At 42.8% G+C, this 144,179-nt stretch overlaps 1 protein-coding gene and 1 pseudogene across 4 annotated transcripts; one reads left to right on the top strand and one right to left on the bottom strand.

The window, feature by feature from the left end:
* Positions 1-33,787: 33,787 nt before the first annotated feature.
* On the bottom strand, positions 33,788-34,600 carry LOC100976282 (small ribosomal subunit protein uS7-like; annotated as a pseudogene).
* Positions 34,601-45,342: 10,742 nt separating this feature from the next.
* On the top strand, positions 45,343-113,831 carry RCL1 (RNA terminal phosphate cyclase like 1). 4 transcript variants are annotated; one of them, XM_034967091.2, is made up of 10 exons: positions 45,596-45,731; positions 51,655-51,769; positions 76,283-76,354; positions 79,628-79,803; positions 85,922-85,996; positions 86,908-87,032; positions 93,983-94,108; positions 97,273-97,429; positions 102,211-102,314; positions 112,888-113,831. In XM_034967091.2, exons 2-10 carry the CDS (start codon positions 51,670-51,672, stop codon positions 113,036-113,038), a joined length of 1,086 nt encoding a protein of 361 aa, XP_034822982.1. In that variant the 5' UTR covers positions 45,596-45,731; positions 51,655-51,669; the 3' UTR covers positions 113,039-113,831. The 4 variants fall into 4 exon arrangements, with proteins under 4 accessions (XP_003823414.1, XP_054948159.1, XP_034822982.1 ...); XM_003823366.3 differs by lacking the exon at positions 51,655-51,769 and having other exon boundaries at positions 45,343-45,731; XM_055092184.1 differs by lacking the exons at positions 51,655-51,769; positions 112,888-113,831 and adding an exon at positions 106,578-106,751 and having other exon boundaries at positions 45,343-45,731.
* Positions 113,832-144,179: the final 30,348 nt, after the last annotated feature.

Genomic DNA, 144,179 nt, shown 5'->3' with positions numbered 1-144,179 from the left:
GGAGTTTAAGACCAGCTGGGCAACAATTCAAAAAAAATTAGCTGGGCATGGTGGCCCAGCCTATATTCTTAGCCTCTCAGGGAGTGGGTTGAGTGGGGTGCTGAGGTGGGAAGATCACTTGAGCCCAGGAGGTGGAGGCTGCAGGGAGCTATGATCGTACCACTGCACTAGAGCCTGGGCAACGGAGTGAGACCCTGTCTTTAAAAAAAAAAAAAAAATTCTTTGAGAGGGTAGTTGAAGTTCAGACTTTGTAAATACCTTATCTTTCATCAAACTTTTAATTTACTCACTATCTTACATTTATTTATATGGTTTCTTATTTTATTAAATTGGTTGTAAGCCATTGTCATTATTATTTATTTTGATGTTCAAATCATTTAAGATTTGGCTAATGGAATCTCCTTCGTGTTAGCTAGCATCTGTGTCCTTTTGGCATGTCCCCATTACTCTTTGTGCACTTCTTTACTTTCTGGCATAAGAAGGTCCAGGTTCATCTTGGACTTCCTAGACCCAGCAACACATTGAAATGGCTGAGATCAACCATTTCTCCAAGAATCCCTGGTTTCCTTTAGTGGAATATGGAATTTAGAAACTGAGGCCCGTGCATTCAGTGTGCTCATTACTATTAATGTGTTGATGCTTTAAGGCCCTCTCAGAGGACAGGGCTAAGGAATATGTAAATATGTTTGTATTCATTTACACACACGTTTACATCTACATTTATTTCTATGTTTATCTATGTATTACTGAAGCCATGAGTTTACATTGATACCTTCATTTCTGATCTAATATTCTAGGATTTATTTTCATTTTTTCCCTTCCATCCTTCACTACAATCCTAGTCTTGTCTTCTCCTCATATATTGAAGCCACCAATTTTAATTTAATTTAATTTTATTTTTTAGAGACAGAGTCTTACTCTGTCACCCAGGCTGGAGAGCAGTGGCATGATCATACCTCACTGCAGCCTCAACCTCCTGGGCTCAATTGATCCTACTGCTTCAGCCTCCCAAGTAGCTGGAACTACAGGCACATGCCATCACTCCCCACTAATTTTTATTTATTTATTTATTTTTAATTTTTTTTAGTAGAGACAAGATCTTGCTATGTTGGCCAGGTTGGTCTCAAATACCTGGGCTCCAGGGATCCTCCCACCTCAGCCTCTAAAATATTGGGATTACAGGTGTGAACCACTACATTCAGTCTTCTTTTATTCTTATCTACCTAACACACAGTAACACATTGCTTCTGGATTTTGAGTTAGTGTCTCTAACAGACTCTCATGTCCTACATTTATGATCAGTCACTCTGTGTATACCCAACCTTCTATCACCACTGCCTACCCTTTCTTCATGCAGATGTCCTCCTCACCCCACTTGGGTTACAGAATTCCATGCCGACAATTCATCAGCCCGATATATGGACGCTGTTATCTGGCTGGGGCTCTGACACTCTATGCTGGACCAGACCACCGCCTCCAAAGACATCCTTCTCACCACTTCTGGGCTCTGACATCACAGGCCAGGCTGCTTATGACTATGAGCATTCTACTCACTCTGTGCAGACTCCAAAACCCTGAGCCACACTGTACTGCCCTCTACATGGAGACATCTTCCTCACTCCACTCAGACTCTGGCACTTGTGCTGGGCAGCTCTCCTCTGCAGATGCCCTCTTCTTGCATATATTTTAAATGTAGACCCAACATGAGTCCCTGGTAGATTTGATGGATTAAAGTGAGGGAAAAAAAGAGATTTCTCCTGAGCTACTGGGAGAATAGAATTGTCATTAGCTGAGATTGGGAAGACTATAAGAGAAACAGGTTGGGTGAAAATATTAGAGTTGTTTTGGAATAAGTTAACTTCGAGATACCTGTTGGACATCCAGGCAGAGAAAATAAAGAAGGAGGCAGATGTATAAATTTTGACCACAGGGTAGAGGTCCAGGCTGGAGATATAAATTTGAGGGTTGTCAATATGTTTAAATTTTTGAGATGGTACAAGCTCACTAGGGAGCAACTTTAGATAGAGAGGAGAAGTCTGAAATCTGAGTTCTGAGGTTCTCTAACATTTTGAGGTTGGAAGATATGGAAGAAACAATGAAAAAACCTGAAAGAGAGGGAGAGGCCAATTAAGAAGAAAATTGGGTGAGTATGGTGTCATGGAAGTCAATTGAAGAATGTGTTTCAAGAAGAATATGATGAAGTGAGTCAAATTCTGCTGATAGGTAGGACTGAGAAGTGATTGAAAATTATTTCTAGGCTGGGCACAGTGGCTCACTCCTGTAACCCCAGTACTTTGGGAGGCCGAAGTGGGCAGATCAGAAGGTCAGGAGTTTGAGACCAGCCTGGCCAGCATGGTGAAACCCTGTCTCCACTAAAAATACAAAAAATTAGCCAGGCATGGTGGTGCCTGCCTGTAGTCCCAGCTACTCAGGAGGCTGGGGCAGGAGAATTGCTTGAACCTGGCAGGTGGAGGTTGCAGTGAGCTGAGATCGTGCCACTCTACTCCAATCTGGGTGACAGAATGAGACTCTGTCTCAAAAAAAAAAAAAAAAAAAAGGAAAAAAAGAGAAAAAAGAAAATTACTTCTAGTTGTCAAAAAAACCCCTTATGAAATAAATTACATTTCATTTACAATTTATAGATTTTAAAAATGAGGATAATTTTGCCCCAAATTCCATAATTATTCAGCAGCTAAATTAGTGATTTCAAATTGTACTGGATGCATATAGGAAATGCTTTCTCTGAGGAGAAACTTCTGGGAGTAGAATTCAAATTATCCAGACAAGGATATTAGAGAAAAAAGAAAGGTAAGGTCTAGACAAAAGTCAAGGAACAGAACAGAGAAGGTGGAACTCAGATACTACAATGTCATATTGTTTAACACTTTGCAAAAGAAACAGAAGAGGGAGCCTTAGAGCTAAGACAATTTTATTAGGACGTTCACTTGGAAGGATAAATAAGAATATCTGAGAAAGACGGACAATGAGGAAGCCTGTACCATAAGAAAATAATATTGACACATATTTTAGTTTATTCTATGTCCTCCTCACCCCACTTGGGTTACAGAATTCCATACCGACCACTCATCAGCCTGATATATGGACACTCTTATCTGGCTGGGGCTCTGACACTCTATGCTGGACCAGACCACCCCCTCCACAGACATCCTTCTCACCACTTCTGGGCTCTGACATCACAGGCCAGGCTGCTTATCGCTATGAGAATTCTACTCACTCTGTGCAGACTCCAAAACCCTGAGCCACACTGTACTGCTGTCTACATGGAGACATCTTCCTCACTCCACTCAGACTGGCACTTGTGCCGGGCAGCTGTCCTCTGCAGATGCCCTCTTCTTGCATATATTTTAAATGTAGACCCAACATGAGTCCCTGGTGGATTCTGTGCTGCTATAACAAAATATTGAGACTGGATAATTTATAATGAAAAAGAAACATATTGGCTCACAGTTCTGGAGGCTGAGAAGTCCAAGATCAGGTGCTAGCATCTGGTGGGAGAGAGAGAGAGAGGGAGAGAGAGACAAAGAGACCATGCCTGAAAGCCCCTTTATTAAGGCACTAAACCCACTCAGGAGGGTGGAGCCCCGTGGCCCAAATACTTCCCAAAGATCCCACCTCCCAACACTGTCTCAATGGCATAAATTTCAACGTAAGTTTTGGTGGGGACAAATGTTCAAACCCATGGCAGCACATGAATAAAACAGAATAGAAAATCCAAAAATTTTAAAAAATAAGAAAACCCAAAAATAAACTTAATGACATCTGGAAATCTAATAAGTGGTAAATATGCCATCTCAGATCAACAGAGAAAAAGAAGACCTTCTTAATAAATAGTCCTGTGATAAATGGGTAGCCAGTGGAAGAAGATACAATCTGTCTTAGTCTGTTTTCCGTTGCTATAACAGAATACCTCAGACTGAGTAATTTATAAAGAAAATAAGCTTATTTAGCTCGTGATTCTGGGGGCTGGGAAGTCCAAGAGCAGGGTGCCAGCATCGGGTAAGGGCCTTCCTACTACATCATAATATGACAGAGTGCATCACATGGCAAGAGAGCAAGAGCATGTCAACCTCTCAGGTCTCTGGTCTTCTTATAAAGCCACCAGTCCCATTATGGAGGCCCTACCCTGATGACTTTATCTAATCCTAATTATCTCCCAAAGGCCCCACATCCAAATGCCACCAATCTATAAATTTGGGAGTTACATTTCCAACACATGAAATTAGGAGGACATGTTCAAACAAGAGCACCATCATATCTGTTTTTCCACGTAAGATAAATTCCAATGGATCAAATATCTAATTTTTTGAAAGAAGTAAAGCTATATAAATACTAGAAGAAAATATGATGAAAATTTTCTGTAATCAAGAAATTGGAAACACTTTTCTAACTCTAACTCAAAATCCAGATGCAATACAGGAAAAGACCAAAATTTGAAGTATACAAAACAACAATAACATTTTTGCATAGCAAAAGACGTCATAAGCAAAATTAAAAGATAAATGACAAACCGGGAATATGATTTCCAATTTATGTCATAGACAATGGGTTAATGTCCAGTAATGTGTTCTTCTCGGGAGTGGGGGTCAGGAGGATGTTATCGCATTTGCCAATTTCCATAGAGTAAATACTCCACCATAGCCAGTGTTAACTTGCCAATATAATATCAGCTGCACTAATGCTACATCAGCGGGACTGCAAAATTCCTAACAATTTAACAGTCAGCACTTGCAAGCTGGCACTAGCCAGCTTTAGCACACTGCTGCAAATATTCCTAATATATGATGGGCTTCTAAAGATGGAGAAGGGAAGGAAACCCATCCTATGGAAGATAGGCAAGAGATACAAACACTTTGCAGTTCACACACACACACAAAATGAAAATAAAGGACCTTTAAATATATGAAAATGTTGAATCGTACTACCCGTAAAATAAATGCAAATTTAAACTAAAATGAGATACCATTTTTCAACTATCAGATTGGGAAAAAATCTCAAAGTTCGACATATAATGTGTTTACCAGGCGGTGAGGAAAGAGGCACTCATATTTTGCTGGTGGGAATGCAAAAAATGGTACCATCCATGAGGAGGGTGTCAGCCTTAAGAATGAAACTGAGGTAAAATTAGTATAAATCAAAAGTGTATTTGGGCCAAATTCGACTACTTTAATTTCGGAAATATATGTTCAAGTTGCCCTGAAATATATGCTCCAATTAGCAGCAGTTACAAGTGGGTTTCCAAAGGAAAAAATGGGGTGGTTCCTAAATTGAACATGAGCTATTGGTTGGCTATACATTATTCTTTGTATCACTAATCCCAAGAACATGAATATAATGGGTGAAGGCCACATAGTGCAATTTATGATAGCATTTTAGGTAATTTATCAGCTAGTCTGGAAACTACAAGGAAGGAAAGAAAAAACTAAATGCCTTTAAGCAGGCTGGGTGCAGTGGCTCATGCCTGTAATCCCAGCACTTTGGGAGTGTGAGGCGGGTGGATCACTTGAAGCCAGGACTTTGAGAACCAGCCTGGCCAACAAGGTGAAACCCCATCTCTACGAAAGAATACAAAAATTAGCCAGGTGTGGTGGTATGCACCTGTAATTACAGCTCCTCGGGAGTCTGAGGCACAAGAATTGCTTAAACCCAGAAGGCAGAGATTACAGTGAGCAGTGACGACTGCACTCCAATCTGGGTGACTGAGCAATACTCTGTATCAAAAAAAAAAAAGAGAGAGAGAGAGAGGGAAGGAAAGAAAGAGAAAGGAAGAAAAAAAAGAAAGAAATAAAGAAAAGAAAAAAGAAATTGCCTTTAAGCAGCTGCCCTGGTGAGGGAGAGGATGACACCCGGGAAAGGGGGCAGGCTGTGATTGAAGACTCATTCTTTTTTTTTTTTTTTTTTTTCTTTTCAAGACAGAGTCTCCCTGTGTCACCCAGGCTGGAGTGCACAGGTGCGATCTTGGCTCAGTGTAACCTCCGCCGCCCGGGTTCAAGCGATTCTCCTACCTCAGCCTCCAGAGTAGCTGGGATTACAGGCACCTGCCACCACGCCCAGCTAATTTTTTTATTTTTAGTGAAGACAGGGTTTCACCATGTTGGCCAGGCTAGTATTGAACTCCTGACCTCAGGTGATCCACCTGCCTTGGCCTCCCAAATTGCTGGGATTATAGGCATGAGCCACCATGCCTGGCCTGAAGACTCATTGTCATGTCTCTCTGGTCCTAATAAATTTTACATACGTCACATTCTTCAGATTGCTCTGAGCTACTTTTCTTTCTCAAGGGAAATTTGGCAAAATCTAGCAAAATTTTATATACCATTTATCAATTGATCCATCTATCTCAAAAATACAAAAAGACATATACATAAGATTATTCAGTGAGCACTACTTTTAATAGTAAGAGACTAGAAACATCCCCAAAGTTCATTCAGCACAGAATGATTGAATAAAACTGAGATTCATTAACATAGTAAAATACTGTGCACTTGTAGAACCCATAAGAAATATCTGTGGCATGATTGCCAGTGAAAAAAGTAGGGTGGCAAAAAATAAAGGTAATATTCTACCATTTAACTAAAGGGAGAAGAGGATATGAATAGATCCTTATACTTACATTTTTTAAACCAGAATAACAAGCCAGGCAAGGTGGCTCATGCCTGTAATTCCAGCATTTTGGGAGGCTGAGGTAGGTGGATCACCTGAGCTCACGAGTTGGAGACCAGCCTGGGTGGCATGGTGAAACCCCATCTCTACCAAAAATACAAAAATTAGCCGGGCGTGGTGGTGTGCATCTGTAGTCCCAGCTACTCAAGAGGGTGAAGTGGGAGGATGGTTTGAGTCCGGGAGGCAGAGAAATAGAAAAATAAAATGAAAATGAACAACAAAAAACCCTGACTACCAGGCTGCGCGTGGTGGCTCACGCCTGTAATCCCAGCACTTTGGGAGGCCAAGGCAAGCGGATCACCTGAGAGTTTAAGACCAGCTTGACTAACATTGAGAAACCCTGTCTCTACTAAAAACACAAAAGTAGCTGGGCATGGTGGCACATGCCTGTAATTCCAGCTACTCAGGAGGCTGAGGCAGGAGAATAGCTTGAACCCAGGAGGTGGAGGTTGCAGTGAGCAGAGATCGCACCATTACACTCCAGCCTGGGCAACAAGAGCAAAACTCCATCTCAAAAAACAAAACAAACAAACAAAAAACCTTGATTACCTCTAGGAGGAGAAGGGAATAGAGAGCTGAGGCACAGGGATGGAGGCCATGTGTCTCTGAAGATTTCACTTTGTTAATTGTGCAACAAGGTTTCCTTCCTTCCTTTCTTCCTTCCTTCCTCTCTCTCTTCTTCTTTCTCTATTTTTCTTTCTTTCTTTCTTTCTTTCTCTCTCTCTCTTTTTCTCTTTCTTTCCCTTCCTCCCTCCCTTCCTTTCTTTTTCTTTTTTTCTTTTTTTTTTTTTGAGACAAGATCTCACTCTGTCATCCAGGCTGGAGTGCAGTAGTGCAACCTTGGCTCACTGCAACCTCCACTTCCTGGGCTCAAGTGATCCCCCCCACCTCAGCTTCCCGAGTAGCTGAGACTACAGGTACGCACCATCATGCCCGGCTAATTTTTGTATATTTTGTAGAGAAGGAGTCTCGCTATGTTGCTTAGGCTGGTCCCAAACTCCTAAGCTCAAGCAATCCACCCGCCTTGGCCTCCCAAAGTGCTGTGATTACAGGTATGAGCCACCTCGTCAGGCCCATTTTCTAAAACATTTAAAAAAGCAACTCCTGAAAGTCAAAGGCAAAATAAAACAAATGAAACTGGTTGTGTAATGACCAGTTCTATTTTTATAAATTGTGACTGCTCTCTGATTAGCTCATAGAAATCTAAGTACAGGTAGTGGCTTCCTTTGTAATGGAGGTAACCCATGTTCTGAAGTTTTTTCTCTTGGAATTTTCTACAAATCTCACATATCTATTTTTGGCGTTCCTGACAGATGTCAGATACTGTAACCTTGGCCATAAAGCATACTTCCTTGGTTAGTTTCTCTTAGCCTGAGGCATTGCTTGTCCTCTGATACAAAACATCCCCCACCATAGCACTGACTTCCCTCCAGAAATGAGACATCACGTTATCCTATTAATGCCCCATTAATTCACAGGCTGTGGCCCATACAGGGCATTTCTATCCCAGATCCCACGTATAATGTGTTAACAGAAAAAAAAAAACAAGCTGTAAAATGTTTTAAAGAGGTTTAATCTGAACCAATATGTGTGACCATGGCCCCTGGAAACACAGCCGCAAAGCAGTCCTGAGGAAGTGAGCCCAAGGTAGTCGGTGACAGTTTGGTTTTAGACATTTCAAGGAGACAGGGATTACAGGTAAAGACAAACCAATACATGGAAGATATATATTGGTTTGGCCTGAAAAGGTGAGATATCTTGAAGCAGGAGCTTACAGGTCGTAGGCGGACTCAGATATTCTTTAATTTGCAATTGGGCTGGGTACAGCGGCTCATGCCTATAATCCCAGTACTTTGGGAGGCCAAAGCAGGAGGATGGCTTGAGCCCAGGAGTTCAAGACCAGCCTGGGCAATCTAGTGAGACTCCATCTCTACAAAAAATTTAAAAATTAGATTAGGGTGGTGACATGTGCCTGTAGTCCCAGCTACTCAGGAGGCTGAAATGGGAGGATCACTTGAGCCTAGGAGGTCAAGGCTGCAGTGATCACATCACTGCACTCTAGCCTAGGTAATGAAGTGACCCCTGTCTCAAAAAAAAAAAAAAAGAAAGAAAGAAAAAGAAAAATTGGAATTGGTTAAAGGAGTAAAGGTTTGTCTAAAAATTTGAAGTCCACAGAAAGGAACATTTAAGTCAAGATAAGAAAGTCTGGGTCAGAGTGACCTGCAGGGGTTTGTGACTTAACCCTTGTCGGGCATAGCCTCAGGTCCTGTTTATAATTTGGTATCTTATTTTCACAAAGAGTCCCTCTTGTTAAGTTTCATGATCTCTATTTTAACATGAATGCTGCGCATTAGTTGTGTCTAAACTGTAAAAGCGAGGGAGTATAATGAGGCACGCCTGACCTCCCATCCCATCATGGCCAGGGACTCAGTTTTTCAGATTTCTCTTGGCCAAGAAAGAGTCCAATCCGTCAGCTGGGAAGCTCAGGATTTTATTTTTGGTTTACAAAGGTAATCATTTACTCCCATGAGGGTAATCGCCCTCCTTGAAATTCAAGAGTTTCCTGGATCACAGGATCTGCAGTTACACACAGCTGAGTTTGACTTTCACAGGCTGAGAGACCTTGAGCAAAATCATTAACCTCTTTTAGCTTCACCAGCCTGCCTCTATGAAACAGGGGAAGGATAATACCTGCCCTATGGGGTTGCTGCAAGATTTAAATAAGATTATATATGTGTCAAAGGACAAAATTACAGCAAATTTAAAGAGCTCACCTGGTTTTATTTGTGATTCTAGAGTTGGACAACACTTCATTCTGTAAAACAGAATAAGTGTTCCTAGGAGCTGAGAAAGGGCTGAATTACAGACAGGGAAAGGTGAAGAAAGCAGAGGCAAAGAACAGTGTGTATCAGGCATTGCAAAGCTGCTTTCCTGTGAGGTGGAGACAGAACAATAGAAAAATAACTGATGAGCTAACATCAGGTTACTGCAGGCTACTTCTTTTAGGTAGGAGTTAAAGCAGAAGGCACTTCATTATCCTGCCAATTGAAGATTGGCCTATTTGGCAAATTGGCTACTATCTCTTTCTTCGGATTTCTAGGAAGGTCAGATAACAATTTAGTTTGGGTTTGGTGACATGGATGTGGAAATTCTTTTTAGTCTGGTCTGCTGGGGCCTAGTGCAGAAACTTAGTCTAAAACAATGACCTCTTATAATTTTTATTTCGCATATGTAAAATGCTAGGTATATACTGGTTGCTCCCTCTCTTTTTTTGCTCTGCTTATCTTTTCTTCTCTCCTTCCTTCCCACCTTCTTTTCAATGTAGTGACAAGTGTTATTTAAAAAAAAAAACAAAGCAAAGGATAATGTAAATCTGCAGACAAAAAAAAAAACAGTGTCTCTTTTCAGTCAGTATTTGCAATTTCCACCTCATTAAATATTCTCTCACAGTAGAATAAGGTGGCAAAGAAATGAAGTGCAAATTAGCCTAAGGTAGCTGAGTCCTCATCCTGGTTTCATCACTAATTAGCTCTACAGACCCTGGCGAGCACTTGACCTTTCTGATCCACGCTTGTCTCAATAGCATAATGAAGATCATGCCTGTCTCAGAGGGTCAGTGAGGCTCCTGTTGTTGGCATGCCTTATCATTATGTAAATGGAGGGCCTTGTCTACAAATAATCTCTTCAGGCAAATTGTGTAATATGACATTGAAATTATCCTTCTCTTTACCTCTATCCCCCATCTTTGGCTCCAGTTTTTAAAGACTGCTATTAAAAGACAAATACATTAGCACATTAAGATATTGTCACCTAGCAATAACTTTTTAAAAGTTAATTAATCATATTAGTCACAGCTGACAGCAGAGCCACTATGCTTTGGGCACAGGGAGGTTGGGATTTGGATGGGATGGGAAAGGAATCCAGAATAATCTGGCTCTTGGCTCATGATGCTCTCAAAGAAAACTCCTGTACAGAAAGTGGGGGAAGGAGCCTCCAGACAAACCCTGCCCTCTTTGCAGTTTTGCTTCAGGCTTGTAATTCACTTTTCCTGAGAATGGCATGGAATTTGTGGATAAGCAGGTGAAAAACCATTCTTATCAAGTGTGGAGGGAAAAGAAAAGGTTTTGTTTGTTTGTTTGTTTGTTTGTTTGAAGACAGTCTTGCTCTGTCACCCCAGTCAGTGCAAACATGGCTCACTGCAGCCTCAACCTCCTGGGCTCAAGTGATCCTCTCACCTCAGTCTCTCCAGTACCTGGGACCACAGGTGCCTGATACCACACCCAGCTAATTTCTAATTTAGTAGCGGTGGGGTCTTGACATGTTGCCCAGGCTGGTCTCAAACTCCTGAGCTCAAACAATCTGCCTGCCTTGGCCTCCCAAAGTGTTGCGATTACAGGCGCAAGCCACTGATAAAAGATAAATTTTTTATCTGAGAAATATGAACCCCTTTACATTATCAGGCCCAGAGAGGCATTGGGATGTAACTGCAGTCACATCTCACTCCTTCTCGAGCTGAATAATGATCTCTTGAAGTCTCTTGCTATGCAGACTCTAGACTAACTGATGCCAATTAGCCATGAAATGCCATACACCCTATAGTTCAACAAAGTCTAGCCAATCACTGATCAGTGTTATTTCTGTAAACCAATGAGAAATCCTAATGATCAATTTTGTAATTGCCCCCTCTCCTGATTTGTCTTATATTCTTTAAAAATTTGAGGCTCTCTTTTTGTTCTTGGGAGCACTCTCCAAGGCAACTTGAAAGTGTGTCCCAGGCTGCAGTTCTCAACCTTGACCCCAATAAACTCTCTATATTAATTTCGCCTCAGCTTCTTCCTTTTAGGTTCACAGAAGCGTTAATTGCCAAGAAAAAAAGAAAAGAAAAAGAAAAGTAATTAACTCTGTTAGAAGCTAGGCTGGGCGCGGTGGCTCACGCCTGTAATCCCAGCACTTCGGGAGGCCGAGGTATTTTTTTGTAAAAATACAAAAAATAGCTGGGCGTGGTGGTGGACAGCTGTAATCCCAGCTACTCGGGATGCTGAGGAAGGAGAATCACTTGAACCCAGGAGACGGAGGTTGTAGTGAGCCGAGATCGTGCCATTGCACTCCAGCCTGGGCAACAAGAGCGAAACTCAAAAAAAAAAAAAAAAAAAAAATCATCTGGCCTAAATATCTTGGCTGGAGTCTCCTGCAGGAAAGACCCAATGTGACTAATGGAGTCCCGAAGTGGGCATAGAAGGTCATGGTTGAGAATTCTAAGCTGCCGTGAAGATGCCAGGCCCAGTTTTATGACTTCCCTCTGGTTCTATGCCACCCTCCCCTCAAGGTCCCCTCCCTGAGATGCCTGAGGCTCGGACCCCACCAGGGATGAAGGCTGCCGCCAGCGTGTGTTGCAGTTCCTGCGCCGCACAGAAGGGGGCGCCATTCCTGCATTATTTCTCCCGACCTAACTCCGGTAATGCAGCTCCTAGTTGTAGGGCCTATCTTATATTCGTTTTACAGTGTTTATTTTTTTCTTTTTTCTTTTCTTTTCTTTTTTTTTTTGAGACGGAGTCTCTGTCACGCAGGCTGTAGTGCAGTGGCGCGATGTCGGCTCACTGCCTTAGCCTCCCAAGTAGCTGGGATTACAGGTGCATGCCACCTCACCTGGCTAATTATTGTGTTTTTAGTAGGGACGGGGTTTCAACATGTTAGCCAGGCTGGTCTCGAACTCCTGACCTCAAGTGATCCACTCACCACCACCTCCCAAAGTGCTGGGATTACAGGCGTGAGCCACCACTCCTGGCACATTTTACAGTTTTGCGAGCACTGTCTCATTTCATCCTTCAGACCAACCAAGCAATGATTAAGGGCAGGCTCTATTATCCCTGTTCTACAGATAGAAAACAGAGACAGCCAGCTTAAGCGACAGTGTCAAACAATTCGGTAATTCGTTTGCTTCCTGACCAGTGCTTTTCCCACTCTGCTGTCCAGCATAAAACAGGGTTGTCAAGGACAACTGGGAAATGAACACAGACCCCAGAACTCCCTGACAAAAGGAGAGAAGACAGACTCCCTTATCCATGCCACACGATAGATGGCCTTGGGTACACTGCTGCTCTCGGGAGGTTTGGAAATCAAATTGAGTCTGCTCCTAGGTTCCAAACACAATTAAATTTAGCTTTGTTGGGTCATTCTGTGGTCAGGCTGTAAGTTCAGCTTGGTCAAGGGGAAGGAAGGGAATAAGCAGAAGCTGTGGGTTGGGCACCTGTCCTTTTGCCTACTCAGTGCCGCTCTTCTTGTGGACATAAAGACACCCACGTAACCCCTCATGGCTACAAGCTGGGAAAACTCTAAAATGATTGCTCTTTCAAAATTTTTTAATTGACAAATAAAAATTGTATATATGGTGTCCCACATGATATTTGATATACGTCCACATTGTAGAATGGCAAAATCAATCTAATTAACATATACATTACCTCACATTTCTTTTTTTGTGTGGTGAGAACACTTAAAATACACTCTCTTAGCAATTTTCTAGTATACAATACATTGTTACTAATTACAGTCTCCATGGATCTCTTGAACTTCTTCCTCCTGTGACATGAGCCACCACGCCTGGCCTCCTCTTTCCCTTTGTGTCTCTTGTTTTTTCTTTTTTTGAGACACGGTCTCACCCTGTTGCCCAGGCTGGAGTGCAGTGGTGCAATCTCAGCTCACTGCAACCTCCACCTCCCGGGTTCAAGCGATTCTCCTGCCTCAGCCTCCCAAGTAGCTGGGATTAGGGGTGAGCCACCGTGCCCAGCCTCCCTTTTGTGTCTCTTTTACTCTTCCTTGACCCACTGCCCCCAACCCTGTCCCTCCCTCTGTGTGCTCTTAGAAAATGACATCTGATCACCCAAGCCGGATGTCCTGCACCCTCAGCATTGCTGCCAAGAGAGATCTTCCAAAAATGCAGATCTTCTCAAGTCATTCTCCTGCTTAAAATTTCTGCATTCCCTGGATCTTTGGGGAGAAAGATAGCTTGGTATTCCAGGCACTTCGTTTTCCTTTTTTTTTTTTTTTTTTTTTTTTTTGAGACAGAGTCTTGCTCTGTCTCCCATGCTGGAGTGCAGTGGTGCTATCTTGGCTCACTGCAACCTCTGCCTCCCAGATTCAAGCGTTTCTCCTGCCTCAGCCTCCCGAGTAGCTGGGATTACAGGCGCCCACCACCACACCTGGCTAATTTTTGTATTTTTAGTAGAGACAGAGTTTTGCCATGTTGGCCAGGCTGGTCTTGAAACTCCTGACCTCAAGGTAATCCTCCTGCCTTGGCCTCCCAAAGTGCTGGGATTACAGATGTGAGCCACTGTCCCTGGCCCCAGGCCCTTCATTTTCTGACACTGCCACATTCTCCTTCCTTCCAGCCTCCCACACTGCTCTCAGGGCCCATGGAGTTTCATGCCCTCTTAACTTCCATATTTTATGCCCTATGTATGATTCCCCTGCTCCCCTTCTTCACCTCACCAACTTTTATTCATCTAGAGTATTACCTTCTGGGAAGCCTTCTCTATTCTTTTCCTTAGTCTGATTAGGCATCCCTTCTCTGTGTCCCTAGCAGACCCTGTTCATACTTTGTGGCATTTGCCAGATTACATTGCAGTAACAATTCCAGACTGCAAATTCTAGTCTGCTTCTCCATCTTTAGTTCCTCTCAACATGTGATTTGTGAACTCTTTGTTTCAGAATCACTTGAGGAGTTTGAACACAAGCTCCTGGAACATACACCAGACCCACCAACTCCAAATCTTTGCAGGGCAGAGCCTAGGAGTCTGCATTTTAAAACTTTCTCAGCCAGGGGCGATGGCTCATGCCTGCAATCCCAGCACTTTGGGAGGCCGATACGAGCAGATTGCTTGAGCCCAGGGGTTCAACACCAGTATGTGTAACATGACGAAACCCTGTCTCTACAAAACAAAAACAAAACAAAAATTAGCCAGGCATAGTGGCTCCCGCCTGTGGTCCCAACTACCTGGGAGGCTGAGGCAGGAGGATTACCTGAGCCCACGAGGTCAAGGCTGCAGTGAACTGAGATTGCACCACTGCACTCCAGCCTGAGCAACTGAGCAAGGTCAAGTTTAAGAGCCACCACACTAGACAGGAAGTGGTCATATTTTCTTAGACCTTTAGCATCTACCATAAGCACACAGAGAATGGACTCTGAATGAAAGAGTCTAGAGCTTGAAAGGGAACTGAAATTTAAAAATAAAAAAGTGTGAAATGATGGCTGGGCACGGTGGCTCACGCTTGTAATTTCAGCACTTTGGGAGGCTGAGGCGGGCAGATCACGAGGTCAGGAGACCGAGACCACCCTGGCTAACACGGTGAAACTCCGTCTCTACTATAAATACAAAAAATTAGCTGGGCGTGGTGGCACACGCCTGTAGTCCCAGATACTCAGGAACCTGAGGCAGGAGACTCGCTTGAACCCGGGAGGCGGTGGTTGCAGTGAGCCGAGATCATGCCACTGCACTCCAGCCTTGGCGACAGAGCGAGACTCCATCACACACACACACAAAAAGGTGAAATGAGCAGCATCACGTTGGAATGACAGGTGAATATTTCCTGCCAAGATTCCAGTTGCCATCAGGCGGCGCCGTGTCAACAACAAATGCTTTTACCTGAAGAGAGGAGGAAGAACTTTGGTTGATTTACTGGAATTCAAGCCTCAAATACTACATAATTGAGTTTATTTTTTCTTACTCAGTTTGTTTGCAATTGTCCCACTTGTATGAATACATTGATTTTTTTTTTCTCACCTGGCCCAGAACAAAGCTGAGTAAATTGATTTCTTAAGGCATGAAGCCTTAGACAAGAAAAGCCGTGGAAGGAGGCTGGTGGCAGCAGAGAGCTGGGCAGGTAATGAAGGACAGGGGAAGGAAATTAGCAATTACCCTTATTTCCATCTTCAGTGAGGAAAACCTGCTCCCCACCAGCACTGCCTGTTGTGAAATTACCCAAGCATTCAAATGAATATGTCATTTCGCGAGGGTGGAGCCATCCTGTAATTTCTGTTAGTCATCCAGTTTCCTTCACAGGTTGTTAAATGCCTACGTGAGTAACCTTTGAATGTCGTTTCTCTCACAAACCAAAGCCTGAAAGCCCGAGTCTTTCTTCTGAGCTGAGTACTTTATTCTTCTGAGGTGTGGGAATTGAGGCACAGCAAAGGCCTGGGGCCCCACAGGCAACTCTTTCTCCCCCTCCTCCCTCCCCCTCCGCGCAGGGCATCCCCATGCACAGAACTGATAGAGCTGGCCTGGCTACTGGCAGACTATCAGGCCAGGCCAGAGCTGGAGGCTGAGCTGGTTTCCTCCGGGCAGGACAGAGCTTTCAGGCAGAGACCTCCTAGGAGGAAGGCAGGGGGAGGGTTTGCAGCCTTCCCTACTCTGGGCAAACAGAGGAATGTGGTGGACAGGAAAAAGGGGGAGGCAGGACCTCTACTCTCAGCATAGACCCAGTCTCACTGAAGAGGCACTCTTTAAAGGCATCACAGAGTTTAAGAATAGTGCATGGTAGAAATAACTCTTAATTTCTGAATGACCAAGTATAAATGAAATGGAAGTGCTTAAAAGTAATAAGAGAAAAGCTATATAGTTCCTCTTTTCCTTCCTTGAAAAATCAGGTGCAAAAGTCATCAGGTGCAGGGTCAAGCAAGATAGGCAGCTATGAGTGGGGTGGAGGTGGGCTGTGGTGGCCGGAACCTGACCAGGATCAGAAAGCATACATTCAGGGGCAAGTCCAGGCCAGAGTGTCAGAACCCAATTGTGGTGAGGGGTGTCCCGGCAGAGAGGCAGTCGGCCACAGGGTGTTGGAGTCCCAGTGGGGAGAGAAAGGTATCTCCAAGGACGTGTATGTAAATGTACAATATTAAGGATAATGGGAGCAAAGTTTCTCGCTGTTGGAGAAGACAGTTAACAAATCATTCCTGTAATCCCACCACATTAAGAGGCTGAGGCAGAAGGATTGTTTGAGGCCAGGAGTTTGAGACCAGCCTGGTCAACATAGCGAGATCCCGTCTCCACAGAAACTAAGAAAACATTAGCCAGGTGTGGTGGCATGCACCTGTATGCCATCTCAAGGAAAGAGGCTGAGGTGTGAGGATCACTTGAGCCCAGGAGATTGAGGCTGTACTACAGCCTGGGCAACTGAGCAAGACCCCATCTCAAAAAAATAAATTATGGACAGAAAACTAGAATGAAAACTGTGTTAGGTTGAAATGAGAAGTATTGGTATGAAGTCATGGTTTTCAATAAACAAACTAATAAGATCCATATTTTATCACGTATGTAGAGAAATATAAGGGTAAATGCATGTATGATTTTGTGTATGTGTGTACACACATCCTTATATTCCCTACTTCTGTGCCCTGAGAGGGCCTGAGATCAATGATGCCCAATACTGGTTTCTATTTATTTTATTTTTTAAAAATAGAGATGGATTCAGGCTGGGCATGGTGGCTCATGCCTGTAATCCCAGCATTTTGGGAGGCCAAGGTGGGCAGATCACGAGGTCAGGAGTTCGAGACCAGCCTGGCCAACATGGTGAAACCCCGTCTCTACTAAAAATACAAAAAATTAGCTGGGAGTGCTGGCGCGTGCTTGTAATCCCAGCTAATCGGGAGGCTGAAGCAGGAGAATAACTTGATCCCAGTAGGTGGAAGTTGCAGTGAGTGGAGATCATGCCATTGCACTCCAGCCTGGGCGACAGAGCAAGAGCCCGTCTCAAAAAACAGAGATGGAGACTTGTTATGTTGGCCAAGTTGGTCTTTAACTCCTGGCCTCAAGCAGTCCTCCCATCTCAGCCTCCCAAAGTGGTGGGATTACAGACATAAGCCACTGTGCCTGGTCCCAAGTCTGGTTTCTCTTTCTGTTTTTTGTTTTTTTGTTTTTTTTTTTGAGACGGAGTCTCACTTTGTCGCCAGGCTGGAGTACAGTGGCACAATCTCGGCTCGCTGCAAACTCCACCTCCTGGGTTCAAGTGATTCTCCTGCCTTAGCCTCCCGAGTAGCTGGGACTACAGAAACACACCACCATGCCCTGCTAATTTTTGTAATTTTAGTAGAGACGGGGTTTTACCATGTTGGCCAGATGGTCTCGATCTCTTGACCTCGTGATCCGCCCTCCTCGGCCTTCCAAAGTGCTGGGATTACAGGCATGAGCCACTGTGCCCAGCCGTGGTTTCTGTTTTTCGTGTGTGTGGGGTTTTTTTGTTTTTGAGACAGAGTCTCACTCTGTCACCCAGGCTGGTGTGCAATGGTGTGATCTTGGCTCACTGCAAACTCCACCTCCCGGGTTCAAGCGATTCTCCTGCCTTAGCCTCCCGAGTAGCTGGGATTACAAGTGCCCACCACCACTCCTGGCTAATTTTTGTATTTTTAGTAGAGATGGAGTTTCACCATGTTGGCCAGGCTGGTCTCAAACTCCTGACCTCAGGTGTTCCACCCGCCTCGGCTTCCCAAAGTGCTGGGATTACAGGCATGAGCCACCATCCCTGGCCTCAATCCTGCTTTCTAAATATCATTCTTCACTTAACAGGAACCAAGACCCCTTAAGAGAAATGGTTGATTCTAGAAGTTAATAAATGAAAAGTAAAAGATGAGTCTGGGATAGCTTCTGGTGTCAGAAAGTAAGAAAGTGCTCGAAGAAGGACACTGAAACCAGCCTGAAATTTCCTGCTGGCCAAATCTGAGACAATCTGAACATCAAACTTAATAATGACAGTAATATAACCCATTGATAGTAATATGCCCATTGAATAATTTATAATTCATGAGTCCTATTGATATAAAGTGATATAAGGATTAATTTTGAAGAGGAATGGAAAATTTACATATTATCAAAGTTCTTCCTTACAAAACACCTATTTGTTACAAAGGAAAAAAGAGTAACTTTACAGCCAAGAAGCACAGTAGATGCCACCTTAATGAAATGATCAAAGTTAACATCATTAGTAATAGGACATATTGAAGTGTGGATCCAATGAGAAGAACACATGACCTCTTTTGTATTTCTGTCAAAGATACATAACCTGCATTTAATCATTAGAAAACATGAGACAGACCCAAGCTGAGAGATATTATATAAAACAATTAGTCTGTAACTGCAAAAGAGTCAAGAGTCACAAGAGTCAAGAAAAAAACTGAGGAATCTTTCTCATTTGAAGGAGACTAAAAGAGCTATGACAAATAAATGTAACGCATGATTCTGAATTGCACTCATTTGCTGTAAAGACACTACTGGGACAGTTAGTGAAACCTGAATGAGTTTGAGAATTATACTGTAACAATGCATCAGTGTTAATTTCCTGATTTCGGTAGGAAGAGTGTCCTTGTTTATAAGAAAATGCTAAAGTATTTAGGGGCCATGGACACCATGTTGGCAACTTATTCTCAAAGAGATGAGGAGAAAAAAGTCTTTTGTTCTATGGTTTCAAATTTTCTATAAATCGGATATTGTTTGGAATAAAAATACACTGTTAAGAAAATAAAGAGAAAGAAAGAGTAGGCCGTTGGTTGGATGAGAATTGGAGAAGCATGGAGAGGTGAGACTTGAGTTCGTCAGAAAGAAGCAGAAGCATTTCTGGTGTGTGGGGAGCACCCTGGGAAGAAGCCCCAAAAGAGGAAGAAGAATGGCGGGAATTGGGAGGAAAGTTACCCCTGCTCACCTGGCACGAATGGCTTGTGTTAGAAAGAGGGAAACCATGTAATTTATCTTGCAAACGGATGCACTTTTGATAATGAAAGAGAGCACTATTAATAATTACATTTGGTCTTTGGTGTGACCTCTTAAGAAAAAACAAAAATATATAAAGAGAAAAATAAAAGAAATAAAACTACTTTTAAAAATTACATTTTGACATGAGCACAGCATGACTATTTGGAGAACTGCCCTTAGCAAACTGGGATGTGTGACTCCAGCTAGAATTCAACAAGAGATCAGGTCATTTAGGGGAAATGGAACCAAATTGTAGAAGTTTGAAAATGGTCTTGCCTTCTGATCAGTAGTGAATAAATACATAAATAAAATAAAATAAAATAAAAATGGTCAAACCCCATGAGCTTTTGTATGTTCTCCTCTTTCCTTGACCTCACAGTGGCATTTGGTACAATCATTTTCAGTGTACTCTTTTCTTGTCTTCAGTGACCCCATATTATCCTAGTTTTCCTCTCCTTACCCCAGCATTTCTCAGCTTGCTCCACCTATCTATATCCGTCTTCCCCTGTTCAATCTCAGATGGTTTAGTTCTCCAGGGATCCATTCTGGACCCTCATCTCTTTTGTCTCTATAATCTTTACCTGTTGGTTTAAAAAAATTATTTATTTATTTTTATATTATGTTTACTGGTTTGATTTTTTTTTAAATGGAGAACTAGCTCTAATGGTTTGTTTAATTAATTAACTAATTAATTTATAGAGAACAGGTTTCACAATCTTGCTCAGGCTTGTCTTGACTCTTGAGCTCAAGCAATCCCCCTGTCTCGGCCTCCCAAAGTGCTGGGATTATAGGTGTGAACCACCACACTTGGCCCTACTACCCTTTGATTTAATGTTCTGTGCTGATTCCCAAATATGTGTCTCCAGCCTCTCTCTCATCTGACCTCCTAGCTCCAACATTTTACTGCCTACTTGACAGTGACATGTGGAGGATTCACAGGTTTCTCAAAGTTAACATGTCAAAACTAGAGCTAGTGAGTTATTGGGGTGGTTGGGGTAGGGCATTGCCCACTATCTAATCCCTCTGCAGTTCTGCAGTGGGTCTAATGTATTTCACTGTTAGACTCTTTCCTCTTGGGCCCTAACATACTCACATCTCAGAGGGTGTTGAGGTAGTTAGTCTGCATCCTCAGGTATGATGGTTAATTTTATGTGTCACATTGACTGGGCAACAGGGTGCCCAGATATTTGGTCAAATATTATCCTGAATGTTTTGGAGAGGGTGTTTTTGGATGAGGTTAACATTTACATTGGGTATACTGAATAAAACAGATTGCTTATTCTAACATGGGTGGGTCTCATCCAGTCAGTTGAAGGCATGAATAGAACCAAAGTCTGACCTTCTCCCAAGTAAGGGGATTCCTTTTTCTGACTACCTTCAAACTAGAACAGTAGCTTTTTCCTGCCTTTGACTCAAACTGAAGCATTAGTTCTTCCTGGCAAGTGAGCCTGCCAGCCTTTGCACAGGCACTACACCATCAGCTCTCCTGGTTCTCAGGCCTTAGGACTCAGACTGGAATTAAACCATTTGCTCTTCTGGATCTCCAGTGTATTGACTCAGCCTCCAGATACTGGGACTTGCCAGCCTCCATAACCGCATGAGCCAATTTCTTATGATGCATCATATATACATATACACACACACACACATATATATACTATATAAATAATAATAAATATATGTATTATAATCACACACACACACACACATCCTGTTGGTTCTTTTTCTGGAGGACCCTGACCGATACACTCAGGTCTCTGGTCATGGCAGGGAGCACGGTCTTGTTGGATTCTTGTTGGGGACACACAGGTCACTGATGAAGGCTGATTCTCTTTCTCAGTACAGGAGACCTGCTCTGGAAGATGCCGGTCAGGCAGTGGATAGTCACGTCCCAGATCATCCCAGGAATCATTTTACACTTGGCAATAACTCTTTGATATCCACAGAATTGGCCCATGAGGTTGGGTGACCCAGGAGGTCAAGAAGTAAGCTGTCCTAGTGATGATTGAGGTAAGGAGTCTAAAGGCCAAAGTGTTCATCTTGGGTGGAGTTGGAAGTGTGGTTGGTTGTCCTCATGATGAAGGGTCAGCCCATAGCTACCTCTGGATGGTGTCAGTGGCTAGGGTGGAAAGCACAAAGTAGGAGTGCCTCAGGTGGCAGATGTTCCTGTCTTTGTCCAATGTCCCCTGCCCCAACCAAAGAGAAAGGGCTGCTCTGGGCCTGAGGGAGCCGTCTCTGTAAGCAGGGGAGCCGAGCTATCTCTCCCAGCTGCAGACACCTCTGATGTTCTCTGGCTGGACTGAGCACTTGGCCTCAGAGAATGAGTTTTGCCTGATCTGGGCAGCCTGAGTAATAATGGCAGCAATGCAGGGAGTAATCTCTCTGTCCAGAAAGTTGAGGGCCTCGCCATGGTGCCTGAGGTGAGAGTAGCGAGCCTGGGACAGGTTCTAGGGGCCACAAAATACTTCACAGTCAGGCAGGCAGATCTGCTTCAGCTTGTCCGGGGAGGGCCACCTAGGGGGGTGGGAGGAAAGCCATCCAGCCAGAAGCCCTATTCCCATGGGCAGGCCCTGGCCAACAACACTAGACAGGACAGGATGCCAGGACTCAGCCTCAAGATGACTGTGGACCAGGGAGGGGCTGACTTCGCCTCTCTCTGCTCCTAGCAGGGAGAGCACCTCCTCCAGATGTGAGTCAGACCTACCACTTCCTGTTCGACAGAGTATTGGATGGAGAGGTGTATGGCAATGCTTCCTTCTGGATGAAATTACTTCCAAGGGACTTCTTAGAATCCCACTCTTAGAGCCATGGAAAATGAGGGCTCTCCTCTTTCTATTCCACAGGCAGTCATAAGAGAGGGTGGCCCCGCTAAACTAGGGAGTCTTCAGGAGAAATCCCCTTCTCTCTGTCCCTCCTGCCCAATAATCTGGGGAGGTATTTTGGTCACACATCTTTCTGCTCTGGAGGGTTGGAACCTCCTGTAAAGCAGCAGAAGACAAATTCAATAAGCCAAGGTCAAAGCTGCTCTAAACGGGGTCCCCAGCTGGGATGAGGATCAACCACTGGCTGCTCAGAGGGTTGGGTTCTGTCTGGGAGAGCTGGGTTTAAGGGGAGGGACCGCAGGAACATGCTTCTTGTGGCTGCTTCTATTGTTGTGATGGCAGAGCTGGTTCTGCTCCTTATATGGTTGGTTACGTCCAAAAATTGAGCCCTTGATTTTATTTTATTTTTTATTTTTTTGAGATGGAGTCTTACTCTGTCGCCCAGGCTGGAGTGCAGTGGCACAATCTTGGCTCACTGCAACAGCTGCCTCCAACCTCTGCCTCCAGCTGAGGCAGGAGAATCACTGAGGTCCGGATTCAAGTAATTCTCCTGCCTCAGCCTCCCAAGTAGCTGGGTCTACAGGCGTGCACCACCACACCTGGCTAATTTTTGTATTTTTAGTAGAGACAGAGTTTCACCATGTTGGCCAGGCTGGTCTCGAACTCCTAACCTCAGGTGATCCACCCACCTTGGCCTCCCAATGTGCTGGGATTACAGGCATAAGCCACTGCACCCTGTGCAGCCCTTGAATATAATTCCCAAATCCCCTCTTCTATTATATTTCTCATCTCAGTAACTAGCACCACCATCTACCCAATTGTTCAAACCAGAAAGCTGGACATGATCTTTGATTCAGCTTTTTTGCTTACTACCTTCTTGCGTCAGATTCATGAGCCAGTCCTATCACCTCTACTTCTTAACTACATCTCTAACATGACCATGTCCCTTCCTCTCCATTGCCATCACCACGATCCAGGCCATTGTCATCTGCTGCTCAGACACAGACAATGGCAGCGTTCTTTTTATTGTTCTCCCCATGTCCTCTTTCAACTCCCTCCAATCTTCACCTCACACAGCAGCCAGAGTAGACAGACTGTCCCTGTGATTCTTGGGCACAGCGCTCTGTTGATGTCCTTCAGAACACTTGTCACAAGTTAAATATTTATTTTGTTGTTTTGTTGTTCAATTTTTTTTTATCTGTCTTCCCCACTAGATTGTAGCACCACAAGGCAGGGAATCTTGTCTGTTAAGGCCACCATTGTATCCTTCCTGCCCAGCACAGTGCCTGGCACAGAGTAGTTAAATCAATAGTTTTTGGGTGAATGGCATTAGGCCAGAGAGTTTTGATTTGAGTCAGTAAGCAATTTGGAGCTAACACACATTGTAAAGAAAAAAAGGACTGAAAACATAAGGATACTTTAGGAGGAATAATGAAGGCAGCTGGATGGAGATTAATTCTGGTTCTCCTTTATTAATAGCTTCCCAGCTGATAGGGCCTAAGGTTGTGACATGAAATTTCAAAGGGAGGGGCTGGAATCCTACAGAGGGTTTAAAGGAAGAATCAACAGAATTGCTATCTTCTCTGGCCGGGTGCAGTGGCTCACGCCTGTAATCCCAGCACTTTGGGAGGCCGAGGTGGGTGGATCACTTGAGGTCAGGAGTTTGAGACTATCCTGGCTAACATGGTGAAACCCCGTCTCCACTAAAAAAAAATACAAAAAATTAGCCGTGCATGGTGGCGGGCGCCTGTAGTCCCAGCTACTCAGGAGGCTGAGGCAGGAGAACGGCGTGAACCCAGGAGGCGGAGCTTGCAGTGAGCTGAGATCGCGCCACTGCACTCTAGCCTGGGCGACAGAGCAAGACTCCGTCTCAAAAAAAAAAAAAAAAAAAAAAAAAATTAGGCATGGTGTCCCACGCCTGTAGCCCCAGCTACTCAGGAGGCTGAGGCAAGATAAACCCTTGAACCCGGGAGACAGAAGTTGCAGTGAGCCGAGATCGCATCATTGCACTCCAGCCTGGGTGACAGAACAAGACTCTGTCCCCCTCCTAAAAAAAGAATTGCTATCTTCTTTAATATGACTTATTTGCTTGTTTATTTATTCAGAGACAAGGTCTTACTCTGCCACCCAGGCTGGAGTGCAATGGCATGATCATAACTTACTACTACCTCTAACTCCTGGGCTCAAGTTATCCTCCTGTCTCAGTCTCTCAAGTTACTGGGACTACAGGTGCACACTGCTATTTCCTGCTAATTTGTAATTTTTTTTGTAGAGATGGGGTCTTGCTATGTTGCCCAGGCTGGTCTTCACTCCTGGCTTCAAGTGATCCTCCTGCGTTGGCCTCCCAAAGTGCTGGGATTACAGGTATAAGCCACCACACCAGGCCCTTGAATATATTGATAAGAAGAGAGAGAGATGCATTGATGTTGTGAATCTGGTGGGCCAGAAAAATAGCATTACCTGTCTCTTCCAAAAAATGGCATGACTGGGAAGAACCTCAAATTTGAGTGGAAGATGAACTCAGTTTTTAAACATGTTGAGTTTGAAATGACCATAAATATTTTCTATGGGCTGCTGAAAAAAGCCTAGCTGGGAACATTTTTTGATATTTTGGTCAGCAATGGAACAATCACAGAGTTTATTGATTTCCTTGTTTGTAAGGTCAAGAAATTAACATAGATTCTATAATTCTAGCAGGAAGAAGAGCGTTAAATTTCTAAGAATCCTAAATTCTGTTCAACAGAATTTAAGAACACAACCAAAGTAATTTTCAACCTAGTTTTAAAAATTTTTATTTTTAGAAATGGGGCCCCACAGTGTTGCCCAGGCTGGAGTATAGTGTCTACTCACAGGTATGACCATAGTGCATTACAGCATTGAATTCCTGGGCTCAAGCAACCCTACTGCCTCTGCCTCCTGAGTAGCTGGTACTATAGGTTTGTGCCACTGCACCTGGCTCCATTATTATTATATTTTTTACATCAAACATGATCTTTAATAAGTATACCATTATCTATTGGATAATACAAAGAATTTATTGTAAGAGTATTTGCCCTGATTTAATTTCTACTTTTGTATATTTTTCTGTGTTTTCTAAACTTTCTATGATAATGTAGTATTTTTATAAATCAGGAATAGGACACTTTTTTTAAGAAAAAGAAAAGACTCACTGTGTCAATTTCTGAATGTCTTTGGGTTAAGCTTTTGCCTTACGTACACTAAACATATGTAAGCACCGAAGCTACAAAATGTTCCCAGAAATCCCTGGAAATTTCCCTCTAAGAAGTACACACATGTTGATATTTCCTGGAATTCATTGCAGCTGGTTTCCCTTTTCTGGTTTCAGACTGCTTTGGTCCCAAAACTAATTCGGCTGGAATTATACAATAAGCCCATTGTTCCAATACTTCTCCCTGAAGGGAAAATTCAGGGAATTGTCCTTTTTTTAATTATTACAGTTCCAGACCTAAATATTAGCCATTCTTCTTGATGTGGCTTTGATTTCTTAGACAACTGTCACATGAAAGGTGTTTTTTATGGGTTTGCTTTACTGTGCTAGGGCTTCTATTTTACCAGCAACCAGTTTGGGATGTGGTGGAGTTGGGGGCATGACCAGGAAGGGGAGTAGAGAACAGTGCATGCCAAATGCAGAGACTTTTTTTTTTTTTTTTAAGACAGAGTCTCACTCTGTCACCGAGGCTGGAGTGCAGTGGCACAATCTCGGGCTCACTGCAACCTCCACCTCCCGGTCCAAGGGATTCTCCTGCCTCAGCTTCCTGAGTAGCTGGGGTTACAGGCACCCGCCACCATGCCTGGCTAATTTTTTTGTATTTTTAGTAGAGACGGGGTTTCACCGTGTTAGCCAGGATGGTCTCGATCTCCTGACCTCATGATCCACCCACCTCGGCCTCCCAAAGTGCTGGGATTACAGGCATGAGCCACTGCACTCGGCCTCGCAGAGTCTTTTTTATTGTACTGAAGAATGGTCTACCAGGCTTACAGGTGGACCCCAGGTCAATGACTGGGAAAGACAATGGTCTGGAATGACATTGAGGAATAGTGTACAAAACCGTGTATATTTCACTAGGATGAGAAGGTGGCATATTAGGGCTTTATAGCATGAGGGGTTAAGTTTGCTCCCATAACCAATGCATTGCAATATGAGGAAGAAAGAAGTCAAGTTGCCATGCAAAAAAGCATGTTTAAACAGAGTTATCAGGAAATGGACCACAATGCCTCACGAGGCATAAGCTGTCAATCCATGGGGGTTTACAGTAAGACCCTAGAAGACCATGCTCTGGGTGTGGTGTATAGGGGAGCTGTGTGTTGGATACAGTATTGCGCTTGGTCATCTCCGAGATCCCTCAAGCCCTGAAAACCTATGATTCCATGAATAATTAACAACTTAATTGACCTGTAAGCTGATATTAATTCCATAGATCATACACATTTTTCTCTCAGTTACAGAGTAATCGTTTAGTACCTCTGTGCTGTTTCAAAGATAATACGTTTCCAATGTCTTCGATTGCATCAAAACCTGGGGTCTCCATAATATAGAGCCAAATTAAAGACTCTTTGCTTTATCAGTCAAGACAGGCTAGGTTATGTTACACTAACAAGCAACCACCAAATTTCAGTAGCTTGAAACCACCTCGGTTCGTTTCTCACTCTGGCTGCTTGTCCTTGGGGAGTTGATTGTTGCAACATAGTGGTTCCTACTCCAAGACCCGGGCTGATGGAGCAGCTACTGGAAAAATACTGGTTGCCATGACAAAGAAAAAGAGGAGCTTCAGCATGAAAGTGACACAAGTAACTTCTGCTCACATTTCATTGGCCAAAGCAAAACACATAGTCACACCTAAGATTGGATAGGCAACATAGTGCATAGGCCTAATTTTAATGGGCAAATAAAAATATTTATATTATAAATAGCATATAATTTATAATTTTTAAAAATTTAGATGTGAGCTGGGCGCGGTGGCTCACATCTGTAATCCCAGCACTTTGGGAGGCCGAGGTGGGCAGATCACTTGAGTCAGGTGTTTGAAACCAGCCTGGCCAACATGGTGACACCCCATCTCTACTAAAAATACAAAAAAATTAGCCAGGCATGGTGGCAGGCGCCTGTAATCCCAGCTACTTGCGAGGCTGAGGCAGGAGAATGACTTTAACCCAGGAGGTGGAGGTTGCAGTGGGCCAAGATCGCGCCACTACCCTCTAGCCTGGGCAACAGAGCGACACTCCGTCTCAAATAAAAAAAAAAAGAGAGAGAGAAAAACTTAGATGTGAGTAGAACTTTTTTTTCTTTCTTTGTTTTATTATTATTATTATTATTATACTTTAAGTTTTAGGGTACATGTGCACAACGTGCAGGTTTGTTACATATGTATACATGTGCCATGTTGGTGTGCTGCACCCATTAACTCGTCATTTAGCATTAGGTACATCTCCTAATGCTATCCCTCCCCGCTCTGTGGCACATATACACCATGGAATACTATGCAGCCATAAAAAATGATGAGTTCATGTCCTTTGTAGGGACATGGATGAAGCTGGAAACTATCATTCTCAGCAATCTATTGCAAGGACAAAAAACCAAACACCGCATGTTCTCACTCATGGGTGGGAATTGAACAATGAGAACACATGGACACAGGAAGGGGAACATCACACACCGGGGCCTGTTGTGAGTAGAACTTTTGAAATGCTTCATGGGGCTTGAAAACTATTTGGTCTTTGTCCTCTTAAGTTGTTTCAGTATTACTGCAGTTAGAGGACAAAAGTCCCCAGAGGAAGATGTAGTCCTGACTCAATGTAAGGAAAAGGCATACTTCTGAGATGAACACTGACAAGAATCCATGTATCATGGACTGGGTTGGGTTTCTAATACAGAGATTTGCAACAAGTATGGATTCCAGATGTGTGGAAATATTAAAGGTCTTCTCTTTGGGGTGGCGAGGCAGAGTCTTGGGGTGGTCAGACTCTTAAGCCTGCTGTCTTTGCTGATGAGCATCCTCACTCTTCTACTCGAGAGTGCTTACAAATATTATTATATTATCTGTGTGGTTGAGAAACACTGGCCAGAGCAATGGTTTCTATATTCTTCAGACTGATGCTGATCTGTGAACAAGTCTTCACCAGCCTAGAGAAAAATGATAAAAATGTGAACATGTAGTGATGTTTGCATAAATCTAAATGTATTCGATTCAAAGGGCTATATTGTATTTTGAAATTATGTCCTTTTTTTGAGAGAAAAAGTTTTTGGTCAATGAAAAATACACAGAAATCTCATTTATCACCTGTCAGACTGGCAAACATATGAACGTTAAACAATATACTTTTTTAGTGACATTGTGGAAAAAGAGGTAATTTCCTATGTTGCAGGTGAGAATGCAAAATGATTTGACTTATATTGTGATGGTTTATTTTATGTGTCAGCTTGACTGGGTTAATGGATGCCCAGATAACATTATTGGCCAGGCATGGTGCCTCATGTCTGTAATCCCAGCACTTTGGGATGCTGAGGCAGGCCGATTGCTTGAGCTCAGGAGTTTGAGACCAGCCTGGACAACATGGTGGAACCTCGTCTCTACAAAAAATACAAAAAAAATTATTAATAGCTGGGCATAGTGACACATGCCTGTAGTCCCAGGTACTTGGGAGGCTGAGGTGGGAGAATTGCTTGATCCCAGGAGGTCGAGGCAGCAGTGAGCCAAGATTGTGCCACTGCACTCCAGCATGGACAACACAGCAAGACCCTGTCTCAACAACAGCAGCATTATTTATGAGTGTGTCTGTGAGAATGTTTCCAGAAGAGACTAACGTTGGAATTAGTAGACTAAGTAAAGAACATCTCCCTCACCATTATGGGTGGGCCTCATCCAATGCGCTGAGGACCCAAATAGAACAAAAAGTCACAGGAAAGACAAATTTGATCTTTCACTCCTTGAGCTAGGATAACCATCTTCTCCTGCCCTTGGACCTTGGAGCCTCCGGCTGTCAAACCTTCAGACGTGGACTAAACTACACCATTGGCCTTTCTGGGAATCTAGCTTGCAGATAGCTTATGGTGGAGGAAGGCATCCAACAAGGAAAGGAATGACCTACCTGAATTCAAAGCTCTCAGGCATGCCATGCCAAGCACATGTTTAAAGTTTAAAAAAATCTAAGAAAACATCCTTCTTGTCTCTCACCAGCAGTGCAGTTGTTCAGTCCTCTGAACAGACATTTAATTTACCATGAGGTGGGGTACAGTGGCTCATGCCTGTAATCTCAGCTACTCGGGAGGCTGAGGCAGGAGGACTGCTTGAGGCCAGGAGTTTGAGACCAGCCTGGGCAATATAACAAGATCCATCTTCAAAAAATATAACAAGAATTAGCTATGCATGATGGCGTGTGCCTGTAGTACAAGCTACTTGGGATCGCATGAGCCCAGGAGTTTGAGGCTGCAGTGAGCTATCATTATGCCACTGCACTCCAGCCTGGGTGACAGAGCAAGACCCCAGCTCTGAATAAATAAATAAAGCAGTGGTCTTGCTATATCTAGTCTCCCTAGGCAGCAGAGAACAGAAAGGCACTAATAAAATATGCTCAGGACAATATTTACTCTTGTATACTTTATATAAGATTACAAATAATAACTTTTATTATCAGTATAACTACCAATATGATACTCTTATTTTGAATATAACTTTCTTTCTTTTGAATGTAATTTTGAACTTTGTTTATTTTGAACATTCTTTGTCTTTATTTTGAACTTTCTTTCTTTTGAACTTTCTTTTTTTTGAACTTTCTTTCTTTTGATCTTTCTTTCTTTGAACATATTTTCTTTCTTTATTTTGAACTTTCTTTCCTTCTTTTTTTATTTGCCTCAGACTCCCAGGTGGATTATAGGCACCTCCCACCATGCCCGGATAATTTTTGTATTTTTTTGTAGAGGCGGGGGTTTCGCTATGTTGGCCAGGCGGCTCTCGAACTCCTGACCTCAGGTGATCTGCCCACCTCGGCCTCCCAAAGTGTTGGGAATACAGGTGTGAGCCACTACACCTGGCCTGGCTTTCTTTAAATAGAGAAATATACCTTAAGCCCAGAGGGTACTCAGAAGAGTCTTCAAATCCGAAACAAGAAAAGAAAAACACATAACTTTTGGCCAGGCATGGTGGCTCACTCCTGTAATCCCAGCACTTTGGGAGACCGAGGCGGGCGGATTACTTGAGGTCAGGAGTTCGAGACCAGCCTTGCCAACATGGAGAAACCCCATCTCTACAAAAACAAAAACAAAAACAAAAATTAGCCAGGCATGGTGGCATGTCGCTATAATCCCAACTACTCTGGAGGCTGAGGCAGAAGAATTGCTTGAACCTGGGAAGGCAGAGGTTGCAGTGAGCTGAGATTGCACTGCTACACTCCAGCCTGAGTGACGGAGTGAGACTCTGCCTCAAAAAAAAAAAAAAAAAAAAAAAAAAAAGGAAAGAAAAAGACATACCTTGCAAATCACCATGAACATATGTGACAATGACGGCAGGACTTTTATTTCTAAGGTTGCCAGCTGTGTGGAGGAACTAAAACAATTTCAAACATATGAATGTTAAACAATATACTTTTTTAGTGAGATTGTGGAAAAAGAGGTGATTTCCTATGTTGCAGGTGAGAATACAAAATGATTTGACCCATATTGTGATGGTTTATTTTTTGTGTCAGCTTGACTGGGTTAATGGATGCCCAGATAACATTATTGGCCAGGCATGGTGGCTCATGCCTGTAATCCCAGCACTTTGGGACGCTGAGGCAGGCAGATTGCTTGAGCTCAGGAGTTTGAGACCAGCCTGGACAACATGGAGAAACCTCGTCTCTATAAAAAATAAAAAATAAAAATTATTAATAACTGGGCATAGCGACACACGCCTGTAGTCCCAGGTACTTGGGAGGCTGAGGTGGGAGAATTGCTTGATCCTTTCTTGAAAAGGTAATCCTTTCTCCTTTCTTGAAAATAGGAACTTCTTGATGTAAAGTATATCTAGCATTTGTTCTTTTTTGTTTCCATTATTGTCATGATAAAATATGTAAGTTAATGCCACATATGTATAAGCCAAATCCAGGATTTCTGTGGCAGTATTAAATGAAGCAACTTTTAAATACGGAAAGCAACCCCATGGTAATGATTTACATCACTTAAGTTTCGTTTGCTTATTCAATAAATATTTATGTAGCATTTCTTATATTCCAGTATTAGGCTAGGTATTGCTTTTATTTTATTTTTTAACCTTTAAATCACATTTTTTTTTATTCAGATAAAATTCACACAACAGGCTAAGTGCGGTGGCTCATACCTGTAATCCCAGCACTTTGGGAGGCCGAGATGGGCGGATCGCTTGAGGTCAGGAGTTTGAGACTAGCGTAGCCAACATGGCAAAAACCCGTCTCTGCTAAAAAAAAAAACCATAAAAATTAGCCAGGCGTGGTGGTGTGTGCCTACAATCCCAACTACTCAGCGGGGTGAGACAGGAGAATCACTTGAACCCGGGAGGCAGAGGTTGCAGTGAGCCAAGATCCCCCTGCTGTGCTCCAGCTTGGGTAACAAAAGTGAGACTCCGTCTCAAAAAAAAAAAATTCACACAACATATAATTCACAATTTAAAACACTTCAAAGTATACAATGGAGTGCAGTTTGTTTTGTTTTTTTCCTCATCCTCAGATGCTGGGATTTTTTGTTTTTGTTTTTGTTTTTGTATAGTCACAATATTTGTGCAACAAGGATTACTTTCTTAATTCCAGAACATTTTTGTTACTCCAAAATGAATCTGCTCCCAATTTCCTCTACATCCATCCCCTGGAATCTTTATAGATTTGCCTATTCTGTATAGTTCATATAAATGCAATCATTCAATATGTGGCCGTTTGTGTCTGGCTTCTTTCAATTAGTATAATGTTTTCAAGGTCCGTCTGTATTGTAGGTATATTAATACTTCATTGTTTTTTATGACTGATTTCATTATATGTATATATTACATTTTATTTATCCATTCCTTAGTTTATGGGTATTTGGGTTGTTTCTGGTTTTTGAATGTTATGATTAAGGCTGCTATGAACATTATTGTGCAAGATTTTTTGGGAACGTATGTTTTTTCAAGCTTCTTGGTATATACGTTAGGAGCAGAATTGCTGGGTCATTTAAAAATTCTATTTTTTACATTTTAAGAACTGCCATATTGTTTCCAGAGGGGCTACACCATTTTACATTTCCTCCAACAATGTATAAAGGTTCCAATTTCTCCATCTCTTCACCAATGCTTCTTGTTGCTGTTTTTTCTTTCTTTTTTTGAGATGGAGTATCTCTCTGTCATCCAGGCTAGAATGCAGTGGCACAATCTCAGCTCACTGAAATCTCCGCCTCCCAGGTTCAAGCAATTCTCCTGTCTCAGCCCCCCAAGTAGCTGGGTCTATAGGCATGCACTACTACACCTGGCTAATTTTTGTATTTTTAGTGGAGACAGGGTCTCACCATGTTGACCAGGCTTGTCTCAAACTCCTGACCTCAGGTGATCCAGCCTCCTAAAGTGCTGGGTTTACAGCGTGAGCGACCGTGCCTGGCCTTGTTGTTGTTTCTTAAGGTGCGTAGGAGGAGGTAGACCAAGATGGTTGAATAGAAGGCTCTACCAATCTTCTCCCTCCCCGACAAGGACACCAATTTAACAACTATCTACACAAAAGAAGCACCCTAGTAAGAACCAAAAATCATGTGAGCACTCCCTGGATTTGGTTTTAACTTTATATTTCTGAAAGAGGCACTCAGGAGGGTAAGAGAGACAGTCTTGAATTGCTTCATGTCACCTCTCCACCATCCCCTGGCAGCAGCTGCCTGGTGCAGAGAATCTGTGCATTTGGGAGAGGGAGAGCACAGCACTGTGAGACATTGAACTGAATTCAGTGGTGTCCCGTCATCGCAGAAAGCCAAACTAGGCTGAACTCAGCTGACGTCTACCATGGTGGGAGCAAGAGAGGAACTGTCCTTCTGAGTGGTTGGAATGCAAGTTCCAGCAAGCCTCTCACCATGGGCTAAAGTGCTCTGGGGTTCTATGTAAACCTGATAGGCAGTCTAGAACACAAGGACTGCAACTCCTAGGCAATGCCTAGGGCTGAACTGGGCTCAGAGCCAGTGGACTGGAGTGCTTGCAACCTACTGAGACACCAGCCAGGATGGCTAAGGGACTGCTTGTGCCACCCCTCCCCCAAACCCAGGGTGCACAGCTCACAGCTCCAAGACACCCCTTCCTTCTACTTAAGGTGAGGAGACAGAAGAGTAAAGAAGACTTTATCTTGCACCTTGGATACCAGCCCAGCTATAGGAGAGTAGGGCAACAGTTAGAGTTTTGAGTCCCCTTGGAATTTGATATTTCTAGACATATCCTGGGTCAGAAGAGAACCTACTGTCTTGAAGGGTAGGACCCAGTTTTGGCGGACTCATCGTATGCTAACTAAAGAGCCCTTGGGCCCTGATAACCAGCAGCAATACTTAGGTGGTACACCATGGGCCTGGGGTGAAACTTTGAGACTTGTTGGTTTCAGGTGAGACTCAGCACATTCCCAGCTGTAGTGGCTATGGGAAGAAACTCCTTCTGCTTGAGAAAAGTAAAGGGGATTTTTTAATGTACATATTCTTCTTCTTCTTTTCCTTCTTCTTCATCTTCTTCTTTTTTATTTGGTGGGGCCACCCCAAAGGGCAGGCAGGTTTATTGGGCAGCAGCTGGAAATCAGTGGTTGGACTTGGCCACATGCTCTAGCTCATCCTTCTTGATGACATAGGAGTTGGAGGAGCCCCTGGTGGCACTGATGAGCTCATCTTCCAGGCACTCAGCAATGGTCTTGATGTTCTGGAAGAAAGCCTCACAAGTGCCTCTGCACAGCAGCCAGATGGCCTGATTCATGCCATGCAGTGGGTACACATCCACAGCCTGTCATCTCATGGTCTTGGCTCACCCAATGCATGTAGAGTCCTCCCAGGGACCACTGTTGATGACGGCATTCACCAGGACTCGAAGAGTGTTCTCATTCGTGAGCAGGTGGACGATCTCAAAAGCATGCTTGACAATGTGCATGGTCATGGGTTTCTTGCCATTATTGTGGCCATGCATCATCATGGAGTTAGTGAGGTGCTCCAAGATGGGGCACTGTGTTTTGTGGAAATGCTTGGAGGGCATACCACCCTGCACTGTGAAGCAGGTACTTGGTATACTTCTCCTCCACTGCAATGTAATCCTTCAGGGAAATGTCATTGATCTGCACATCATCGGTGCTCCACCTCCCAAAGAGCTGGATGTTGGGGGTTTCTACCATCTCTGGTGCTGCTGTCTCTCACTTGGTCATCCTAAGGGCACAGCCTGAGCATCTCTGTTGCATGGCATGGACCACATGCCACCCTGGCACAGACAGGAAGAGCTTTTTAATATACTTCTAATTCACCAAGCACAAAAGTGGACTTTTTCTTACACCTTATGTGCCAGCTCAGTCACAGGGGGTTACAGCACCAAACTGGCTCTTGAGTTCCCTGATTCCATGACTGGTCTCTTAGAGCGCATTTCTGGGTCTGTCCTGGGCCATAGAGGAGCCCACTGCCCTGAAGGGTGAGTCCCAGGCCAGGCAGGATTCACCACAAGCTGACTGAAGAGCCCTTGGGCCCTAAAGGAACATGGGTGGTAGCCTGGCAGCACTCCCATGGGCTTGTGATAGCCACAGGGTGAGGCTGCTCTGCCTGTGGAAAGTACAGGGAAGAGTGGGAAGCAGTGCATCTTGAGGTTTGAGTGCCAGCTCAGCCACAGTACAATAGAACTCCAGGTAGACTGCTAAGGTATTTAATTCTAGTCCCTGGTCCTGGGATGACAACAATGGACCCACCTGGGGCCTGGGGGAACTTACTACCTTGAAGTGAAGGACATAGCCTGGTTGGCTTCACCACCTGCTGACTATAGAGGCCCAAGCCCTTGATTGAACATAGGTAATAGACAGGTAGTGGTTACAGCATGTCTTGGGTAAGACCACTCTTCAGGTCTGAACCAGCACAGTACCCGTGGCGGTGGCCACAGGGGTGCTTGCATCAATACACCCTCAACTCCAGGTGGCTCAGTACAGAGACTCCATTAGTTTGGGAGAAAGTAAGGGAAGAGAACAAGATTCTCAGCCTGGTAATCCAAAGAATTCTTCCAGATCTTATCCAAATCATCAAAGTGGTACCTCTACAAGTCTGCAAGAACCACAGCATTACTGAGCTTGAGATGCCTCCTAATTCAGATGTGCCTTAGATCACAACCCCCAAGTCCTTTTGATTTTTTTTTTTTTTTTGAGTCGGAGTCTCGCTCTGTCGCCCAGGCTGGAATGCAATGGTATGATCTCAGCTCACTGCAACCTCTGCTTCCTGGGTTCAAGTGATTGAACTCAGCCTCCGGAGTAGCTGGGATTACAAGCATGTGCCACCATGCCCAGCTAATTTTTGTATTTTTAGTAGAGACAAAGTTTCACCATGTTGGCCAGGCTGGTCTCAAACTCCTGACCTCAGGTGATCCACCTGCCTCGGTCTCCCAGAGTGCTGGGATTACAGGCATGAGCCACCACGCCCAGCCCCAAGTCCTCTTGAATACCTGGAAAGCCTTCCAAAGAAAGACAAGTACAAACAAGCCCAGACTGTGAAGACTACAATAAATACTTAACTCCTCAATGTCCAGACACAGACGAACATCCACTAGCAACAAGACCATCCAAGAAAACATGACCTCACTAAGTGAGCTAAATAAGTCACCAGGGGCCAATCCTGGAGAAACAGGATTCCTTTTCAGACAGAGACTTCAAAATAGCTGTTTTGAGGAAATACAAAGAAATTCAAAATAACACAGAGAAGGAATTCAGAATTCTGTCAGATGAATTTTAAAAAGAGATCAAAATAATTAAAAAGTATCAAGCAGAAATTCTGGAGTTGACACACTGTAGAATGCATCAGAGTCTTTTTTTTTTTTTTTTGAGACAGAGCCTTACTGTGTCGCCCAGGCTGGAGTGTAGTGGCTGTGATCTCAGCTCACTGTGACCTCCACCTCCTGGGTTCAAGTGATTCTCCTGCCTCGGCCTCCTGAGTAGCTGGGATTACAGGCACGCGCCACTACACCTGGCTAATTTTTGTATTTTTGGTAGAGATGGGGTTTCACTATGTTGGCTAGGGTGGTCTCGAACTCCTGACCTCAGGTGAGCCACCCGCCTCGGCCTCCCAAAGTCCTGGGACTACAGGTGTGAGCCACTGTGCCCGGCCACATCAGAGTCTTTTAATAGCAGAATAGATAAAGCAGAAAAAAGAATTAGTGAGCTTGAAGACAAGCTATTTGAAAATACATAGAGGAGACAAAAGAAAAAAGAATAAAAAACAATGAGGCATGTCTACAGGATCTAGAAAATAGCCTCAACAGGGCACATCTAAGAGTTATTGGCCTTAAAGAGGAGACAGAGAAAGAGATAGGGGTAGAAAGTTTATTCAAAGGGATAATAACAGAGAACTTCCCAAACCTACAGAAAGATATCAGTATCCAAGTACAAGAAGGTTATAGAACATCCAGCAGATTTAACTGAAAGAAGACTACCTCAAGGCATTTTATCACACTCCCAAAGGTCAAAGATAAAGAAAGGATCCTAAAAGCAGCAAGAGAAAATAAACAAATAACAAAGAAGGGAGCTCCAATACATCTGGCAACAGACTTTTCAATGGAAACTTTACAGGCCAGGAGAGAATGGTATGACATATTTAAAGTGCTGAAGGAAAAAAACTTTCACCCTAGAAGAGTATATAGCCAATGAAAATATCCTTCAAACATGAAAAGGCAATAAAGACTTTGCAGGGAAAACAAAAGCTGAAGATTACATCATCACCAGAGCTGCCCTCCAGAAATGCTAAAGGGAGTTCTTCAATCTGAAAGAAAGAATGTTAATGACCAAGAAGAAATTATCTGAAGGTACAAAACTCACTAGTAATAGTAAGCACAAGAAAACCACAGATTACAACGCTGTAACTGTGGTGTGTAAACTACTTTTAAGTAGAAAGAACGAATGATCAATGAATCAAAAATTATAACTATAGCAACTTTTCAAGACATAGACAGCACAATAAAATATAAATAGAAAAAACAAAATGGTGAAAAATGCAGAGATGAAGTTAAAGTACAGAATTCTTATTAGGTTTTTTTGCTGGTTTATGCAAAGTGTTAAGTTGTAATCAGCTTAAAATAATGGGTTATAAGACAGTATTTGAAAGCCTCATAGTAACCTCAAATCAAAAAACATACAACAAATACGCAAAAAATAAAAAGCAAGAAATTAAATAATACCACCAGAGAAAATCACCTTCACTAAAATGAAGACAGGAAAGAAGGAAAGAAGGAGGAGAAGACCACAAAACAACTAGAAAACAAATAACAAAACGGCAGGAGTAAGTCTACTTATCAATCATAACATTGAATGTAAATGGACTAAACTCTCCAATCAAAAGACATAGATTGGCTGAATGTATTTTAAAAAAATGACCCAAGGATGTATTGCCTATAAGGAACACACCTCCAGTCATAAAAAAGAATGCATTCATGTCCTTTGCAGGGACATGGATGAAGGTGGAAACCATCATTCTCAGCAAACTAACACAGGAACAGAAAACCAAATACTGCATGTTCTCACTCATAAGGGGGAGTTGAACAATAAGACATGGACACAGGGAGGGGAACATAACACATCGGGGCCTGTCATGGGGTGGGGGCAAGGGGAGGGAGAGCATTAGGACAAATATCTAAAACATGTGGGGCTTAAAACGCAAATGATGGGTTGATGGATGCAGCGAACCAACATGGCACACGTATACCTATGTAACAAACCTGCATGTTCTGCACAGGTATCCCAGAACTTAAAGTTTAATTTAAAAAAAAAGAAACATACGTCACCTATGAAGACATACATGAACTGAAAATAAAGAGATGGAAGAAAGATATTCCATGCCAATGGAAACGAAAAAAAGAGCAGGAATAGCTATACTTATATCAGACAAAATAGATTTCTAAACAAAACCCATAAAAAAAGACACAGAAGGTCACTATTTAATGATAAAGGGGTGAATTCAGTAAAAGGGTATAACAATTGAAAAAATATATGCACCCAACACTGGAACACTCATATATATATACATATATAGCTAATAATATATATCTTTATAATATATAACATATAATTATATATATCTTTATGATCATATATATATCTAATAATAAAAAATATTATTAGAGCTAGAGAGATAGACCCTGATATGGTTTGGCTGTTTTCCCCAGCCAAATCTCATTTTGAATTGTAATTCCCATAATCTCCATGTGTCATGGGAGGGACCCGGTGAGAGGTAATTGAATCATGGTGGGGGCAGGGGTTTCCTGTGCTGTTCTTGTGACAGTGAATAAGTCTCATGAGATCTGATGGTTTTATAAAGGGCTGTTCCCATGCACATGCTCTCTTGCCTGCTACCATGTAAGACGTGCCTTTGCTCCTCCTTCACCTTCCTCCATGATCATGTGAGGCCTCCTCAGCCACGTAGAACTGTGAGTCCATTAAAGCTCTTTTTCTTTATTTTTATTTTTTTGAGATGGAGTCTTGCTCTGTCGCCCAGGCTGGAGTGCAGTGGTGCAATCTTGGCTCACTGCAAACCGCACCTCCCGGATTCAAGCGATTCTCATGCCACAGCCTCCTGAGTAGCTGGGATTATAGGTGCGCACCACCATGCCTGCCCAATTTTTGTAGTTTTAGTAGAGACGGGGTTTCTCTGTGTTGGCCAGGCTGGTCTCGAACTCCTGACCTCGTGATCGACCTGACTTGGACTCCCAAAGTGCTAGAATTACAGGCATGAGTCACCGCGCCTGGCTAGCCTCTTTTTCTTTATAAATTATCCAGTCTCAGGCATGTCTTTATTAGCAGCATGAGAACAGACTAATACAGTAAGAGGTCCAATACAATAGTAGCTGGAGACTTACCCCACTTTCAGCATTGGACAGCTCTTCCAGACACAGAATCAACAAAAAAACATCAAACTGCACTATAGACCCAATGGACGTAATAGGTATTTACACAGTATTTCATACAGTATCTACAGAATATACATTCTTTTCCTCAGCCAATGGACCATTCTCAAAGACAGACCATTTGTTAGGTTACAAAACAAGTCTTAAAACATTCCGAAAAAAACTGAAATAACATCAAGCATTTTCTCTGACCACAATGCCATATAACTAGAAATCAATAATGAGGAATTTTGGAAACACATGGAAATAAAACAGTATGCTCCTGAATGACCAGCGGGTCAGTGAGGAAGTTAAGAAATAGAAAATTTTCTTGAAACAAATGATAATAGACATGCAACATATCAAAACCTATAGGATACAGCAAACCCAGTACTAAGAGGGAAATTTATAGCAATAAGTGCCTACATCAAAAAAAGAAAAAATATTTCAAAGAAACAACCTAATGATGCATATTAAAGAACTAGAAAAGAAAGAGCAAACCAAACCCAAAATTAGTAGAAAAAAGAAATAATAAAGATCAGAGCAGAAATAAATGAATTTGAAATGAAGAAAACAAAAGATCAAGAAAACAAAAAGTTGGTGTTTTGAAAACATAAACAAAATTGACAAACCTTCATCTAGACTAACTGAAAAAGAGAGAGAAGACACAAATAAATAAAATTAGAGATGAAAAAAGAGACATTACCACTGACACTGCAGAAATTCAAAGCATCATTAGTGGCTATGATGAGTGACTATATACCAACAAATTGAAAAATATAAAAGAAAGGGATAAATTATTGGACACATACACACTACCAAAATTGAACTATGAAGAAATGCAAAACCTGAACAAATCAATAAGAAGTAGTGATATAGAAGTAATAAAAAGTCTCCCAGCAAAGTAAAGCCCAGGACCTGATGGTTTCACTGCTGAACAAATCAATAACAAGTAATGATATAGAACTAATAAACACTCTCCCAGCAAAGTAAAGCCCAGGACCTGATGGTTTCGCTGCTGAATTCTACCAAACATTTAAAGAAGAACTAATACCAATTATACTTACACTAGTCCAAAAAATAGAGAAGAAGGGAATACTTCCAAACTCTTCTATGAGATCAGTGCTACCCTGATACCAAAACCAGACAAAGACACATCAAATAAAGCAAACTTCAGGCCAATGTTTCTGATGAATACTGATGCAAAAATTCTCAATGAAACTGAATTCAACACATTAAAAAGATCATTCATCATGACCAAGTGTGATTCATCCCAGGGATGCAAGGGTGGTTCAACATATGCAAATTAATTAATGTAATACATCATAGCAAGAGAATGAAGGACAAAAATGATCAAATGATCATTTCAATTGATGCTGAAAAAGCATTTGATAAAATCCAGTATCGCTTCCTCATAAAAGCCCTAACAATACTGAGTATAGAAAGACATCCCTGAATATAATAAAAGCCACATATGATATACCCACAGCTAATATCATACTGAATGGGGAAAAACTGAAAGCCTTTCATCTTTTTTTTTTTTTTTTTTTTTTGAGACACAGTCTTGCTCTGTCACCTAGGCTGGAGTACAGTGGTGCAATCTCAGCTCGCTGCAACCTCTGCCTCCCAGATGCAAACAATTCTCATGTCTCAGCCTCACCAGTAGCTGGGATTACAGGTGCATGCTACCACACCCAAATGGAGTTTCACCGTGTTGGCCAGGCTGGTCTCAAACTCCTAGCCTTAGGTGATCTGCCCGCCTTGGCCTCCCAAAGTGCTAGGATTACAAGTGTGAGCCACCACACTGGCCACCTTTCTTCTTTGATCAGAACATGACAAGGATTCCCACTTTCACCACTCTTATTCAACATAGTAATGGAAGTTTGCAGCTACAGCAATTGGACAAGCGAAAGAAATAAAGGGGATTCAAATAGGAAATGAAGAAATTTAATTACCCTTGGGTGTGGGTGGCTCATGCCTGTAATCTCGGAACTTTGGGAGGCCGAGGCAGGCAGATTGCTTTCAGACAAGCATGGGCAACATAGTGAAATATCATCTCTACAAAAAATTAAAAAATTAGCTGAGTGTGATGGAGCATGCCTGTACATGCCTGTAGTCCCAGCTACCAGGGAGGCTGAAGTGGGAGGATCACTTGAGCCTGGGGTGTTGAGGCTTCAGTGAGCCATGATCATGCCACTGCACTCCAGCCTGGATGACAGAGTGAGATCCTGTCTCAAAAAAAAAAAAAAGGCGGGGGGAAAGAAAAAAGAAAGAAAAGAAAAGAAAGAAAAGAAAGAAAAGGAAGGAAGGAAGGGAGGGAGGGAGGGGAAAGAAAGAAGAAAAAATTTTCCTTGTTTTTAGATGATATAATTTTATATTTAGAAAAACCCAAAGTCCACCAAATAAATATTAGAACTAATAAACAAATTCAGTAAATTTGCAGGATACAAAATTAACACACAAAAATCAGTAGTATTTCTCTATGCCAACAATGAACAATCCAAAAAAGAAATCAAGAAAGTGATCCCATTTACAATAGCTAAAAAGAAAATAAAATACCTAGAAATGAACTTAAGAAGTGAAAGATCTCTACAATGATAACTATAAAATATTGATGTAAGATTTTGAAGAGGCCACAAAAAATAGTAAGGTATTTTATGTTCACGGTTTGGAAGAATCAACACTGGTAAAATATCCATACTACCCAAAGCAGTCTCTATTAAAATACCAATAATATTCTTCACAGATATAGAAAAAAAATCCTAAAATTTATACAAAACCACCAAAGACCCAGAATAGCCAAAGCTATCCTAAGAAAAAGAACAAAACTGGAGGAATCACATTACCTGATTTCAAATTATACTACAATTAGCTGGATGTGTTGGTGCATGCCTGTAATCTCAGCTACTCAGAAGGCTGAAACATGAGAATCGCTTGAATGTAGGAGGTGGAGGTTGCAGTGAGCTGAGATCATGCCACTGCACTCCAGGCTGGGTGACAGAGTGAGACTCTGTCTCAAAAAAAAAAAAAAAAAGAAAAATTAAAAAAAAATACTATAGTAACCAAAATGGCATGGTACTCGCATAAAAACAGACAAATGGACCAGTGGAGCAGAATAGAGAACCCAAAAACAAATCTATAACCCTACAGTGAACTCATTTTCAATAAAGGTGCCAATAACATACACTGGGGAAAAAACAATCTCTTCAATAAATGGTGCTGGGAGACCTGGATATCCATATGCAGAAGAGTAAAACTAGACTGCTTTCTCTTGCCGTGTACAAAAACCAAATCAAAATGGATTAAAGACTTAAATCTAAGACCTCAAACTATGAAATGGCTACAGAAAATATTGGGGAAAATCTCCAGGACATTGGTTAGGCAAAAATTTCTTGATTAATAACCCACAAGCACAGGCAACCAAAGCAAAAATGGGATCATATCAAGTTAAAAAGCTTCTGCACAGCAAAGGAAACAATCAACAAACTGAAGAGACAACCCAAAGAGTGAGAAAAAATATCTGCAAACTACTCATTTTGAGATATCATCTCATCCCAGTTAAGATGGCTTATATTCAAAAGACAGGCAATAACAAATACTGGTGAGGATGTGGAGAAAATGGAACCCTTGTACACTGTTGGTGAGAATGTAAATTCGTGCAACCACTATGGAGAGTTTGGAGGTGCCTCAAAAAACTAAAAATAGAGCTACCATATGATTCAGCAATCCCACTGCTGCATGTATACCCAAAAGTAAGGAAATCAGCATATCAAAGAAATATCTGCACTCCCATGTTTGTTGCAGCACTCTTCACAATAGCTAAAATTTGAAAACAATCAAAGTGTCCATCAACAGATGAATGGATAAAGAAAATGTGATACATATACACAATATAGTATTATTCAGCCATAAAAAAGAATGAAATCCTGTCATTTGCAACAACATGGATGAAACTGGAGATCATTATGTTAAGTGAAATAAGCCAGGCACAGAAAGACAAACATCACATGTTCTCACCTATTTGTGGGATCTAACAATCAAAACAATTTAACTCATGGAAATAGAGAGTAGAAGGATGGTTACTAGAGACTGGAAAACATAGAGGGGGTGGGGATGATGGGGGGCAGGTGGGGATAATAAATGTGTACAAAAATTAGAAAGAATAAGATCTACTATTTGATAGCACAACAAGGTGACTGTAGTCAACAATAATTTAATTTTCATTTAAAAATAACTAAAACAGTATAATTGTTTTGTTTGTATAATAACACAAAGAATAAAATGCATGAGGGGATGAGTATCCTATCCTTCAGGATGTGATTATCACACATTGCATGCCTGTATCAAAACTTCTCCTGTACCTCATATATACATGTACTATCTACCTACAAAAATTAAAAATTAAAAAAATTATATGGAACCACAAAAGACCCAGAATAGCCAAACCTGTCCTAAGCAAAAAGAACAAAACTGGAGGAATCACATTACCTGACTTCAAATTATACTACAGAGCTAGAGTAAACAAAATGGCATGGTACTGGCATAAAAACAGACACATAGATCAGTAGAACAGAGCGGAGAACCCAGAGATAAATCCACACAGCTACGGTAAACTCATTTTTGACAAAGTTGCCAAGAACATACACTGGGGAAAGGACAGTCTCTTCAATAAATGATGCTGAGAAAATTGGATATCCATATGCAAAAGAGTGAAACTAGATCTCTATCTCTTGCCATTTACAAAAATCAAAGAAAAATGGATTAAAGGCTGGGAGTGGTGGCTCACACTTGTGAGGCCAAGGTGGGCCAATCGCTTGAGCTTAGGAGTTTGAGACCAGACTGGGTAACATGGCAAAAACCCATCTCTATACAAAATACAAAAATTAGCTGAGCATGGTGGTGCACACCTGTAGTTCCAGCTAATGGGGAGGCTGAGGTTGGAGGATTACTAGAACTCGGGAAGTTGAGGCTGCAGTGAGTCATGAGCATGCCACTCCACTCCACTTTATAACACACTGTTGTCTACATAAGGATAGCTACATCCCTTAATCTTAAACTCCCACCGCTTTCAGACACTATCATACCCCGCCCCCCTTCCCCCCGCGAACCCCCGTGCATTCTGAAACTCATGGTTTGGTGAGTGTTGTCCAGGAATGGCTACAAACCCACATTACTATGATATCGGACTTCTACTTGTGTAGTCATTTGTTAGTTAACTGTACATTTTGGAAGGTTTTTGAGTAGAGAAGTGAAATAATCCAACGTTTGGGAAGATTTTCTTGTGCAGGATTGGAGGAGGACGGGAAAGAGGGAAAAAGCATTGCGTGTGTGTGTGTGTGTGTGTGTGTGTGTGTGTGTGTGTGTGTGAAGTTATTACAACTATCTATCTTGAAGCATGCGAGGTAGAAGGGCCTGAATTGCCATGAAACGCAATGACGATAAACGAAGGGACCCGTGAGAAAGGGGCAAAGAGGTGTCTCAATAAAATAAGCAACGGCCTGCTGTGGGGGGATTCGGTTCTCAGTATAGGCTGCCACTGTCAGCTTTGCAATATTCCTCGAGCCTTTATCCATGAGTAAGACAGGATGGCTCTACCTTGCAGGGTTACAGCATGGAGCTGCGGGACTGCGCCGGCAGTGCGCTGAGCAGCATCCCTGCGATAGGGTGAGTGCACCAATCCTTGTTGTCTCTCTTAATAAGAAAGGGGAGGGGTAGATAATAGCATCTTCACCCCAGTAGTTGCCGTAAGTAGTAATGCTAAGAATCCGGCACGTCGTAGGCATCAATCTCAGTCCGCCATCTCCCCTTGCTACCACGCCAGGAGGTACACAGAGGAGACTGCCCCGATTGGCAACTCCCGCGCCGGGGTTCCCTGGCCACCCTCCCGCGTTCCCTCCAGCCGCGCGCTGTTGCCAGGGCCCGGGCACCGCCCAGCTCCACTACGGACCAATGGCAGCGCGGCTTGGGCACCGCCCAGCTGCAGCGCAAGCCAATGGAGGCGCGGCGCGGGCACCGCCCTGATCCGGCGCGGGCCAATAGCGGCGTGGCCCGAAGCGGGGGCCGCCCCGGTCGGGCAGGGAGGCGGGGAGGTGGCCACTGGCTCCGCCCCGCTCCCCTCTGACCCGGTGTCTAGTCTCTCCGTCTTCCTGTTCCAAACCACGTGGACGCGTCTGGGCTGCTGGAGGCAGCCCGAGCCGCCGCCGTCGGTGTCGCCGCCACCACCACCATCGGAGTCACGAGTCCCGCGTCTGTCCGAAGTCGCCGCTCTCGGGCTGCTCACGTCTCTTCGGAGAGCGCGCACATGGCGACTCAGGCGCACTCCCTCAGCTACGCAGGGTGCAACTTCTTGCGCCAACGTCTGGTCCTGTCTACTCTGAGCGGGCGCCCCGTCAAAATCCGAAAGATTCGGGCCAGAGAAGACAACCCGGGCCTCCGAGGTAACTTGGTGTGGGCGGCGCGCGGCGTGGGCGCGGGGGCTGAGGGGAGACCGAGCTGATGCCCTGGGGGCCCGCGCGGTGTTGGTTGGGGGGCTCGGCGTCCGGCGAGCGCGTCGGGGAGGGCAGGTGGCGCGTCGCCTCCAAAGCCGGAGGGGCACGCACGGTGGGGGAGGCGGGGTCGGGGCCCGAGGGAAGCGCTCAGCTGCAAGCTGCGCTCGGCGTCTCCGGGGCGCTGGTAGTAAACAGCTGCACGTTTTCCAGCTTTACGTGTAGCAACAAATCCCTGGCGTCGCCCCTTCGCGTCCCTTTTGCCCCTCTTGCCTTCGCCATAAACCTCCAAAGGAGAAAAACAGTTTGTTGGACCGAAATGTGGTGAATGAGCCGGGGGAGAGACATTGGGAGAGAAAAGTACCTTGGGTTGGTTCTCTGCCCTGTCTCAAAGCAGGTCTCAGAAGCAGCTGCCCCCTTGGACACCGGCTGTTCCTGTCGCCATGATTTCTCGGCTGCCCTCACACTTGTCCTTGGGTGTGGATAAAGAAATTTTTAAAATTCTGTGTTTGTTTTCAGCCGTGACTGTGATTGATGTGCGCAGGACAAGAGCTTTGAGATAGATTTTTAACAGTCATGGGCCTAATTGCCTTGTCTTTAGAAAAGGGGTTGGTGACAAGCGCTAAACTGCAGGCTTCCAAGCTCACTTCTTGCTCCACAATGGTAGGTTAAAAAGAAATAGGCCCATTTAAACCCTCATCTCATTAAATGGCGCCGGTTTTCAACTGGCCTTGGTTTACACCTGGCCCCCTGGAATGAGATACATGCATTTAAAAGCTTCTGACTGGTGGTTATCCCAAGTTGGGCGAGTCAGCAGTCAGGTGAAAAAGGAAAAAACCTGTCTGTAAATTGAAAAAGAGTGTTTGTGGTTGGTCCTGGAAGCTTCCTGGGCGGCGCTGATGTGTTTCATTTTGCACTGGCTCTTGTTTTATCTGTCTGAATGCATTTTTTGGATAGTTAGATCTCTGCCTCTCTTGGGTGGTAATTGGTTGCACATAAAGGGCAGAAGATGCCATGCTATTGACGGAGATAGGTTAGGAAGGAAAGAAGCAGAATATCCCAGGTACAGTGCTGAGAAACCTAGTGATGGTAGGAAAAACTTGTGTTGGTGGTTCCTGTCCTCTCTCTACTGCTCAAAAACACTGAGAAAGTTAAGGAGAGACCACAAATGGTTTATGCCACGACTTTTCCGTCAACAACGGTTCCACTTAGTTTGACCTTTGGGCAAAGTGTTTGCTTGATTGCTGTGTGGCATTCTCAGCCAGCTCTCCATCCTCTTTACCCTCAGGTTAGCTCAGAGAACTTGCCACTAGCTGGATATAGTAAGAAGATGGGCTTCTACTTTGTATAAAAGTAGGCATAACTTTTTTTTTTTTTTTTTCCAGAGAAATGGAAGTATAGCCTGGAAACCTGGGTTCTCTAAAATGAATCTAGTTCTATTTAGAGTTTTTCTCTTGACAGGTGGCCACCAATTTAATATTTAATGTTCCAAAGTATGCTTCTCCTTCTCCCCCTCCACTGTATGTGAGCATCTCTTCAAAGCATCTCACACATATGAGCTCCCGTTTCTTCCAAGAACAGGGCTTGGCCACTTGGCACTTTCTTGAAAGGGTGTCAGACGCTGATACCTGAGGGAGGTAGAACTGCTTGGCAGGTGTGCTGGTATTTTATGGGGAACATTAACTGTAGAGCATTATTTGCCTTACCCCGTTCATATACCAGGGGAAGAAAGAGACTCCTAGTTATTTGTACATCCTTGCGCTGGCTTCAGGGCCTCAGAAACCTTGTAGATGTTTGTCTGCTTAATTTCTTTCTTTTTTTTTGAGACAGAGTCTTACTCTGTCTCCCAGGCTGGAGTGCCGTGGTGCGATCTCGGCTCACTGCAACCTCCGCCTCCTGGGTTCATGCAGTTCTGCCTCAGCCTCCCTCGTAGCTGGGATTACAGGGCATGGGATTACACCATGCCCAGCTAAGTTTTAGTAGAGTATTTTTAGTAGAGATGGGGTTTCACCATGTTGGCCAGGCTGTATCAAACTGCTGACCTCAGGTGATCCGCCTGCCTTGGCCTCCCAGAGTGCTGGGATTACAGGTGTGAGCCACTGCGCCCAGCCTGTATGCTTAATTTCTTACAGAGGGAACAGAGAGATAGATATGCATTTGCAGATATACATGTATATGTGTATATGTATACATGTACATGTAAGTGTATATACATATACGTGCACACATAAATAGATGTAGTCCCTGACACATGATTTCTGGTCACAGTCAAGGGGGTCCTTGGTAGCTTGATTGAAGATGTAGCCGGAAGCCTATGTTGCCCGTCATCTGTCCCTTTCTGACTTTTCCTGACTCAGATTCTCAGAGTTGGAAAAAACTCAGAGCATATCCAATAAAATCTTCAGTTCTAATGCAAGAATCACATCTCTTCAAGGTGCTTGCTTAAAACATCCCTCCATGGTGTGGGCTTTGGAGGGTAGGGGTAGTATGGGAGGCTTTCGGCCTCAGGAACATTTATTTAGAAAGTGTTTATTGAGCTACAGTATGTGCAAGGCTTTGGGGGTGAGTGTAATATATGTGAGAAGCTGGTTGCCCCTGTTCTCATGGAGCTTGTCATCTAAGTAGGATGTTACTAAGTTTGAGTAACTTGAAATAGGAAGGATTGAGTATTGTACAGGGGCTCAGTGGAGTTCAGAGCAGACACTTCCCTGAAAGTTACGAAGGAAGGCAGGTTTTCTGGATCTGATCTGGACAGATAGGATTGAGATGGTGGCTGCGGAAATCATTGTTTGCAAAATAAACAGTTCTTTTTTTAAAGAAATTTTATTTTAGAATTGGGGGTACATGTGCATGTTTGTTACATGGATATATTGCCTACTGGCGGGGATTGGGCTTCTGGTGTACCCATTATCCAAATAGTGAACATCGTACCCAATAGGTAATTTTTCAACCTCCCTCAATCTTCCTCCTTTTCGAGTCCCCAGTGTTTGTTATTTCCATGTTTAAGTCCATGTGTATCCATTGTTCAGCTCCCACTTATAAGTAAGAACATGGAGTATTTGATTTTCTGTTTCTGAATTAGTTCTCTTAGGATAATGGCCTCTAGCTCCATGTTGTTGCAAAGGACATTATTTGATTTTTTTTTTTTTTTTTTTGAGACAGAGTCTCACTCTGTCATGAGTGCAGTGGTGTGATCATGGCTCACTGTAGCCTCAACCTCTTGGGTTCAGGTGATCCTCTCACGTTAGCTTCCTGAGTAGCTGGAACTACAGATGTGTACCACAGCATCTAGTTGATTTTTAAAATTTTTTTTGTAGAGATCGGGTCTTGTCTATGTTGCCAAGGCTGGTCTTGAACTCCTGGACTCAAGCAGTCCTCCTGCCTCAGCCTCCCAAATTGCTGGGATTACAGGCATGAATAACCATGCCCAGCCTGATTTCATTCTTTTTTATGGCTGTGTAGTATTCCATAGTGTATACGTACCACATTTTCTTTATCCAGTCAACCATTGGTGGACACTTAGGTTAGTTCCATCACTTTGGTATTGTGAATAGTGCTGCAATAAACATACAAGTACAGGTGTCTTTTTTGTATAATGATGTCTTTTCCTCTGGGTAGATACCCAGTAGTGGAATTGCTGGGCCATATGGTAGTTCTGTTTTTAGTTCTTTGAGAAATCTCTATATGAAAGAAACAGTTTTTAAGTCAAAAAGTTCTTTATTTTCTTTATTTTACTGCGGTAAAATCCTTAATTTGTCATGGTCATAATACTTGGCAATTAAGAGCTTGGGGTCAGTATTGGACCTTGGTTTGAGTACGAGTTCTGCCTTTCGCTATTAGCTCTTGGTCCTTGGGCAAATTATTTTAACTATTCTCTTCTGAGCCTCAACTTTTTCACCTGTAAAGTGGGGCCAGTACTACTGATTTCACAGGGTTATTGTGAGGACTAAATGAAATAATACTTCAAAGTGTACTGAACAGTGCCTGGCACATAGGAAGAATAAATGTCAGCTGATTTTATTATTATGTAGCTTGAACCCACTGGGTATAGGTCCGCTCCCTGGCATGCCAAATCTGTTCCTGCTTCTATATGGAAATTTTTCAGATATTTGAAGAGAATTATGCCGTTCTTCTCTTAGGTGGTTGTTTCCACATATTTGTATGTTATATGTAAAGCACAGTGGTTTTCAACCAGGGGCACTTTTGTTCAGTGGGGGGACATTTGGGAGCATTTGGAGACATTTTTGGTTGTCACAGCTTGGCAGAGGGGAATGCTACTGGCCTCTAGTGGTTAGAATCCAAGGATGCTGCTCAATATCCTACAGGACAGCCTCCTACAACAAAGAATTATTCCATTCAAAATGTCAGTAGTGCTGATGTAGAAAAATCCTGGCCTACTTGACAGTAGTAATTAAACCTTTTCTTTTCCCTGTATCCCTAATGATTAGGAATAGCAGCATGTGACACCAAGAAGACTACACAAGGATTTAGAAACAAATGAGACACAGATCAAACTCTGTGACTTCATGCAAATCATTGAATCTCTTAAAACCGTCACCTTCCATTGCAAAGGGGTTGTAAATACTGAAAAGAATCTGAACCCCAAAGAAGGATGGTCCCGGGCTGGTGATTATAATTGTCCAGCCACATGTATAATTTATGCTTCAGTTTTGAGGAACATGAACAATTAAGTTTATCTCATTGTACTCTTCCTTTCATTGAAGAGGAAGTAAATATTTTTTCTTGTTGCTGCTGTTTTACTCAAGGTAAAAAAGGCAACCCGTAGTTAGGTAAGACAGTTGGTGAAGACAGACGTGTACTGAGGGACAGAGCTGGAAAGAGAATGTGGCCAGCTCCTGCCTGAAGGACCTGTTCTCTCTCATTTCACAGCGTGATGGACCTGGGTGTTCCTCATCAGTATTATAAAGCAGCTGTCCAAAGTGCCTCTATCTCTGGATTTCATGAGGACTGTGTCCTGCAGGGTTCAGTTTAACAGTCTCTGTATAATGTGAGGTCTAAATGGAAGAGAATCTCACCAGAATAATTGTTTAAAGTTGGAATAGCAGAAATAATGGACTTGAACAAGAGCAGTGATATAGGAGTTAGAAGACAGGACTGCTACTACCCAGGATCCTGAGCAGGTCATGTAACTAAGCCTTAGTGTCTTCCCCTGTGATATTGAGAGGAGTTACTTGGTCCCATGGGGGAGTGCTCCATATGGCTTAAGCAGATAAGATTCTGAAAAAGAAGAGCTAAGTGGAGTTTTAATCAAAAGGGTCCTTTAAAATGTGCTGAGGAAGCATGCCACAAAGAGGTCCTTTGAAAGGTAAAACATGTTTTGGTAAACCAGTGCATTGTTTTGGGAATAAATCTGGCTGTTCCTAACTTGGATCTTTTAAAAGGAGGATGTGCCTATATTTTATTTCAGCCTGGTTTGGGACCCAGAATTCTTGATGGACAACTGGTTTTGGGGCGTAACAGATAACTTTACTACTAACTGTAGATTGAATATGTCATGTTAATAAGGAACATACCCTTTTGTGCCTCTGATGACAAAGTATGCTTCCAAGTGATGATTTTTGGCTGCCCAAAATAAGACTTCTTCTTTTTTTTTTTTTTTTAAAGACAAATGCCAAGAATCCTAATGACCAGTTTTCAGATACAGTGTTGTTTGGAAGCTGTTGTATAAATGCCTTGCCTTTTCTTTTCTTTTCTTTTCCTCTCTCCCTCCCCTTCTCTGCCTCCCTCTCTTCCTTTCCCCTTCCCCCCTCTCTCCCTCCCCCATCCCTCTCCCCCTCCTCTCCCTCCCTCCCCTTCCTCTCCTTCGTCTTTTTCTCCCTTCCTTCCTCTGTTTCTCTTTTCTTCTTTTTCTTAGAGATGGGATCTCACTATGTTGATCAGACTGATCTCAAACTACTGGCGTCCAGTGAGCCTTCTGCCTACCTGTCCCAAAGTGCTGAGATTACAGGCAAGAGCCACAGTGCCTGGCCGTAAGTGCTACTTCAGATGGAACTATCTACCATCTTTTTTAAGAAAACAAACTTTTTATTTTGAGATAATCGTAGATTCACATGCAGTTGTAATAAATAATGCAGAAAGATCCTGTCTGTACTTTATCCAGTTTCCCCCAATGGTGATATATGGAAAAACTATAGTACAATGTTAGAACTAGGTTATTGACATTGATACAGTGAGATACAGAACATTTCTATCACTCCAAGGATTCTTCACGTTTGTTGCTCTTTTGTAGCCACACTCAGTTTCCTCCTTCCCCCACTTCTTCCTTAACCCTTGTCAGTCTCTAATCTGTTCTTTAATTTCTGTAATTTTGTCATTTGAAGACTGCTCCATAAATGGAATCATATAGTATGTAACCTTTGGATTGGCTTTTTTCTGTTTTCTTAAATTTTATATTATAAATTTAAAAAATTTTTAAAAAGAAAAAACTTGAAGGGCCTTGAATGAGTCCTGTATTTTTATTTTTTGTCACTACCTCCCTGGGTTGGGAGTGGGTAATTTGCATGCTTGCTACCTTCCTTGGATGTGGTAGCCATTTCTCAGACTCTGACTCTGGAATCAAACCCTGATTCCCTGTCACCCATGGTCACCGTGGTAGGCATGGTGACTATCATCAAAAGTTGATACGGCAGACGTTCAAATGGGTTGTTGCTGCCACGTGGGGGTGTGTGATTAGCCTAAGGTTATATAGAGTCACTATAAGGACTGACTTTTTTTCAGTCAGCATGATTCTCTGGAGATTTATCTAAGATGTTTTTATCAAGTTTGTTCCCTTTTGTTGCTGAGTAGTATTTCATGGTATGAAAATATCACAAGTCTTTTTATTTACCTGTTGAAAAACATCTAGGTTGTTTCCAGTTTTTGGCTATCTCGAACAAGGCTGCTATAAAAATTTGTGGACAGGTTTTTCTTTTTTTTTATTTTTATTTTTTATGATGTCTAGCTCTGTTGCCCAGGCTGGAGTGCAGTGGCACGATCTTGGCTCACTGCACCCTCCCACTCCCGGGTTCAGGCGATTATCCCACCTCAGCCTCCCGAGTAGCTGGGATTACAGGCACCCACCACCATGCCCAGCTAATTTTTGTATTTTTAGTAGAGACGGGGTTTCGGCACGTTGGCCAGGCTGGTCTCGAACTCCTGACATTAGGTGATCCACCCACCTCAGCCTCCCAAAGTGCTGGGATTACAGGTGTGCACCACCATGCCCAGCCAGGTTTTTTTATTTTTTTATGTGAACATAGTCTTCCTTTCTCTGGAATAAATGCCCAGGAGTGCTCTTGCAGGGTTGTATGGTAGTTGCATGTTTAGTTTTTTAAGATATTGCTGCCCTGTTTTCCAGTGTGGATGTACTTTTTTTTTTTTTGAGATGGAATCTCACTCTGACTTCCAGGCTGGAATGCAGTGATGTGATCTTGGCTCACTGCAACCTCCGCCTCCCAGGTTCAAGTGATTCTCCTGCCTCAGCCTCCAGAGCAGCTGGGATTACAGGTGTGCACCACCACACCTGGCTAATTTTTTATATTTTTGGTAGAGATGGGGTTTCACTGTGTTGGCCAGGCTGGTCTCAAACTCCTGACCTCAAGTGATCCTCCTGGCTCGGCCTCCCAGAGTGCTGGGATTACAGGCGTGAGCCACCACACTGGCCTGGATGTACCATTTTATATTCCTATCTGTAGTGTATGAGGGATTGAGTTTCTCTGCATCCTTTCTAGCATTTGGTGTTATCACTACTTTTATTCTGATAGGTATGTAGTGATGCCCCAGGGTGGTCTTAATTTGCGTATTACAAATGACTAATGATGTCTTAAGTGAAACATCTTTCCAAGTCTTTTGTCCATTTCTAATAGGATTGTTTGTATTAACTGTTTTGTTTTGTTTTTTTGAGATAGGGTCTTGCTTTTTCATCCAGGCTTGAGTACAGTGACACGATCATGGCTCACTACTGCCTCAGCTTCCTGGGCGTAAGCAAATCTTTCATCTCAGCCTCCCAAGTAGCTGGGACTACAGGCACATACCATCATGCCCGGCTAATATTTTAACTTTTTGTAGAGATGGAGTCTCGCTATGTTGTCCAGGCTGGTCTTGAATTTGTGGCCTCAAGCCATCTTTCTGCCTCACCTTTCCAAAGTGTAATTTCTAAGGTATTACAGGTGTGAACCACTGTGCCTGGCCTCTACTGTTGCTTTTGAGACTACTTTATATATGCTAGTCTTTTGGCAGATTTGTAGTTTGTTAATATTTTCTCCCACTGTGCACCTTGTCTTCTTATTATCTTAATATGGTTTCCAGAGGAAAATATTTTAATTTTAATGATGTAGAATTTATGATTTTTTTCTTTTGTGGCAGTGCTTTTAGTGTTAAGTCTAAGAACTCTTTGCCTAGCTTTAGGTGCGAGACTTGGGTTGCGATTCTTTTTTTTTTTTTTTTTTTGCCTATGGAAAGCCAATTGCCCAAGCATCATTTGTTGAAACGGCATCTTTTTTCCATTTAATTGCTTTTGTGCCTTTGTACAAAATCAGTTCAGCATTTTTGTGTGGATCTCTTTCTGGGTTCTCAATTCTGTTCCATTGATTTGTATGTCTGTCTCTTGCCAATACGACACAGTCTTTTTTTCTTTTTTTTTGAGACGGAATCTCGCTCTGTTGCCGCTGGAGTGCGGTGGTGCAATCTTGGCTCACTGCAGCCTCCGCCTCCCAGGTTCTAGCGATTCTCCTGTCTCAGTCTCCCGAGCATCTGGGATTATAGGCGTGTGCCACCACGCCTGGCTATTTTTTTTTTTTTTTTTTGTATTTTTGTAGAGGCGGGGTTTCACCATGTTGGCCAGGCTGGTCTCGAACTTCTGAGCCCAAATAATCCACCCGCCTTGGGCTCTCAAAGTGCTGGGATTACAGGTGTGAGCCACAGCTCCTGGCCAGTATATCACACAGTCTTGATTACTTACTGTAGCTGTATAATGAGTCTTGAAGTTGGTTAGACTGATTCCTCCCAGTTTGTTTTTCAAAATCATTTTAGTTATTCTAGTTCCTTTGCCTTTCAATATAAATTTTAGAATAATCTTGTCTAATATACAAAAAAGCTTTCCAGTATTTTGACAAGAATTATATTACACCCATATGTCCATTTGGGGATAATTGTTGTCTTTATTATGTTGAGGTTTTGATCCATGAACATGATCTGTCTCTCTACTTACTTAAATCTGTTTCTTTTCCCCAGATGAAATCTTATAGGTTTATTTAAAACGTAATTCTCATCTTGAGATGAGAAATGTTCATTTGTTCACAAAATGTTCATTTCTCAATGTTTACAAAATGTTCATTTTTTTTACTTTGTTATTTAAAAATATACGGAAGTAGTTTAAATTTTTATTACATATTTATTAAGGCAGGTAACTACATAGAAAAAAATTGTATTCTGTCTTAAGCATACTTGGGAATAAACCATTTGACAAATTATTGCACATCTGAAACCACAGTGCATAACAAACTACAAAAAATGGTAAGTTTTGTTTTGTTTTGTTTTGTTTTTTTAAGACAGGATCTTGCTGTGTCGCACAGGCTGGGGTGCAGAGGTGCGACCTTAGCCCACTGCAACCTTGAATTCCTGGGCTCAAGCAATCCTCTTGCCTCAGCCTCCTGAGTAGTTAGGACTACAGGTGTGTACCACCACACTTGGGTAATTTTTTTCTTTTTCTTTTTCCTTTTTTTTTTTTTTTTTTTAAGAGGTAGGGTTTACTGTTTTGTCCAGGCTGGTCTAGGAACTCCTGGGCTCAAGCAGTCCTCCTGTCTTGGCCTCCCAAAGTGTCAGAATTACAGGTGTTGAGCCACTGCATCTGACCAAAATGTTAAAGACATAAACAAGGCTTATTTATCTTACTTAGGTCATAAATGTAGATCAGAAGACAAAAGTAGATTTTCCTTGTCAAAGTATGCAGCAGTTACAGAACTTTGGCTTCCTCGTTTAGTGCTTTTTAGAACCAAGACTAACCAAGCACCATTATTTAGGATATTAACACACATTTTCTGTATCTGAATTTCTTCTTCTAACATCATAATAATGATTTTTAGAAGGTAAAGAGAATACAAGGTGTTCTTCATGCTTATATCGTATTAAAACACAATTCAAGGGAATTCTAGTTTTCCCTCCCCTCAACTTAGGGATTTCATTTATACCCTTATATCCACAACTTGCAGTCACCTGCTTGGTGTTTTCTAAGTCCAGGAATATTCGAGTTGGATTTAGAATTGGAGTGACAGTAGATCCGATCACAGATCCCACCTGTTCTTTGATTTTTAGCTTTTGGATTCCTAATTTTTCTTGATTATTCACTCACAAGTTGACTCAGTTCAGCACTTGACCATGATTGTAGTGCTTCCCAGGTGGACTCCTCTTACTGGGGAGACAGTGTGAAAGGTTAAAAAAAAAAGCTACTGAATTCTCTTCTGGCGGCGTGGGTCATATCCACTGTTTGTGATTTAAAAGTGCTTCATGTGGAAGGCAAGGCAGTCTGACCTGGAAAATGCAGGGTTGTACTTCTGGCATTGGAACGGGCTGTTCCCTGTGTGTTGGCAATAGTGCCTGGTCAGTTCATCTGAGAGGACAGATTTCCACTCACGGCCATCTCAGGCCCAGTGGTAAGGTTTCTCATCTCTGTAGGTTTGCGGTGTTTCTTGAGGCGAGAGCTGTCTGTGTAGGTTTTGCCGCTGCCTATGTAATCCCAAGTGTGGGTAGTGATCTTTTTTGGCTTGTGCTCCTCCAAGATGCAGGAACAGGGTGCCACGAGCTCTTGGTAATGGAGCAGCGAGACCTGCAGCTACATCTGGTCGGGCAGGAAGAGTGGGAAGTTGGGCTGGGTGGCACAGAAGCCCAGGGGAGCAGCAGCACAGGGTGACAGTCCCTGCTGCTCAGCAGTTCCTTGGGACCCAGGGTCGGAATAGTCTTGGTAAAGGAGCTGCTATCCGGGGGGAGGTCGCCTTTGGGCATTGCTGAAAGCGGGGCCTGTGCCCAGGTGGGCCTCTATGGGCCAGACGTTGGGGGCCTGCGGCTGGAGGGTGCCCCCACTGCTGGGTGGGTGCCGGCACGGCTGCCTTTGCTAACACTGAAGACCAAAGAGCTGCCGAACTCGTTCCCAGGGGCGCTCCTTGACGCTGTCCACATGGAACTTGCCTGCCAGCCTGCCGGCTGCGGTGGAACTTACACGGGTTAAGTTCTGGGCGCGGGAGCCCTGCCGTCCAGTCGCCCAGGGGTCTCACGCTGTTGAAGTCCTCCAGGTTGACGGGAGCTGTGGGAGGGGCCCAAACTCCCGGCTGTAGAGGAGGCCTCGGCCGGTGTTGCCCGGTCCAACGCCCCGATGCCCCTGGCCTGCATGGCTAGTCAAAGCGGCCGGTGGCCGGTGCGCTGGTGGGGTGCTGCTCGGTGGGGGGGACGATCGGCTGACGCCAGCGAGGACACGGTGGCGGCCACTGACTCCTGCCGGAACAGCGAACTGGAAGGGATGAAGTCCTGGTCCATGAGGTCATGGGACTCCTCCCATGGAATGTGGGATTGCTACCACTGAAAGCTACGCCAACTCAGCCGCTCTCCCAAGTCTGTCACCAGGTCATGGGGTGGCTGGGAAGCACCAGGGGAAGTCGCTTTATGTGGAGAGCACCTCCAACTGCCGGACGGTGTCTTCTGCTTCCGGTTGGGTGGAATGCAACATGGAGAGCGACTGGAACAGTGGGTCACTGACAGCCATGTCAGACTTGCTAGGTGGCTGCCTCATTAATGTGGGGCCCTGAAGGCCCTCAGGAGCCCGAAGCAGCAGGCGTATCTCAAAGCCAATGAAGAGGGGATAGAAAGATTAGAAATGAAGCCTCCAGCCTGGGCAACGTGGCGAGACCCCATCTCTACAGAAAACAAACAAAACAATAAGCAAAACGAAACAAACAAACAAACAAAACCAAAAACCTTGCCTGGTGAGGTGGGACCTGTAGTCCCAGCTACTTGAGGAGGCTGAGGCAGGAGGATCACTTGAGCCTAGGAGTTCCAGGTTACAGTGAGCCGTGATCATGCTTCTACATTCTAGCCTGGGTCTTCCAGCCTGTCTCTAAAAAGAAGAAGAAGAAGAAGAAGAAAAAAAAAGCCAAAACCAAAAAACCCCAAATTTCCAGAGATCCTTCTTTGGATCAAATATTAATTGGAGACAGTTTTAAAAAAAAGTTTTATATACAAAAGTTTTTAGAAAAGTAAACTCTTATAGAAATAGACAATCAGCAGGGTAAGTAGGTCAAGTGGCCAGGCTGTACTCTCTTTGACTCATCAGTTCCCCCATGCTATGGGCACAGGGACAGTGGGCAGGTAGCTGGTCAGGTGACTGGCAGTGGTGGGTGTAGCTGAGGGCTTGCGGGTGGTGCAGAGCATGCTGGTGGATGGAGGAGGGGTGAGAAGAGCATTTGACCATTCTTGGTGCTGCGACTGCCTGCCACTACCTATCACTGCCTTTGTTCCCCAGAGGCCAGCAGCTGTGCTTGCCTTCTCAGTCTGGGGAACTCAGTCTTTATTTCTTTTGTTGCTGTTATATAGTTTTCAGCATAGAAGTATAGTACATGTTTTGTTAGAATTGTTTGTAAATATGTTGTTTTTTTGGAGCAATTGTAAATGGTGTATCATATTTTAAATTTTAGTTTCTGTGTTCATTATTAGTATATAGAAATACCATTGGGGTGTGTGTGTGTGTGTGTGTGTGTGTGTGTGTGTGTGTGTGTCTGTATGTTTATCTGGTATCTTCCAGCATTGCTGAATTTATTTAGGAGGTTTTTTTTTTCCCTTGTCATTTCCTTGGAATTTATTTTCTGTGTAGCTGGTCATGTTGTCTACAAATAGTAACAGTTTGATTTCTTCATTTTTGATATGTACTCCTTTTATTTCCTTCTGTCTTATTGCACTGGCTAGAATTTCTAGCACCATGTTAAGTAAAATGGGTGGGAGGGAACATCCTTGCCTTGTTCCCTATCTTAGGGGGAAAGCATCCCCCTAAGTATGTTAGCTATATATTTTATGTAGATTTTAAAAAGTCAAGTTGAGAAAGTAATCTTTTATTACAGTTTTTCTAAGTGTCTTTTTAAACAATGAATGAGTGTTGTATTTTGTCCAATGCTTTTTCTGCACCAGTTGATGTGACCATGTGATTTTTCTTCTTCAGCCTATAAATATGGTGTATTGCCTTGATTGATATTTAAATATTGAACCAGCCTTGCATTCCTGGAATAGATTCTACTTGATCTACACACACACACACACACACACACACACACACACACACACACAGACACACACATATATATACTTACATATATATTGCTGAATTTTATTTGCTAATGTTTTGTTAAGGACTTTTGTTTGTATGTTCGTGAGCAATATTGCTCTGTAGTTTTTTTTTTGTGCTGCTTTGGTCTGGTTTTGGTATCAGGGTAGCGCTAGTTTGAATTAAATCAATTGGAAAGTTTCCTGTTTTCTGAAAGAGATTGTGTAGAATTGTTTTTAATTCTTTAAATGTTTGGCAGAATTTCATATGGGCCAAGAGATTTCTTTTTTGGGAGTTTTTAGATTATGCATTTCATTTCCTGAATGTTTATAGGGCTATTCAAGTGATGTATTTTGTATGTGTAAGTTGTGGTAGTTTGTGTTTTTTGAAGAAGTGGTCCGTTTCATCTAACTTGTTGAATTAATATGTGTAGAGTTTACAGTGTTTCCTTATTATCCTTTTGATGTCTGCAGGATCTGTAGTGATATCTCCTGTTTTATTCCCGATGTTGCTAATTGTGTTTGTCTATGGGGGCGTGGGGGTGCCTTGTCTGTGTCCTCACCTTTTAGTTCAGTCTTGCTGGACGTTGTCAATTTTATTGATCTCTTTAAAGACCCGGTTCTGTGTTTCTTTCATTTTTCTATCTTGCTTTTCAGTTTTCAGTTTATTTCTGTTCTTTATTATTTCCTTCCTTCACTTGCTTTGAGTTTATTTTGCTCTTTTTCTAAGTGTTTGAGGTGGAGCATAGATTATTGGGAACTTTTTCTGTTTCCTAGTGTATGCATTTAAAGCAATTACATTTTTGTCTCAACATTGCCTTAGTTGTATCCCATAAATTTTGGTATATTTCATTTTAATTTTCATTTAGGTCAACGTAATTTTTATTTTCTTTAAACTCCTATCCTTTGACCTATGGTTTTTTTGTTTGTTTGTTTGTTTGTTTTTTTTTTTTTTGAGACAGAGTTTCACTCTTGTTGTCCAGGCTGGAGTGCAATGGCATGATCTCAGCTCACCACAACCTTCGCCTCCCGGGTTCAAGTGATTCTCCTGCCTCAGCCTCCCAAGTAGCTGGGATTACAGGCATGCACAACCACACCTGGCTAATTTTGTATTTTTCGTAGAGACAGGGTTTCTCCATGTTGGTCAGGTTGGCCTTGAACTCCTGACCTCAGGTGATCTGCCTGCCTGAGCCTCCCAAAACGTTGGGATTACAGGTGTGAGCTACCGCGCCTGGCAGCTATGGGTCATTTATAAGTCTGTTGTTTAGTTTCCATGTGTTTGGATATTTTCTGCTATTGATTTTAATTTCATTCCATTACGGTCAGAAAACATTCTCTGTATGATTTCAGTTCTGTTAAATTTATTGAGTTTTTTTTAATGGTCCAAGATATAGTCTATCTTGGTGTATATTCTGTGGACACTTAGAACAAATATATATTCTTCTCTTGTTGGGTGGAGTGCTCTATAAATTTTTTTTTTTTTTTTTTTGAGACGGAGTCTCGCTCTGTCGCCCAGGCTAGAGTGCAGTGGCACGATCTCGGCTCACTGCAAGCTCCGCCTCCCGGGTTCACGCCATTCTCCTGCCTCAGCCTCCCGAGTAGCTGGGACTACAGGCGCCCGCTACCACGCCCGGCTAATTTTTTGTATTTTTAGTAGAGACGGGGTTTCACCGTGTTAGCCAGGATGGTCTCGATCTCCTGACCTCGTGATCCACCCGCCTCGGCCTCCCAAAGTGCTGGGATTACAGGCGTGAGCCACTGCGCCCGGCCTATAAATGTTGATTAGATCCTATTGGTTCATGGTGGTGCTGAGTTCTTCTTTGTCCTTGCTGATTTTTCTGTCTAGTTCTATTGATTATTGAGAGAGGGGTCTCTGACAATAATTGTGGATTTGTCTCTTGTTCATTTCTATCAATTTTTCTTTGCATATTTTACAGCTTTGTTTGATACATTTAGGATTGCTAACATCCTCTTAGTGCTACATTGACTCTTTTATTATATAATGTATCACTCTGTCGCTAGTATTTTTTAATTTTTTATTATTTTTTTTAGGACAGGGTCTCCTTCTTTCATCCAGGCTGGAGTGCAGTGGTGTGATCTCGCCTCATTGACACCTCCACCTCCTGGGCTCAAGTGATCCTCCTATTTCAGCCTCCCAAGTAGCTGGGACTATAGGTGTGCGCCACTATGCCTGGCTAATTTTTGTATTTTTTGTAGAGACAGGGTTTCACCATGTTGCCCAGGCTGGTCTCGGAACTCCTGAGCTCAAGTGATCCACCTGCCTCGGCCTCCCAGTGTGCTGGGATTATAGGTGTGAACCACTGTCTAGTAGTTTTTTAGGGTGAAAGAAATGCTCTAGTAAAATAGGCATAGAGAGGGATTACTTTCTTCCATTTTGTTCATGAGGACTAGTATTGAAGAGTTCAGATATAAAAAACTTGAAAGGCAGTAAAAACAGCATAAATCAGAGAATTAGGTTGCCCTTGATTGTGAAAATTATCACAATCAAGGGTAATGTAGATTTTCATGTAAGCAAAGCATGATATCTAGAAAAATTTGAAGATAGAGGGCAAAGAAGTTTTTGATTTCATTTTTATATTATAAAAGTAATACATGTTTGTTTGGAGGAACAATTCTTAATGATTTAAAACTGAAAGTAATCTGTGCAGGTTACATCCTTTATTGCCTCTGGCTACTTAACTCTTGCTGTGTTGCTCACCAATCATATTCCCAAGAAGCAGTCTTCCAGACCTTTTTCTATATGTGCACTGTTTTTTTTTTTTAAAGCACAAGAATATTATCATTATTCCATTGCAGTGTATGAGCTTCCTAAGGTTTTTTTTTTAATGGCTACAGACTGTTCCATAATACAGACATACCAATTTATTTAGCCATTCCCTTAGCTATAGATACTCAGTGATCTTCAGTGTTTGTCATTAAATAAAGCAGCAGTAAAGGTTTCTTACGTATATCCTAGCATTCTTCTTTTTCCATAGGTAGAGTCATAGATGTGAAATTGCTTGGCTAGAGACTATGCTTTTTTTTTAAATGGAGTCTTGCTCTGTCGCCAGGCTGGAGTGCAGTGGCAAGATCTTGGCTCACTGCAACCTCCGCCTCCTGGATTCAAGCGATTCCCCTGCCTCAGCCTCCCGAGTAGCTGGGGCTACAGGCATGTGCCACCACACCCGGCTAATTTTTTGTGTTTTAGTAGAGACGGGGTTTCACCAAGTTGGCCGGGCTGGTCTCGATCTCCTGACCTTTTGATTTGCCCGCCTCGGCCTCCCAGAGTGCTGGGATTACAGGTGTGAGCCACTGCGCCCGGCCAAGACTGTGCTTTTTAAAAAAGAAAAAGAAAAAATGGAATGCAAGATCGAATCAAAATATATGAAATTCTCTTCATTAACTGGCAACATAGCCTTTCCCTTAATTGATATTTCTTCCCTGTATTGATATCTTCTTTTACTTTTTTTCTTGAGATACCTTTAATGGCTTTTCTGTGTCATGAAGTTAGAGACGTGATTGGGTTTTTTCTTTGTTTTTCGTTTGTTTTGAAGACGGAGTCTCACTCTGTCACCCAGGCTGGAATGCAGTGGCGTGATCTTGGCTCACTGCAACTTCCACCTCCTGGGTTCAAGCGATTCTTGTGCCTCAGCCTCCCAAGTAGCTGGGATTACAGATGTGCACCACTATGCCCAGCTAATTTTTGTATTTTTGGTAGAGATGGGGTTTCACCATGTTGGCCAGGCTGGTCTCGAACTCCTGGCCTCAAGTGATCCTCAAGTGATCTGCCTGCTTTGGCCTCCCAAAGTGCTACGATTACAGGCCTGAGCCACCGCATCCTGCCAGTTTTCATATTTTTAAAGGTATTTTTTCCTTCAACTTTGTTTTTCATTTTTTTAAGTAAATTTTTACTGAAGCGTACCATATATTAAGAAAAGTGTATAACCAATAAATGTACAGTTTGATGAATTATTACTGTGGACATACCCATGTAGCTATTACCCATGAAAAGAAACAGTGTGCCAGCATCCTCCCATGCTTGTGCCCAGCCACACCATTCCCTCCCACTGCCAAGGTAAGCATTAAACTTTTAACACCATGGATTAGGTTTCTAAAATATTAACTATAATTTTTGTAAATGGAATCATATAGTACGTAATTGTTTGTGTGCCTGGCCTCTTTAGCTCTGTTGTGTTTGTGACATATCTCCGTGTTGTAGCAGCAGTAGTTTGTTGACTTTCTTTACTACGTCATGTTATTCTGTTTTTTTAATGTGCCACAATTTAGTTTTGATGAAAATTTGGCTTGTTTCCGTTTTTAACTATTAAAAACAGTGATACCAAGAATATTCTTGTACAGTCTTTTGGTGCACATATATATGTATTTCTCTTGCCTGAATGCTGGATCATAGGGTGTGCCTATGTTTAGTTTTCCCAAGTGGTTGTACAAAGTGACTGTAAATATATCTGAGGTCTAGTTACTCTACATCCTATTCAGCACTTGGTATTGCCAGTCTGTTTAATTTTAACCAGTTTTGTAGGTGTATTGTAGTCATTCATTGTGGTTTTAATTTATATTACCCTGTGACTAATGAGACTGAGCACCCTTTCTTTTGCTTTCATTGTTTTTAATGATCACAAATAATTGTAGGTATTTAGTATTTATTGGTCACAGTGTGATATTTTGATACATGTATTCAGTATATAATGATAAAATCAGGGTAGTTAGCATATCCATCACCTCAAACATTTCTTTGTGCTGAAAACATTCAAAATCTGTTCTAGCTATTTGAAAATATACACCAGCCTGGGCAACATAGCAGACCCCATCTCCACAAAAATAAAAATAAAAAATTAGCCAGGTGTGGTGGTGCACACCTGTTGTCCCAGCTACTCAGGAGGCTGAGGTGGAAGGATCACTTGAGCCCAGGAATTGGACGTTGCAGTGAGTCATGATCACACCACTGCACTGGGCAATAGAGCAAAACCCTGTATCTTTGCAAAAAAAAAAAAGGGAAAAAGAAAATATACAGTAAATTATTGTTAATTATGGTCACTCTGTAGTGCTATAGAACATTAGAACTTATTTCTCTTATCTACCTGTACTTTTATATTTGTTAACCAGCCTTTGGCTATCCTTCCTTCTCCCCTCCCTTTCCCCGCCTCTAGTAACCACTATTCTATCCTCTGCTTGCTATGGGATCAACTTTTTTAGCTTCCACAAGATATGTGGTATTTATCTTTCTGTGTCTGGCTTATCTTACTTAACATAATGTTCTACAAAAGCCTCTTCATGTTGCTGCCAGTGACAGAATTTCGTTCTTTTTTATAGCTAAATAGTATTCTGTTATGTATGTGTTTGTGAATGGTGGTTTAATAAACCTGAGAGTGCAGATATCTCATTGACATTGATTTCTTTCCTTTTGGTATATACCTAGTAATGGGATTGCTGGATCATATGGTAGTTCAATTTTAGTTTTTGAGGAATATCCGTACTGTTTCCCATAATGGCTATACTAATTTACATTTCCACCAACAGTGTATTTAAGTTCCTTCTTTTTGTATCCTTGCCATCATTTGTTATATTTTGTCTTTTTAATAATTGCCATTCTAACTGGGGTGAGATGATATTTCATTGTGGTTTTGATTTGCATTTCCCTGATAATTAGTGATGCTGAGCACTTTTTCATATACCTGTTGGCCATTTGTATGTCTTTTGAGGGATGTCTATTCAGCTTTTTTGCTGACTTTTAAAATTGGATTATTTGTATTTTTGTGTGTGTACTGTTGAGTTCCTTGTATATTCTGGTTATTAATCCCTTGTTGGATGGATAGTTTGTATTTTTCTTTCATAGCTTCACTCCAATGGTTTCCTTTGCTGTGCAGAAGCTTTTTAGTTTGTTGTAATCCCTTTTGCTTTTGCCTAGTTTTTCTTTTGTTGCCTATGCTTTTGAGGTCTTCTCCAGAAAATGTTTGCCCAGAATAAACGTCCTGTAATGCTTCCCTAATGTTTTCTTCTAGTAGTTTCATAGTATTGGATCTTACATTTAAGTCTTTAAGTTCATTTTTTTTTTAATATGATGAGAGTAGGCATCTAGTTCCTTTCTTCTTCATATGGCTATAGTTTTCCCAGCACCATTATGTATATTTTTAAATTTTAGAAATAGAGACGAGGTTTCACTATATTGTGCAGGTTGGTCTCAATCTCCTGGGCTCAAATGATCCTCCTGCCTTGGCCTCCTGAAAGGTTGGGATAACAAAGTTTGTGGTATATTTCAAAGTCACGTAGTGTAATGCCTCTTGCTTTGTTCTTTTTTCTCAGAATTGCTTTGGCTGTTAAAGGTCTTTTGCGGGTCCATATGAATATTAGTTTTTTTTTTCTGTTTCTGTAAATAATGTCATTGGTATTTTGATAGGGATTGCATTGAATCTGTAGATAAAGATGGAATGTGTTTCCATTTTTTTGTGTGTGTCCTGAAGTTTTCCTTTTAGAGAACTTTCACTTCCTTGGTTAAATTTATTTCTAGGTATTTTATGTTTTTTTTTAGTTCTTGTAAATGCGATTGCTTATCGATTTTGTTTTCTGCTAATTCATTGTTAGTATGTAAAAATGTTACTGGTTTTTGTGTATTGATTTTATATCTTAGAACTACTGAATTTGTTTATCAGTTCTAGGAGTTCATGGCAGTACTTTAAGAGTTTTCTATATATAAGATCATGTTGTCTGCAAACGGGAACAGCTTAACTTCCTCCTTCCCGATTTGGATGCCCTTTATTTCTTTGTCTTGCCTAATTGCTTTGGCTAGGATAGGACTTCCAGTACTATGTTCAGTAGGAGTGGTGATAGTAGGCATCCTTGAGTTGTTCCAGATCTTAGAGGAAAAGCTTTAAAATTTCCCCCATTTGATCTAATTAAACTGAAGAGCTTCTGCACAGCAAAAGAAACTACCATCAGAGTGAACAGGCAACCTACAGAATGGGAGAAAATTTTTGCAATCTACCCATCTGACAAAGGGCCAATATCGAGAATCTACAAAGAACTTAAACAAATTTACAAGAAAAAATCAAACGACCCCATCAAAAAGTGGGCAAAGGATATGAACACACACTTCTCAAAAGAAGACATTTATGCAGCCAACAGACACGTGGAAAAATGTTCATCATCACTGGCCATCAGAGAAATGCAAATCAAAACCACAGTGAGATACCATCTCACACCAGTTAGAATGGCGATCATTAAAAAGTCAGGAAACAACAGGTGCTGGAGAGGATGTGGAGAAATAGGAACACTTTTACACTGTTGGTGAGACTGTAAACTAGTTCAACCATTGTGGAAGTCAGTGTGGCGATTCCTTATGGATCTAGAACTAGAAATACCATTTGACCCAGCCATCCCATTACTGGGTATATACCCAAAGGATTATAAATCATGCTACTACAAAGACACATGCACACGTATGTTTATTGCGGCACTATTCACAATAGGAAAGACTTGGAACCAACCCAAATGTCCATCAATGATAGACCGGATTAAGAAAATGTGGCACATATACACCATGAAATACTGTGCAGCCATAAAAAAGGATGAGTTCAGGTCCTTTGTAGGGACATGGATAAAACTGGAAACCATCATTCTGAGCAAACTATTGCAAGGACAGAAAACCAAACACTGCATTTTCTCACTCATAGGTGGGAATTGAACAATGAGAACACTTGGACACAGAGTGGGGAACATCACACACCGGGGCCTGTCGTGGGGTGGGGGGAATGACGAGTTAATGGGTGCAGCACACCAGCATGGCACATTTATACATATATAACCAGCACGTTGTGGACATGTACCCTAGAACTTAAAGTATAATGAAAAAAAATACAATAAAGTGAAATTTCCCCCATTCAGTATGTTAGCTGTGAGTTTGTCATATACAGCCTTTATTGTGTTGAGGTGTGTTCTTTCTATACCTAACGTAAGAGTTTTTATCATGAGGGGGTTTTGAAATTTAAAAAAATTTTTTTTAGAGATAGGGTCTGACTTTGTTGCCCACGCTGAAGTGCAGTGATACAAGCATAGTTTACTGCAACCTTGAACTCCTGGGCTCAAGCAATCTTTCCGGCCTGGTCTCCCTACAGGTGTTTGCCACCATGCCCGGCTTTTGTATTTTTTGTAGAGATGGGGGTCTCGCTTTGTTGCCCAGGCTGGTCGCCAACTCCTGGGCATGATCATCCTCCTGCCTTGGCTTCCCAAAGTGTTGGGATTCTAGGCATGAGCCACAGTACTTAGCCTCCTGTCCTTTTAAAAATTGTTTTCTGGTTGATTCGTTTCTCCTTTTTTTCTTCCTGTCTTATTGTTTATCATTGCAGTTTGATGGTTTTCTATAGTGATAAGGTTTGATTTTTTTCTCTTTGTCCTTTGTGTATTTGTTCTACCAGTGAGTTTTATACTTTCATGTTTTTTCATGATAGTGATTATCATTTTTTCATTTCTAGATGTAGGACCTTCTTGAGCATTTCTTGTAAGGCCTGGCTAATAGTAATGAATTTCCTCAGTTTTTGCTTGTCTGGGAAAGACTTCATTTCTGAAGGATAGCTTTTTTGGGTATAGTGTTTTTGGTTGACATTTTTTTTTTCTTTCAGCATTTTCAATATATCATCTTATTCTCTCATGGTCTATAAGGTTTCTCTGGAGAAATCTGTTTTTAGTGTAATGGGGATTTCCTTGTATTAACTTGATGCCTTTTTCTCTTGCTGTTTTTAGAATTCTCTTTTTATCTTTCACTTTTGACAGTTTAACTATTAACATGCCTTGGGAAGACCCTTTTGGGTTGAATCTATTTTGGAACCTTTGAGCTTCCTAGATTTGTATGTTCATACCTCTTATCAGACTTGGGAGCTTTTCAGCTATTTCATTTGGCAGGCTTTCTGTGCTTCCTTTTTTCTCCTCCTGGAACTTTCATAACATGAACATTTGTTTGCTTAATGATTTCCTGTAAGTCTTGTAGGTGTTCTCATTTCATTTTCATTCTCATTTCTTATTTCTTTGAGTAGGTAATTTTGAAAGACTTATCTTCAAGTTCAGAGATTTGTGTCTTATGCTTGATCATGTCTGCTATTTTAGTTCTATTATATTTATTTCATTCATTGAAGTCTTAAGCTGCAGTATTTTTTTTTTTTTTTGCAATTGCAAATTTTAAATTTTACCCAGGAAGCATCAGATCTGGCCCAGTGGGGTGGGGTAGGGGTAGGTGGAGTGGCTCCATCTTCATTTGGCACCATGCTGAAAGGTACAGTAGCCGCTTAAAGCTCGGCTTGAGGATGTTGGGCCACTGGTCTAGGGGGTATCCTCAGGGGAAAAGGGGAGTTTTTGCTGCTTGCTCCTGGAGCAAGACACACTCCAGCCATAGTTCTAATTCGAAGATAGTGTAGCGCATGCCACAGGGAGCTGGGCATGGTGTTGACTCCTTCTCTGTGGGGAGCACAGCTACGTATGTATACTCCAGGCAGCTTAGGCCTCTGAGGACTGCAGGGTTCCTCAGTGGTGAGGTCTGTAAGTGTCTAAGGTATTGATAGGGATCGCTAGGATCCTCTTCCTTACCTCCTTGCAGCAGGGAGAAGTCCTTTTGGTTCCCAGCTGATCCTGATTGGGGATTGGGGTGATAGAAGCTTGGCATTTCCTTCTGCTCTCTTTGTGGTCATCTCGAGTTTCTTTTATAAACTCTTCTGATGCACTCTGGCACCCTTCCTCAGTTATTTGTGTTAAAGTCTAGTTGTTTAATTGTTGTTTGGGCCGTCTTTGTGAAGGATTTCTAGCTGGCCATCTTGATCTGAGCACCTTTTCTTTGATGTATTGGTCAGTTGGATATCCTCTTTTATGAAGTCTCCATTCAGATATTTTGCTCATTTTTCTGTCTTTTTCTTATTTAATTGTTGATTCATTGGTATATTCTGGATATGTTAAAGGATTGCACATATCTTATTCCACTCTGACTTGTCTTTTGACACTTTCAGTGTAGTCTTTTGATAAACAATACTTCATAGTTTTAATATCCAATTTATAAATCTTGCCTATCCTTTTACCATGAAGATACATTCTCTGTGAACTTTAAAGTCTTCTGTTTTAAAATATAAACTCTGTGTTACATTTAGCAAACTCATTTGCCGTTCTTTTTAAAATAGAATTTGACTGAGAAATAGATACCAAATTTTATCGGGTGGTTTTTCTGGAATAATTAAGCCAGTTAGTTGAATTTTTCCCCCTGCTTATATAATATTATATTTAATTAATGTTATTGTTTTCCTTGTGCTTTATCCGCAACCCTTTTTGGGATGCATCTTTCTTAATCACAGTAGTAATCTTAAAAATGTGTAATTTAAGAATAACATACTTTGAGATATTATTTAAGATTTTTCATCTGTTCTCATTAAATGAGATTAGTTTGTAATTCAGATGTTTTTTAGTGATGTTCTTAACTATACTACAATAGCCATCTTTACACATTCTTTTTTGTACTTTGGGTAATAATAATAATAATTATTATTTTTTTGAGATGGAGTCTTGCTCTGTCGTGCAGGCTGGAGTGCAGTGGCACGATCTCGGCTCACTGCAAGCTCTGCCTCCCAGGTTCACGCCATTCTCCTGCCTCAGCCTCCCAAGTAGCTGGGACTACAGGCACTTGCCACCATGCCCAGCTAATTTTTTTGTATTTTTGGTAGAGACGGGGTTTCACCGTGTTAGCCAGGATGGTCTCAATCTCCTGACCTTGTAATCTGCCTGCCTCGGCCTCCCAAAATGCTGGGATTACAGGCATGAGCCACTGTTCCTGGCCAATAATTATTTTTTTCTTTGAATGTTGGGGAAAAAAACTTACAGTGACTTCATCAGCGACCTTTTCTGTTTATTATTTGAAAAAAATTCTTCTTGTCTTCTTTTTAGGTCCTTTTGTGTCCTTTTCATTTATTTGTTTTGGTTTGTCATTTTTTACATAGCTTTCTATCTTAATTCCAAATATATTGGTAACTAATGGAGAATCGTTTACCATAAAGCTCTTAATCTTTTTAATTAATTATATGTTTTTTATTTTTGATTTTATTGAGTCCTATCTTATTTCCTTTTACAAATAAGTAAAGTGGTCGATTTGTGTTGTATGTTCTCAGTTAATTAGCTTGATTTTTTTTTTAACCTTTTTTTTTTTTCTTTTTTGAGACAGGGTCTGGCTCTGTCATCCAGACCACATTACAGTGGCTCCATCATGGCTCACTTCAGCCTCAACCTCTTGGGCTCAAGGGATCCTCCTGCCTCAGCTCTACCCCAACCCTGCCCCCCCTGAGTAGCTGGGACTGGGGCTACAGGTGTGCGCCACCATGCCTGGCTAATTTTTGTATTTTTTGTAGGGTCAGGGTTTTGTCATGTTGCCCATGCTGGTCTTGAACACCTGGGCTCAAGTGATTTGCCTGCCTCAGCCTTCCAAAGTGCTGGGATTACAGGTGTGAGCCACCACACCCAGCTTTATTTTTTATTTTCTTTTTCTCTTCTTTTGAGATTATCGTTTTTCTTTACTGATTTGCTTGTAATTTTGTTTCATTTCTAAACTCTCAGTTCATTTTACTCTTACTTTTCTAAGTTTTTTTTTTTTTTTTTTTTTTTTTGAGACAGAATTTGGCTTTTGTTGCCTGGGCTGGAGTGTAGTGGCGCAATCTCGTCTCACTGCAACTTCTGCCTCCTAGGTTCAAGCTATTCTCCTGAGTCAGCCTCCCAAGTAGCTGAGATTACAGTTGCCTACCACCTTGCCCAGCTAAGTTTTGTATTTTTAGTAGAGACAGGGTGTCACCATGTTGGCCAGGCTGGTCTTGAACTCCTGACCTCAGGTGATCCACCCGCCTGGGCCTCCCATAGTGCTGGGATTACAGGCATAAGCCACCGCGCCCGGCCCAGTTGCTAAGATTTTTAAAGTGATAAATTTTTCTTTGGTAGAGTCTCATCTGTTTTGATGAAATTTTTATTTCTATACAATATATTTTATTATGGTCTGCATTTTTTTTTCTTTACCTCAGTATAATTTAGGAAAGATATTTGGTTCTTTACATTAAAATAATTTTTATTTATCACATTGTATATAATAATGCACATATAGAAATAAATAAACATACATATTTGCAAGTGAGTGGATGTCTTAATTTATTCCAAGAATTGAGTATGTGTTTGCAATGTCTACCTCTTTGGATTTAATGAGGAAAGGAATGACTCCTAATTTTGCATGTTAACAGCTCACTGTCTTGTCTTCTGGTTATTCGCTAAAGAAATTGAAATCCGGCCGGGCTAGGTGGCTCACGCCTGTAATCCCAGCACTTTGGGAGGCCGAGGCAGGCGGATCACGAGGTCAGGAGATCAAGACCATCCTGTCCAACATGGTGAAACCCTGTCTCTACTAAGAATAGCTGGACATGGTGGCACGTGCCTGTAGTCCTAGCTACTCGGGAGGGTGAGGCAGGAAAATTGGTTGAACCCTTCAGGCGGAGGTTGCAGTGAGCTGAGGTCTTGCCAGTGCGCTCCAGCCTGGGCAACGCAGCAAGACTCTGTCTCAAAAAAAAAAAAAAAAAGAAAAAGAAATTGAAATCACATTATATATATAACTTTTCCTCACATAATTAAATAATTCTTTTAAAAGCATTTCTTAGGGGCACATGGTATTATAAAGATCTGTCATAGGCCATTTAATGAAAACAGTTTTGTTGGCTATTTAAATCATGTTGCAATATCTTTGTTTTGTTTATAATTTAAATTTTGTGTATTTTAAGAAATATGCACATGACACAAAATTCAAAGGGAATAAAAGGGTTTATAGAGCAGGGGTCCTCAACCCCAGACAGGGCAGGGTTGGCAGAATGGTTGAAGGATGAAACTGTTCCACCTCAGATCATCAGGCATTAGAGTCTCACAAGGAGCCCGCAGCCTCGATCCCTTGCATGTGCAGTTCACAGTAGGGTTCACGGTCCCGTGAGAATCCAGTGCCATCACTGATCTGATCTATGAAACTGGTCCCTGGTGCCAAAAGTTTGGAGACTGCTGGTTTAGAGAATCTTTGAATTAAACAGTGTTAGTAGTTTGTTGTTTTTTCCCCCAGGCTTTTTCTTTTTCATAAATAAGCAAATATATGTACATATATGTACACTTGTTCTTTATCCGCAGAAATGGTCACTATCAATGTACACTATCTGGTGATGGTACATTAAAAACAGAATTTGCTCACGCCTGTAATCCCAGCACTTTGGGAGGATCATGAGGTCAGGAGATCGAGACCATCCCGGCCAACATGGTGAAACCCCATCTCTACTGAAAATACAAAAATTAGCTGGGTGTGGTGGCACGCGCCTGTAGTCCCAGCTACTCGGGAGGCTGGGGCAGGAGAATCGCTTGAACCCGGGAGGTGGAGGTTGCAATGAGCCAAGATCGCGCCACTGCACTCCAGCCTGGGCAACAGAGCGAGACTCCGTCTCAAAAACAAAACAAAACAAAACACAGACTTTATCAACTTTACCACTACTCAATATATCCATGTAATACAACTACACTTGTGCCCACTAAATTTGTACAAATAAAAAAATGCATAAGATATAAAAGTAGTGCATAAGAGATCGTAAAATGAACACCTGCGTGACCCCCCATCCACAAAAAGAAATATAACTTTGCTAACATCTGTACATCTTTTAGCTATTTACAGCTCCTTGACATGCCTCTACTGGTAGCCACTATCCTCACCATTATAGCATTGACTTTGATTCTCTTTATAGTTTTATAACCTAATTATGTATTCATAAACAGTGTAGTAAAATTGTGCTTGTTTTTGGAGCTTTTCCCTGAATGTTTTGAGATACCTGAAATCTTGTAGCCCCAGGAGCAGTCTTGAAGAAGAGGAGTCAGCAGGGTGTGTGGGAGGTGAATGGGCAAGGAATTCTACACAGGTTGGCCTAGTAAAGTTTGGGGACTTTGATCTTACCATTATTAGGTGGACTTGAGATCTTTTCCTGTACCAGGTGATGGAGTCATATCTTCACTGTTGCCAGGGCTCCGGAACTAGCTCTGAGTCTGCTTCTTTGAAGTGCTGCTTCTGAAGCACCTGTTTGCCGTGATCAGGGATGGTCCTGCCTGGAGTTCTCTTTATGCCCATTCTCTTTCTACTTTTGTTCTGCTGGGCGTTTCTGGTTTTGTTTGTGTGTAAGAGTCCCTGCGGATTGCAAAAAACAAAATCTAGAAAGTAAAGTCATGGTTTCTTCCTTTTTTCTTTTCTAATTTGTAAAATCTATGGGGTTTAATCTTAGGCTTTATTTGTAGGTGCTTGTTCCTCTATCCCATTTAGACACTTAGAAAGTTTGAACAAATCAAGGGCTTTCCTTTTTTCTGCAGAGCATGTTAGATTTTCTATAAACCTAAGTAGAAAGTGGCATTGTGGTAGAGATTGTGCCTGATTTGTAAAGAATGTTAAAAAGATCGTAGAAATAATTTCTAATTCAATTCCGTCGTTCAGATAGTTTCAAACTCCTGTGATGCTACTTACATCACAACCTATTACACATACACATATGTGTAAAACAGACTGAAGTTTCACGAACAGCATCCTTAGTATATACAGTTATTCCAACTTAGTTTATTCTGTTCTAATTTTTTTTTAATGTTGATTAGAGATCCATTAAATTAACTATAAGATCCTTCAAGAGATCAGTGCCTGTAGTTGAAGGTACCATGATTTTCTGGAGGAAGAGGTTAGCTCCAAGGAATTAAACTGAACAGAGGCAAACTAGTGTCGTGGTGTGGCTAAGAGTGTGGAACCTTTAGGTTGTGTGTAGTAGCTTACGCCTGTAATCCCAGCGTTTGTGAGCCTGAAGCAGGAGGATCACTTGAGGCCAGGAGTTTGAAACTAACCTGGGCAACATAGTGAGATCCTATTTCTTAAAAGAGAGAGAGAGAGCATGGACTTTGGAGAAGGACAGACTTGGGCTCAGATCCTGGTTTTGCCACTTTCTGGTCATATGATCAGGGCAGTCTGTTTGGCATTCTTGGGTCTCAGTGTCATTTGACTAGGGCAATCTAGTTGGCATTCTTCGATCCTAGCCTTTTGTAAAATGGCATCTTAATCCATTTCGTGTTGCTATAACAATGTCACAGGCACAGACTGGGTAATTTATAAAAGAAAAGAAATTTATCACAGTTCTGGAAGCCAAGAAATCCAATATCAAGGTGCTGGTATCTGGCAAGGGCCTTCTTGCCACAGCTTCCCATAGCAGAAAGTGGAAGAGCAAGAGAGGGAGAGCGAGAGTGACTTGAGAGAGCTGGACTCATTTTTTTTTCCCCTCCAGAGATGGGCATCTTGCTGTGTTGTCCAGTCTGGCCTTCAACTCGTGGTCACAGGTGATCCTCCCACCTCAGCCTCCTGAGTGGCTGGAACTACAGATACACACCATGGCACCCCTGGCTGGAATCATTTTTATAACAGCCCACTCTTGTGATATAATAATAAATCCACTCCTGTGATAATGGCATTCATCTATTCATAAGGCCAGAGCCCTTGTGGCTTAATCACCTTTTAGTGGTCCCATCTCTTAATATAGTCACAATGACAACTCAGTTTCAACATGAATTTTGGAGAGAACATTCAAACCATAGCAAATGGGAATGACACTCTGTGCCTCAGGGATATGAGTATTAAGTGAAAGAATAGCTAGTGGAAAGTAAGCATGCAACACACAGCAGCTTTATTAACCATTGTTATTTGTTTCAGGATTTAATGGTGTTTCTCTGATTTCTAGCCCAATGCCCTTTGTACAAATTGCAGAATCCATTATGACAAGAGTTATGGGACAGTGTTATGTAACAGACTAGGTAGATGGGAGTTGCTTAGTTGATCCACTCACCCTTTGGGATCAGTTTAGGTGACTACTGGACTGTGTCCATAAACTCTGCTGGTTTATTACAGGAGTGGGAATTGTCTAAAAGTGTCAGGCAGTCACAATGCCTTCAGTGGCAGAAGAGTTAGTCTTTCTGTCCTTGTTCATGGGCAGGAAGTTAAAACTAAGGGGTGTGTTTGTGTGTAAGATTAGTTCAGGGGAAGGAAGACTGGAGGAGTCTTCACTTCTCCTCCCATAATCTTACATTTAAAATCTATTCTCTTCCTTTCCCCTTCTTTTTTCCTCTCCCCCTCTCTTTCTCTTTTAAAGAATGACCAGCTTTTGCCCAGGCTTGATGGCTCACGACTGTAATCCCAGCACTTTGGGAGGCTGAGGTGGGAGGATTGTTTGAGGTCAGGAGTTCAAGACCAGCCTGGTAAATATAACGAGACCCTATCTCTACAAAACTAAAATAAGAAATTAGCTGGGTGTAGTGGTGCACGTCTGTGGTCCCAGCTACTTGGGAGGCTGAGGCAGGAGGATCCTTTGAGGCCAGGAGTTCCAGGTTACAGTGAGACGTGATCACGCCACTATACTCCAGTTTGGGCAACAAACCCTGTCTCTTAAAAATAAATAAATAAACTTTTAATATAAAATTAAATTTATATAACATCCAATCATTAAGATAAAAACATTTATTAACATTTCGCCTTTTTTCTTCCAGTATTTTCTCATGCATTAAAAAAAGAAGGCAGTAATACTGTACATTCAAACACCCTTTTAATAAAATAAAAAACTGAACTGGTTAGATAGTTTAAGTCAGTAGGATGGTAGAGGAGGGGAAAAGGGAGGGATACTTTGCTGAAAGGCAGAGATAGTGATCTCTTACTGTCTCTGAGACTGAAGGGTGGTCCTCAATTTAATCTTTCCTTCCAGGCATTCTGGAGCAGGGAAGAATCTGACTTTAAAATTGTTCCCTACTTTCTACTGTTTCTCCGTTATTTGGCATGCCCTCCTGAATTCAGAAGAATAGGTCTTAAGGGTTTTATGTTGCTGAAAGTAATATCCCATTAGATTGCTGGTGGAGCTTTTTTTTTTTTTTACAATGTGAAAGCTGAATTGTTTCTAAGTTCTACTAAACATATATGTACCAGTCAGTGCTTTTCAACTGTGTCAGGTTCCTCAACCTGTGAACCTACCCAGTCCTTTAGGAAAGCCCAGGTGTGATGCAGGAAGTAACCTGCCCTCTACCACAGTACCTGAATCAGGTGTGTGCTCTGGAAATGTTGACCTGACATGAGGACAGTCTGTCTTCTCTTTTCTTCACAGATTTTGAAGCCAGCTTCATAAGGCTATTGGACAAAATAACGAATGGTTCTCGAATTGAAATAAACCAAACAGGTAAGCTCCTTTTAGATTCCTAAAAGCACCTCCATGCACTAAAGCATTCCTGTTTCTCACTCTTTTTTTTCTTTCCTTTTTTTTTTCTAGTCAGTCTCTGCTTATCCAAATCACTGTTTTTAATGGTATAAATATTATGTTTAAAGCTTTACTAATCACTTTGTATTATATAAATCACCATTAAATTAGAATTTTGGGGGGACTTATATGAGGAACTCACCATATAACTTTGGAGTTATATGAGGAAGCTGTGAGTGTAGATCATAATAAAAGCATATCATTCTAGATCATTTTAAAAAATACCATGTTCTGATGGAAAGACCCAGTTACCTCTCTGTGATATGATTTTCCAGAGACATACATGAAGTCTCCCAATTGGAAGGGCATACATTTGATTTAAGGAAGTTAGAAGACTGAAAATTTCAGATCCATAAGCAAGTCTCTCCTCTTTTTTTAACAATAAATATTTTATACATAATGTTTACATGAGACTTTCCAAAGTCCATTTACTTATATTATCACATTAAATTATATCAACCAACTCTGTGAGGTAGTTTATGGGCTGAATTCTATTTATTTTAAATTTTGTTTGTTAAAATAAGTTTACACAAGTATATGCAAAAGATGGGAACATCCCTTCACCTCTTTCCTCTTCCATTCCCCTCTCCAGGGGTAGCCACTGTCACAGCATTTGCTTACATGGACATTTGCATAATTCAGACCATCAGCAACATCATGCTCTTCATATTGTTCTTCAGCCAGCATTTTTTTTTTTTTTTTTTTTTGCTAGTACAAATGTCTCAGAGAACTTTCCCTTCCAGCACATGCAGGTCTTCCTTAATATTTCTGTGGGTTGTAGTATAGTATTCCAGTGTATTGATGCATAATAATTTATTTAACTGCTCCCCATTGATAAACATTTAGGTTGTTTCTAGCTTTTATTTTTTCTATTAGAAACTTGTGTCTACATTGTATGGAAAACTGTGGCAAACATCCTTTGGCTGACTCCATTAACTCTCTACCTTTCCACACACATTCCACAAATAAATCTCTGACCTTTTCCCTATCTTGGCTCTCTTAAGGCAAGCTTGGGTTCATATGTGGTCCTATACCACATGAGATATTCTGATCTATAGCTGCATTTAGCCATGTCTTATGGAGAACAGGTTTCGGGAATGAGATACTCACATGTCTTTTGCCAGCTATGAGTCCCTTAATTTCCTTTAGCTTGTTTGCTTTGAAATTGCTGGAGGTTTTTTCAGTAACTTTCATTGCTGATCCAGAAGACAGATAATTGTATTCTTTTTTGTGTCTGTGTGAGACGGAGTCTTGTTCTGTCACCTAGGCTGGAGTGCAGTGGTGCGATCTTGGCACATGGCAACCTCTGCCTCCCGGGTTCAAACGATTCTCCTGCCTTAGCCTCCCCAGTAGCTGGGATTACAGTTGCCTGCTGCCATACCTGGCTCATTTTTTTTTTTTTTAGTAGAGACAGGGTTTCACCACTTTGGCCAGGCTGGTCTCAAACCCCTGATGTCAGGTGATCCATCCACCTCAGCCTTCCAAAGTGTTGGGATTACAGGCATGAGCCACAGCGCGTGGCCCAAGTCTATTCTTTTCTAGTCATATTGGCAATGTAGATTGAGGAGTAAGACATTTACATGATTCTGCTCCCACTACATGTCCTTTTAATTTTCCCCATCAGAGTAGTAAAAGCCTTCATTCTGATGATCTGGCCAGTTTCTCATTTGGCTAATTTGTATAAATAAACATACGGATTTGAAGCATTTAGTGAATATATAGTCTTTTTATGGTTTTTTGATCTAAAGGATGGTTTTGTGGCCCTTACAACTATTTCAGATAACTGACCCAGAGTCCATTTGAGAAGTGTTCATTACTTTGATCAGAATATGGTCCTGATTGTGATTGTTTGGATTCTAGTGTTTAATGTAGTAAAACCTACATTTATTTTATGAAAGTCCCAAGAACTTTTTCCCATTTGAGTGACTGAACATGCCTCCTTCCTCTAATGTTAAATATATTTTTGGTAAATTGTGCCAGAGGGCATTGCAAAAGATTTTGTGCAGCAGAAATACCTTGTTCAACCATTTATGTCCCCCTATGTCATTTACAGTTTTTTACATTGATATGTAAATCTAGTAAGAAGCTTTTTGGAGAGCCAGGCATGGTGGTTCATGCCTGTAATCCCAGCACTTTGGGAAGATGAGATGGGAGTAAGAAGCTTTTTGGATAGCCAGGCACGGGGTGGTTCATGTCTGTAATCCCAGCACTTTGGGAAGCTGAGCCTAGGAGTTTCAGACTAGCCTGGGCAATATAGTGAGACCCTTTCTCAAAAAAAAAAATGATTAGCTGAGTGTGGTAGCATGTGCCTAGGGTCTCAGCACTTTGGGAGGCTGAGGTGGGAGGATCACTTGAGCCCAAGAGTTCAAGACTATCCTGGGCAACGTAGTGAGACCCTTTCTCTAAAATAAAGAAAAAAAAGAAAGAAAGAAAGAAAGAAAAAGAAAAAAAAAATTAGCTGGGCGTGGTCCCAGCTACTCTGGAGGCTGAGATGGGAGGATTGCTTGGCTCTGGAGGTTGAGCTGCAGCAAGCTGTGATCATGCCGCTGTACTCCAGCTTGGGGGACAGAGCAAGACCCTGTCTCAAAACAAAACAAAGCTTTTTGAATGATACGATTATGTGAGAAGTGAATAAAGATAGTAGTTTCATCTAAAGCCGTAAAATAATATTAGGCATTTCCCTGTATCAATATTAAATTAAAAGACCTACTATTAATGGCACCGAATGCCATAAAGTACTTGCCTTTTCTTGGCATCATGTTTGGTGAATGAGGTATATGAGAAATATCATTTCAGGGGCCCTAGAGGATGCTGGTTGCTGGTGTGATGATTTAAGCACATCATTTGTAATTCCCCTCTGTGGTCAGCCTAGTCTGAGAATGTGCTGTTGGGAGACTAGGGTGCTTATTAGGATCTCTTTTCTGTGCCCTGCCATGACTCTGGCAACTCAGATGGCTTAGAGAGGGGTTTAATTTATTACTGATTATTAAATTACATTCACAGTTTATTATTGTTACAGGGGCTTGACAGTAGTGAGTCAGCTTTTGGAGCGAAGTGTGGGCTCTTAGCGATGGCATTTCGAGCACTCTTGGATGCCCTTGTCAGACTTTCCCCTTGGAACTCACTGCCTTCATTACCTTTGTGACATTTTAGTTTTTTTCCTGCTGAATGTGGCTCTTTTTCTTCTGGTTTAAGGAACAACCTTATATTATCAGCCTGGCCTCCTGTATGGTGGATCTGTGGAACATGACTGTAGCGTCCTTCGTGGCATTGGTTATTACCTGGAGAGTCTTCTTTGCTTGGCTCCATTTATGAAGCACCCGTTAAAAATAGTTCTACGAGGAGTGACCAATGATCAGGTTGACCCTTCAGTGAGTATTGAGAACAAACCGTGGTGTGGTTTTTGTTTTGTCTCTTGTCACAACCCAGCTTGTGGGAAAAAAGTTCCTTATAAAGCACAGTTTTATTACAAATGTATATTGCTTTTGTTATTTACCTTGAGATTTAGAGGTTAATCACTCCGGGAGGCAGATGAACCAAAACTTAGGATCATCAAATTCAGGACTATTGTTAACAGTTACCAAGGTGCCTTTTGTTTTTATCTAAGAACCTTCAAAACAGATGCTCACAGTCTCATCATAGTTGACATGAACTATAGTTCTGTTGGCTGTATATGTGAGAGTGGAGTTTTTGTAAGATCCTGTGGTAGCTGAGGCTGGAGGGCAGCTGACCAAAATTTTGGGCAGGAGATCATAGCTCCTTGGCATTGTTACAGCATAATCTTGACTTACCCAGGCTTCAATCATAAACTCAAGGGCTTTCTTCTTCTGAGAAGAGTTTGCAGATTAGGAAAAGGGCATAAAGTCAGGAAAGGAATGTGTGAGCTTTGGTAGTTTGTGGGTGTCAGCAAGCTTTTGATTTTTATTTTATTTTTTTTCACCAAGGGTCATGCCAGAGCAAGCTTTTTATTAAACATGCTAATTTTTCTGCAGATATGGGGAGAATGGTTTAATATCAAGCAAAACTTTTTATTGTGATCACAACTGTCTTAATGCCATTCTAGGATGAAGTGTGTGTGGGTGTGTGTGTGTATGTGTGTGTGTGCGCGCGCGCGTGTCTGTGTGTGAGAGAGAGAGAGATTAGAGAAGTCTAGAGAAGTCTTGTCCAGGCCTCCCTCCCTTGTAGGAAGGGGTGGATTCCCTGCTTTTGGATGCTCTGCTGTCAGAGAAGATATCTTAAAGCTGATGGCCGGCCGGGCGCAGTGGCTTACGCCTGTAATCCCAGCACTTTGGGAGGCCGAGGCGGGCAGATCACGAGGTCAGGAGATCGAGACCAACCTGGCTAACACAGTGAAACCCCGTCTCTACTAAAAATACAAAAAATTAGCCGGGCATGGTGGCGGGCGCCTGTAGTGCCACTACTCGGGAGACTGAGGCAGGAGAATGGCGTGAACCTGGGAGGCAGAGCTTGCAGTGAGCCGAGATCGGGCAACAGAGTGAGACTCCGTCTCAAAAAAAAAAAAAAAAAAAAAAAGTTGATGGCCATGATGCAAAGTACTGAGGTGGTATGCTTGTCTTTACCATTACAGGCCAAGACCAATGAATGGATAGCTTCTGAGGCAGAATGTGAATTATGTAGCTTTTCTACTCAGGGAGGACCAATGAGGTGATGCTGTGAGCCCCAAAGTAGAGATTGCTGGTATTCATCAAGATACCTACTAGGGTATAAACATTGTTAATATGTTCTTAGGCAGTAAAAACTTATTCTTCATTTCTTGGAAATTCAGCTGCATAAACTCTTTTCCCTGGGATACTGAGTATAGTACAAGATCTGAAATTCTTAAGCTGTAAAGGAATGTTGCGTAAACTGTTGAGAATATTTAATTAAGTGTTTTTTTTTTTTTTTTTTTGCATTTTCTAGAAGACTATAGGAAATGAGTTCTTTGGATAAAAGAATGAGAAGAGGTATAAATACATTTAGATTGGAAGAGAGAAAGGTGCCTTAAACAGTGGGAAAAGGCCCGGAAGTGTACAGCAGTGTGTGTATCTGTTTTGTGCTTTTTTTTCTATACTTGCTAATTATCTTAAAAGCTTTTCTCACTGGCAATATTTTAAAAATTTTATATGCTAACAGTGACAAAAGATCAGTTGATGAATTTCTCAGAAATGGGACCCAAAAAGTCTGTTTTCATATGCTGTAGGAGTATCTGCTTTTGCCAGCTGCATGACTAAAATGGCCTTGGTTGGTATCTGGCTCCAGGCCAGGGTAAAATAAATATACTTAATCCTGAATAAAGAGTGACTTCTTCAGCTCATTCCATGGCTCCTTCATTTCTAGCTTCTTCTTTTCTGTGTGGTTTCCTCATTAGTTCATGTCTGCATCTACTCTCTGTGTACAAGGATGAAATGAGTGATTCTGTCCTTAACAAACTCCTAGTCTCATGGGGTGGACAGCTGGGAACTCATTTAGGGAGATTACAAGGATGAATACACTTGGGCTCTGACAGAGGTAGAAGCAAAGTGCTTAGTGTTAGAGAGCGTTTCTTGAGGAGGGAAAATCAGAATCAGTCTGGGTTTTAGGAAGATAATTCTGGAGGTTGAGTGAAAGATGAATGGAGAGGTGATAGACTAGCTTGGGCATTATGGAGATGGAAGGAGAACGGAAGGGGCAGATAGGACAACTAATTGGAGGCGGAGTGAGAGGAAGGGGCCATAGATGACTTCATGATTTCTGTCCTGGTTGCAATAAAGGATCATGATCGTAAAGATCATTCCCATTTGACAAAGGGAAGAGGAAAATTGCAGTAGGATAATGAGTGATGCTTTTTATTTTGGTCCTGTTCCCTGGGATGTTGGCAGCCTAACCATATAAGGATTTCCAGTTGGCAGTTAGAAATTATTGTCTAGAGCCTCAGAGACAGGTCATCACGATCTTACCTGCTGATACTTAAGCCTCTAGGAGTATGAGATTGATTAGGCTGAGGTTGAACACTGGTGGGTTTGGCTGAATTCATCTTTCACGTGTTTTTCCTTTGACATGCACAGTGTGGCCGTGGTGGCGGTGGTGGTGGTTGTTGGTGGTGGTGTGTGTATGCATCTGAATTGGTTGTTCATGTTTGAAACTCCAGATTTTACATTATGATAGGGCAGTGTGACAATACTGAATGGTGGTTCCTCCATGACAGCCATCAGTTGGAGGTGAGTAGCAGCTGCCTTTTTTGGATAAGGTGTGAGCTTTCAGCTGGACACAGGTCACAGCTGACCTCATCATTCATTTAAGCTTCCTCTCTCCCCTCTGTGGGCATTAGGGTTTCTGCCCCATGGTCCAAGGGACTGAGAATGGAAGAAGGAGAAATGAGTGTTTAAGGTGTGAGTGGGAGAAGAGGAGCTAGAGACAGAGTAACTGTGGAGATAGAAGTATTTGGAGAAGCCAAGCAGGAATCAAGTTCTAAGAAGTCAGGGATAATCCACAGAATCACTCTTTGCCAGAGTTGAGTCAGACTGAGCAGTGAGACATTTTTATTGACCTTTGAGAGAACAGTGTCATTGGAGTATAAGGACAGGAACAGACTGAGGAACGAGTAGGAACTAGAGCTATTGGAAAGTTAGGAGATTCTTCCAGAAGTTTTTAAGAGCTGAGGTTGGGATTTTTTTTAGACTAGGGGAAACTTGAGCTTGCTTGTAGGCTGAGGAGAAGCTGTAATGGAAAAGAAAATAATTGAAAGAGCTGAGGGTCCTTGCCGAAGTCCAGAGGGGATGAGGATTGAAAACAGAGGTGATGGGATGAGCCTTATGAAGAGGAAGAAGACATTTTTTCCTTAGAGGCAAGAGAATAGAAAGTGGGGAGAAATTTTAAAGAGAAGTTTTAGAAGGTCTCCTGACTCTTGGTAGTGTGGCACCAGAGCTCCCGGTAATTATTTGTTGGTGCCAACAAGCTGCTCCAATGGTGGATGAAGATTCCATTCTTTTCCAGTTCCCTCTTAGAGAAGGAAAAGAAGTACAATAATGTCTCCCATGTACTGGGCATTATTCTAGGTGTACATATGTATGTATGCGTATATCCATATCTGTTTAATTCTTCTACCAACCCAGTGAGGTGAGTGTTTCAGACAAGGTAACTGGAGAGCAGGTTTCTTCCTCTCTTTTTTTCTTTTTTTAGCATAGATTGATTACATTTTTACCTTTTGATTGATTGACTGCACTGTAATGGTAATGCCTTTGCCCTGAGCTGCCAATTAGGTTTGATCTTTGCCTTTTCTCTCTGACCGCAGAGTGGACCGATCACTTTCCCTTAAGCAGAACTTACAGGCCACCATCACTCTGCTAAAACTAGAATGTGCAAAGCTGCAGGAGACTGTAGAGTGTTCGGCCCAGCCTCTCATTTTACGAAGGAGGAAACTGAGGCCCAGGAGACAGGGAGTTGCCTAGGGTCTAACAGCCAGTGAGAGGCAGAGTAGGGCCCAAGCCCTCATCTGCTTTTCCTGCCCTTGTCCCACCGCACCAAGTTACCTGTCTTCCATGTCATATGGAGAGTGATAAGGGGACAGGACTACACCTGGAATTACCCTTGGGCTTCTTGCTGAACTAAGTAAATTTGGCTTCACTCTTTGTGACTCAAGGTATAGGAAGGATGAGCCAGAAGGAATGCTGTGTTTTTTCACCTTTTTTTCCCTCGAGAGAGCCGGTGGCTGCCCAGAGTAACTGCAGCATTGCATCCCCTACTTTTTCAGAATCTGACTTGGCCTTCTCCCCAGCTGCTCTTAAGCCTCGACTGTATTCTTCTTTATCTGGCAACGCCAAATGCATATATTAAGTTTTTGAGTGTGCTTTATTTTTTTATTTTTAGAGAGAGGGTCTCTGTCTCCCAGGCTGGAGTGCAGTGGCATGATCGTGGCTCAACACAGCCTTGAAGTCCTGGGCTCAAGTGATCCTCCCACCTCAGCCTCTCAAGTAGCTAGGACCACAGGCGTGCAGCATGCCCAGCTAATTTTTTTTAGTAGAGATGAGGTCTCACTATGTTGCTCAGGCTGTAGCTTTAATATTTAAAATTAGCTAATCTTCAATGGTTTTCCTAGTTTCCCCTGCCCCACCTGATCCATTCTAAGCATGTTCTTAGGCCTCACAGGTCATTCCTAAGTCTGGTATTTTTCTGATATCACAATATTTAGTTGGGGCTTCTTAGCCTGTTAGAGTTAGTTGTAACTTGGAGATAGCTGGGCTTGAGCCCCTTGCCTTAGAGATAAGGAAATTCAGATAGTTGTGATTTTCTTGTCTGAGGCAACATAGCTAATTAGAAGCAGAGCTGGGACCAGGACTAGGGCTTTTCCTATGCCTTCTGTGTGGTGCCTGCCCTCCCTGCCAGCTGACAGATCCAAGAAGGGAACAAGTAATGGAGTAATTTTCTTTCCCACGTAGCAGTTGAGGCAACATTTGCCGACTCGTTAGATAACAGTACCTGATTTGAATGTCATCTTTATACTCTTATCAGGAATCCACAAATGGATCAGAAAGACCCCAGACTTCCTGGGAGCTCTGAATGCGGGAGGAGATAACAGTTACACGTGGCAAAGTCTTGCCATTAACTGTGGATGTTGTAATTGTAGTTTTGAGTTTGTGCTGCTTCCTGTAGTTTGAGGCTGTCATCACCCCCACTCCCCAACTCCCATGTAAAATCATCACCTTCCCTTTAGCTGCCTGTGTGGTGCTCATCATTGGCATTCTTAGGTGAGCTGTTGAATAGTTAATTTGGTTTGCTTTGACTCGGAATGCTACCGGCTCTAAACATTAAATAACCCTACTGGACAAATGTTAATGAAAAAGATGATTTTCTTCTGTAGCGTTTATACCTATAAGAATGAGTAGGGTTCTCCAGGCTGGGTGTGGTGGCTCACACCTGTAATCCCAGCACTTTGGGAGGCTGAGGTGGCAGATCACAAGGTCAAGAGATCGAGACCATCCTGGCCAACATGGTGAAACCCCGTCTCTACTAAAAATACAAAAATTAGCTGGGCATGGTGGCACATGCCTGTAGTCCCAGCTACTCGGGAGGCTGAGGCAGGAGAATCGCTTGAACCCGGGAGGCAGAGGTTGCAGTGAGCCTAGATCGCGCCACTGGACTCCAGCCTGGTGACAGAGCGAGACTCCACTCAAAAAAAAAAAAAAAAAAAGTAGGGTTCTCCATTTGTTTTCTACAACAGTCCAGTCTCTCCATGCTTTTTGCATGATGCCTCTGATGCTCACGATGACTGTAAGGTAGGTGTAGGTCTCCATGTCATGAATGAGGAAAGTGCGGCTCAGAGAAGCCCAGTGGCCTGTGAAATCACAGTGTTCCTCAGGCAGAGCCAGCCCACTCGCTCAGTTATATGCCAGCATCCTTTCTGTTTACCACACTGCATCATCTACCTGGTTGCTAAGCCTTACTTGTTTTTTTTGACTCTTGTATTCTGCTGAAGGTTTAATTAAACTTTTCTTTTCTGAAATAATTTCATAGGTTGATGTTCTTAAGGCAACAGCACTCCCTTTGTTGAAACAATTTGGGATTGATGGTGAATCATTTGAACTGAAGGTAAGAATGTTTGAACTGTTGACCATATGTTCCTGTGGAAAACATTTTCCCACTGACTCATTGGAAGAGCTGTGTGACTCAGTGTATGTGTGTCACATTTGAAGTCACCAGTTATCAGAAGACTCACAGGGCTCATGAAATAAACACTATAGACTTTGAACTGAAAGGGACCCTTTAGTAATCACAATAGTAGCTGACAGTGATGTTGCACTTCTTTTGCGGTGGGGGCCGTTCTAAGCAGTTTACAAATACTAACTCCTTTTCTCCTCACAACAGCTCCGCCATGTGCCTCAGCTAGCAAGCAGTGGAGAATAGATTTGGGCCATATTGGCTCTCTGATCTAAATGATCTGGATATAATTTATGTTCAGGGGCTCCCAACCTGGATGTCCCTGAGAATTTTCAGTATTTCCAAAATCTAGTAGAAGTAGTTTAAGCATCTGTATTTTGTTGAATTATGTCAGTCCAATGTGGTAAACCGTTTAGCATCTCTGCCTTTTACATTCATGTTTTACACATGGGAAATGACTTCATTTTTATTTAATGATGTTTTGGTAGATCAGTTATTTGCATGGGAGGAGAAAAAGGGGTTTCTGATTATTAAGAAATGGGCTCAGATGATGGACTAGGTCAGCTCCATATTTTAAGGATAAAGAAGTGACCTGTTCAGGGTTAAAGAGATGAATGGCAGAGCCACTTGGGTAATCGACTTGGACTTTGACACATGCTGAGCAGGTACTCTCTAGGAGCCAACATAAGGTGCTGTTGGTCTTGAAGGGAATGACAGATTGAATATGGAAGAGCTATGCCTTGTAAGGAAGCATCTGCTGGTGTAAACCTTCCTGGGCAGGGTGTCAGGGTAATCCATTGCTTTGCTGCGTCCTCGCCTCATCTTTCTCACTCTCTGTGTAGATTGTGCGACGGGGAATGCCTCCTGGAGGGGGAGGCGAAGTGGTTTTCTCATGTCCTGTGAGGAAGGTCTTGAAGCCCATTCAACTCACAGATCCAGGAAAAATCAAACGTATTAGAGGAATGGCGTATCCTTTCCATTTATTTGGATTTCTTTTTTTTTTTTTTTTGTTGCGTCACTAAGATAAGAATGACTAACAGCTTTACTTCTTCCCGAGGTTATTTACATTTTAGACTACAACTTTGAAAAGTCTTAACAGTGAAATCATAATTGCTGGCTGAGTTAGGATGTTCTGTTATCTGCCTCACCATGACTAGATTGATTGAGTCATTCTTTTTTTTTTTTTTTTAATTTTCCGGTTAACATTTAGGCAAATGGCTCTGATGTATGTGATCCTCTCTCAAGGGCTTTGGTTTGGGGGCCATGAATATACTGCAGTTCCTCCCTCAGAAGACGTCATCATTTGGTGAAGGAACCAAATATGAAAACACACAGTTCTGATATAACATGCAAAATGATATGTGCAGTGGGGTGGGGGCCTGGAGTAGACAGTGGTCAATTTTGTCTGGAGGACCTAGGGAGGCTGGAGTAATCATAATGAATGATATCTACTATTAAGTATTTACTCTGCATCTACTTCAGTAGTCACTTTACATGCTTTTAAGCCTCACATTGACCCTTGAGTTCACTTACATCCTTTTTTGCAGATGGGGAAACTGAAGCTTCAAAAGCTTAAGGAATTTCTTAATAATGTCACACTGCTAATAATGACAGAGCTAGGATTTGAACCTGGTCTGTGTGACTCTAAAGTACAGGCATTTAATTTTTACTTCTGCCTATAGAAAGGAGCCTTGAAGAACAGAGGATTGCAAAGTAGAGCAAGAAAGGAGGAGGGCTTCAGGCCTGAGCAGAGGTGGCAGTGCACAGTGGCTCTAGGGAGTGGCAAGTAATGAAGTGTGGCCAGATTTCAGGTTGCTCTATGGCATTTGATGGTAGAATGGGGCATGAAGACAGGCAGGAGCCAGTGAAGAGCTGAAGGTGGCTGGAATCAGATACTATGCAGAACGCAAAGAAAGGAGGGTGGAACCCTGTGAGGCCACCAAAACTTGAAAGCAAGAGTTAAGTAAGGAGGGAAGTAAGAGTGGGGAAGAGAATAAACAAAACATAGCTTCCTGGAAGCTCAGGTCAGCACCTTAAAAGGCCCTGAGGAGTTAGCATGGGGGTGGAGGAAAAGCTGAGGGACTCAGCAGCAGGCTGTCACTGATGCCCTGGGGAAGAGTGCTGGATCCCGATCCCAAGGGACTAATTCTGGGTTGTGGAGTGAAGGGGAGGGAAACAGCGGCTTGTGGGGACCACTCTTTACAGAATCTTGACAGGAAAGAGAAGGAGAAGGAAGGATGAGGGAATAACTTGATGAAGCGAGAGTCAGGGAGACTCCCTCCCTTTTACAAAAAGATTGGTAAGGATTTGAGTGTTTTTGTAGGTTGTTAATGTAGATGAAGCAAAGTAATGAGCTGATTAAAAGCCCAGGTGCTGGAGTCAGAAAGACGTGGGTGCTGACGCTGGCTGCGCCACTTACCAATGGAAGCATTTGGCCCTAAGCCTTGGTTGCCCGTATATCTTTAGTCCTGTTATAACTGCTGTGCGAGACTGTCATGAAGGTAAAATGAGATCGTAGTTGCACAGTAGGAGGCACTGGTGTGCAAGTAGCATTGGGTAAATGGTTACTACTATTCTTTTTATTCTTACTTGAGAGGGGATGGATTCAAGGCCACAGGCATACGGTAAGGGTGGCTCCAGGTAGAGCTGTGTGGAGGTGAGTGGAAGGGGGTTGGGATGAGTTTTCAGTTGTTACCGAGTTAGAATGGGATTGAGGGTAAGGGGATGGGCGGGGTAGGATAAGAGAGTGTGACAAGGATGGTAAAGATGTGCCTTCACAGTGGAGCATCATAACTGAAGATAAGAAAAAGGCTGTGTTCCAGCAGTAAGGTCCTTGCTGAAGGTGTAATGTTAACACAGTGCCAGCTGCATGGCCATGTGGCTCTATCCAGTGGCAGTTGGCAGCCTAGAGGGAGGAGTAGAGAACGTGGGAGGACCAATTTCATCCAAGGTTGGATGCAGGTTGGCAAGGTGGGTGGGTCCTACAGGAGGACAGTTGGAGGGTGGGTGCTGGAGCATTGGGAAGTACATTCCTCACTGAGGATTGTCACAGGGGCTCACCAGCCTGGACAAAGCAGGTCAAGGGATGAGAAACTTTAACAGGCTTAAAGATCAGGTCTAGTGGAAATAGATACGTGTACTGTGTAGGACAAGAGATTGTGTTTAGGGAGTTTTGTTTTGGGATTTCAGATATTAAAAGTGGTAAAATTCTAGGTGCTGACAGGATCTGGGTGGGAACAGGTGTTGGAGGCCGTAGAGCAAGATAGGCTGTGGGATGACTTTCCTGGCGGGAGTGTGACAAGGAGGGGCAGACCAGAAAGCCTGCTTCTCAGGGCTGGGGTGGATGCTTAAGGTCGGGTTTTGTATTTCTCAGGAGGTTTGGGAATGGTATTACTTGGAGGAAGAAAGGTGTAGCGTGGACTGTCTTTTCAGAGGCCTCGAATAGCTTGAACAGTAAGTGGTGAAGGGCAGGGAGTAGGGTGGGCTGCAGAGCCATGTGTAGAGAGAGTGCTGGTTAAGATAGAAGCTCAAACTTGGGTTGCTGCCTGAAGTTCTTTTTAAGGATCATCAAAACCACAGGAATACATAATAACAAAGCCTTCCTGGATTATGGTCTGTTCTCTGCATGGCTGTCCCCCAGCCCATGTAAGCGCCAAGCCTTGTGTGTACCAGGAGAGAACAGGCAAAAGGAGAAATGGTTCCTTTCCTAGGAGCCCCCAGGTTGATGCATAGTTACATTGCCCAGGTGACTTTCTAAGGTGATATTCAACCCTAATATCCAAATCCGAGGAGCTGGAATAAGGTTAATTAGGTTACAAAGAAATGGAAATGCAGTGTAACTAGGTGTGTGTTTTTGAAACCAAATGTGCCTTTTCTACTTGAATTCATTCTTATTAACAGATGCATTGTATTCCACCATATATAGAACCCAAAATCAAGTCCTGTTGATGGCCATTGAGTTGTTTTTTGCTTTTCACCATTGCCAAATACACTGCGGTTAATGGCTTTAACCACAACATTTTTGGCAATGGTGAAAAAAAGTGTAATAAGTGTATAGGAATACACTTTCCAATACATTCCAATAAGTGTACAGGAATACACTTTCAGTACTATTTTGGGTTTGTCTGGGGGGTAGTTGTTTTTTTTCCTCCTTATTTGAGATGTGTTTCCTTAATGCTGTATTGGCGGCCATGAACTTTGTTTGGAATCCAGTCTCTGTAGTCTGGAAATGTGATTTCTGGCAGTGTGCTCTGTTTTGACACAATCTTGTCATAACAACATGGGTTTCATCACAGTGGGGTCCCCCTTGTTCTCTCTGGGTGTGCAGATGGTTGTGTCCTTTGATGATGATGCTGGGAAATGGGGAAGGGTTTTCCAGGGGAGAACATAAAAGTTAAAAGAGCTGTAGTGCCGGGCACCTTGGGTGTAACTATGTTCCTCCCTGGCTTCTCCCTCTAATGTTCTTGGAACCTTCCCTGTGTAGAACCTGAGCCAGGAAGAGACTTGTGAGGTCCCAAGTTCCTCCCTCCCTGGAGGCAGGGGATAGGACATGGAAATCATCCCCAATATATCTCTGACTGGTTGAGGCTTCCTCCTGGCTCCCCAGGAGAGTTGACACAGTGCCCTTCCTCAGATCCCTGTCTGTTAACCAAACATTTCAGCCACTGCTCTGCAGAGCTGCCCATTTCACAAACACCTCAAAGGAATGTTGGTTTGAATGGAGATCGCCCTCTTCTCCAGTTTTGGAGCCTGGGAAAAAAGAGCTGCCTTTGGAAGAAGCTCGAGTTGGTTTTGTGGTTTTTTCCTTGCAAGGCTGATTGACTACTGGACTGAGCTTGGAGGTTGTATTTCCCACGGGAGGGCTCAGACCGGGAGAAAGAGGCCCACTCTCTTGTGTGCCTTTGTGGTTTTAACTGAATTACTTCCAAAGTGCATCTTCTCCCTCTTGCATTCTACAAGATGACCGGCCAGCCAGGGCCCAGAGGGAGCTGGTGTTGGTTCCTGCCAGCAGCTGTGACTACACAGTAGTTACCTTTTATTTAATGCCACCCACTCTTTCTCACCACTGCCTTATGTGGGGCGTAAGAGAAAGGAACATTCTGTTTTAGTTTTGCAGTGCTGTCCTAGGAGCTCATGATTTGGTACATGAGAATTAAGTGAAAAAGCTGGCAGTAAAGGGGGATAAGTTGGAATTCGTGGGATAATCTAGTTTCTTTTCCTTGACTGTAGGAAAGGTACTTTGAGAATCAAGCTCTATCTCCACCTACTGTAACACACACACACACCCCTCTTAGCTTTCTCTGACATGGAACATTGGGGAAGGGGAAGAGTGGGAGTCCCATATGGACTGTAGCTATGGACTTGTACATCGGTATTGGTTCTTAATATGGTTTTCGTAAATGGGCTTTAGGAGGTTCATAAACCTGAAAAATTTTCTGCAAAATTATGAGTATATATGTTTCTCAGGAGAGGGTCCATAGCTTTCATCAGATTCTCAGAGAGTTCTCTGATTCTTGAAAGAATAAGAACCTCTGCTTGGGATTTGAATCTTGGGTAAGTAATAAAGAAAAGCAATAGCTGACATTTCTTGGGCTCCTACTACACACTAGGCATTAAGAGCTTTACATGCATTTTATTTCATTTGTGCCTCCAAACTCTGTGAGGAAAGTGTTATGATTATCCTTCTTTTACTGATTAGGAAATGACAGCACAGAGAAGTTAGCACAATTAACCTGGAGTGATGCAGCTTGCTGGAGCTTGGACTTCAACAGAGATAATCTGATTCTAGAACTTGGGGGCTGTTAGCCATTCCTTAGTAGGACATCCATGCCAAGCCAGATGGTTCTAAGCAACTGGCTTTAAAGTTCCTTTGCCTTCTTCATTTCATTGCCTGAGTTCTAATATAGGATTCTGTAGGCCCTGAATTCGTACTGTTTGTTAACCTTCGTGTTTTTGTATTGGGATGGGTGAGAGGAGGAAGATGCTTTTTGGGAGTCAGATCTGTTTAATTTTGAGCAAGTGTCTTAGTTTTTTTGTCTTAGTTGTCTTTAATGTAAGTCCTAGAACTCGGAGCCGTGGCCCTCAACACAGGGTTACTGTGAGCATAAAGTAAGGTGATAATAGATGTGAAAGAACTTTGGGAGCCATGAGCTCTGTGGGATTATGTGCTAGGATGGTGACATCTCTTGTGCTTTCCTGGGGACAGTGGGCAGCCTCAGACCTCAGAAGGACAGCACCCACTTGGTCCAAAGGGTAAGAGATCCAGGACTGTTTGTCTAAGCTGTCTGTGGTCGAAAGTACATTCTGGACTGAAGAGATGGTGATGTAACTGGGCTGTGTGTGTATTGAAAAATCCCTCTTTGCTCTTTCCTCATTTCAGGTTTGTCCTTTGAGTCGAGTTAAATATTTATTGAGCATTTCTTAGTACAAAAGTAGTGTATTGGAGAGTTGGGAGGGATTACAGAGGTAAAGCCCTTGCCCTTATAGAGTGTGTGGTCTCATTGAAGAGCAAGAACAAAATGTGCGTATGTGAAGAGAGATGTGTGGTAAGTTCAAGTGGAGCCAACACTTGGGTGCCGGCTGGAGGGTTTCAGGAGAGAGATTGGGACCTCGGGCTGGGAGAATGGGGCAAAGCAGCTCAGGTTGAGGAATTTGGTCAGTTTGGATGGGTGGAAGGAGTTGATGGTGCAGAGCTGAAGATGGACACAACTGAGCAGGCTGGGGGCTCTAACAACAAGATATGGGAGGATCAGGAGCCACCGAGAGACTGTCACCAGCATGAGGAAGATTGGTCTTTTAGTATGAAGTTCAGGATGGGTCAAAAAAGGGAGCTAGATACCAGATCAGGTCATGTATCGTCTCTGAGCACTTTGTTTCTGCAGTTCAGATGAAAATTAAATATGTTGTTGTCAGCAGTTCTTGAACATTGGGCTGGATTGGGCAGATTATATACCTCGTTCTACCTGTTGGACTTGTCACGTGGGGTTTGTATCAGGGTAGTGGGAAGGTCACATGTTATTTCTCCATTTTTTTAGTTCCAAATATATGGCCATCTCTTGACCATACATTGCACATTGAAGTGCTCAATACATACTTACTTTTTCTTTGACATGTGTGGTTGGGGAATGCCAGCTTCTGTTATAAAGTCTAGTTTTAGGCAATAATTTCCATTTCCTCAAGCACCAATCTTTTCACTTGAGTTACTAATATCTTCCTCCTTTCCTTTCTGGGGTGCCCTGTTGTAGGAGTGCTAATTATCAATATTTTAACCATAAGGTAGCAGGTGTGAGGAGGCTGTGTTATCCACAAGTGGAGTAATTAATTCTTAAATAGTAGAAAATAGGCCCTGTAAATTAGAAAAACCTTTTTATATATTTATAAATAGCAGCAACCATGTTCTTTCACTGAACTTTTTCTGCTTCTCCCATCAGCATACCAGGAGTCAGATTGGGATCACCCAGGTCCTGTGTGGTGTCTGTTCTGGGCTTAAGTTCTTAAGAGAGAGACTCATTGGCTACAGCAGTGGGAATGGACGGAGAATAGACAGTGTTCTTAGGTGTTGTACTTCAGAGGGAGCCTGGATCATGACCCGCAGAGAGGCAGGTGTCTTTACACCTTCCAAAATTGACTTGAACCATTTCTAGGGGAAGCGTGTGGGTAGGAAGTCAGGGGGTGGGGTTGAGGACCTCCAGCTTTATACTTTCCACTCTCTCTATTGTTTGGGTGTTTTTGCCATGACCTTTTATAATAATGAAAAAAATTTAATTATGGTACTAATTCAGTAAATTCAGTTGGAAAACAATAGATTTGGAAGTCCCAGTTTGTTACTACAGTTCCACAAATACTTGCCAGCTTTATAACTGATTTTTCTCTGTCCTGGAATTCAAGCAGAATGACATCCTTAACTCCAGGCTGCAGGTACTCTGTACGTGTGTCACCTCAGATGGCGAACCGGATTGTGGATTCTGCAAGGAGCATCCTCAACAAGTTCATACCTGATATCTATATTTACACAGATCACATGAAAGGAGTCAACTCTGGGAAGTAAGTATCTGTGTTTTTGAAGTCTGTTTCTGCAGCTTTTTCACATGCCTGTTCTAGTTGAAGTTAAAACTGCCAGCTCTGAGGTTGCGCAGCCAGAGGAAGAACAATTTCAGAATTAATTTCCTTCTGACTTACTGCCGTTGTCACCAACAGGCATTTCTTGAGTGCCTGTCACATGGAAAGCATCCCCGTGGCTAGAGCTGGAAGCTAAGGGTCTGGTTCCTAGCCTTGGGGAATTAAAACCTTTATCTATTAATACACAATGCTTCAGGCTTTAAATTCCATCTGCACTCTGTTCCAACAAAAAAATTAAAGTGGACAGGTTCTTCCACCCTGAGTAAATAACAGTATAGGGTTAAAATCTTTTGTTATCTAAGTGTAAGTCAGCATCTCTCTTCATCAGTGGAAACAACATATTTACATCCAGAGAAAGTTGTTATTGCAGGCGTGAATTTGGTTTAGTGAAAGCCTTTGCTTTGCTAAAAAATAAAAATTTTAAAAATTAGAAAAACATTCTAAATAAGGAAAATAAGTTCTTAAAAAATGATGCTCTATGTAATGAAGATACCTGTTTTAGGCTTTGCTTGTGTATTTAGCAACTAGGAAGTTAGAGAAGCAATTAAAGCCACTTTCTTAAAATAGGAAAGTGTTAAACATACAGAAAAGATCAAAGAATAGTACAGTGAACACGGAGATATACTCCTGCTGCCTATAGTTAACGATAAATATTTTGCCAAATTTGCTTCACTTGTTTGTGGGTTTTGTTTGTTTTTGTTTCTTACTGAATCATTTCAGTGTGAATGGGCATCATTTCACTTCAAATCTGAGGCTTTGCAGGTTGTGTCTCCTAAAAATAAGAATATTAGAGTCTGGGGTTAACTGTTGTAGGTTAAGAAGTCAACTTCTTCTTAAGTGATGCCACAGCTGATCCTTTTTCACAGCTGTTTCACCTGTGGTTTCTTTTAATTTCAGCAAAAAGAGGAAAAGAGAGTAAAGGAGGGGGGTGAGTGTTTTATACAACCTTTGACCTTTATAAGGCCCAATGGAAAGATGAAGGTGGTTTTAGAAATACAGTGGAGGCTCATAGTCCAAAGCAACAAAGCTGGTGGCGTCGTAACGCTGGGGTTGGGAAAGGATTTGTGGGCAAAGCTGGACTTTCTGGCTTGGAAAAGTCAATGATGTTCCTAAACCTTTGGTTTATATTCTAGTAACAACAGTATTTTCCTCATTTATACATTGAGGGTGATGATGCCTATGTTTTGGGGTTATTGTAAAGAACACATATATAAGCCATTAATACCTTGCTTGTCACATGGTAAGTCCTACAGAAATGGTAGCTCCTGATGCTGTTCTTTCCTTTACTCTCCCTTGTTGGCCACAGGTCTGGAATTATGTGTCAGCTATTTTCTGGAGAAAGGGGATTTCCGAGGGATGGGGGAGGACAGATAGCAGCAGAAGCTGTCTAAATGGCTTCATCTCGATAGTCCCTTCTCTGCTTTGCCTCTCGCTTTATCAGAAAGTGTCCTGGAATGAAGCAGAGCAGGCCTGACAGCCATCCTGCCACCAGCTTATAGTGTGGCTTTTTGTTATACCACTGACTCAGCTGACCCTAGAGTGTGGTCAAGTCCATACTTACTAATGGTGAGTAGAAGCCTTACACGTAGATAAAGACATGGACATGATGTAGACTGTGGGCCATCAACTCCAAGCCCCATTTAAAAAATTACATGTAAAACCAATGTGGGATTTAAATTTGTGTTTGGTTTTTTTAAATCTCCAGTTACAGATGACTAATAGTGCTCTTCCTTCTCTGTTATTAAAATTATAAAGTCATGGATGGGTATTTCTTCTGATTCAGTGAAGTATCCAGTAAGTCAGGCTTGTTCAGTTGTAAGAGTTTATGTTGTGGCCATGGCCTAGAACCTTAGGGGACAGCAGTTCTTGGTGGCCTATGTCAGCGCTTTGGCCAGAATGCACATCAGTCCAGTGTGGTCCCATTTTAACTCTCACAGTAATTATTTTTTTTCTTAATTGGGTCCTTTACCAAGGAAAGCTGTGGAGGCTGGCCTTTGCAAACTATACCAGTGCAGATCTCTAATGAGGTCACCTGATGACCAGCAGCTTGGTCAGCCTAACTTGAAATGGGCCTGATAACACATATTTCCCACAAGTTGGGAAGAAAAATTAGAGTAATTTACATAGAACCTAATATATATTCTTTGTCTTTTCTAAAGTTACTTAAATTGTGTTAAATGGAATAATCCTGATTAAATATAAAGTTTATGGTAATGACAAATACACCTTAGAAAACTCACACAGATGGAAATTCTTGGGAAATGCAGGTAAATGGGGTAAAGTAGCAGTGGCACCTTGTCTTGCTTTCTCTCCCCTTCATCTTCTAATCTTCACTTTTGTATGCCACTGCCTGCAGCCACTGCTGGACACCCTCTCACTTCTGCTGGTCAGGTGACTCAAAGGCAATTTGGGATTATGCTAAAATTCCCTAGGTGTCCCATGATGATAGGTGGATAGCACAGTGTTAGATTGTTAAGCATAACTCAGAGTGCCTCCCAGAACCTTTGATGAAATGGGTAACTCACTGCACCCCCTTTCCTTGGCAGGTGTTGTTAACCTTCGACTGCATAGACAAGCAAATTTTTTTTTTCCTTAAGAATCTAAGGACTGACTAATATAGTTCTTCCATATAGTGAGCTCATATAGTGCATTCGAAACATTAATTTTATACATAGTTTTAGTGAAACAAGTATCTTGGCTAGTCTCCTGCCAGACACATAGAAAGTATTGTGTGAGCGTGTGTTGAGTTGTGTTAAAGGGGGCAGGTCTGTGTTGTGGTTGCATACGGATTGTACTGCTGGGAAGGCCGCCACACCTTTCCTGATGATGTGTCTACTTAACAGGCATTGGGAAAGTAGAATTGAGCTGTCAAATCTTAAAATTTTGTGGAGAGATGCTTGTTTTTGGACTGATTTTCTTTTCTGGTCAGCTAGTAAACTAGTAGCAACTCTATGAGGTTAATGCAGCCAGAAAGAAGCCTTTGAACACAGTGCCGTCAAAAAAAATGTTTGTCTTCTCTTTCTGTTTGCTGGTGAGTGGAAACCTCACTTGGTTAACCCTACTCAGTGTTTGTGCCTTTGTATCTCCAGGTCTCCGGGCTTTGGGTTGTCACTGGTTGCTGAGACCACCAGTGGCACCTTCCTCAGTGCTGAACTGGCCTCCAACCCCCAGGGCCAGGGAGCAGCAGTACTTCCAGAGGACCTTGGCAGGAACTGTGCCCGGCTGCTGCTGGAGGAAATCTACAGGGTATGTCCACAGCTTCCTCTGATAGAGGAGTGACGAGGAAGCAGTTTGTTTTCTCATTCTCATCTCTTGGCAGCTTTCATCCTCTTCCAAGGGCTCAAGCCAAGGAGATAATCTGTTCCTGTGCATTAAGCAGTTCAGCCTTAACTAGTTTAATTGATTAGCTCAACCAGTCAGTGAGTAGAGATCTAGCCCCACTGGGTTGAGACACAGGGGAGGTAAGTTTTAACAGTGAGCCAAGGAAGGAACTGGAACAGTCATAAAGGAAAGGGAAGGTTAAAAAAAGGAAGCAGGTAAGGTAAGGTGGTGGCTGACACACTGCCCTAGCCAAAGAGAGTACCATCCCGGCACCCCCGATTGCTGCCATGTGGGAAGATGGACTCATTCTTTTTAGATCTTTTAAGAGAAGCTAGAAATCTGGATTTGTATGTGACAGTTGATTCATATATATAACAATAGCAACAGGCTAGATTTTGCAATACATTCTAGAGCACAGAGTCTCAGTTAACAGATAAGTACCAGAAAAGAAGAAAAAAATTTAAAAAAAAAAGCACAGAATAACTAGGGAAGGCAGGCCTGTGGCACAGCATAGCAGAAGCTTTGGAAAACCTAAGAACATGGAACAGAGAAGGGGTAAACTGATGTTGAAGACAGACTCAACCAGTTGTCATTTTGCTTCTGCAGCGCTGCTGGTGGGACACAGCTGAGACCAATCTGCCCTCTCAGTTGCCACAGTCTTTCTCTGTTGATCCTTTCATTGCAACGGGCACATATGCATGCACACACTTTTACTGTTTCCTCAAAATAGGTTAGGTGACCTAAAGTAAGGGAGAAATTTGGAAAGATGATGGCAGAAAGAGTAAGATACAGTTTCCTAAACGATATATTCCCTGAGATCCCCTATACTTGGTTAGAAGAGGGTCACAAATCTGGGTCCAAGATTTCTGTTAGTCTGCACTGTCTTTTGCCTTGGTCCTACATCAAGAAGGTGAAACCTTTTCTCTGACATGCAGAGTCCAGGAAAGGCTCTGAAGGGTGGTCGTTTCTCTGCTCTGTGTGTTAGGTCCCAGATTCTTGAACTGAGCATCAGCAAGAACTATACTCTAGGTGATTTGCTGTTGTATGGTGTATAATGTTTGTAAATCATCTCTCTTCTTCCCCTAAGGAGCTGAAGAGACTTCTGTCTTTGTATTGTTCTGTGTATTTCTTCTCAGTTGTCAGGCATCTTTCTGGTCTCCAAGTAAGTTTTCTCGTTTAAGGTAGCAAAAATCACATCTGAGCCAAGTTAAATAAAATCAGTAAAACAGGTAAAGTGGCAATTTAGTTTTTCTTTTAATTCTTCCTTTTGCCACTGGTTCAGTTTATTAATCAGGGTGGTAGGGTAAAGCCTGACTAGCCATAGGTATTGACCCTCAGACCAGCCTCACAGTGGAAAACAGCTTATATTTATAGTCTACTCCCTTGATCCAAGTCAGTGTTCTTGAAAATGTCTCATTGGTCCAAGATGGAACACGTGAGAATGAGCTGTTTCAGAATTAATTAATATTTCCAGGTCCTAAATGGCTCTATTTAATGACCATCTAATTAAAAATGGAAGACAGTGGACCTATAGTTTTATTTTCAGGAGAGCAGCTCCAGCCCCTCTCCTCGGCGTTCACCTGGGAAATAGTAGAAGGAGATGAAATCTTCCCGAAGGCGGAGGCATTCTTTGGCAAGTCTTGTGCAGTCACGATCTGGCCTCAGGTGTTTTGGTGCTAAATCAGTTTACTTTTTAATGCTTAATTTAATAATTTTGTGAAAAATGGGTAGTAACTAAAAGTTTGGGGTAGATGATCAAGAGGTTGCCCTGCCAGTTACTTAATTCGCAAGGTTTGTGGTCTACTTATTTGTAGGGGGGGCGGGAAACAGTGCGTGTGATGTGTTTCCCTGGGTCCCTTGTTGTGCAGGATTTGTTTTCCTGGTCCTGTAGTGTCTGGCCGTGGCTGGTCCTGTAGTGGCCTTCTCTCTAACTATGGGGACACTTCCATGTCTTTCTAATAGACCTTGGGAGAATTAGAAGCATAACATTATACAGTAGTCCAGTAGGAGCCTATGGGCACAGCTAGAGTGTGGGGTTTATATCCCTATAAATAGCAGGCTATAAGCCTCAGGGTAAAAGCACCTACCAGTCCACAAGAGGAAAAACAAGCAGTTTAAATTAGGTTCTTTAATATTTTTCTTTTTCTTTTCTTTTTTTTTTTTTTTTGAGGAAGAGTCTCACTCTGTTTCCCAGGCTGGAGTGCAGTGACATGATCTTGGCTCACTGCAACCTCTGCCTCCTGGGTTCAAGTGATCTTCCTGCCTTAGCCTCCCATGTAGCTGGAGGCATGTGCCACCACGCCTGGCTAATTTTGTATTTTTAGTAGAGACAGGGTTTCTCCATGTTGGTCAGGCTGGTCTCGAACTCCTGATGTCAGGTGTTCCACCCGCCTCGGCCTCCCAAAGTGCTGGGATTACAGACGTGAGCCACCGTGCCTGGCAATTTTTTTTCTTTAGTTGAGATCTACTTTCAGTCTTCCATTGTGCCTGGACCAAGTTTCTTTCGTTTTCTTTTAGTTATTCAGAAAACTTCCTTTGTATGTCTATGATCTTTAATTATTAAAAGGATGGAAATACTTCGTGTTTTTCTGAATAATTTTCTGTAGAGTTGTGATGTGACATGGATTGAATGAGTGGTAAAAAATCCATCCCTTTTGAAGGTGCTATTTATCAAGTTTTAAGCCTCTGATCTAATCCCCCCTGTTCCATTTATGCCTCATCGGTTAGCAAGCCTTCTTGATTCTGTCCCAGGCTTTCTGGAACTGCCTTTTCTTTCCATCCTTTTCACTGCTCTAATCACTGCCTGCCTCCCTGCTCCACTCCACAACTGGATTATGACCACTGGCTCTCTGCATTTCTGGCAGAGAAGTTCTTTCCAAATCCTAACATCTTTTTCAGTCTAAAATACTGATTTGATCTCTTCACTCATGTGCACAGAGACCTTCACTGGCTTCTCACTTTCCTGGGACAAAGTCAGAATTCTCGACCCATTTCGGAAAGCCTTGCCTTAATTGGGCTACCCACCTTCTCTGTGCTGTATGTGCTTCTCCACAGGCAGCAGTGGTGCCTTCCAGGCTGGTCGCCTGGCCATTCCTTGCTGGCCCTGGCATTTTATTTTTCCCCATCATTCTGTTCTTCCTTCCTCCCCAAACCCTGCTCATCTCTCAAGGGCTGGCTCAAGTAGTCCTGAGTCCTAAAGCCCCCCTCAGGTATCTGGCAGGTGACACCTCCCCCCGGCATAGGTAGGGTGATAGCCCCTACCACTTCCTCCATGATGTCCTGTACAGGGACCTTAGCTATCTATTGCATTAAAATATTGGTCCAGTGAATGGTGAAATAACAACAGTGATAGGAAGCAGAGACTGAAGAGAACACTTTAATTTTAGGCTGTCTTATGAAAGGGAGCAAGATCTGTAAACAGTTTTGTGGGTCGTCATATTTTCCATGGGTCAGGTTTTTCTTTTTGGGTAGAAAAGGAAAAGGAACTCTCCTTGTCCTAGAATTTGCTATGTGAGCTAAATGTTGTTTTCTGTCCTTTATTAACTAAGGTAGTTTAGGGACGTGCAATAGATTTTCATAAAGGCTAGCAGTAAGATCAGTCCTTATTTCCTTCACCATTATTAGGGCTACTAAATGATATCTGACAGCCAGAGAATTTCAGAGTGTCTGTATCTGAAAATGGATTTATTTCCTACCCTACATGCCTTAAAAAGGAGGCAGGGGCAGTTGTAGCCATATGAACCACACTGCTGGCCACCTATCCTGTTCAGTCTAGCCTTGGATAGTAACGTGCCTCGGTCAGACTGGATTTCTAATTTTGACCTGTGCAAAATATGTAGAAATTCAAGGTCATCCTTCTTTGACTATGTACAATATGTTTTAAAGTTATTCCAGAAAGAATGATCAGAACGTGTGTTTGTATGCTTATGTATGCGTCTAGTGGAAGTGGAAGCAAAACAGTTAAAATGGCTGAGAAAATGAAAAACAAAAGAAGAAAGGCAACCTAAGCAGTTGTACCTCAGGAGAAAGTGTTTGAAGAGAAGTCTGTTCTGCTTGTTAATTTGGAAGAAAGGGAAGGAAAAGGGGGTGGAAGGCATAATTTTATACATAAGTAGTAAGAATGAAGGGATCTAACCTTAACAATTCTTCAGTTTTAAGGAACTCAGGAAGAGATAAAGGTGAGAAGTTAATAGAGTATGGCAAGCAGTTTCCTGAATGTATTTGAATAAGTATAAAAGTAAGGCCATGAAAAGGCCGTTTCATGTCAGATAGACTGTGTTGTTCTGTGACAGAGTAAATAAATATGAGCGTCATCCACTTAACCCTTGAAATTAACTCTACATCTTCTAGAACTGATGAAGATTTTTTTTTTGCATATACTCAATAAAGATGATGTCCTTCTGCTGCTGCTTTAATGATAAAGGGAAAGTTTCATTTTTTTTTTTACTAGATTCACTTAAGAAGATTTGAATCTGATAGTCTCATTCTGATAGTCTCAACTATTACAGTTGCTCTAATTAACTGTTAGTTTAACCCTCTACAGTTAGTTGATACAATGATTACTCTTATAAGACCTTATTCTGTTTTATTGTTACTTGAACTTTGGATTTTGATATTATGAGTGTATGTTTCTGGTTTTTTTTTCCTCCTCTCTTTTGTTGGCTTTCCATTTTCTGGTTTGTACAATTATTAATTTGTGTTTACAGGGTGGATGCGTAGACTCAACCAACCAAAGCCTGGCGCTACTACTCATGACCCTTGGACAGCAGGATGTTTCCAAAGTCCTGCTAGGCCCTCTCTCTCCCTACACGTAAGTTATTCTTTTTCAACCTCGTTATTCTGTCCAGTTTAATTTTCTCATCACCCAAAATGACAAAGGGTGTTGTGCTGCACAGAGCCTGCACTATGAACACCTGCTTGTGTTTATCCTCAAATCAGCCAGCAGTTGTCACTCTTAACCTGGTGTTTATTTTTACATACAAGGATTTTTGCATTTCTTTCCTTCCTTAATCCCAGGTAACTGAAATTGCATGATCTCTATTGGGCAGTTATTTTGTTCGTGCTTTAGATTTTGTTTCCAGGTTAGAGGTAAACTCCTGGTTTGGTGTAGCTTGGATTTTGTTACTAGTTTTTTTTAAATCATTCTTTTCCTTAGCTGTCTAACTTGCTGTGTGAAAACAGGCTTTTTGTCTGAGATGATAGGGTATGAGCTCACTGGAAAAGTTGACAAAAGACAGAGTTTGTATTAATGCTACTGGACTAGTAGGGAATTGTAGAAGTGAGTTTGGATTGTTGAATGTTAGCAGAAGTTGACTGCTGTGGTATAAAAGCAAGCACTCTTCAAAAAGAACAGCGTGTCAGAAGACTTGAATTATAAATGACACTGAAAGAAGCATTTCCTATTGATAGTAAATGAGGTTGTGGAAAACAGCCTATTTGAGTACTGACATTGTGTGTGTGTGTTTTCACGTGCTTGCATACTTAGAGATCATCATATGGCCCATCTGAGGTTGGTGAGCTGGGTGGCAGGGAATATTCAGGTAGATATGAGACTGAACTGTCCTTTTTCGGTTATCATGGTACCGATGCTGTATATCTGAAAGGTACAGTACTGTGATAACTGAAGAATGGTGGTGCCATCACATTGAGAAAGGGTTGAGGACTGCGGTGGGGCTATGCAGCCTTGGGTCATGGCTTTGGGGGCATGAAAACCAGGAGCTTGAAATAAATTCTTATGGAGGCTTTTTTTTTCTTTTTTTTTTTTTGGAATTCGTGGTGGGAGGTTTTTTTAGAACAGGAAAATGGAAGAGAATACATTCTGTTAGCAGAGAGGGAAGACTGATAAGCAGGAAACTGGTAAGGACCACATTATCTCCTGATAGCTTGTGTAAAAGTATTTCGTAGGACAGGATACCTAAAATTGAGTAATCCTAAATGGTGTGGTAACATCAGTAGTAAACAATGCTAAAATAGACGTGGTAGTTAAGTACTTGGAGAGGAGATGAGGGCTGGAAGAATGGCACCCTAGGTACAGAGACTCGCTTCCTGTAGAGAGCCCACTGGAGGCGGCTGCCAGCTGTGTGACCACCGTGGCCCCGCCAGCTTTATAGCTGGGCTCGTCGCTGCCGTTTCCCAGTCCTTGCTTCAGGCCTGGGGAAGTCCTGCTTGCACACACGGTATGAGGTATGGGGTGTTGTCTTGAATGTGTGTGGTCCTGGGGCATGGGGTTTGGCAGAACATTCTGTGAAAATGGAATACATATATGTTTTTTTCGTGACACTTTTTTTCTTTTGCTTTTGGAGATTTTTCAATTTGGCTCCAGGACCTGTATAATGTTTTCAAGCTTTGCAGAGATGCTCAAGATATGACTGGACATTTTTGAAAGTTCCTGTGTCCTCTTCAACACATCTTCTCACCAAACATTAATTGTAGTGTCTTTTCTTCCAGAAAACTTGCATAAAATGACTTCCTCTCCTGTGAAAACAGTGTCCTGCTCTGAATGGAGCTTTAAAGGAGTAGCACAAATTGTAAGATGATGTATCTTGAGGCTGGGGCTTGGAGATATTCTGCTGCCTCCCAGAGCTTTGTGCAGACGGGTCTGCCAGGGTGGGAAAGGGAAGCCTCCTTTCTTTTTGGTAAGCTAGCATAAAGACAGGTAAGGGAGTCTATTTTCAAGAAAGCTGGATCTGTTTAGTACTCTTTCTGCCCCTAATCACTGTGGACAGCTCCAGCAGCACAAAGAGATGAAGGGCAAAGGCAGGATGCAGCAGGCAAAGTTAACATTGTATTTGTGAGTACAGTTGAGGATAAAAAAGGGATGAAATCCACAGTGAGGACCATCATGGTGGGGGAATAGTTTATTCTAATGGATTCAAGAGTTTTGGAGACCAAACTAACACATTTATTTTTATGTGCAGTTAAAGTCATAGAAACCTGTTTTGTGAAACCTCAGATTTCTAAAGAAAACCAGAAGCAAGACCTTTCTTGGTTTAAAAAAAAAAAAAAAAAGCATTTCTTCAAGCAGTTTGGACCTGTTTTCGTGTGTATAAAACAGCTTTTTAAATGTCTATGTAAAGAGCATTGGGATTGCTGTTGGTGGTTTTCTGTGCTACTTGAGAAAGTAAGTCAGTATGTGTGAAACTCTTTTTTTTTTTTTTTTTTTGAGACAGAGTCTCTCTCTGTCGCCCAGGCTAGAGTGCAGAGGCGCAATCTCCGCCCACTGCAAGCTCTGCCTCCCGGGTTCAACGCCATTCTCCTACCTCAGCCTCCCAAGTAGCTGGGACTACAGGCACCCGCCACCATGCCTGGCTAATTTTTTGTATTTTTAGTAGAGACGGGGTTTCACCCTGTTAGCCAGGATGGTCTCGATCTCCTGACCTCGTGATCCACCACCTTGGCCTCCCAAAGTGCTGGGATTACAGGCCTGAGCCACCAAGTCCGGCCAATGTGAAACTCTTTTAGAAAGGCCCAAGAGATTTTTTTTCAGTAGAATAAAATATTGTTGGATAATGACTGGTATATGAAGATTCTATTTCTGTTAAATTTGTTGAGTTTTAGGTGGCTTACAGTTAGTGACAGTAGTTGCACCCTCCATTCAACAAGCTTAATTTTACAGTTTAGGGAGGGAGGATTTATACTTTTGGATTAACAGCAAGAAAAATAGCAAAAATTAAGATGCATCTTAATTAGCACTTTCAGAAATTGTTTGTGGAATGAGACTGCAGTTACCAGAGCTCTCTGCATTCTGCCAGTGCACAAGTCTTGGAGTCCAGCCTATCTGGACTTCAGGCTCTACCACGCACCACCAGGAGACCGTGGAAATGGTATTTAGCATCTTGGAGCCTTGGTGTCATTTGTAGATAAGGTGCGTGGTCCTGAAGTCCTGGACTTGTGGAGATGGAACGAAGCTTAGATTAAGTCACATGCTTAGTGCTCCTGGCAACGTGCCTGAGGAGCTGTCAGTGCTGGGTGCTGTGGTTCCTGCCTGGACACCCCTTCACCCTGCTGCAGTCCAGTCCCTTGGTCAGGTCACTTTTTTTTTTTTAAACTGCTCCTTGAGGAGCAGGACTACCCCAGAGGCAGTGTGGCCAGAGTAGCCCGGTCAGGTCACTTTGAACCCCAGGAGGCCTAGTAAACTTGCTTTGGGTGATTTTAGGGTTTAAGTCATCTGTAAGTGGTCTGCCCAGCTACCTATAAATCTATATCCATTAATTTTAAATTATGGATTAAAAAATTTTAATTTCTAGTTATTATTTTTATGACTGACTTCCCCTAGTCACATTACTGAGCAAACTACACACATCTTATTGATCCTAAGAATTCTGTAAGGTAGATGTTTATTTAAAAAACACCGTGTTTACTGTGTGCAAGATGTTGTTTTAAGCACTCAGACATAATAACTTACTTGGTTTTCATCATAACTTCATAAGGGCAAAAAAGGCAAGTACTATCATGTGCGCCGTCTTACAGGTGATGGGATTGAGGCACAGCGGGGTCAAGTTACGTGCCCAGGGTCACACAGACAGTAAGTGGGGTTCAGACCTGGACAGTCTCCTCCAGTCACTGCTTCCCTTACCCACTGTGCTCTTTTTTTTTTTTTTTGAGACGGAGTCTCCTCTGTCGCCCAGGCTGAGTGCAGTGGCGCGATCTCAGCTCACTGCAAGCTCTGCCTCCCAGGTTCGTGCCATTCTCCTGCCTCAGCCTCCTGAGTAGCTGGGACTACAGGCGCCCGCCACCACGCCTGGCTAATTTTTTGTATTTTTAGTAGAGACGGGGTTTCATCGTGTTAGCCAGGATGGTCTCGATCTCCTGACCTGGTGATCCACATGCTTCGGCCTCCCAAAGTGCTGGGATTACAGGCGTGAGCCACCGTGCCCGGCCAACCCATTGTGCTCTTATGTAAGAGCTGGGATTCCATCCATATCGCTGGACTCCAAGCACCTTGCCTGAGGCAGGATGCCATGCTACATCTTTTCAGCAAAGTCCTCGTTTCAAATTCTGCTGTAAAATGATCTCTTTCTATCTTTAGTTGGAAATCTAAAATAAACCGTGACTTTTTTTTTTCTAACTTTAGTTAATGACCTTTTTCCATGACTGTGGAAGTGCTGAGGAGCTAGAAGACACTGTCCTTGTTAAACACCAACTGACTGGGGCTTCCTAGCCCACTCAGCCTAAAGCTCAGCCCTCTGAAGAACCAACGAGGAAACCAGTGGGGAAACTGGGAACTGCCGGCCAAGCCTGCCTCTACTTGGGGTCAGTGGCCTCACTGCATTCCATGAGCTTGCACAGTACCACTATGTCTTAGTTTTGTGAAGCGTTTAAATACTGTAAAGCCCTGTCACCTGATGTTTGAGCCCTAGAACATAATTGGTGTATGGTAAAAGCAAGTGATAGCCTTCCTTCTCAGATAAAAAAGAGGTCACTGACCTGCTTATGGTGAGATCCTGTCTGAACTGGGCCTGGGACCCCATCTCCTGACAGTGCAGCTAGCCTAGTTCTCTGTTTCCTGCTGCCTCAGTAACTGAATGTAGTAATTTCATTTGGAGCAGAGGTCAGCTTGTCTTTGGAAAAGCCTCTATTCAGCAGAAAAAGCATCAGCAGTATATTTAAAAGCTGCCGTGTAATGACTATGGGACTCCATTGAGCAGATCCTTTTCTTATCTCCAGATCTTTCCCCTCAACTTCCAGAGCATCTCCTTACACCTGAGATGTAGGTACCCCCAGCTCTGTCCCATATCCAGTGGCGTAGTAACCAGGTGGCTTAGTGGAGCAGGACGCAGGACCCTCTGTTGTGGTTTGTGCCTGTGGGAGCTGCCAGAGAGAGGGCTCACCCCATGATTGCCTTCACCCCAGTCTCTCACATGCTTCAAAAGAGGGGTCTGGTGGGAGGGGCTGTGTTTAAGGGTGGGATCTGGCAGCCTGTCAAATCCTGGTCAGTTGGGATTCAACGGACCCATGACCACAAGCCTCATGGCCTTTCCTGTTGACCAGCAGTGGCAGTGGGAACAACTCACCTTTTGAAAATACATAGGAAGGCCGGGTGCGGTGGCTCACACCTGTAATCCCAGCACTTTGGGAGGCCGAGGCGGGTAGATCACGAGGTCAGGAGTTCAAGACCAGCCTGGCCAACATGTGAAACCCCATCTCTACTAAAAATACAAAATTAGCTGGGCGTGGTGGCACATGTCTCTAATCCCAGCTACTCAGGAGGCTGAGGCAGGAGAATCACTTGAACCTGGGAGGCAGAGGTTGCAGTTAGCTGAGATCGCACCATTGCACCCCAGCCTGGGTGACAGAGCAAGACTCCGTCTCAAAAAAAAAAAAAAATACATAGGAAAAGTTATCTCTGTGCTCCAGAATTCTCTGAAACCTGCTTGTCAGATGGACTAGAGGCTTTCGTAGAAAAGTCAGTTGCTTTTTGTTTTCTGAAAATCATTTTGTCCTGGGGGAAAAAAAAGCCTCACTGCGGATAATCATTCTCTATGTTAGGTGTTAAAATCCTTTACACAGGAGTTGCATAGAGCCCCTACTGCCTAGAATGGTTCTTCTGAAAAGCTGCTATTTGCGCTGTGTGGGTGGTTACTCATTGAGGGGCAGAGCTGCTCTCGGTGAGCGGTGGGTCACTCTTTGCCCTGGCTGTGTGGCTGTGTGGTTGTGTCTAGGAAGTGTGAATCTCCAGTGTAGTGCTGTGGAAGAGAGGGGCAGGGAAATATGAACTCAAGAGGCGGTGCCTCAGTGCAGCTGCAGCTGTGGAGAGCTGTTGGGCTGTGGAGAAGGACGTGGATCAGCACTGGACAAGACTTTGTTCAAGTGCATGTAGATACAGGACGAGCTTACTCTTCATTTGCTTTTCGTTTTCTTAAGGAGGCTGTTTGCTGGGATTTAATATTGTCTGTGGTTTTTTTTCAGGTTCTGAGCATTTTTGCTCTTCAGTATCCCAGCTGCCAGAGACATAGGGAGAATGGGGCTAGAGGTGGGGGAAAGATTCTGAAATGTACCTTAATCTAGTCTCTTACACAGTCTTCCTTGGACAGGCTGAGGAGTTGGCAGAACATTATGTAAAAAGTGGAACTAACTTTGCTTTTTCTAACTGTTCCAAAGGCTACAAATACCCCAAACTTGCAAATACACAGGCCTGCACACTTGAGCCTGTGTTCCTCCCATCCTTCTCCAAGAGATCAGAAGCAAGCTGAGGGCCCGTAGAAATTCTGCCAGCTGGGGAGGGTGTCTGGTTTTTCAAGCACAGTTGAGTGATTCAGAGTGAAGTAGGCTGGGTGAGATCCTGGGAGCAGAGCATGCCCCAGGCCTGTGTTAGTTTGAGGCAGCAGCAAAGGAGAGACCAATCTGTTTTCTCCTTCAGATGCAGATGAGTGGGTGAGATGGCTGGCTTTTTCCGGGTTGCCGCCAGCTGGAAGCTTTGCCCACAGATGTGGACTGTTTATCTGTGGTTTGCTGTGTTTTCTTTTTTCCCTAGGACAGGATGGGGGAGATGGTGGGATGGATAGAAAGCAACAACGACAACAGAAATTTAATTGGTTAGTAAGACAGGAAAGCCAGCAGGGAAAGCTGACTTCCCTTAATTGCCAAGAATGTTGAAAATTGTTTCTCAAAATTACCCCAACTCCTAAATTCTATCCAGTGCCTCTTTACTGAGAACCTTTACAGTGCCTTGTTTGAATAACGGGTTCAGTGATGGAGAAGAGCCTCTTTACTGAGGCTAAATTCTATTCAGTGCCTCTTTACTGAGAACCTTATACAGTACCTTGTTTGAATAACGGGTTCATTGTTGGAGAAGAGCATTGCCGTTGAGGTACTTAAATAATTTAATGAGGGGGAAGGGGACAGTGGTACATAAGCATTTCATTAGACACCATGAGCAGAGAACGCTATGGAAACCTGGAGGGGTGGGAAAGATCGTTTGGGGTAGGGTTTATGGGCTAGGAAAGGCTTCATAGAAAAGTTGACAAATGGGATGTTATTTTAAAGGTCGAGATGAAGTTGCACATTCCTAGGTGGAAGGAAAGCAAGGAATTGGGAGATTTTTCTATGAGCATCCAGCACTGACCAGAACTCCTGCCCTCTGGGGTTGTTAATGTTTCATCTCTTAGCCCCTGATGCACTGGTCACTTCAGCCACAGGGTCAGGAATTGTTCAGGCCCCCTTTTCTCCATGTAGCTGTTTCCTTCCTTTAACTAGATCAGTGCTGTTAGCACAGAGGGATGGGGATGGGAGGGAAATTCATCAAGGCAGGCTTTCTATGTAGTTTGGTATACACCGAGTAGGGGTGAGAACCAGGATCAGTTGTTTTATAGCATGGCAAATATGTATTGATTTCTTTATTTTAAAAAGCTTTATTGAGAACCAATTCACATATGACACAATTTACCCATTTTAAGTACACAGTTTAAAGGTTTTTTAGTGTATTCACAGACTTGTGTAACCACAGCCACAATCTAATTTTAGCACATTTTTACTACCCCCAGAAAGAAACCCTGTGCCAGCTCACTGTGCCTCCCCTTCTTCCCACTCTCCCCAGCCCCAGGCAACCACGAATCTCCTTTCTGCCTCTGTGATAGATTTGCCTGTTGTGGCTTTTTCATATTCTATAGATAGAATCATACACTATCTGGTCCTTTGTGACTGGATTCTCTCACTTAGCATAATGTTTTCAGGGTTCATCGATGTAGCATGTATCAGTGCTTTGTTCCTTTTTTATGGCAGAAAAAAAAAATCTTCCATTGAATGGATATACCACATTTTATGCATTCATCAGTTGGTAGACATTTGGGTTGCTTCTACGTTTTGACTCTTGTGAATAATGCCATTATGAATATTTGCGTGCAAGTTTTTGTGTGGGTGTATGTTTTCATTTCTCGTGTACATATTCCTAAGAGTAGAATTACCGTATCCTATGGTAACTCCCTGGTTAACATTTTGAGGAACTGCCAGGTTGTTTTCCACAGCGGCTGTACCGTTTTACATTCCCACCAGCAGTGTATGAGGGTTCTAGTGGTTCTGCCTCCTCACCCACACTTTTGTTATTGTATGTCTTTTTATTATAGCCATCCTATTGGATATGAAGTGATATTTCATAGTGGTTTTGATTTTCACTTCCCTAATAACCAATGATGTTGAGCATCTTTTCATGTCCTTCTTGGATATTTGTGAGGAAATATCCATTTAGCTCTCCCACTTTTTTTTTTTCTTCAGTGAGTCTTACTCTGTTGCCCAGGTGGGAGTGCAGTGGTGCAATCATAGCTCGAGTAGCTAGGACTACAGGCTCCTGCCATCATGCCTGGCTAATTTTAAAACAATTTTTTTGTAGAGATGGGGGTCGTAATAGACTGGTCTTGAATTCCAGGCCCCAAGCGATTTGCCTGCCTTGGCCTCCCAAACTGTTGGGATTACAGGTGTGAGGTACCATGCCTGTACTCTCCCATCGTTTAATTAGGTTATTTGTCTTTTTATTATGGAGTTGTAAGAGTTGTTTATATAGTTGAGATGCCTGACCTTTATCAGGTATATGACTTGCAGATCTTTTCTCCCATCCTGTAGGTTGTTTTTTTTACTTTCTTGATGGTGCACTTTGATGCACAAAGTATTTGAATTTTGATGAAGTCCAATTTATTTATTTTGTCTCTTATTGCCTTCCTTTTGGTGTTGTATTTAAGAAATGGTTAAGAAACCGTTGCCTAGCCCAAGGTAATGAATATTTACTCCTATATTTTCTTTAGGGAACTTTATAGTTTTAGCTCTTACAGCTATGACTTTGATCTCTTTTGGGTTAAGTTTTGTGTGTGATGTGAGGAAGGGGCCCAGCTTCATTCTTTCGCCTGTGGATATCCAGTTGTTCCAGCATCATTTGTTGCAATGATTATGCTTTCCTCATTGAGGAAATTAGCCATAACTGTGTGGTTTATTTCTTGACTCTCAATTCTCTTCCACTGATCTATGTGTTTAGCGTCAGTGTTTTTAAAGCTCCTTAAGTTATTCCATGTGCAGTCGAGATTGAGAACCATCTGGCCAGAGTGGAGAGTTTGGCTGGTTTGATTGGGAGACAGTACAGTGCGAGGTTTTTGTAATACTTCACTATAGGTGTGCAAACCATCATTCTTCACTAAGCCAGTGTTCCCTAACCTTGCCCAATGAGACTTGCCAGGGATTCTTGTTAACAACATAGATTTCTGGCCTCTATGAACTGGGGAGCACAGGGCCTGGTGGAGGGTAGGGAGGGATCAGCTTTGTGTGTGGACCGTGATTCTGGGCTCTTCCATATGGACATTTCCTACCAGTTGCAAGTTCACCATAACCTTCAGGAACCTGTGTATTTAATGAACTGTTCAGGTGAGTCTTATGGTCAGGCTAGCTGGGGTGATGCTAGGTCTGCCAGGCGAGACCATTAGAAGCCTGTGTACCTGCACTGCGGTTCATCCACAGAATTGCTCTTCCCAAGGTACTCTTGGACTGATGCCATCGCCCTGTGATGCCATTGTCCTTGTTGTGTTTACTGTGCACACTTCCCTGGCCACCTTATTTAATATTGCCTTCTGCCAAATATGTACAAATACTGTCATACCCACAGTTCTTCCCCGTCTGTGTTGTTTGCTTTGTTTACATTACATAGCACTTTTCAGGAATAATTAATTTATTTATCTAGTCTCTATCTATACCACTAGATTGAAATCCTCCTGAGGGAAGGATTTTTATTTTTGTTTTTTTTCATTTGAGTGCAATATTCCCAGCACCAAGAACAGTGCCTAGCATACAGTAGGCACTTGATAAATATTAAGTAAATGCAAGGGTATTATTGGAGAATGAAGGGAGGGACTTGTCTATTTCAGCATCAGTAGTCATTGTGCTTGTTTTGAATGTCATGGTGCTGTGAATCATGGAAATAGGTGTTTCTGTCTTTGTATAGGCCACTCAAAAATCATTGCCTAAGCCAGGTACGTTGGGACACCCGTAGTCCCAGGTAGTCAGGAGGCTGAGGTGGAGGATTGCTTGAGCCCAGGAGCTTGAGGCCAGTTTGGGCAACATAGTGAGACCCCATCTCTTATAAAAAAAAAGAGTCATCACCATATTTATGTCCATTTTCTGCTAGGTCTGAACTAAATGACTTATGTGTCATGTACGAACTTCTAACCTTTTCCCCCCCGGTTTAATTTATCTTGCTGTATTGCGTGTATCTCTGCAAACTATCTAAATCTTCTTTGGAAACTGGCTGGCCGAAAGGAAGTACTATTTAATCAGATTTGATGAGAAGGTCTTAACTTCAGCCCTCTAGGTCTGGGAAATTAAAACCTTGGATTCTAGGTGGTAGAGGATAATTTTTTTTTAAATGAATTTCTTTTTATTTATTTATTTATTTATTTTTTCCTTTTTAGGATAGAATTTTTGCGGCATTTGAAGAGCTTTTTCCAGATTATGTTTAAAATTGAAACCAAGCCATGTGGTGAAGAACTCAAGGGTGGGGATAAAGTGCTGATGACCTGTGTTGGCATTGGTTTCTCCAACCTTAGCAAGACCCTCAAGTGATAACCATCACCAGATAAGGCCCCAATGCCTACAGACAAAGCAGAAGCTGCCACGGACACCAATGGGACCAAGTCCAAATGGATTAATCCAGGACAGAATAGCCACTTGCTTAATTTTCTGTGAAGAAATATCAATATACAAATAAAAGACATCCCCGTAGCATATGGTTTCCAGCTGTTTCTCCAGTGGCATTGCCATTGCCCAGGAGGGGCCCAGTCACCATGAGAGCTCCCTTGCCTTACCTGGAGGAAGAATGTGCCTTCAGGCCACAGTCGTGCTGCTAGAACAGTCTCATAGCTGCAGTTCAGCTGTGCTTCCTCAGCCTACTATCATAGGCTTCCTTGGCCCTCTGTCATATGGCTGTTTTCCAAACCTGTGGAGTCTGTTACTGTTCTTTCTGCAAGGACTCACCTCCTTGAGCCTTGGTTTTTGTTGTAGGGATTAAATGAGATAATATGAGTGGCAGCTCTTCATGAGTCCTGCAGTGCTAAGCAAATGTCAGAAATTGGTATAGTAGACTATTTATCTTTTGTCTTCTGAATGGATTGCTGTCATGGACACAGACACGGATCTTCATCTGGTTCATTGTATTTATATGTGAGGGATGGGTGGCTGCAGGGGTACAAGTAAGTTATTGGGATTTTTTTTTATATTCCAGGTGTGCTATACATTCTTATTTTATTTTCACAATAGCTCTGTGATGTAAATGCTATCTCCATGAGAAAATTCATAAAGGGTGTTTTGTTCCTTTGAAATGTATAATGTAAAGACATTAAATCTCCTCATTTAAGGATCTAAGTGTAATAGAGTCAGGGTCTGGGATTTTGCCCTTGCAAGCTAATAAGTTAGATTATTACTTTTTTATTGATGCTACCGGAAGACATGAGGATCCTGGGTCAGAGATAAAGAACTTTACTCAGCATAGCAAGCAGCATGAACTGCGTGTTTATATTGGTTTCCCCTGTCTCACAGTGGACATGGAGCGGCCCAGGTAGATGCTATGCATGTTACAAGTTTGCATCATAGCCAAAGAACTTGTAATGTTTGGGGACTCCGCCTATTTCATGGCAAGCCTGTTGTTTCACGTGCAGAGATGACTTCATCCCTGAAGACTGCCTCCTGCAAACACAGTTTTGAGAAAACCCAGGTAAGAGCCTGGCCAGCAAGAATATGCAGGAATACCAGGATCCACGGCAGATTTCCCCTGCCAACGAATAGAGTCTGCATTTGATATGTGCATAGGCTTGAAGTTTGTAGAAGGGGAAAGATGTACTTCTTTCTACTTGAATTCCAAACGGTGTCCTCCCCCGGGGGTGAACTTTGCCTCATCACTCCCTCTCGGTACCTTTTTCTTTTTAAGTGAAAAGGGGCTAGAGAAAGGCTGTGCTTTGATGTCTAGGGGTGTGGGAGGATGTGGAGGTAGAGAGTTAACCTTGAGGAAGGCCAGGACATTCTGGACTATGACATTCTACTGAGAGCTTTACATCCTGTATTGGTAATATGCTCTTGGTATATAACAAATGCTCACAAACTTAGTAGCTTAAAACAATACCTCTTTATCATTTCACAGTTCTGAAGGTCAGATATCCAGGCAGGGCTTGGTTGGATTCTCTGCTTAGAGTCTCATAGGGCTGATATCAGGGTGTGTGTCACCTGGGCTGGGCTCAGCTCTCATCTGAAGGCTCTGGGAAAGAATGTGCTTCCAGCTCATTCAGGTTGTTGGCAGAATTCAGGGTTGTAGGACTGAAGTCACCTGTTTTCTTCCCATTTTTCTTGCTGGCTGTGAGCTGTGGACAACTCTTAGCATATAGACAGGCACTGTCCGTATTTCCGTTCACTTGGTCTCCCCTACCTTCAAGCTGGCAATGGTGCATGGAATCCTGGTACTTTGGGTTCACCTTCCGTTTGATACCAGCTGGAGAAAACATTGCTTAAAAATGACTCATAGCACAATAGTCCTACCTGGATTATCTCCCTATCTTAAGGTCAACTGACAACAGCAATACTAGATTTGTGTTTAAATAACCAGGGGCTGGGAATCGTGGATTACCATCTAAGAATTTTGCCTGCCACACATACTGCAGTCTTACCTAGTGCCGCTGACGTTCGAACTCAGATCTGCCCATATAGAGCTCAAATCCAGAACTAAGGGGCACATTGCTTTTGGAATACCACATACCTGCCGTTCCTTGTACAAGCTCTGGAAATGGTGCTGTTGGTCAATGTAGGGTGGCACATAGAGGCCAGACAGATTACTATAAGCAGTAGAGGGGATATGTGCTACTGTCTGCTGCAAACCTGGAAGTGTCTGGTGTGGTTCCAGCCCTGCATTTGGCAAAGCTGCTTCTGGAGTTGGAACATCTTGCAGGAATGGTGATGGTATTGCCAAAAAGAGGACAAATTTAATATTTATTTAAACAGCTCACTCCCAGCCCCTTCTCAAATTCCCAAGAGAAGCAATGTACCATTCCTTCGGGAAGAAGTCATCCTTTGCTGTTTGCTGGGACATCTTAGAGACTATTCAAATCCTGCATTCTCTTCCTTTTTTCTAGCTTAGCTCCTGGTCGGTCCACTTACTTGCTGGGGTAGCTTGAAGCGAGAGATTCCAGCGTTTTGGGGCTTGGTTTTCTATCTTGGTCTGTCTGTTCCTTTCTGCTGATAGAGATAGACCATTCTGAGTTAACGGCAGCAGTTGTTCAATGGGACTGTGAGTTTTTTAGGCAGATAAACCTGTGAACTTGCTGGGGGTCATGGCAGTATCATTCTTTGCCTTCTTGTCATCTACAAGGCCCTGCTTCTGTCTTTCAACATCCTTTAACTACATTCCATGCAGACTCCAGCCAGCCTCCATCATGATGATTTTACCATAGTGGTCAAAACAGTTGCTAAGGGGTGGGAGGCAGCCAGTGTATTGCAACATGACATGTTGATTGGGAAGGAGCAACAGGAGGACCTGCTGAATTACACATTGCCCTCACTGGGCAGCTAAGCCTCAGGGGTTTTGTTCTTTTAAAAAAAATTAAATTCTTTTTTGAGTCAGGGTCTCACCCAGGCTAGAGTGCAGTGGTGCAGTCCTAGCTCACTGTAACCTCAAACTCCTGTGCTCAAGTGATCCTCCTGCCTCAGCCTCCCAAGTAGGTGGGACTATAGGCATGAGCCACTGTACCCAGCTAATTAAAAAAAATTTTTTTAGAGGTGTTGTCCAGGCTGGAGTTTTTGTGTTTTTGTTTTTGTTTTTCCAATTTAATTTTAAGTTCTGGGATACCTGTGCAGGACGTGCAGGTTTGTTACATAGATAAACATGTGCCATGGTGGTTTGCTGCACCTATCCACCCATCACCTAGGTATTAAGCCCAGGGTGCATTAGCTATTTATCCTGATGCTCTCCCTTCTGGGTTTTCTTTATTTTAAAAAATCATTTCCAAAAAAGTGGTAAAGGATAGCTAATCACAGACCCAAATTATGAAAACAAAAATTCAAGTTGTACCAGGTGCCTGTCCTCACACCAAACAGCAGAAGACTATGAGGTGGCCATTTCCTGTTAGGTCTTTGTGTTGGGAGGCTGCTAGGTGAGACCAATCCTGGCACTTAGTTTTATGGCCCCTGAGTAGAAGAGTTGAAGGTGCTAGAGGGAGGCAAAGGAAGTAGGCAGGATGGTGTACAGAAGGCTGGAAGCAGTTGATGAAATCAAAGGTAGTTGGGGACACTGGAGCATCAGTGAAACAATTTCCAAAGTTTTGGCCGTGCCTGAGGTGAGGGTGGAGTTCAGCTGGGGGAGGCGGAATCAGAGTGAGCTAAAGAAGTGGATTTACTGTGCCTTCGTTCCAGGGTCTTTGGAGTAGAATGTGGGGTTCTGTTGGCCTTCCCAGTTGGTAGTGTCAGACCTGGGGTGTACAGGTGGCAGTTTTAGTCTGTGATGAGTGAGAATGCAGCACTGCAGGGCCTGTGCCCACCCAGGATCTCCATTGTCCCTTACTCCAGAGTGGACGAGAAGTAGTTGGCACTTGGGTTTCCATGTTCAGATGGTGCTGGCCTGTTCTTTAGAAGTGACTGAAAGTTTAATGGGATTGTCAACAGGCAAGCTGGGCCTTTTTGTACTTTTCTTGGCCACATCTAAGAGGCCATTTGAGTGGAACGCTTTATCAGTGTTTGGCATCTAACAAAGGCCGAGCCACGTCACTCCTTTACTCCAGCAAATGAAAGCTGTCCGGTTGTCAGGGGTTGCCCAGGTGTGGGGCTGCCCTCCTTCCTGGTTGCATTTGGCCCGTACCTGTCAGGTACCCTGAGCACAGGCCTGGGATCAGCACCTGTTTTAAAACATCCTAGATATTTCAGGTATTCAAGTGTCTCTGAGGGCTCGGGACATTCTTTATTCCTGTTTCCTCCTCATTCCCACCCCTCTGAAGAGCCTTGTGTCCAAAAATCCTCAGATTGCTTAATTTGTTAATTTATTTCTGCCACAATTTGGGACATTACATATTTCAACTGATATAGAAATCAGAGGCCAACTTAAAGACAAAAGATAATGAATGCGCCTGGCTAAAAGATATGTGCCTCCGTGTGTCTGTTCCCTGAATACCCTGTTACTATGGCTGCGATAGAGTGCTTGGGCTGCTGCCGGACTCCCTGGGGGCCATCGAGGCAACTGGTCTCCATCTTGGGAGAAAATGATGCCCCAAAGGTAAGGTCGGCTGCTGCTTCCTGCTACATCTGGGATGGTGAACCATCCTGAAGTTCTTTGTAATCTTCAAGGAAGTCTGTTAGTGTTTGAAATGGTACCTGGCTTCAGTTGTGGCAACCCAACCTCAGGCTGTTTTAGGTGGTGTGTGCAAGCACTTGTTTCCTGGACCCTCCCACATGCTCCCCTCTTGGTCCTAAGCTCTGTTTTGACCACCCTGCTATTTTACCCATTCATTAGACAATGAAAGGCATCGTGCCTAAGATCTATAAGCTTTGAAGGACCTATGAAATGCTTGCAAGAAACCAGGAAAAATAATCCTGGCTGCAAATCATGCAAAGAAAAGAGCAAGAAAAATATCTACAAAATAAAACACTGTACAGCTTAATTTTTTTTCAGCTTAATTGTTAAAATATTGAGAATAATATAGGTGAGAATTTCTTTTTTCACAAGAATTTATAGTTTTAGTATCTGTTCTGCCAAAGTGAGCATGTCACAAGAATTTCTAAGTGCATGCAGTGATTACCAAGGAATCATAGCTAAGCACATTGAGTTGCTGATCACCAAGCCATTTAAAAGGCAAAATTATAAATAGCTTTTCAGAGATTTGGGATAGGGCTACATTTTTTTTTCTTTCTTTCCTTTCTTAAGTTTTTAAAAAATAGAGACAGGGTTTTGCTGTGTTCTCAAATTCCTGGGCTCAAATAATCTGCCCACCTCAGCTGCCCAAAGTGTTAGGATTACCGGCATGAGCTACCACACCCGGCTGAGCTACATTTTAATATGTGTGGTTCGATAATGCTCTCATAACACACCTAGAAAGTAAAACCATCTAAGCCTGCCCCTCCTCCTCTGGAGCCACCTCCTCAGTCTTAAAGCCTCAGCTGCTCGTGAGGAAACCCTCTATCCTCACAATACACCCACTGCTACATGTTCTCATAGATGCCTCTCCCCGTCCTTATCTTAGTACTCACTGCACCCTGTCGTTGCTTAATTCTCCTCTCTCTTCACCTATGGTGGTAGGGGCCATCTTTTAAGATTTGGTGTGTCCATGATCTTAAAGTTTTTAAGTTTCTATTAAAAATCAAGTATATTATTTGTGAGAGAAGTTTTTGGTTTCTTTTTGAAATACGTAAAAGAAAGCTGGCTGGCTTCTTGAATTTTAGTAGTTCATTGTGGAAATAACACAGGCTTAGGAATTAGCTATGTTTGAATCCCAGCTGTGTTAATAGCATTGTGCTGGCCCTCTGTCCTTCTGACCCTTAGTTTGCGCATCTGAAAATGGGAATTACCTTGTGCCCACCCTGGGATTGAGAAGATTTATTAAACTTGTGTTTGTGATTAGGATTCTTTTTAGTTGTTTGATCCTTGGTAAAGATTGAAAGCAGATTTCTGCATAACAGGTTAATGTCAGAATGAGTCACAGCATTTATCTTTAACATCTAGTACTTGGGTGTACTCAGCTAGAAGACCAGAGACAAGCTATGGCACCTACATGTGGGTTGAGGTCAAACTGTCCCATGACATATGTTACAAGAGTTAAAGAGAGGGCCTACAGGCATCTCAGTGAGTTCACCGTGTTCCAACGTGGAGTGCCAGGATCCATCTAGTCGGCACAGAGGAGAAAGCCTGGCTGACCTGGCAGGTCCTGAAGCCACTGTGTACACCAAACCAAACTGAGTCGTAAGGAACTCCATCCTTTCCTCTCCCACCAAGAAAGGAAAGGAATCGTAATCTCTAGTTGCCAATTCTGAAATTTTATGTGTCAGCCTGCGTTTCCTGTAGCCAGCCTGGAGCTGCATGAAACATCATGTAATAGAAAAAGTCAAACAAGCCTAAGGCTTTGGTCTTGGGTCTTCTGCCTAAGGCACACCTTTGAGCAAATCATTCAGCTTTTTGAACCTCAGTTTCCTCATTAGGATATGAACAAAACCTACTGCAAAAGACTATGAAGACTAAGCATGCGTACTGTACAGGCCCTGGCAATAGTAGGCATTAAAAAACTGTGAGTTGCCTCCTTGACTGGTGGTAGAGTGAAAGATTAGGTTTCATGAGTCCAGAGATACAACAGGAATGTGGAAGTCAGTTTAACTTGGGTGAGTCGTAAGGTTTTGAATTGAATAGAACATAGTTGCAAACAAGAAATTGACTCAAACAGCAGGATTTATAGGCTTTTTAAACCGAGAAGTTTAGTAGCGCATTTAGCTTCAGGTAAAGCTGGTTCTAGGGGTTCAAACAATGTCATCAGAACTCAACTCTCAGGCTGAGGTGGGAGGATCACTTCAGGCCGGGAGTTCAAGAATTGAACTCTCTCCCATCTCTGCTTTCTGTTGTGTTGTCTTCCTTCTCTAGCAGGCATTATTTTTCATATGCTGTTTTTTTTTGGCAACCCTTAAGTACTGGATAGAGATTCTCTACCCAATACTGAATCCTAGCTGTGTCAGTAGCATTGGGCTGGGCCTCCATCCTTCTGACCCTTAGTACCCTCATCTGAAAATGGGAAATATCTTACCCACCCTGGGATTTATTGGGTAGTGATTCTCTCTATTCAATACTTAAAAAAAAAAAAAAATTTTAAAAAAGCTATCAGAATTGTGTCTCCCTCTGTTGAACACAGAGCACCCCAATTGACCAGATCTGGGTCCTGTTCTCATCCCAGGAGTGGTAATGATGTCAGCCTCGCCTAAATTGTATGGACTAAGAGGAAAGGAAGAGTTGATTCTCAAGGGGAAGTCTGAATGCTTTTATAGAAGAGACAATTGATATGGGATAGGCAGAAGGAGCAGTTGTCCACTGTAGACTACATTGCCTAATTCCTTGAATATTCTCAGAAAGATGCCCCACAATACTGCCTGCCCACCACCATCTTTCACCATCCAGAATCCTCCAGCATTATGGTATAGAATCGAGTAAACGAGGATGAATTCACCTTAACAAATGATGCCCAACAAAGGCAAGATCATTGGACTCAGAAGGCCAAAGTTATCTTGGATGCTTGGCAAAGATTTGTTATATTAGCCAGTGGCATTCTTGGGCTAGAAGGGGGAGCAGTACTCTGGGTGGTAACCCAGAGGGAGGAAAAGTGGCAATGACCAATTCCATGTGTGGGAGCAGCATGGGTGTTGTGGGCCAAGAGGAGGGGTCGGGGCACAGCGTAAAGAAAAATGTCAGTTGATGTTCTTGTTCTCTATCATGGTCCTGCCTTTTCTTTTTTCCTTTTTTTTGTCCTAAGACAGAGTTTCACCAGAGACAAGCTATAGCACCTGCATGTGGATTGAGGTCAAAGTGTCCCATGACATGATACAAGAGTTAAAGAGGGCCTACAGGCATCTCAGTGAGTTCACTGTGTAGACATGTTGCCCAGGCTGGAGTGCAGTGGCATGATCTTGGCTCAGTGCAAACTCTGCCTCCCAGGTTCAAGTGATTCTCCTGCCTCAGCCTCCCGAGTAGCTGGGATTATAGGTGCCCACCATGACGCCTGGCTAATTTTTGTATTTTTAATAGAGATGGGGTTCCATCATGTTGGCCAGGCTGGTCTCGAACTCCTAACCTTAGGTGATCTGCCTGCCTTTCAGCCTCCCAAATTGCTGGTATTACAGGTGTGAGCCACTGCATGGTTCTGCTTTTTCTAACCTCTGGAAAACAGATTCAGGAGCTGGGGAGGAAGACCAGGATTTTTTGCCCATTGCCAAGATCATGAATTGATGGCAACAATGTCAAGAGCTACCGGCGGAAGAGCAATGAAGACATATCAAACCTGTGACTCCTCCAGTGGGCGGGAGTGTGAGAGGTGCGTCTCATTTTCAAATAATTTGCACTATTTTTTTTTTTTTTTTTTTTGGAGACGGAGTCTCACTCTCCTAGGCTGGAGTGCAGTGGCATGATCTTGGCTTACTGCAACCTCTGCCTCCTGGGTTCCAGCAATTCTCTGCTTCAGCCTCCTGAGTAGCTGGGATTACAGGTGCCCGCCACCACGCCTGGCTAACGTTTTGTATTTTTAGTAGAGTCGGGGTTTCACCATATTGGCCAGGCTGGTCTTGAACTCCTGATCTTGTGATCCACTCTCCTCTGCCTCCCAAAGTGCTGAGATTACAGGCATGAGCCACTGTGCCTGGCTCGCACTATTTTTTAGTTATATGTACACACATATATATTTGTATATGTATATATGTTAGTTTATATTAAGAATCCCAGGTAGAACTCCAGCAATTTTCCATCAGCCTCAAGGCAAATAAAGATTGGGAATCCTGGCTAGGTATGGTGGCTCATGCCTGTAATCCTAGCACTTTGGGAGGCCAAGGCAAGTGGATCACTTGAGGTCAGGAGTTCAAGACCAGCCTGGCCAATATAGTGAAATCCTGTCTGTACTAAAAAGACAAAAATCAGTCAGGCGTGGTGGCAGATGCCTGTAATCCCAGGTACTCAGGAGGCTGAAGCAGGAGAGCCACTTGAACCTGGGAGGTGGAGAGGTTACAGTGAGCTGAGATCGTGCCACTGCACTCCGGCCTAGGCAACAGTGAGACTCCGTCTCAAGAAAAAAGATTAGGAATCCTCTTTGTCGCACTCCTCTGCACCCTCAAAAATCAACAACAACCAAAAACTACATATGCAATTTACCTGTGGCAGAGGCCTCAGAAGAGGCCACAAAAGATGCCTCAGGTGACCTGCTGCAATGCTGGGCAAGTGGCTTAGGCCCTTGCGCATCACCCATTTCCCAGGGCTGGCTCCAGGCTTCTGAGTGAGAGCACTGTGCTCAGCCTCCAAATTAGGGTCTCTTTAGGGCCAGGGTACTGCTTCCCAGAGGAGGCTCCATGATACACTAGCATCATGGGGTGCTTTCCCTGAAAAGGGCTTATAGAGGTTTTGAAAATGCAGCAGTCTCCATCACAGTGTACGTTAACAGAGCAAACACTACAAGAAGCCTTGCAACTGAAGCTTTGTTTTACCTGCACTGTTCAAACTCACCTAACCATGGAACTCTCCCTACCGTGGAAAAAGAGAGAGAGAGAAAGAGATTGTTTGCATTATGTAGTGCTCTTATTCTGCAGATCGCACTTTGTGTGTTCCTGGTCTGATAGGATTTATTGATGAATACGGAAAATATAAGCTCTTGCATTCTTTTTTTTTTTTTTCTGAGACACAGTCTTTCTCTGTCAGGCTGGGGTACAGCGGCGTGACCATAGCTCACTGCAGCGTCAACCTCTCCTAGGCTTAAGAGATCTTCCCACCTCAGCCTCCTGAGTAGTAGCTGGGACCACAGGTGTGTACCACCACACCTGGCTAGTTTTTAAAAATCTTTTGTAGAGATGAGGTCTTGCTCTGTTGCCCAGGCTGGTCTCAAACGCCTGAGCTCAAGTGATCCTCCTGCCTCGGCCTCTCAAAGTGCTGAAATTACAGGTGTAAGCCACTGCGCCCGGCCAGCTCTTGCATTCTTGATTGGGGTATTTGTAAGAAGCCAAGTGGTTGTCAAGAATCTAGGTGGAAAATCCGGACTCATGTCTAACCCTGGCCCCAGCCCTACAGCATTGAACACCCCCACACATGAGCTTCGGATCAGTGGCCATCAGCCCAACTGACTCTGTGCCATCTTCCCTTACTGTCTGGGCTTCTAGAAATTAGAGGGGCCAGGTATGTGGATAGGGTTGGATTTTGTGATGTTTATGTGGTTATTACAATGTCCTCATTTTCTTGAGAGTTACACAGACTGTTGTTCTTTTCCTCTTAGCTCAGAGGCTCAATATACCAGGAAAGCTCACTTTAGGTTTTCAGCAAGAAGTTGGAAGAGGTCAGGGAGAAATCCTTGGGGAGGAGGAACCAAGGAGATATGAAAGGTTTCTGGAAGTCCTGTGGTTACTCTAAGGCCAAGCCTGAACCTTGAAACACCTAGATTTCTAGAGGATTCAGACCAGGACACCACCTGCTATCACTGAGATGCAAAGACATGGTCCTTGAAGCAATGGACCTTGTTGCTCAGAATGGGGAGAGAGCTTGAGCTTTTTAAGTTGGCTTTTGAAAAGATACTCTTGTACTTAAGCCCCTGCTTGACCTGCTTCTCTGTTAATGGGCTCTCCAGAAAAGAGCTTGGCTTATACTCTCTGAGTGTCTTCTTCAAGATGTAGAGTTAATGTCAGTGCTTTTAAAATCTGTTGAACCTGTGTGCCCAGGATAAACTTTTGCAGCTCTTGACAATCTGAGTGAGTTCTATTTGTAATCCTGAGTTTTGTCTTTGGGAGTGCAGAAGGTGAAAGAGACCTTGAATCACCTGGACACCCACCTGAGAAGAAGAGTGAGAAAGGAAGTGGATAACAACCTCAGTTGGAAGTAGTGTGCTCTGAGTACCTTTGTTAACAATGCTAAGAAAACAGCTTTGGCAAAGTAAGGGGTGCTGTAGGGAGAACAGGAGTGGGTTAGCTGCTCCAGTCCGTCGAGGACTGTCCTACTTGTCTGATCTGTTTGCCGGGGATCTGCATGCCCCAAGAGGACTGTTTGAATGCTTAGCACATAATATGCTTTGTGCATCTTGTGAGACTATCTTCCCAAATTTTAAGAACCATTGTTATTATGGATAATATACAAATGCATTTTAAAGCATTATTGAATTCATACTTATTTCATTGTGTACTTTTTGTTTGTTTGAGACAGGGTTGCACTCTGTTGCCCAGGCTGGAGTGCAGTGGCATGATCGCTGCTCACTGCGTACTTGGATTCCTGGGCTCAGGCGATCCTCCTGCCTCAGCCTCCCGAGTAGCTAGGACTATAGGAATGTGCCACCACGACTGGCTAATTTTTCAATTTTTTGTAGAGACGGGGTCTCACTATGCTTCCCAGGCTGGTCTTGAATGCCTCACCTCAAGCAGTCCTCCCTCTTCTGCTTCCCAAGGTGATAGGATTACAGGAACGAGCTACCATGCCTGGCCTGTGTTTTCTCAACCAACAGATTCTATTATTCTATTCTACTCCTATTCTACTCCTGTTCTACTCCTATTCTATTCTATTCTATTCTATTCTATTCTATTCTATTCTATTCTATTCTATTCTATTCTATTCTACTCTATTCTACTCCTATTCTATTCTATTCTATTCTATTCTATTCTACTCTATTCTACTCCTATTCTATTCTATTCTATTCTATTCTACTCTATTCTACTCTATTCTACTCCTATTCTATTCTATTCTACTCTATTCTACTCTATTCTACTCCTATTCTATTCTATTCTATTCTATTCTATTCTATTCTATTCTATTCTATTCTATTCTATTCTATTCTACTCTATTCTACTCTATTCTACTCCTATTCTATTCTATTCTATTCTATTCTATTCTATTCTACTATTCTATTCTATTCTATTCTATTCTATTCTATTCTATTCTATTCTATTCTATTCTATTCTATTCTATACAGAAACAAGTCTGTGAAAATTTTAGATGCTTAAAAGAGGTCCTTGTGCTTTCTTGAAAAGTGTTATATTGTAAAATTGCTTGCCCCGCAGTAGTCATCTCTGGTTAGTTACCTATCTTGGTTATGTAATTATTCTGAAAGGTTCTGGAAAGTTTGAACTTCTGGCCACAAACCTTGACTGTTTGCCTGCTTTGGAGGGTAGGGTTAGAAGAGAGAAGAGGGCTCATCACTCAGAGGGCTGAAGTTCCATTTAGCATCACTGATCTCCTGATACTAAAACGTCCAAGCTGAGCCTCCCTGCTTTGATATAAAGTGCTGCCTCCTTCCCTCAGGATGTTTCCTTCACAAAGCAGCTGACTTCCAATGTGGCAAGAGCTCCTATTTTTCTTGACTCACAATTGCCACTGCCTTATGGATTTCAGAACACTTCCGTGAACATTGTCCCATTTCATCCTCACAGATACTTCTCAGTTTAGGCTTAGAGAAACTATCAAACTTACTTAAGATCACACAATTAGTGGAGAAATTGCAGCAAGAACACAAAACTTTGGGTTTCAATAGCTCTGAACCATGACATATGAGTGTCTTTATTAGGTCATACCTTAGTGCCCTTTCAAATGGGCATTATTTAAATGTTTGCTCAATATCTGTTTAGAGATGAGAAGATGAACAGCTGTGAAAGAAGGGTAGAAAAGGAAGATGTGGAGGCAGCACCCAATTTTTCATGTTTTCCTCAGAAAGACCAAAACCCAGCAGCTAACCGTGGATGAACTGATTATCTTTTGTTACTCAAGCATTCCCCTTAGAAATCATATTAGGACTTTTTTTCTTGAGTGTAAGTGACTAAAAACAACTCAAACAGGCTTAAGCAAATGTATTGACTCATTTAAAGGAAAAGTCCAGGGATGTACCTCACTTCAGATATAAACTGGGTCCAGGGGCTTGAATGATGTCACCAAAACTCATCACTTTGGATCCGTCCTCTAGTAGGGTCACCCCACTGATGGCAGCAAGAAGTCATCAGAAGTTCTTGGCATGTATCCTATCCTTTCAGCAGCCCCAATAAAAAGAATCTTTCTGACAGTTCCCAAAAATGTCCCCAAAGGGTTGAATATCATGGGATTGATTTAGTTATTTGCCCAACTCTAAATCAATCACTATAACCCATAGTGGTTGGTCAGATTGGCCACATCTGAGTGCATGCCAGCTCCAAGAGCCCAGCGCACTTGGACCTCCCGTACCACATGAGCTAAGAATAGGAGAGGCGGTCACCAAGGAAAATATGGCTTCTAGTGCCAAAAGACAAAGAAATGGATGCTGGGCAGGCCAAAGCAATGAATTTGTACTGAAGAAATGTTCCTCTAGCCCCGAACACCTGGCAGCTTACCAAAATACTGCTTTAAACAATATTCCAGACACTCCCTCAGCAGAATTCCAGTCAATACAATTTTCTCTATTCCACTGCATTATAGTTTGGTACCCTGGGCAGCTTCTCAGCTAAATCCCCTTTATTCCAACTCTGTCTTCGCCAGGTGAGGAAGTTGCAGAGTAGAGGGATTTGGCCCAAGTCACACAGCCAGGATAAGGAGGAATTCAGACCAGATCCTGTTCCCAGACCATTGGCTACTGAAACCAGGAAGCACTGCTGACCCTGACACTTGGGCCAGCCCAGCAGCACAGCCTTGCTTGTCCCATGACCCAGCCAAGTTCTGTTAGGACCCAAGATTGGTGTAGATTGTAGCACCAAAAGATCTCCAGGTTCTGGAATTGGTCCATTTTGGCCAGTGCTATGGTCTGAATATTCGTATCCTCCTCAGATTCGTCTAGTGAAATCCTAACCCCCAAGGTGGTGGAATTAAGAAGTGTGGCTTTTGAGAGGTAATTAAGTCTGAAGAGCAGAGTCTTCATGAATGAGATTAGTGTCCTTATAAGAGACACTTCCCCCCTTTCTTTTCCACCTTGAGGACACAGCAAGAAAGCACTACCTGCAAACTAGGAAATGGGTCCTCACTAGATACTAAATCTGCTGGCACCTTGATCTTGAACTTCCCATCCTCTAGAACTGTGAGAAATACGTTTCTGTTGGTTAGAAACCATCTGGTGTATGGTCTTTTGTTATAGCAGCCTGAACAGACTAAAACCTTCCGAGGTAATCATACCCTATTTTAGGCTCTGGAGAGGGTGCATCAGTGTGGGCACTGCTGTGGACTGTGTCTAATATTCAGAATATGTGCATTGATTTAGGTAAAAAATGTTCTTAAGAGTCCCCAAAGAGGATCATCTGGAAGGATACACATTGTGTCATTAATAGAAGTAGCACAGGCCTGTGAGATTGGGAAGGGTACTTTCACTTTTTGCTTTATCTATTCTCTGTTGTTGGAATTATTTAGTGGCACGTGCTGAGCCACAGTGTGATATCTGGAAGAATCACACTTGTACCTGAACACAGAGTTTGAGATAGACCAGGCAAAGTGTCTCTGATGAGGAGCTCAGGGGCAGGTTCGTTAGGGAGAAGACTCCGGACCCAAGCATAAGGCTACCACGTACCCAGAAAAATTAAGATCTTTATTTTTATTTTTATTTTTTGGAGAAAAGGTCTCACTCTGTCACCAAGGCTGGAGTGTAGTGGTGTGATCTCAGCTGGCCGCAGCCTTGACCTCCTGGGCTCAAGTGATCCTCCCACCTCAGCCTCTTGAGTAGCTGGGACCACAGGCATGAGCCACTACACTTGGCTAATTTTTTTTTTTTTTTTTTTTTTTTTTTTTTTTTTTTTTTGAGACAGAGTCTCACTCTGTCATCCAAGCTGGAGTGCAGTGGCATGATCTCGGCTCACTGCAACCCTGGCTAATTTTTTAAAAATTATTTTTTGTAGAGACAGGGTCTCACTATGTTGCCCAGGCTGGTCTTGTACTCCTGGACTCAAGCGATCCTCCTGACTCAGCTACCCAAAGTGCTGGGATTACAGGCGTGAATCACTGTGCCCGGCCAAAAGTTAAGGTCTTTAAAGGATGAGGACCTTTTCTTTCAGTGGCACTGACCCTAGTAGGGAATGTCACTTGCTACACTGGTCCTAACACCATCAAGACTGTTGACCAGTGGGCATGGTGCTTACTGGCCTGGCCACTTCCCTTATGGGCAATCTTACAAGGCAGAGGAGAAAAACAATCACTCAACTGGCCACACTTAGATTTTTTTTTTTTCGTCTACACCTCCTCAAAGGAGCACACCTAGATTTTGACCTAAAAGGGAAATGACCAGCTTATTGTCTAGGCTTCACTCCAAATGACTTTAGACTTATTTCAATCATCAAATCTGTCCTGAAATGATAATTTGTCATTTTGAGGACATCTAGAGAATAAAGCCATGTCCTAAAGTCAACAGAGGGTTTCCTAAATTTTTATAAAAAAGGTCTCCTTTGTTAAAATGAGGATTTTGGCAAGGTGCATGGCTCATGCCTGTAATCCCAGCACTTTGGGAGGTCAAGGCAGGTGGATTGCTTGAGGTCAGTAGTTCAAGACCAGCCTGGCCAACATGGTAAAACCCCATCTCTACTAAAAATACAAAAATTAGCCAGGTGTGGTGGCGGGTGCCTATAATCCCAGCTACTTGGGAGGCTGAGACAGGAGAATCGCTTCAGCCCAGGAGGCGGAGGTTGCAGTGAGCTGAGATTGTGCCACTGCACCCAGCCTGGGTGACAGAGCAAGACTCTGTTTAAAAATAATAAATAAATAAATAATAATAAAATAAAATTAAATAATAAAATAATAAATAATAAAATAAAATAAAATGGTTTTCACTTTTCCAGGTGGTTACTTTGAGGAAGATATTGTTCCTTTGCATGAGACTCCCTTTACACCATTGACCTGAGAATACCTGGTGGCTCCAACTTTGCTTGAAACTCACCTTCTTGCTCCACTCTCCCCCTGCTGATTCCTTCCCAGAAAGGGCCTGGATCCATCCCCACCTTGACTTCATCCCTTCTTCCCTTACACTAAGTGAAATCTCCAGTGGCTGGACTGGTAGTGGCCATGGATGTGTCTTTTTAATCATTAGTAAATCTAAGGACTCTGATAGTTCTGGGCCACTAAGTTTTTTCTTATAGAGTCTACAAGAAAGAGAAAGAGGTGGTGACGGGAGATAAAATAGACTCATCTTTTCTTTCCTATTTCCCCTTATCCACATAAGCAAAACCTTTTAGAAAACTGAAAATGAGATGTACTTGGAATAAGATGGAACTCTAAACCTTCAAGAGATGGGCACTGGAAGGAGATGTCCAGAGCGGCAGGAGTGGGGCACAGGAGTGTGGAGGCAAGCTGCAGACGGGACAGTGCAGCTGGCCAGGAATATACTGCGTGTCCCTTTGGGGGCCTTTTGATTGCATTTCTATTACTCCCTCCCTCTGGGCCTCCAGTTCCCTCCTTACTCCCCTTTAATGCTCTGCCTCAGCCTGGTTTCAAAATGAAGGACTGGGAACAGGATGACCTTTTTCTCTTCTGCATTAAATTGATAGAAATGATAGCAAATATATTTTGTAAATCAATTAATGAATTGCAAACATGAAAACACAACAGGGAACTGTCTTGCTGGACCAGAAATAGCAAAGCATTCCTAAGAGCAGGATGCAGACAGGAAACCCAAAGTAAATCAGACTTGAAACCATAAGCCAGGCTGCTCCTCTGTCAAGAAACTGTCTAAGCCCAAGACTTACTCAGAAGAGTACCAATCAAGAATTACCAAACATCTGAGACAATAATACCATGAAAGAAAGACAAACAACTCAGCAAATGAAAGTCTTCCTAAGGAGGCAGTGTAGATGGGAGGTAGAGGGCTGAGCCATACCTTCCCTTAAAGAATCCCGTGCGACCTGGGCATGCCCACTTCCCAGTAGACTGGCTCTTCCCAGCATGGTAACCAGTGGTGGTTGTGCTGAGCAAATGCTTCTGTGATGGGGGAGGTGCTGGCAGGGATGTATGCACACAAAGATGCTGTGGATAGTCTGGATTTCTTGCTATCTTGGCCTGGGGTGTTGGAGCCTTGGGTCCAGGATGCTCCTGGAAGAAGGGTCAGTCTTTGCAGCCCAAACCGTGAAGTTGAACTCCCAAGTTAACACTTGCAAATTCATTCATTGCCTACTAAGCAGTGGGCAGGTTGGCTATCCACTCTTTCTCATCTCCGTGTCTTTAAAGCCATGATTCTCGAGGGAGGGGAGGGAGGGGGGAGCATGCCTTCCTGAGTAAGAGTATCAGGATCATTTATTGTCTCCCTCTGATCCCAGCAGCTATAAACTCCATCCTGCCCCCTCCTCAATTCTGATATGCTTTCTCTAGGGTGTATGTGGTGTCCACCCCCACTGAAGAGACATGTTTTGATATTCAGCTGGGCTAAGGTAGTTAACAATTTAGAGAACCGCCATTTTTAGGGAATTGTGATTCTTTCCAGTTTGTATAAATCACCTATCTGGTACAAACTGTCTTCCTTATTCTGATGACCCAAACGCATCTCTCTCACCAGAGCTCTTAAACTGTTTCAGAATTACAGCCCAGCTTTCTCCCCTTGAAGCCCTCACAGGAATGAGAAGCCTAAATACTCAAAGCAGAGCTCATTTTATCTTGCTTCCAGAGCCGATCCTCGGCCTACATTTGTTTTCTTGGTGGATGATAGCTCAATCCAGAAATCTTGGACTATTTATTTTATTATTTATTTATATAGAAGATGCAAGGTGAGATCTTGGAGTCCTCTTTTGCTGTACCCTCTTATTTCCTATATTCTACACCCCCCTACCTCCCCTCCCTTCACACACACCTTTTTTTCAGAGACAGGGTCTTGCTTGGTTGCCCAGACTGGAGTGCGGTGATGCAATCATGGCTCCTTGCAACCTCAACTTCCAGGGCTCAAGCAATTCTCCCGCCTCAGCCCGCTGAGTAGCTGGGACTATAGATGCATGCCACCATGCCTGGCTAATTTTTAAATTTCTTAAGAAATGGGATCTCACTGTATTGCTTAGGTTGGTCTCAAACTCCTGGCCTCAAGAAGTCTTCCCACTTCAGCCTCCCAAAATGCTGGGTTTACAGATGTGAGCCACCATGCCTGGCTCCTACACCCTTTTCATCAGCCTCCAGTCATATTAATTCTACCTCCTTAGTAGTTCTCATCATTATCCCTTTTCTCCACATCCATGGTCACTTGTTTAACCATTTCATTAATTTAGGCATCCACAGTCTCCTAATTGGTTTCTCTGACTCCAGTCTTGCTTCCTCCAATTCATTTTCCTCTCTGCTCTCCAGATCTATCTCAGTAAAACAAATCTTACCAGGCCACTTCCCTGTTAAAGTGTTCACTGTAAAGGGGAATAGGGAATTTGTATCAGAAGTTCTAAAAATCTTCATAGCCTTTGATGGGTATGATTTCCTTGCTAGAAGTTTATCCTAAGGAAATAATCAGATGTTTGGACAAAGGTTTGAGTACAAAGATGGTCACAGGAAAAATCTAACCATTCGATATTAGGAAATTTGTCATACCAAAGGACATTTATAAGATGAAATCTCATATAGCCATTCTATGTTGTGAGCTACAGAGAATTTAAAAATATGCTGGGGACAGCTTGGACCAGGTGGTGTCTTTGCTGATCCTCATGGTACCCTTGGCATATCTTCCTCAGAGCATCGGAGGACTTATCCCAATGTGTCTGCCTGTTCTTGGTTCTTCCCCATTGGGTTATAAGGTTCTGGAAGGGACTGTGTTATATTTGTCTCTTTACCCCCACGTCCTGTAGCAATGCTGGCATACAGTATGGTGTGGGAGTGGGATGTCCTTAAGGATAGTTCCGCTTCAAGATCTGACACACCCTTAAGTGGTATATCCAAAACTGAAATCAATGCTCCTCCCAACCCCTACCCCAAAAAATCTCAGACCCAGAATTTTATTCCTCCCCTCCATGGCAATCTCCATGAAAGAATCATCTTTGGTGGCCTTGAAGGTACCAACCTTTCCCATACTGGTGAAGAACATGGTGTGGTGTGATCCTATCCCATAGCTCCTTAATCTTCCCTATATCCTAGTACCCAGATTTTTAAAAGTAGGGCTCAGGCTGGGCTCTGAGGTGAGGGAAGAGGAAAGTTGGGGCTAGCCAGGGCCCTGAGGCATGGGCGGGGCGTGGTGTGACATGGTAAGGGGTGGGAGTGGGCAGGAGAGACTGCCTGGGTGAGGCTTGCCTCAGATGGAGAAGCCTGACCTGGATCCACTTGCTGCCTGTAGGAGCTCAGTCGCCAAAACCTGTCTGGCCTAAAGACAGGCACAGTTTGATTTAATAGTTAGTACTGACCTCACTTGAACATTAAATCAATAAATGCCAACTTAATGGAGCTGTTGCTGGGAAACTAAGGAGTATCAAATATCCAATATCTGCACAGAGGAGATTGTTTTGATCTGTTTTGTTTTTCTAAAGCTGCAACTTGCTCCTTGGTGCACTTTAGGTTATTCCTTTTTGGTAGGAAAGTGGCTCCCACACTCTCCTCTCCACCCACCCTTTGAAGAGGCTTGGAAATGCACTCAGCAGCTGCCCCCATGATAAGCCGAAGGGCCTGTCCTGTCCAGGTTGGCAGGTCCTCCCAGCAGGCAGAGTGAGGAGTTCATGAATGAGGGAGGAGACTATGGTGTCTCAGAAGGAAAACTCTAGAGGAAAAACACTTGAGTAACAATGCCCAGTTCAACCTCTGGATCTCTCTTGCAGCTTGCTGAGACTCTATTTCCAGCTGAACTGTGTAGCTCTCAGCGTGGGTGCCTTTTATCCATCACTGGTGTCATGCCGGGTCATCTTCATCTTTTCTTAGCTAACTGAGGAGGACAGTCATCCAAGCTGGGATCTCCTCTCCTGTGTGTCTCTCCTAGGGACGGAGTTGCCAGGCTTTGTGCTTGTTTTACTTCTTCTCCAGCCTTTCCTTCCCCTCCCTTTCCTGTTCCCTAGGGTGGTCATAGCAGAGGTTGTGTTGGAGAATGGTACTGGCTTTTGGGAAAAAGAGGACAATCCCCACGTTCTTCAACACGGCTGCTGCAAACACTACCCAGAAACAGGCTGGGAATGGGGACTTGAATGCCAGCTGTGGGGTGCCTGCCTTGCAGTCAGCTCTGCCAAAGCATGTGGTTATGATTGTCTCCTTTCTTCTGCTTCACAGCCAGTCATAAATGCCGTCTTCCTTGGATGTCTGAGTCCCTTGGAAACTGGGCTCTGAACTTGATTCCACTGGGGTTGACCATGGGCTATGCTATCAGAATTTCCACCTAGGCCTCCAGTTTCCTTCGAGCAAAAGGAAAAAAAATGGTGAAAGGGGAGTAGCAGAGTGGGAAGGTGGTCTAAGGACAGCTGTTCTGACCTGAGTAATATCACATCCCTGATGGGAGGCAGCAAGTGCAGCACCTTCCACACCTGAAACCATCACTTAAATAGCGCTTCATGGTTTGGGGACTGTGACAGTTTCCTAGGGGGCTATAACAGAGTACTGTAAGCTGGGTGGCTTAAAACAACAGAAATGTATCATCTCACAGTTCTGGAGGCCAGAAATCCAAAATTAAGTTGCCGGCAGTTGGTTCCTTCTGAGAATTCTGAGGGAGAATCTTTTCCATGCCTCTCTCTTAGCTTCTGGTAATCCCAGACATTCCTTGGCTTATTGATGCTTATAGATGTCCTTTGAATAGTAGATGCAATCCTCCATTTTCATGTGGTGTTCTCCTTGGGTCTCTGTCTTCATGTCTGTCTTCTGTTAAAGATGCCAATCATATTGAATTAGAAGTCCCCCTACTCCAGTACAACCTCATCTTATCTAATTAAATCTTCAACAACCCTATTTCTAAATCATGTTACATTCTGAGGTTCTGGGGTTAGGACTTCAACATATCTTTTTTTAGGGGATATATAGTTCAACCCATAATGGAGATCAAAGGCTGAAGGATTTGCAGCAAGCAGATCCGGGAGTTATGTGAGTAACTTGGAAGACCTGCCAAAACAGTGGTCTTGTTAATTCTACAGGGAAAGCCATCTGAACTCCAAGACTTCATAAAACTGTATTTGTATGTATTGTATTGGTGAAGACTTTGGTGGCAAGTCATGGAAATTAACTTAAATAAGTTTAGGTTGCAAACGATGGAAACTCAATTCCAGCTGGTTTATACAAAACAATAAGAAAAGAAATTCGGCCGGGCGCAGTAGCTCACACCTGTAATCCCAGCACTTTCGGAAGATGAGGCGGGTGGATCACTTGAGGTCAGGAGTTTGAGAACAGCCTGGCCAACATGGTGAAACCCCATCTCTACTGAAACTACAAAAATTAGTCGGGTTTGGTGGTGGGCACCTGTAATCCCAGCTACTCAGGAGGCTGAGGTAAGAGAATTGCTTGAACCCTGGAGGTGGAGGTTGCAGTGAGCCGAGATTGCACCACTGCACTCCAGTGTGGGCAAAAGAGCAAGAGAGCAAGACATCGTCTCAAAAAAAAAAAAAAAGAAAGAAAGAAAGAAATTCATTGTAATGAATTGTAATTCAAATAATGACAAAAACCACGATTATTTTTGTATCAGCCTAATATAACCAGAAAAATATGGGAATGGACCTAGTTTTAGGTAGAGCAGAATCTAAGGTTCAAATTATGCATTTGGAAGTGTCTCTCCTCCCTCCTCCCTTCTTCCCTCCTTCTCTCTCTCTCCTTCCCTTCCTCCCTCCCTTTTTTCTTCTCTCTCCTCTCTCTTTACCTGTCCTTCTCTTGGTTTGGCTTGTTTCTGCTTGGTTTCATTCTACAGGTAGGGTCTCTTCGCAAAGAGGGTTTTAAAATGGTGGCTGAACATTCTGAAAACATCTTCTCAGTTTAGCTACCCCAGCAGAATGAGAACTTCTCTTCCCAACTCCCTAGATCAATCCTGGGGAAGACATTGATTGGCCTTGCTTGAATCATGTGCCCACACACAAACCAATCATTGTGGCCAGGGGGATAGGGTGACTGGCCAGTCTGGATCATGAATTCACCCTCTGGGGGCTATCCATGACAAGTTGTCCTACTAGATAGGACCTCATGAGAATCTGGGGAAAACCAAAGAAGGGGGAAACAAGTTACTAGACTAACACTATAGCTACTAAAGTCCACTATATATTCCAACTAGCTTAAAGGAAAGGGGAAATTTATCTTAAGGATACAGGGGTATCTTGTGGAATATGAGGGAAGGCATACAGCTGGGCCTTTGGAGAGAACTTGGAAGCTATCAGGACCCTGGCAGCTTCTTTCTGCCCAGATGCTTCATTCTGTCTCTCTGAAATCCTCCTTTTTCTGCTTCTTAGTGTACCCAGTGGGAAGAAAGTGGTGTCTCTACAACCTCCCAGTTTGATCTTCTTCATTCAAGGGACCAGCCTAATTTAAATGTGCAAGGAAAGAAAGCTGATTGATCCAGCTTGAGTCAGATTTCCACCCCCTAATCAATTGTGTTCAGTGTGTGTGGGGGAGGGGGGCATACACCAGAAACATAACATACCCAGAGGAGAAGGATCCAATATGTGTCAGTTTTAATCTCCTGCAAGTGTAAAAGCTCCCTAGAATCATCCTAAGGATCATTTTGTCCTAAGACCTTCATTTTGCACATAAATGGAAGTCTCAAAAAGTTAAAGAGTTTGAGATCTCACCCATACAGACAGAGGCAAGATAATGACCTAGCTATAACTGGTGCCCAGGTCCCAGGATTTGCTTTCCAGCTCCTTCTACAACTCCATGTTTAGGCTTAATAATTTCCATGGCTCTTGTCTATAGAGAAAAGTACAAAGCAAATATAATCACACAGAACACACCTATGCACACACATGCACACACGCACACACCCACACACACACCCCACTGGCCAACAGAAAACCTGCCTTGCTCTTTCATAGCCTTTGCTTCTGCTGTCCCTCTGTCTGAGTGGTCCTTCCACCTCTGACATCCAACCCTTGGCTTGGTTAATTCCTATACATCTTTTAAAGCTCAGCTCAGTTATGACTTGCTAAAAGAAGCTCTTCTGAAATCCCAAACTAGGTCAGCCCCCACCCTGTTTTGTGTTTTTCTAGTATTTCTGGATTTTCCTTCTTTTGTCATTAAGTTATCAAGAAGGAAAATTTGTGTAATTTGTTCAGTAGATGCCTCCTCCTGGGTTGCAAGAGCTACAGGACCAAGACTGTGTAGTATCCCTGTGTTGGGCACCTTTCTTGCACATGGTAGGTGTTCGTGAATATTTGTCAGGAAAACCAAAAAAGAATGAAACGTAAGAGAACAACAAGAAAAAGAACCTTTACCTTTACCCTTTCTCTTGGAGGAATATTTGACTTCTTATTCTTGTGAATTCTGGGAGATTAGGAAAAAAGCTTCTGAAATGAAGGTGATTTCAGAAGTAATTTTTATGGGAGAGCTTCCAGAATTCTTAGCCTCAGTAATGATAATGGCTAACATTTTGGAGCAGCTACCATCTGCCAGGCTTGGCAGTGCTAAGTGCATTGTCCCTTTTAATCCTCGCATGAACTCTTTGGAATAGGTATTATAGGTGCTGAGCCTGGCTCTTCAGAACAATAAGCATCCTGACAAATGACTGGTCCCTTGAAGACAGTACCACGTCTTATTCTTTGCACCTGGCCGGAGACTAGCCAGAGGCTGAGGTGTGCTCAGTCAATGGGGATCATGGCTGAGAGGCCCTTGCAGGAAGCTAGAACCTCACTCACTTCCTCTGGTTCCAGAGCAGGGGTGTGTAGAATCTGTAGGGAGACACTGGTGGGTGTTTTCACAGGATACTGTAGTGCCCAAGCAGCTTTAAAAGGGCTAAGGGAATTTTCTGGGATGCTCTACGCTTATATGGGAGCTGACTTTGCTTTGGGCCAAAAATCTCTGGGTGGTGTTCAGATCTGCTTCTATGTCCTTGTAAATAAAAAACCTTTGAAATGCACAACCACACAAAAAGCACCATTTATTTGAACTTTTTGAATCTGTTCTTCCTAAGTGGGTACTTATGCTTGCCACCAGAAACTGATTGATTTCTTTCTAAAGCCCTTGGTATCTGTCTTAGTCTTTTATATGGCTGTAACCATATACAATACCATAAATTGAGTGTCTTATAAGCAATGGAAATTTCTTTTTCACAGTTCTGCAAGATGGAAGGTCCAAGATCAAGGCACTGGCAGATTTGGTGTCTGGTGAGGGCTCACTTCCTGGTTTTATAGATGGGGCCTTCTTGCTGTGTCCTCCTCACATGGTAGAAGGGGTCTGGGGTTCTCTAGGCACCCCCCAGTTTTTTTTTAATAAGGATATTCACTAATCTTCTTCTGATGGCTCTGCCCCATGACATAATCATCTAAAGGCCCTACCTCTTAATACCACCACCATGGGGATCAGGTTTCAACATTGGAATTTTGAGGGGATGCAAACATTGAGGCCATAGCAGTATCTGATGTCTCACATGATCCTTGCAGGAGCAGCCTCCTGAAGTGAGGGTGGCAAGTATGTGACAGGGCACCCACAAAGGCAGACAAGGACTCTGAGAACCAACAGGACTTTTCTGGTCTTATTCTGAGGCTAAGACAAAAACCGCACCTGAGCCAGATCTCTCAGCCTGGCAGCTCCAGGACCCCTGGGCCCTGCCACTGGCCCATCTCAACTGCTAGGACCTAGAGCATCATCAAGCTGCAGGTTAAACAGGTTGGTTGGTTCTGATTTGACTGGACCTCTACAAGGACCTATGGTTGCACTTGTTGATACTTTCCCAAGGAGCCACAACACTGAGCAATGAGGGGAGGAGCATGTGTCAGTTCATTCATTAAGTCCTAAATGTTAACTACTATGTGCCAGGTGCTGAGCCAGGCACCAGAGATACCATAATGAACAAGACACATAAATCTTACCCTCATTGAGCTTACACCATGTGAAAGAGAAGTATGAAATAATTATACGTTATAATTTTTTTAGTTTTTGAGATGGAGTTTCACTTTTGTCCCCCAGGCTGGAGTGCAGTGGTGTGACCTCAGCTCACTGCAACCTCTGCCTCCCAGGTTCAAGCGATTCTCCTGCCTCAGCCTCCCAAGTAGCTGGGATTACAGGCACCTGCCACCATGCCTGGCTAAATTTTGTATTTTTAGTAGAGACGGGCTTTCACCATGTTGGTCAGTCTAGTCTTGAACTCCTGGCCTCAGGTGATCCTCCCACCTTGGCCTCCCAAAGTGCTGGGATTGCAGGCGTGAGCCACGGCACCTCACGAATTACACATTATTCAACTGTAACTGTGAAAGTGATTCTAAGGAAAAAGTACAGAGAGCTGTGGGAAAACATAATAGGAAATCTTTGTCATTCTGTCACTATTGTCTATTAGGCTGTCACTGTTGTCATTGTCACCCCTACCCTCTCGCAGAGAGTGGTTCCCATTTGCCAGAGCTCATTGATTGTCCTGAAGGTCTGTGAAAAGATGACAAAGTCGTGTTGCCTTCTTTCCACTTTCCCAAGTCTCACGTGAGCACCCGTAACTGGCAGAACCAATTCACACCCACAAGCCTAGCTGCAAGGGGAACTGGGAAATGTATTCCCAGCTTTCCAACCTCTCCACCCAGGAGATGAAACAGCCAATTTAGGCCAGGTGCAATGGCTTACACATGTAAAACCAGCACTATGGGAGGCTGAGGAGGGAAGATTACTTGAACCCAGGAGTTTGAGACCAGCCTGGACAACAGGGCGAGACCATCATCTCTACAAAAAATACAAAAAAAATTAGCTAGGCGTGGTGTCCTGTGCCTGTGGTCCCAGCTCCTCAGGAGGCTGAGGCAGGAGGATCGCTTGAGATCGAGGCTGCAGTGAGCCATGATCGCGCCACTGCACTCCAGTCTGGGTGACAGCGAAACCCTATCTCAAAAAAGGAAAAAAAAAAAAAAAAAAGAAAGAGCCAATTTAAGTATCCAGCACACACAGGGCAAGCCCAAATCTGTATGTTTTCTATAATCTGTTTTTTAAATGGGGGTACAATTTTCATATAAACATGCACAGATTTTAAGCATACAGTTTGACAAGTTTTGCAAATGCTCACATAACTATATCCCAGTCAAGATACAGAACATTTCCATCATGCTAGCAAGTTCCTTCCTGCCTCTTTCTGGTTAGTCTCTCCTGTCTCCTGCTCAGAGGCGATGTTCTGATTCTACCAATTTGTTTTGTCTGATGATCACGAGTCAGTATTGCCTCTTCTAGGACTTTAAATAAATAAAACCATGCAATATGTCACCTTTTGTGTCTGACTCCTTTTGCTCAAACTACTAAGTCAGCCATGCTATTACATGTATCAATAGTTCAGTCCTTAGCCGGGCATGGTGGTGCACACCTGTGGTCCCAGCTACTTGGGAGGCTGAGGCAGGAGTATCGCTTGAACCCAGGAGGCGGAGGCTGCAGTGAGCTGAGATGGGGCCACTGCACTCCAGCCTGGGTGATAGAGTGAGACTCGGTCTCATGAAAAAAAAAAAATCAGTCCTTTTTTTAATGCTGAGTTGTATTCCATTGTATGAATATATCACATCCTCTCACCAGTTGATGAATGTTCATATCATTTCCAGTTTGGGGCTATTATAAAAATAACTGCTTAAGTCTGTATTTTTTAAACAAACATCCAGCTAATTCTGATGCAGGTGGACCACATGTTGAGAAACACTGCTCTAACACAGAGAATTGAAGCTTATTGCCCAAAGCCACATAACCAAGAAGGCTTTGACGCCAGAGCGTGGATTCAAGAGCCCATTGCTCTTCCTACTTGGACAGTAGATGTCAGAAGGAGGGCCTTGAAGATAAGACATATGTTTCAGTTGTCAATTGAAGCATAACAAAATAACCAAACTTTGGTTTCAACATCAATGATTTCTTAAGATTCTGTTGTCCTGGCTGGGTGATTCTGTGGCAGGCCAGGTCTCACTAACAACTCTTTCAGTACTGACTGAGTGGTTAAGTTAAATATTAAAAGCCAGTGCCCTTATACAAAGCCCAGCAAGAGTTTTGCCTAGGCCTTTTCTGGGCCTTAAGGCATGACAAAATAACAAAGGAATTCTTAACAGGACCCATTTGGGATGAAACAAGTTTTATTGTGGGTCTGAAGAAACTCCCCAGATCTCCACAAACAAGTTTACTGGAGGTCTGAAGGAACTCCTCTAGCCTCCATGATTTAGCAGGAGACAAGATAAGGGTCATCACCCCAGCACCTGGACCCATTTAGATTAAGTAAATTTACTGAGGCTCCAGAGGAAGGTTTTCAGGACTCAGATCATAGTTGTAGATTAAAAGAAGTTAATCACTTATGTCTTTAGATGAATGCACACTTACACATAGACATATAGTTTAGAAGGTATATAAGCTCTGGAAAACTTTGTAATTTTGAGTTTGTCTGGAAATAATTTCCAGGCCTTCTCTCTGTAACTGGTTACAGAAGTAAAAGCTCTCTTCTTCCCCAGTTCATCTGCATCTCATTATTGGGCCATGAGAAATAGCAGCCCAACCCTCAGATTGGTCCAGGAACTGTTCTTTTTTTAGTCTTACCTGGGCTGTCTCATGTCACTACATTCAGCAGCCAGGTCCACTGGATGCTGGGTGAAGCTGGGATGGCCGGGGCAGCAGGACCTTTCTTTCCATGATCTTTCATTCTTAAGGAGTCTAGACCAGCCTTCCCTTCATGGCAGTGGCAGTATTCCAAGAAAAAGCTGCAAAGCACAAGTGCTTTTCAAGCCTTCGCTTGTGTCATGTTTGCTAATGCCTCCCTGGCCAAAACAAGTCACATGGCCAAGCTCAGCTTCAATGTGGGAAGCAACTATCCTAGGGAATGGCATGATTCATTTGGTGCAGGATTCATTTGGAGCCATTAATGTAACAATCTACCATTGCTAGTAAGTTTATGTTTCAGAGGCAATAGGTAACTGGAGAGGGCAGAGCTAGAGAGAGCCAGGGAATTAAGAGGATTAGAGAAAATTTTGGTGGAGCCAGAAAAGGTCAAAAGGGTCTATGTTACCCCTAGTCATCTTTGAAGGAAGGACGTGTTCCCTCTGGTCATCTTTGTGGCCCCCACAGCACTACAGGGGTTTTACATATAGTAGGACCTCAGGAAGTCTTTGCGAAGTTGAATCAAAGTATCAATGATAAGTTGGGGGAGTTTAGGACCTAGAGGAAGGATGGCTAAATGATAACACACTGAAAGGAGCAAGACCCCTTAAAGCGTAGAAGGGTAAATGCTAACAGAAGAAAAAATTAAAACTGAAATGAAGAGAGACAGATGGGATATAAAATGTAAACAAATGTTTGCTTCACAATTAAACTATGTGCCCACTCTTTCACCAATGTTTGTTTGCTAGATGCTATGCAAGGGACTAGAGCTGTGTTTCTCAAAATGTGGGTCATTAGAACAATGTGGAATACTTAGGTAGAGGGTTAGAAATGGCTGGTGGAGGTGTCTAGTGGATGGGCCTGAGACAGTGCCCCTGGCTCCATTGTCTTCTTATAACCTGTAGAGAGATCCTAGAAGTCATTGCCTGCCCCAGTCAGAGGCAACAGATATGGTCAGTGCTCTAATCATCTCATCTTGCCCTTAGCACTTCAGTGCAGGACAGAATATCGGACTGCCAACCCCTGAATGTTCTCCCTAGGGCCTTTCTCTGGCTACTCCTGCTATAGAGGGAGCAGTCCTCAACCAAAGACTGACAGGAGTTGGTGGAGATTTTAAAACCAAGCCAATTATCTATTATAAATCTGGAAGCAAAGAGTGTTCATTATCCTGCTTAGTCAAATACCAGTTCTGCTGAAAAATACAAAAGGCTAGAGTCTTGCTCATTGAGGACCAAGTCTTTCCTTGTATTTCTGTAGCTGCCTGATAGATGGGCTCCTGACTTCAATCTTGTTTCCCTTCAACCTATTTTCTGCACTTCTGAGTGACCTTAGAAATGCAAATACATTCATTAAGCTTTGAGGATGGAGATGTTTCATATTCTCCATTGTATCTTCAGTACCTAGTAAGCACTCAGTAAATATTTATTGACTGGGTATTATAGGAGACTCACAACTCATGAACATGTTATATCCTAAAATTTCTCGTGTAAGGAGGTGATTTTGAATTTAGAATACATTTGACCATCACAATGATAGGTGGTTTTTAGCTTGACAGGCTAGCTTACAAAAACCAAGTTCAAGCCAGGTACGGTGCCTCACGCCTGTAATCCCAGCCCTTTGGGAGGCCGAGGTGGGAGGATCACCTGAGATTGGGAGTTCAAGACCAGCCTGGTCAACATAGTGAAACCCTGTCTCTACTAAAAATACAAAAATTAGCTAGGCATGGTAACGCATGCCTATAATCCCAGCTACTACTCGGGAGGCTGAGGTGGGAGAATCGCTTGAACTTGGGTGGCGGAGGTTGCAGTGAGCCGAGATCACGCCACAGCACTCCAGCCTGTGCAACAGAGAGAGACTCCGTCTCAAAAAACAAAAAAGTTCACCCATGATGTAGCCTAATCTAATCCCAGCTTTCTTGGTAGTCATGAGCAGGAGACCATAATGGGAGGGAGGGATGAAGAAGAAAAGGAAAAACAAAGCCTTTGGGAATTGGATAATTTGTTAACATCTTTCTGTTTTACACTTCTATTTTTGCACTTCTTTGTGCTCTATGAGTACCTTCTCTGCTCCTGTTCCCTACCATGCCTCATCTCCCACTGGAGCAAGCCTCCAACCCCACTCCAGGGTCCTCTTACCTTTCCCCTCTGCCAATCACAACTCCTATTCCCTGACTACAAATAATTTCAAGGATTAAGAGGAAGGTGGTCTGATTGAGCAAATTTACACTCCACATGGATGTTTAACAGCTACTTAATCTTCCTAGAGATACTTCCAATTTTCCAAATTAGTTTAGATTAAATGAATCTCTAATTAGTGGAATTTACTGTAACAAGATAAAATGGAAAAAAATGTGATGAGAGATATTTTGGGGCAAGTACTCTCACTGATTCTGACTTTTTTTCAGATTCTCCCCCTAGGATTAATAATCTAGATTATTCTGGATTTTTATAACTTTTTGGGTCTTTTAAAGATCCCTCCCTGCTTCTTTTTTTCCCACAACTACCGCCATTAGCCTGGTTGAGAAGGGGCTATCTGAGTGAGCACAGCCATAGGTGCAGGCCTACAGAGTGGGCCCTTCATTGACTTTCCTGATTTGCCTCAGCAAGTGTGCACCTTTAACCTGACCCTGCCTTTGGTGACACTTGAACCAAGCCCAACACCAAAATGTGGTCAGCACTCAAAAAACAAGAACCAGGAAAATTTAAGGGATTTTCTCACTGGACAGTCTGGGGATTTCCATTCCAACTTTTGTATTCTCTTTAATTATATGTTATTCAAATGGACTTCAATTCATCTACCACAAAGAACTCTAGCCAGGGGATTTCTGCTTTTGTAGCTGTAGGAAAGAAATTAGATTAGAAAAGATTAAAGCGATCCTTGCCCAAGGTCACACAGCTAGTTAGAAGAGAGCTCATCTCCTGGTTCCAAATCCTATGTTCTTTTGATAAAAACATAATGCTTCATATTATTTAAAATATAAGGTTTGGCCGAATAAGCTTGAAGATTAGCTTTTCCCTCTTGAGTCAGAGGAAAATAATAAATCTATTTCTGCAGTATTCTTCTATTGGCCTGAGCTAGCATTTCTGAAAGTATGTTGTTCCACTGAATACTATTTTTAAAATCAGCCAGGCACAGTGGCTCATTCCTGTAATCCTAGCACTTTGGGAAGCCAAGGTGGGAGGATCAGTTGAATCCAGGAGTCTGAGACCAGCCTGGTCAACATAAGGTGACCCCTGTTGCTAAAAAAAAAAAAACAAACAACAAAAAAACAAAATTAGCCAGGTGTGGGGCCATGTGCCTGTAGTCTCAGCTACTCAGGAGGCTAAGGAGGTGCAGGCTGCAGTGAGCCATAATCATGTCCTGCACTCCAGCCTGGGCCACAGAGTTAGACCTCATCTTTTAAAGAAAATGAAGAAAAACAATTTCAACCACAAAAGTCTACTCTCTGCCATCTTG

Source organism: Pan paniscus, chromosome 11, assembly GCF_029289425.2.
Source record: "Pan paniscus chromosome 11, NHGRI_mPanPan1-v2.0_pri, whole genome shotgun sequence".
In the NCBI taxonomy this organism is placed as follows: Eukaryota; Metazoa; Chordata; class Mammalia; order Primates; family Hominidae; genus Pan; species Pan paniscus.
The sequence above is the reverse complement of the archived record's forward strand: the minus strand, read 5'-3'. Positions and strand labels throughout refer to the sequence as shown.

Bases quoted from the DNA above. Each gene is read 5' to 3' on its own strand.
- RCL1 (XM_003823366.3), top strand. From the start codon at position 45,596: ATGGCGACTCAGGCGCACTCCCTCAGCTACGCAGGGTGCAACTTCTTG. The intron at 79,804-85,921 runs GTGAGTATTGAG...ATAATTTCATAG, and splicing joins ATGATCAGGTTGACCCTTCA to GTTGATGTTCTTAAGGCAAC. The intron at 85,997-86,907 runs GTAAGAATGTTT...CTCTCTGTGTAG, and splicing joins GTGAATCATTTGAACTGAAG to ATTGTGCGACGGGGAATGCC.